A 144,179-nucleotide genomic window follows, 5' to 3' on the forward strand; every position below is an offset into this window, starting at 1 on the left:
TTGCTATGATCACATCATTCGGGACAAGAACTGTGGAAGAAGTAGCTGGTATTAGTCTCTGTTGCTCGACTGTGATCCCACTGCCCCCACATCACTGGTCCTGTCATAGCTGACCACACGGTAGTCCCAGCTCTACCCTCCACCTGGATTTTATAACCCAGCCTTGATTTGGTCATCTAAAACTTACCTTATGCACATCCACTCCATAAAACCCTAACTGTGGCCCATGAACACTGACTTCATTACCTGGCCCTCACCCCTGCAAAACCTCAAATTCCAACACTCACGATCTTAATTAAACTTTACTGTGACTACTAGTGATAATAATGTCTTGATTAGTTGAGTAACTTTGTGAGACAGAGAGAAGCTCAAGATGTCAAGAGACTTGTCTAAGGTCACACATGGTAATGATGATAAAAATTTACAGTAACAAATGTAAGTTTCTCCCCTTTAGCCATGGTTTCCTTGCAGCCTCCTACCTCCTTCAAATTCATTATCCCGAAGACAGGCACTTGACCTCCTTAGTAAGACCCCAGCCTTATAAACTGGACCTTATAGAGAAGAAGAGGATGACCAGCAGGCTAGAAATCCCAGGAGGAGTTGACATTGAGGCTTGGGTATGAAGGCCATCTGCTGGCAGAATTCGTTTTTCCTTGAGGGAGGTCAGTCTTTTCCTTAAGGCTTTCAACTGATTGGATATGGCCCACCAACATTATGGAGAGCAATCTGCTTTAGTGAAAGTCTAAATGTTAATCTTATCTGAAAAGTACCTTCACAGCAACATCCAGACATATTTGATCAAATATCTGAGTACTGTGGTACTTGACACATAAAATTAACTATCACACCAGCTGAGGGTTTTATGGAAAGAAGACTGGGAGGAAAGAAGGAGAGGGGACTGGAAACATCCTACAGGAGCATTTGACCAAGAGAAGAAAATCACTTTAGATGAGTAGAAGAAATATTCAGAACAGAGGGCAGTTCTTGTTTCCACTCTCTGCTGGGGGAGCCACACGGCAGAGCCACATTGCAAGACACCATACTAATGCCAGGGAAGCCATATCAAAATAAACATGGCAGTGTAGTGTCTTTGAGGCCCAGGGAAGCTGAGAGGTTCAGCCCTCTGGAGCTGGGTTTGGCTCCTGTGCACTGTAGACAGCTGGGTGTTGGTTAGAAGGTCCATCACAGCAGGACCAAGGTGGTTCTGTAGGGAAGGCTGCAGAGATAACAAACTATTTGGACTGAAGCTGAATGGACTCACTGCCAGGCCTCACAAAGGTCTAGAGGAGGGGGGCCTGAATCAGCCAGGGAGCACCCAGACTTTGCCTGAGCAGAGAGTGACAGAGAGAGAGCAACCCAGCCAACCTCAAGTTTCACCACTTGCAGACTTCAAATGCAAATACCAGCAGGTCAGTCTGCAATTAGGTAGATCAAGGGTGTTGCTTCTAACACCAGCATCAAACGGGCTCTGGGCCCCCGTGCTTCCCTTCCACCATGAGGGTGCATAAACCACACCCAGGTGCCATCTTGGAGAGGAGTCGGGGGATGGCAGGCAGAAAACTATTCCTTTAGAAATTGGATCTTTTTCTCTTGGAGGTATTGAGAAGTTCCTAAAGAGACTGTTTAAACTATTGGCTGAAATGAAGTATAAATTATATAGAATTTAAAGTCCACCTTTTATCTGTTAACTGGCATAAGGAACTAGTTTCTTTAGAGACAGCAATAAATTTGAGAATCGATGCATGATTACATGTGCGACCTTGTTATATTAGTAAGTGGTAAATCCAGGAGTGAAAACTAGCTCTTCATTTCTTCAAATCAAAGTTTCATGCTGACTCCCAGACAGTGTCAACAGGATTGACTGACACTCTCCATGACCCTCTGCCACCACTGGCCAACTCCTACCAGCCTTGATCTTGCCTGCTGGCCACTACCTTCTAACGTTTACTTACTCTGAGGTCAGCTTAGGTTAACTGAGGGAAGGACTTTTTCATGGTTCTTTGTACAACCCATTGCTATATTTTGATTACTTTTACTTTGAGAAATTTAAAAAATACAGAAAGGTATAAAGAATAATATCACACATATGAACAAAGCAAAAAATAAATGCTAAGGTTTATCATACTGGTTTCTAGAGTTTTTAAACATAAGCAAAACATTACAGATGAAATTACTGTCCCCTTTGAGCATTAGCCCTAGACCCATTTCCTGCCTACTTTTCCCAGAAGCCACCAGGCTCATGAGTTTGATGTGGATTCTTCTAGTCCATTTAAAAAATACTTGGGGCCCCTGGGTGGCTCAGTCGGTTAAATGTCGGACTTCGACTCAGGTCATGATCTCACGGTTCGTGGGTTCGAGCCCTGCATTGGGCTCTGTGCTGACATGACAGCTCAGAGCCTGGAGCCTGCTTCAGATTCTGTGTCTCCCTCTCTCTCTCTGCCCCTTCTTGGCTCACACTCTGTCTCTGTCTCTGTCTCTCTCTCTCTCTCTAAAAAATAAATAAACATTAAAAAAATACTTATATACATTGGGGCACCTATGTGGCTCAGTTGGTTGAGTGTCAACTCTTGATTTTGGCTCAGGTCATGATCTCACGGTTCGTGGATTTGAGCCCCTGAGTCAGGGTCTGTGCTGACAGCATGGAGCTTGCTTGATATTCTCTCTCTGTCCCTTCTCACTGCCTGTCTCTCTCTCAAAATGAATTTAAAAAATTTAAAAAAATACATACAACTGCACACTTCCGTGAAAAACACAGAACGTTTGGTGTGTGGTTTTAAAATCTAATCAAATGGTACCTAACTGTACATATAATCTGATAACTGAATTTTCATTCAATCTTAATGAGGCTACATGTTAATACTTCTAGTTATTTATGTGCTATATTTTATTTGCTCTCTTATTGATGGACATTCAACATTTTTCTACTTTTTAAATTTGTAGCCAGAATTTCAGTAGGCATTCCTGTACATGTTTCAATGGGCACCCATGTATGTCTCTCTAGGCGTCTTCTAGAAAGGGTGGTGCTGGCTTCTTTATACGTGTGTGAGATAGTTATCATATTAGGGGATCAGTAACTTGTGCATGCGTCTGTCTTTCCACCGAGACGTTGAAACCTTGAGGTCAAGGGCTATGTTTTATTCATCTGTATGTTGTGAGCACCTAACACACAATGTTGAGATAAATGATTAGCTGCACAATGAAGGAAATGCTTCCATCCCTCTCCCTGCTTCCCCCTCGCCCTAGCATGAGGACAGTAAAGGGAACTCCCTGTTGCAACTTACAATATGTGTTACTTGCACTGTCTCATTTGATTACCATAGCTTTCTGACAGGTGCCGCTTTACCAGTGATAACATGGAGGGCTAGAGACGTGACTTCCTGCAAACACACAGTCATTAGGAGTAATGGCGAGATTTGAACAGAGGTCTTTCCAAATCAGAGCCTGTGGCCTCTCCCTTCTCTTCTGTTACCTCTCAAACAGTGGGATTGACTCAAAATGGAAACGGCCTGATGGTTTGCCTTCCTAAACATAACATCAGCCTCAACAATTCTCTCCTTTTCAACAAAATCTTTTTTCCCTTAGAGTCTGGGGGAAATCACCTTCATTAATTATCCCACAGCTTTGAGTAATTAACCTTTACCTTTCTCTCTCGGGTCTTGAATCTACATGTCAGAATCCTAAAGCGTTAGCAGTTGCTTTGGTATCACTGAGGGAAACCCCACAGTTCTAGAGATGGGAAAGCGAGACCAAAAACTGAGGAAATGTGCTCAAGGTGACACAGTGAATTAGAAGTCAAGCTAAGGTCAGTATCAGGTCTTCTGTGACTGGGTCTGGTGCCCTTTGATCTGGCTTTTGGATTATCTGATGAGGCTGGCTCTTCTCCACCAGGAAGGAGAGCTGGGTCATGTGTGGCTTTGCTGCCTCGCTGGTTTCAAGGGCAATGGGGCCCTTGGAATTGACATCAAGAATAGACATCACAGAAACCAAGGAATGAGCAGTCAGTGAAGACCAGCTTGAAAAGCACCAGATGGAAGCTCCAAATGATGCTGAATCCACTGGACTGATGTCAGAGAGAAAACCACCTTGACTGCAGAGGACCTGTATTAGCTAAGGTTGGCTAACTGCTATAACAAACAACTTCATGCAATCCGTGGCAAAATGCTATAAAAATATATTACTTGCTCATGTCACAGAACAGTGCTACTTGTGGATTTGATCTCTGCTCTGTGGGGTGGTTTGGGGGATTAGGCTCCTTCCACCTTTGAACCCTCTCCTCTGCAACACACAGCCTGCAAAGTCAGTGTCCGAGGTGAATAGGGAGCTGGTGGTGAGGCAAGGCAACTCGAGGTCAGAGCTTGGGCATTCCTGGCTCCGTGGTCAGTGGATGGTATTTTTGTCACACTGTCCTGCCTTTCAACATCTCTGATCCTGTTACTCCTCTCTGGAATGGGAGTCATATGGCTTTCTCTACTCATCCTCAGCATCGTGATTTCAAGGACTAGAATATGTTTTATAAATGGGAGTGTGGCCTGCAGATAGAAGCCTGGCTGTGGGTTCTTTTCTAAATGACAAGCATCCTGCCCACCCCAACCTGGAGTCTTTTCCTTCAGGCCCTAAAAGTAGATCACCTATCTGAGAAACATTGTACATGAATGGAGGGACAATTGCAATGTGACCTCATAGGACACGGTCACTGTCACTGTGAGTCTAAGACATAGGCAGCATCTGTCCCTAGGCAATGCTGGTGAACCCATGCCGTGTGTGCATTTTGACACTGAGAATCAGCTTCTACCTCTCCCAGCTCGTCCTGACTGCAGTCCTCAAGCTTATATTTGCAAGGTCAGTTGTTGACCTTGAACCTGGACTGCAGCTCCATTGGATCCTGGCAGGGTAGTTGGTTGGCCAGAGACTGCAGCTTGAAATCCCAAGAACTCTGGATTCAAGTCTTGGTTCAAGTGCGTAGTGGGCTCACTTTCCTCATCTATAAAATGGGGAGAATGACTTATATGGTTGTTTTAAGAACCAAATGAGCTCATTATGAAAACTGTTGAGCAGGCTGAAAATAGGCACACTCAGGAAAGCTGTGGTTATTTTCATGCCAAATCCAATGTGCTAGAGATGAGTTCTGGGCCCTGGCAGAAGGGTTGAGTCAGACCTTGATCTTGTGGCTTCCCTGGTGGCCCCATTTTGGTGAGCGGCTTTTTGCATCAGTGTCCCTAGCCATTCCAATTCTTTCTCTGAATCTCAGCCAGCTCAGCAGAGGCCCAGAGACTCCATCTAGCCCTGGTGAGGCCAGATCCCCAGCCATCACTGCCCCCTGACCCAAAGTCCCGCTGGCTGGATTCCTAGGCTGGGCTCCATCATCTTAACTACCCAGGCAATGGAATCTGAAATCTAAAGTTTTTCCATGGCCTGTTCACTGTCTGGCTCATACTGACCTTACTGACTTGATCCTAGACAATACTCCTGATTCTCACTATAACTATAGCCTCAGCTCATCAGGCCTAAAGTAGAGCCTGAGGCAAGAGCTTGCAAGATGATTCCCAGATGCAGGAGTAGGGGTGAGAGCAGGTTGAGACAGGGAGGAAGGGACAGCCAGCATGAGCTTTGCTGTTCAGCTCCTGCAGAGGACAACTGTGGCTTAGTCCCACTGGGGCCCCATGAGAGGCATACTGAACGTGCCTCCTTCTGTGAAAGGAGAGGACAGGGGCATTCATCCAGTGTTCCTGTCCTTCATTGGTTGAGGGTCCCTAGGTATGTCCCACCTCCCACTCTGAAAATGTCCTTGTGTTAGATCAGAGTGGCTTCCCAGGCTCTGAGGAAAGAGAAATGGAGAGACTGAGAGGCATGCTTGCAGGAGAACCTGCTTCTTGCAGCTGCACTGACATCAGGGACCAGGGAGGGCAAATGTCCCCTGAGGCCGTCTTAGCAAGCTGTTTCCCACTCTGGGCCTCTTTGCACTTAAGGGTTGCTCTGTGCCATACTAAAGGTCTAGGTGCAGAAGGTAACATCCTATCTGAAGAAGCCTACCTGTGGTTACTCTATGATGTTTTTCTTTGCATGAACCTTCTATGGAAGCCTGTCCAGTGTAGCTTAAAGCCTACCAGGCTGTGCATGTACCCTGGTGGTGGGATCCGTTCAAACAAGACCTGTAATGGACTGGGCTCGTTACAGAAAAAGAGAGTCAAATGCCATTGCCAGTCCAGGAAACAGGCACCAAAGAGTGCTAAAACTTTGGTTGATGATCAGGCGTTGGGATAGAAGGTGTCAGAGTCAGACACAGCAAGGAAGGCAAGCAGTTAGCAGACTTGAGCAGGCAGCAGGGGCACCTGGGAGGAGGCCAGCAGGTCCAGCGTAATTTCTGCACTGTCGGGCCGGCAGGAGACTCTCTTGGGAACGGCCAGGTTTCACCTCCTGGTCCTGCTTTGCCATTTCAAGGGCACTTCTGTGTATCTGGGCTCCGCTCCCTCGGGGTGGCCGCACGGATGATGTCATTAAAGGTTGGGAGAAGTGGTGACTTCCACGCACACCCTGAAGAAGATGCATTTCAATTGGCTGTAGCTCTTTCTGAAACCCTGATGGCAAAGGGATTCTAGGACTTGGAGGGGGTTTCTTTTCGAGTTTTGGTGAGAAAGCAAAGCAGCCTGGAGTGGCCCCTGGGATTCTGGGGACTCTGAAACGCAAAACAGCAGGGTAGTCCCTTCTGTTGACCGTAGATTTCCAAGCTGCAGGTGAGAGCAACCCCCTCCCTGTCAGAGCCAGCTGGGCAGGACCTGCTCGCCTGAACACAGGGTGAGTCACCCAGAAGCCCGTGGTTTTCCCTCATCACGTCCTGGTCTCAATTCTCCTCTGCGGAGAGGCATGAGGCCAGAAAGACCTTGCGGAGTGATGTGTCTGCCTTGCAGGCAGAGAAAACATTAGGCTGTGTGCCCTTTTACCTTATGGGTCTTTTCTCCTTCCAACCCAGTTACAACAATAAATAACCTCTTGGCTTTCATAGTTTCTGCCGTCAGGTTCTGCAGTTCCTGAGAGCGGAATTTGAATGGTAGAAGGAACATGGAATTTACTCCTTATCATGACAGTTGGTGCCTCTAGCATGTGGGCTGGCCCCCTTATCAGTGTTTCTAGTGTATTAATTATACTCACAGCCATCTTCTGGGTCCCAGATGATGAGGTTCTAAATTAAAGCATTCCATTATAATTCGAATCGTATTACAGAAAACACAATAGTGTGGTTTTGAAGTTCCCCAACCTTCTCATACCTCAGTTTCCTCCTGTGTATAATGGGTACAATGATATTCCTTACCTCACAGAATATAGGGGAAGATCGCGTGAGTTTCTGACACGGGAGGCACTTCCAACGGTGCCTGGCATTCAGCTGGTGCTTATTGTAGGGGTTCGATGCTCTTGTTGTTTTAGCAAAATCACTCATTTAAAGATGGTGAAGCTGAGGGAGAGAAGTCAGGTCTGTTTTCAGACCAGGAAAGTCCAAATTGGGAATCTGTGTGCCATTTTATATCTTTGGTGTTCTTCTCACTTCCCTTTTTTTCCAGGAAGATTTATGGATTAAACGGAAAGCAAAATCAGACCGTTGGGATGAAAAAGAGAACAGAAACCGGTGGAAGAAACAAGAAGGAATAGATTTGCCACTGACCAGGGCCACGATGATGATTGATATAAGTGGGTAATGAGTTTCCCCTTGCTGTCTCTGCAGCTAAGGCAGTGAGGAGGCACGTTGGATGACCTGATCTCGCTTCCTGATCACAGCATCAAACACACATTCATTTGCGGAAATACGTTCTTGGGGGTAGGGAAGGGGGACTAGACACAGTAGGACTTTATTACGTGGGTCCTTTAAGGATATATGGCTTTGGGTACAGTTGCTCACATCTGTATGTCCAGCTTTACTAACGAAAAGCTTTTAAAGGCATACATCTTCTATGAATCCTCCAGAAGATCTGGAAACTTTGTCTTTATGAGCCGAAATGCCCAAGAGAGAATCACAGTGTAAATGAAAGACAAATACGAGTGGAGGCTGCCTCTCACAGCAGAGATATATTTAAATGTTGGATTTACTTCTCTCCTTCTGCCCCCACCTCTTCCACGGAGCAGCTACCTGAACCAACGCACATGACCCCGCCTGTCTGTGCTTCCTCCTCAATTAACTGATTTCATTCATGTTAGTTCCAAGTATTGATCAGCCAGGCAAATGTGTACTGATCATTTCCTTTGTGTGACGGACGGTTCTAGGGAGTAGAAGGGGCATAATTTACTGAGCACCTACTATAAGCAAGACACTTTCGGGACACTTTATACACATTACTGCGTTTATTGAGATCATACAAGGTGGTTATTAGTATTTCTGAATTATAGATGAAAACATCTAAAGCTCTGAGAAGTTCTGCAACCCAACCAAGGTCACACAGCTAGTTCCATAGCCGAGCCAAAGCTTGAAGCCATCAATCGGTCCATTGATTCATTCACTGATTTAGCATAGTGCTGTCTTCCCCACCAGGTGCTGCTGATACAGAGTTTGCTAAGAAATGGTTTCTGCCTCCAACACACCCACCGTTTGGTCCTGCCTCCGTGTCTGGTGGTTTCAAGCCTTAGCATTAAAAACACGTATTATATGATGTACATGAAGTCACGTACATTCTACTTGAATGCTCTGGCATTCAGATTAAGTGGGAAGAAAGGGTTAAGGGATGAGTGATCCTGGAGGCTGAATGATAACATCATATCCCAGTTTACACTTCAGATCTCCTTTCTAGAGATTGCCTCTTTGTGCAAGCCCCCTGTGACTTCCTAAGTAAAGTTAGAAAGTGGAATTTGACCCTGAACAATCTCTTGCAGCAAATATCCCAGTGTGTGTTAGGGGGGCTGGGGGGGACAGTGAAATTTTCTGCCTGTGGGTCATGGTTGGGGTTACAGGTTTCTTTTTCTGTAAGAAGCTTGCTTCCAAGAAACTCGTTAAACCTAGAATTTTTAAGAGAGTTAAGGTTTTGCCAACTGGCAAGTGTGGTTCCTTCTGCCCTGTGTTCCCTGGAGGAAGTGCTCTGTTTAATCAGAGGGACAGTCAACACTGTGTTTATCTCCTGTCTCCCCAGGGGGCTGCCTTCTTCAAATAACATCTGTGTTTCCTGGTGTCTTAACTCTGTCATGATGCCCTTTCCTTTTGCTGCATTTGAGACCCAGGTTGGTGACTGGAGCAGAAGCATTTGGAAAGCTTGTATGCGGCAACTGACTGAGCCGGAGGGGCAGAATAAGTCCATTTTAGGGCTGGAAGGGACTTTATAACACTACTTTATTTAGTATGTGAACCTTAAGACCTAGGACCTCTCCAGTACCAGGAGTTCACTGCTTCTCTGACGGCCTGCTTGTTCCCTGGATGGTTTCGGTCATAAGTCCTTTTCTTATTTGGGTACTGTTTGCCCCATGTAGATTTCACCATGGGCTCCCAGTTCTACCTTCTGTCACCCAATAGGATAAGCCTGCTTTCGCTGTTCCATGAGAGGCCTGCAGAGATTCTGATGCGGAGATTATGTCCTTCCTCGTTATCCCATCTTTCTTGAAGGACATGGCGTTTTCAGTTTTTTCACTATCCGATCATCTAAGTAATTACCATTCTAAGGATGACAAGTAGATTAATAAGACGTCTATTAACTGAGTGTAACTGTCTCTCACACTGGGCCTGGTCGTGACCTCAGTGCCCTTCTTAGAACTTCCTGGCAGTTATATAAGTTGATGTCTTGATCGAGAAGTCTTAATTGTGCAGCGACTGCGTTCCAGCACTACGCACTGTGGATGTGGTGCTGGAGACGCAGGGGGAACACAGGGAATAAGCTGGGCCCTCGTGCAGTTTGTAGCCTGTCCTGGAGCCAGCCCCTTGTTGCACTCACTTGAAAGTTCTTTGCTGCCTTAGGACTGGGCTTTTGGGGAGAGATCAATGCTTTTACAAACTTAACTCTGATGCTCCCCTGAAGGGTGCCTGGGGGGAGTGCGGTCCTAAGCCTCGGCTGAGCTGGGTGTGCTGTGTAGACCAAACCCCTTTCACACACCTGAGGCCTGCTCCCCCTTCTCCTCTGCTAACTGCCTAGAAGGACTTGATTGTCAGGAAATACATATACTTCTTTTTGGAGAAATTGTTGAACCCACAACTAGGTGACTTTAGTTTTTGATGCTTCTACCGTACCTGGAAAATTATCTCTGTCTCTCTGTCTCTGTCTCTGTCTCTGCCTCTCTCTCTCTGTATCTGTCTCTTTCTCTCTGTCTCTCCTTCTCTCTGTACCTCTGCCTCTGTCTCACTCTCTGTGTCTGTTTCTCTTTCTTTCCTTCTCACTTCCCTTTTAAAGTTAATATATGTAAATAAAAGGCCTGAGAGGTCACTAATTTTGCTCACTTCCCATCCAGCCCTGAAAAACGATGGTTCTCAGTTGTGGTGTGGTGCAGTGGGAGGGCCTCGGTCCAAAATTGGGAGGCTTCTCTCTGAGGGACCACATGTGTGGAAAGCCCCTGGACAAGTGACTTTGGTTGGACACACGCCATGCTCTGTCTCTGAATTGACTGATATTTATGGTGCTTTTCTCTCTAAATGTCCTGCTGGATTTCTCCCTCCTTGGCTGTGAGACAATCTCAGCCACGGCCTTCCCCTGCCGAGGAGAGGTTGCTGCCTGGGGCTCTCGATAGAGCAATTCCTCTGCTGCTTCTTTAAACCACACCGTCAGGTTCTGACCTATTGTGGCAATGATGTGGGCAAGCAGGAACTGAATAGGAATCCATTCTGGTTGCATGACAGCTTTGGGAAAATCACTTCTCTGAGTTTGTTTCTGCTTAACATGACGATCTGGGGACAGAGTTGACGCTTACTGAAATAGAAAATAGGTCTGGTCACATGTTCAGTGAACACATAAGGACTGGGAGACCCTAGAATGGGCTCTATTTGAGGTGCAGGAGATACAACAGGGGAGCAAATACATATAAAGTCCCTGTTGTCACGGAGCTTAATTTCTCGAAATCATACACATAAGGCAGCAGCAGCATGTCAGGTGGAGACATGCTACGGAGAAAAATAAAGAGTGCTGGGGCCGGGCGGCCTTGTGTACGTGTGCGTGGATTCGCACGTGCGTGTGTTTACACAGGGTGGTGAGGGAAAGTCTCATTGAGCAGATGGCTTTGGGAGGTTGCCCGAAGGAAGTGAGAAAGCGAGCCGTGTGTGTGCATGTGTGCTGGGTTTGAAGAGCAGCAGAGAGGCCAGTGCACCGAAATCTCCATGAGACAGGCATCGAGTTCTGAGAAGTGTCAAGGGACAGATCACTCAGGGCTTCAAGGACTGTAACGGCTCGAGCTTTGCTGTAAGCCAGAAGGCAAGCTTGGAGGGTTTGGGGCAGTGGAATGAGATGGTTTGACTCAGCATTTTAAGAGGATCACTCTACACCTCTTTGGGGTGTAGACTGACACAAGGAGCCAAGCACTGGGGACACAGGGCCCTTGACGGCGTTTCCGGGGTTGCCCAAGCTGCTCGGGGTAATCCAGAGGGATCGCCAGCTAAACCAGCCTTTTGAGGAGAAGAGAGTGTAAAACAATAGCAACGTGTTCCCATTTCCAAAAGGGCCTCACTCTGTGCTGGACAGTTAAGCGATAGGGAAGGAGAAGACACGTGGCTGAGGGGCCACGGACAAGCCAGAGGAGCCACCATAGGGCAGCAGAAGATGTGTGAGCTCACCCTTCACTACCAACAATAAGGGAGCAGTAATGGGGGTTGGGGAGGAGTAAGTCAGTGATGACACGTCACTGCAATGGAGCCATTACACATGCCGGAGAAGAGTGGTGGTCTTTACAGAATCCAAGTGGGGACTGGACACGTGGGCCAGAAGCCCTCCCTCCCTGACCCCCAGGAATGTACCCCCCACCCCGGTGTACATTTGCAAGAAGGCTTGTGGTTGTTGACATAAGGCTTGTGCAGCCAAAGGGGAGACCAGAACAGCAGAGGCAGCCCCCCATGACCCTGCTGCCCCCTCGGCAGGGTTTGAACCTCTCATGGAGCAGGGGATTGGAGTGAAGGCAGAGAAGGGGTTTTCCTGGAGGTTGCTATGAGCCTGGGAGCCCAGATGGCATCACTGCAGCCACGTGAACACCGGGGGGGGGGGGGGGGGGGGGGGAGTGCCTCCCTTAGTGCCCTCAGAAAGCCGGGGGAGCCTGCCATCTGCTGGCTGACTTGAGTATTGTATCCCGCTCCTCAGCTTCAGACAACTATCAACTTCAGAGAGAAATGTGTATTGGCATTTTCTCCAGGCCAGGTGCCGTCCATTTCTCTCTTTTAAATCATCACACTTTCTCCAGGGTATGTCTTCTTCACTCCTATTTTTAGGGCCACTCGGAAAAATTAAGCGACTGGGCCAAGATCATTCAGTAATTGGAAAACGGATGCCAGCTCAGCTCTGACTGCAAAGACGATTATTTTAGAGAAGCTACGATCACGTTGGCTTTGTAAACTGTAAAGTGTTATGAGGGAACTGGCTCATGGCAGGTGTTCCTTGTGTACCGAATGGAAGAATGGATAAAGGAATCAGTATGCCAATAGATGCTCTTCAAGGCCTAAGGGGTCAGAAGACCTAGGATTCAGTCCTTGCTCTGGCACTCTGAACCTTGGAGAAGTCATCTCATGGCTCTGAAACAGCTTCACCCGTAGTTGCAAGCATTGGGCTAACACGGGAACTACTCATTTTGACTGTGTGTGTGTGTGTGTGTGTGTGTGTGTTTCTTTCCGTAACACATTGAGATCTATTTTCCAGTCTTGGCGAGACTGGAGTGATTTTCAAGAGGAGAGCCTTTTCCTGCTTCCTTTGTGAACTTTAAATTCATTTGTGTGGCTGGTCCTGGAGGGAGGTGGGTGGGGGAGTGAGCCCTCTGCTGGCCACTGGCATAGAGCATCCGCCCAAATCCTGGCAGGGGACACCTGTGAGTTCTTCTAACACCCCACTGAGGCCAGAGGACATAGCCTGAGCAAATGCCTTTCTAGTAAGGGAGTGGGACTTCTAAAGAGCGACCCTGATTTTGTCACTCCTGCCCTAAACACCGTCAGCAACTCTCAGTTGCACTCACAGGACACAAAGCCCCCAGGGCAAGGCCCAGCCATCACCTTCACCCTTTGCAATGCAGCCACAGAGTCCCCTTGGCATCAATCCTTCCTCATTCTAACCACAGTAACCCCCAGGGACCCTCCCTGATTCCCCCACCCCCGCCCCCCATCCAACGTTGGAGGAGAGATGCCTAGCGCTCTGGGACCCTACAGCCCTCCTGGTTCCTGAGGTTAGACCTCGACTCCAGCTCTGCACACCCCTAATGAGACAATGGAGCCACATCTGGAAGAGACCTGCAGGAACTGAAAGCTGTTCAGGAACTGGGTGTGGATGTGGAGTAGCTCTCTGGGCCCCCACATCCCTGTGGGTTTTACCTTCTAAATGTCTCTCAGACCATATGCCCCGTCCCCACGGCACCACTACGCAGCCCCTGCAGCACCTCCCATCTCCCACCTCTCTGCCCAAGTTGAAACTGCAACAAAAAGATGGTTTAAAGAAAAGATACGATCATAATCATCCCCTGCTAAAAATTCCTTAGCAGCTTCCTATTGCATTTAGGAAAAAGATCAAAATCCTTATTCTGGACCAAAAGAACCTGCGGGACCAGATTCTTGCAGCTGCCTCTGTCTTTTTTCTGCATGGCCTGGCTGCCTCAGGGCCTCTAGAGGTACTCTGTCCTCTGCCTCCCCTGCCTTCTTCACTGGTTAAGTCCTACTTATTGTTTAGGTGATGATTCAGAAGCCCTTCTTCTGGGAAGCCTTCCCGCTCAGGTCCTCGTAGATGTTCTCATAGTGTCTCAGATTTACTTCTAAAACATGCAATTATAGATTCACTCAGTTTGCAATTATACATTCACTTGTCTGATATGGTGGCTGTTACCAGCCTCCCCCTGGCATGGAAGCCGCACAAGGCCAGGGCCCGTGGTTATTTTCTTCACTTAGTGCTGCTCGTATAGGCTGTATTCAGTACTGACTATTAAATGAAAAGGGAAAAGAGAAATCTTGGAACAAGAGAACCAATCAGCACAGCCCACAGGGATCCCCCATACCTGGAGTTGGCCAGGAATGGTGGAAAGAAGAGTGGCGTGGAAGGGCCAAGCTGAGAAAGGGAGAAGGTGGGATCGATTGTCCCAAAGAATGATTTGTGGACGGACTCTGTGGTAGCATTGGAGAAGCCAGCCTCATAGGCTCTTTGCTTTTAATTCCTTGTTCAAGGTTAGAAGTCCCTCTGCAGATATCCAATGGGCAAAGCTCATGTTATGTGTCCTGGCTCCCACAGGGAGGAGGGAAGAGTATCTTCTTCTGTGGCTTCCATGGTGGGAGGCACAAGTAGAAATAAATAATGGTGTAAGGCAAGCAGGCAGCTGTAACAGTGGTGCCCAGGATCCCGGAGTGTGGCCATGTCTGTCAGGGTCCCTGGGAGAGGCAGAAGTTGAGGGACTGTCTCTAAAGGTGTGGGCAATGTAGAGGAGAGCCATTAGGGCTAACACAGTTCCCAGGTCTAGAGAAGCTGAGGTGCAGAGACCATCCTTAGGCCCGAAGGGGCATGTGGGGGGAGCAGTTATCCAAAACCTGGGATGCTGAGTGGAGATGGGCGATGGACTGGCATTGTGCCTCTGTTAGGATGCAAAGAGTCACCCCCCTGTGATGCTATAGGGATGGGGCTGGAAAAGAAGTACCCTGACCCCTAACTGCCCAGTCTCCTGCCTTCAGTGTCCCAACACTTCCCATTTTGATCTCACCAGAAACCTGAGATATCATTCATGCGGGATGGCTTCGAAGGGTATAAGCTGGGAAAAGGGAGGGGAGCAGACGGAGGAAGGGCAAAGGGAAGACCTTGGAAATTCATTCTCGGTGGGGAGACAGAAGTGGGCTTGGACTTTGAGGGTGGACTAGAATTTCAGGAGACCTTTTGAGATGGAGGAGGTGGTTTGAACAAAGCCAGAGTCACCAACTGAAGGACGTGGTTGAGGCATGGTGAGCTCATGCTTTGACTAGTATGTGGGCAGTCTGAAACCGACTATGCAGCATTGTCTTGGCTCCGGACCTTCAGCCTACCCATCCCCATATGGGGGTATCTACCACCTTCCCAGGGCCAAGGTCAAGGACTCCCATGTGATGGGGATTCTTCACCAACCGGAATTTGATTCTGATGTGGCTTCTGGGAAGTACCTTATCAGCTTAGTTACATCTGTATTTGGGGGAGGGGCTAGGACTGGGGCTCAGAGCCTCCCAAGGGAGCAGTCAACAGAGGGTTAAGCCTCCCTCTTTTTTTTTTTTTTTTTTTTTTAATTTTTTTTTTCAACGTTTTTTATTTATTTTTGGGACAGAGAGAGACAGAGCATGAACGGGGGAGGGGCAGAGAGAGAGGGAGACACAGAATCGGAAACAGGCTCCAGGCTCCGAGCCATCAGCCCAGAGCCTGACGCGGGGCTCGAACTCACAGACCGCGAGATCGTGACCTGGCTGAAGTCGGACGCTTAACCGACTGCGCCACCCAGGCGCCCCTAAGCCTCCCTCTTAAGGCTTGATTGTTATAGGGAGCCCGTTTGTTGGGGTTTACACAGCAAGGCAAGCGTTGCTATGGCAGAATTGCAGGCAACAAGTCTTATGATCGGGAACTTCCAGTTGTGTATATAACACGATGGCATTTATTAAAGCAAGATAAACTCAGCAGCAAAGGATCTGGCCTGAGCCATGAATTCTTCTCATCCTCGCATCTGAGCCATCACATTCCATTTGAATGAGGCCTATCAGCCCAAAGGTTTTCATTAAATAAGTCCATTTACTGAAAATCTCTGAGAGAATCAACTGGGAGTTGCTCCCCCCCCCCCCCCAACTCACCATGTTTTAAAAGACAAATGTGTAATGTGTGGTTCTGACTTGATATTTGCCAAGTACAAACAGATCTGCTGTGCTGGGCAGTGAGTTCCCTCCACCACGAGATGCATTCAGGCTGAGGCTGGGGGACACCGGACTCTGACTGGGGGAGAAGGAGGTATTCCTAAAAGACATTCTTTCTAGTTCTAAGACCTCAGGGTTGTAGGAAGGATCCACCTGAACTTCCCCACCCTCAATCATTCTGTAATGTGTACCCATAGCACGCATTTCCTCAGGGAAGGAGGGATGTTCACCGGGGTCCTGAGGGCAAGAACTTTGAGACCTGAGTTGAAATCCTAGTTCTATGATTAAGTGGGTAGGTAGCCATGGGCAAGTCGTTACACTTCTGTGCACCCTGTCATAAAAAAGTGATAGCAGAGACAGCTAACACTTAGTGGCATTTAATATACACCAGGCACCATGGTAGGGGCCTCATCTGGATGATATCATTTATTTTTTCGTAGAAATGCTATGAAGAAGTGTGAGCAACTGTACTTTACTCATTAAGAAACTGAGACACAAAGAGGTAAGGGAACTAGGGGATGGTGCAGCCAAGGTGTGAATGCAGGCTGTCTGCCTTTGGGCATCTTGATCCTTGCTAGATAACAGTTGTCACCTCATCTATATCATGGAAGTTTTAGCAGGCTACCTTAGAAGGTGGGTATAAGAGAGCCTCTGTGAGAGCACAAACCATTAGTCTTGAAAATGTTGAGTAAGAGGCTGAATCTTAAGTGGTAACCTTTTCCCAACCTCGCTCAACTTTGTTCAAAAAGGTGCTTTCCTCTCCCCCAGCCTGTAGCCTCCCACCTTTCCTTCTTCCTCTCTGACTTGACCACCATCCCTTTTCACCTTTCTTCTGTCTGTTCAAATATGGCTTTGGTGGAATTCAGGCTCAACAACGAAGGGCAAAACAACAGCCAAATTTAAAAGTACTTGTGCTTTTATTAAAAAAAAAAAAATACAATCAGGTACTGTCCAGATGTGTTTTGGAAAGGAAGATCTCTTTAAAAATCCTTAGTTTTCATCATCATCATTATTATATTAATCATATTAATCATATCCTTAAAATCGAAACAGTATTGCTTTTCTGGTTTTTGCTGTATGAAATGTAAAAAAAAATTGGGGACGGCCTCCAATGACACACACTGAATCGTTGCGGACAAAAATAATGATAATTAATTATACAGCTTTGTGTAAAATACAGCTGGTTCTAACACCGACTACCACTGTACACCCTACCCCTCTCCCATTCCCAGAGCCACCCAAGAGAAGGACAACCACTGTGATGCTGTCACTGGAAAATTTTTTTGCTGATTCAAACAACAAAACAGAAACCTGTGGAGATCATTGTCTTTGGTGCGAAGGAAATACTCGCAGGGTAGGTGAGGCGGGTGCTTCCGCCATTGGCCCCGATGATCCATGGTCAACTTTAACTCCTGACAAATACCCGGGTGTGGCTTGATGGTTGGACTGGTTGTGTTGATACTTTGGTAAAATTTGCTTCTTTCTCTGGGCCCTACTCCTCTCTCACCCAGTTGTCCCTGGAACTTACGCCCGTTTGCGCCTGCCTTCAAGGTTTCGGAAATTGCTGGGTCTCAACTTCATCTCAGCAAACTGGATTGAATATTCGTGGCCCTTCCAGTGGAACCAGTTGACACCCTGTAAAAGAGAGGAGACCTCCAGATGGGTTTCCAATAGGCAAGGTGTTCATTGATCATTGCTGCTTAGTTGACGGAACAAAAGGAGTTCTGTTTCAACCTGACCATGTGGTAGTTCATAGCTGTCTCTTGCCTATCTGTCTATTGGTCTGTGTAGTGAAAACTTCAAAGGAGTTGGCTGAATCTGACTCAGTTTTTAAAACTTTAGTCAGAAGTCACCGGCATTGGCATTGAGCTTTGAGCTGCCATTGTGAAACAAAATGGTGGCTGATGAGACTTCCCATGGGTAGGAATAGATGGTGAAGGAATTCAGGTCGTGACTGGAAGTTACAGAATTGAGTAGCTATATGCAGGGGAGTCTCTAATTCACGGGATTCTCACGGAGTATTTTAATAAGGGTTTGTATGGAATGGCAGAAAGAGCACAGGTGGAACACAAATTGTACAACCTGACATAGAGAGTTCAACCTCAACGCTCTTACTTACATACAGAGTTCAAGCTCAGTGCTCTTACTTGAGGCATAAGTGGTCTTAAACAAATCATCAAAACTTTCTGGGACTCAGTTTCACTATCTTTTTTTTTTCCTCTTAGGGTCTGATAGTGCCAACCTTGAAGGGTGTTATGAAAATTAAATGAACTTATAAAGGAGTGATTATAGTACCGGGCACATTGCAGGTGCGAAGTAAATATTACCTCCCTAATCTCCAATAGGGAGAAATATCCTTGGAAATTTGGCCAAAGATTTTTCTTTCTCAAGAAAAGATTATATTTGTGTCTGGGCCTCCTAATTCCATGTTTGACTCTTCCATACAGTCTACAGATGGTAGAGTCTGCCCTCTTCCCACTAGGGGAGGGATGTCTGCTTCCGGGAGTGCTCCTGTGAGGCCACCACCGCATTCTCTGACTCCTCTTCTCTCTCTTTTTTAAAAAAAAATTTTTTTTTAATTTACTTTTGTTTTTTTATTCTCAAGTTAGTTAACACACAGAGTAGTCTTGGCTTCAGGAGTAAAACCCAGTGATTCATCTCTTACGTGTGACACCCAGTGCTCATCCGAAGGGTGCCCTCCTTAATGCCCATCCCCCATTTAACACCCCCTCCACCCCATCAACCCTCAAGTTTGTTCTCTGTATTTAAGAGTCTCTTATGGTTTGCCTCCCTCTCTGTTTTTATCTTATTTTTCCTTCCCTTAGATCACTCAGGGAAAGACAGATAACATCTGATTTCACTCATATGTGGAATTTTAGAAACTTAACAGATGACCCCTCTTTTCTTTAAGCTACATAGGGCTGTGAGGGGACATGGAAAAGTTCATGGCTGGTACAATGAAGCAAAAAAAAAAAAAAAAAATTGAGACACTACGTGATTCTAAGTGTTTGGCATTCACTGATATCAGGCAGTGTCTGAATCTGACAGGGAGATGACATTTGGGAAAGGCTGGCTCTCCCCATGGGCGAATGCGTCTGTGACTACCCAGTCATGGTAAAGCACTGCCGCCTGATAGCTTGGGCTTTGCGCTGCCCTTCCTCTGCCCTCCTGCTTCCCTCTGACAGAGGCGCAGAGCTGGAAATGAGCCTTCCTCATTCTATCCTGGAGACTGAAGCCAGAGAGGGAGAGTGACATCACAGAGTCCACACAGCTGCCAGAGCTGGGGCAGGACTCGCGTAACTCCTTCGTGGCCCTTTTCTATCAGCTCGTTCTTCTTCCAACAGTAGATGGGAAAGAAAGGTTTCCTTTTGGGCAGGCAGCTTTTGGGTTGTTTTTCCCCCCAGAAGGATTTTGTATTGTCCTGGTGGTAGGGGACAAAGAAATAAAGATAGTGGAAAAAGGCTCCTATGGAAGCATCCTTGAGGCAACATGAGAAGGTGGAAAGAGCACCCTGCTTTCACCCCTGCTTCACCTAGACAGCCTGCATTTTATCTGCTTTCCTTCTGGGCCACAGACCAAGGTTTTGTCTGAGGAGAACGTTCTGTGTTTGGAATCCACATGACTGGTGGTTGTCCTAGGATCTTCATGGGTTAATGTGGACTGCTTCTAGGATTTCACCTGACCCGCAGTGTCCCTGAGGTTTCTCCCTGCTGGGGACAGAGGTGCCACCATTTCCCGGAGGTTGCTGCCCCCTCCCAGTCTCAGCCAGAACTGAGGGGCTGGGGTGCCTGCCTGTCACCCCCAACCGGCTTCCCAAGCCCTGCCCCAGGCACTCGCGGTTTACTCACCTGACTGTGGTTGTTGTCCCCGTATCTCCCCATCAGGTTGACACGGTGACAGTTCTTGTACCAGAAAGCCCCCTTGTAGGACAGGGCACAGTTGGTAATGGCTGAGTCCGTGTCCTTGTCGTAGGTGGAGAAGGATCTGCCGTTGTGGTAAGCCATGGAGTCACCTGCAGAGAGAAAACAATGGATCTGAGGAATCCCAGCTGGAGTGTCCCTGTGGGCTCTGAAGGGCAGAACCAGGGTGGCCACTCAAAGGGCCTGGGGTGGCCTGGCCTTAAAACACTGGACCTGGGATTAGGGTCAAACACGGGGCTGGAGGGGACATGAGGGCTCACTCTGAGGGCTCGCTTCTCCTAGAAGCAGTATAAGGTGGTAGAAAGAAGGTTGTGGGTGGCTTTGGAGGGTCCAGCTTCAAGTTCTGTCCCTTTCCTTCCCTAGTGTGATCATGCACACGTCAAGCCTCTTACTAAGCCTCAGTGTTCTCTTCTATAAAATGGAGCTAGCACATTGATTCTATCCACCTCAGGGTGCTGTTTGGACAATGGATATGAAGGTATATGCTGAATGGGTAGAGTAGTATGTATAATGGCTGTGACTGTTGTGACTTCTGTCACTGTTTTGTATTCCTTTATATAACGGAGCTCAGAGAGTAAGGTGAGAAACCCATGTTTAATAATGGTGCACTCCCCCCAGCAAATACAAGTATTTATTGCCACCCTGGTAATCAAACCCTTTACATATTAGAGGCCACCAAATAGTGTGTGTATCGTACAGTTATTTTTCACTATTTGTGGGGCCAGTGTTCCCTGATCCTTAGACAAGATGCCCATTTGTACGTAGCACTATCTAGGGATCCAGTTTGTCATTTAATATATTGCATTTTAGGGACATTTAAGTGCCATTTCTTTCTGTGTCCCTGCACTCCCAGCTCTGGCCAACACAGAGCACAAACATATCAAGACAGTGAAACATTTTACCCTGATATCTTGAAGCAAAGTACAAAGGGTCTCGGAGGCCTTTTTAATGAGGAAGCTACCAGGAGCAGGTGGGTATGGTAGAAACAAGACGACCTCCTGTGGAGGGCCGGCTGCCACGAGAGGAGGTGGCTTTACCAGGGTCACCTTAGTGAAGGGGTTCTGGAAATGCAGGGAGAGATGGGTGGAGGTCGCATTCCTGCTGCTTAGTGGCTTTGCTTTGCCCAGTGACAATATCCTTCTTGCCTGAAGCCACTTCACTCAGAGAGACATTTATTGCCAGGTAATAAAAGGCCAGGATTCTTTAAGGGACGCAGGAAGGAAAACAATTTTGGCCCATGGGCCTCTCTCCCTTCACTACCACCAGACTGATCTCAGAAGAGTTTGCTCTCTCCTTAGATCCAACCTGGCTCTCAGCAAATCTTTACCTGGAGACACTTCCCATTATGGATGTTTCCCCGCGGGGCTCAGAGAAGTTGGAAACATAGCATAGCTCTGTCTTTTGTGTTTTCATAGATGTAACTGGATGCCACCCCAAAGCAGGTAAGGGTGCTACCGGGGGGTCCTGCCAGCAGACCCCATCCCTCCTCGTTACCAAGCACACTCGTCCGCAGCCAAACCTGCCCCCCTGGGTCCACCTTCTACAAGCTGTTTCACCCCAGGTCAAATCGCCCAACTTTTCTGGGCCTCAGTTTCTTCATCTGTGTAACAGCAACATCTTCCTGGAGGAGTTTCTGTGAGAACTGAGGAGGGGTGATGCATGTGGAATATCTGTAGAAGATGCTACCTAGTGGCCTGGATGCGTGTTGCTTCTTTAATTTCTCCTCTACCATAGAGCCAGAAAAACCACACCAAGGCCATTTCAAGTCCATGAAATCTTCAAGATCTGAGCTAGGTTTTGTATCAGAAAGGGAATGAAAGGGCCACTTGAAAGGCAGTGAGCTGGGGCGCCTGGGTAGCTCAGTTGGTTGGGTGACAAACTCTTGATTTCGGCTCAGGTCATGATTTCGAGGTTCGTAGGATCAAGTGCCATGTCGGGCTCTGTGCTGACAGTGCAGAGCCTGCTTGGAATTCTCTCTCCCTCTCTCTCTGCCCCTCCCCTACTTGCGTTCTCTGTCTCTCTCTCTCTCAAAATAAATAAACATTAAAAAAAAAAAGGCAGTGAGCTTTTGGTCATGAAGGTGTGCAGGCTGAGGCTGGATGACCACGTGGCAAGGATGTCTTAGAAAAGATTCAAGCAGTTAGTGATGGAGAGGATTGTCTGCTACTCAGAGTGTGGTCCGCAGACCAGCAGCATCCCCAAACAGTGGCATCACCAGGGATCTGTATGAAATGCAGAATCTTGGGGATGTCAGCCCCTGCACATTAACAGGATCCCCTGGGGTCATATGTGCACAATAAATTTAGATGCACTGGATTAGATGAGTATTTAGGCCTCCAGGAGACTGTTTTTCTATCCACCTAAAACTGCTATCTAGAAATGGGTATGAAAAAGACATATTTTCTGATTCCCAACCTACTCTGTTCTGGTGACTAAAATATCTAGCCAGCTCTGTTCAGCTGCCGTTCTGGATTAGTACCTAATAAGGATTCAGGTATTTTGTTGATCTGATAAGTGGACAGATTAATGAAGCAAGGAGTGATGAGGAAATTAGCTAAAAACACAAGGAAGGCTTTTTATGGTTCCAGAGATCGGAAGTGTGGCTACCCCATACCTACCCGCGGTCCCGCTGTACCCCTCCACTTTCAGCTTGTAGCGAGTCTTGGCATCTCCCACGCTGAACCTGTCGTAGACGGCGTAGGCGGTCTTCCCGTGGTCGCGCAGGTCCACCCGGAGCTCGTACCGCCCTTGGGCTGTGATTTTGTGTAGATTGTCCAGCCCTGTGGAGGACAGGCAAGGGTTACAGAGGCAGCACGAGTGACCGAGGTCATTGTTTCTACTCCATCCACCCCATAGGAGCAGCAAGTTAGGCTCTCGAAAGAGGCTGGTGTCACATAAACCCGGGTTTGTGGTTCGGTCCACTCCTCACTGGCACAACACCAGGCAAAATACAGGATGTTTCTGAGCCTTGGGTAAAATTGGGTTGACATCTTTGCCCTGCCAACTTCCTAGGGCATTGTGAAGATCAGAGTGGAGGTGCCTGGGTGGCTCCGTGGATGAAGAGTAGGACTCTTGATCTCGGCTCATGGTTTGTGAGATCAAGTCCTGCATCCCGCTCTGAGCGGACAGCACGAAGCCTGCTCGGGATTCTATCTCTCCCTCTCTCTCTGCCCCTTCTCCCCTTCTTCCTCTCTCAAAATAAATAAACATTTAAAAAAAGGATCAAAGGAGATAAGGTGGAGAAAGCACCTTTTCAACTCCCAAGCTTCTTGCAAGAGAGAGGCAATGGTTGCCAGCCGGAGAGACATGCTGGGGCCCTGGGCACCAGAGTGCGGAACAGTGTCCTCTACGGGGAGATTATCTGCAAGTGTGAGCTGCATGTGCGGATGGATGGACGGATGGATGGATGGACGGGTGGATGGATGATGGCATTGTGGTGTTGGTCTGGGGGAATTTCAAGAGGCCGTTCAACTGCTTATTGGCTAGATTCCCGCAGGCACACAGCTTCATCTCTCTCTCCCATGCACAAAGTGGGGATTTTGAACCTTGCATGAGTGCCACGAGGCTCAAGGTTAGACCAGAGTTTTATTTTGTTTAAGTTTATTTATTTATTTTGAGAGAGAGAGAGAGTGTGTGTGTGAGAGAGCACGAGTGGGGGAGGGGCGGAGAGAAAGGGAGAGAGAAAATCCCATGCAGGCTCCACATTCCGAGCTGAGCCTGATGAAGGGCTTGATCTTATGACCGATCCTGAGATCATGACCTGAGCCAAAATCAAGAGTCAGCCGCTCACCTGACTGATCCGCCCAGGTGCCTCAACCAGATTTTTATTTTTAATGACCTAGAGAATTTAATGTCTTTTCCATTGAAGATTTGCAATTCTGCGTCTACTACCACAGCCACTGTTTCCTCCTAGTTTCCTTCTCTCCCATGGGTTGCTGTTAGGACAAATGACAAGGAGGGCAGAAATGGGCAGTTGGGACACCAACATGCAGTGCTGCATTACCAAGCCAGAATTCTTCTCTGCGGTCCCCAAACCCAGCAGCGTAGGCTTTCCAGTTGCGATAGAAATCCTCACGTCCATTCTTGCGTCTCAGGAACACCTATAACATAACCAAGGAATCAGGGTGCGCTTTAGCTATTGAAAGAAAGGGAAGGAATCTTTCTGAGAGGAAGAACATCAGACTGGGAAAAGCATCCATCCCCAGCTCTGTTTGAAACTAATTTGCTGTGTAACTGGGCAGGCCACCTCCACCTGAAAAACAGGGATTAAAAATACCACCTAGCTTTGGGTGATAACGATGTGTCAAGGCAGAGGTTCTAAATGCACCCTCTGGTGTAGGATGTTGCTGGTGGGGGAGGCCATGCACGTGGGGACAGGGGTATATGGGCACTCTCTTCACTCTATGCTCACTTTGGCTGTGAACCTAAAACCGCTCTGAAAAACAAAGTTTATGAATTAAAAAAAATACTACCCAGGTCGAATAGTAATGGGATCGCAAATAATTCATGTGAAACTCTTAGCACAGTGCCTGGTGGTTAGCAAATGCTAATTAATCCACATGATAGGCTCCATGACCACTGTCATTCTTATGCATCACAGAGCTGTTTGAGGGTCAGATGAGATAAATTACAAGAAAATTATTTTCTCGTTTTTTTTTTTTAATCCTCAGTTTCTTTCCCATTCCTTTGTTTAAGAGATAGTTCCTGAGTGTCTCTGTGTGACAGGCACTGTCTTGCAAAACCTCATGCACAGTTGGTGTCTGAGTGCATGGGGAGGACCTCCCCCTCCCCCCTCCCACCCCTGCTGAGCCCTCTGCCCCCAAGCTCCGTGAGGAGGACTCTGGAGCCTGTTTCGGTGATACTCACAATCCATCCACCCCCATCAGAGGTCATGTCACAGAAGACTTCCAGAGCCTGGGCCTTATCACCATTCAGATAAATGGTGTAGAGGCCAGAGGTCGTGTCTCCATTCAGCATTGCTTGGGAGCAGTCCCTGGGGAATGGGTACAGGAGTCCAGCTGCAGGATAAATAGGAAGAGTGGCCCTCTTAGAGAAGGAGGATTGGGTTAGGGGATTTCAAACTGCACCTCTACTGTGTATTAGCTAGATGTCTATGAGTAAGCAACTTAACCTCTCTTCGGCTCTGTTCTCTCATGTTCAAGATAAGGATAAAACCCATTTGGTGGGGGTGCAATGAGGCTTTAGAGATTACGGATATAAGGGACCCATCTCAGTCTCTTATATTCATGGAAACCACCAATGATATCAGTGGGAGGAGAACTGAGCCCCTGTGAGGAGCGTGTATCGGGCTGACCTTGATCTACCTCGAGCAGCCAGGCAACACCTGATGAAGACCCAGGTCCTGGCCAGATGGCTGGGTCTTAGGCACCCACAGGTGGCTCACTGTGGATCAGGACACTCTATTGGGCATCTAATAATGATGCATCCCAATCTCTTCAGAGGATTTGGAAGCCAAAAACAAGGATTCTAGTCCTGAACTTACACTTCCTTGTCTTGGGACACTGGAGAAGTCGTTTAACTGCCCTGAGCCCGGGAATCTTAGAGGGACCAAACAAGAATGTCTGGGGAATTTCCAAGTGATGTGATGCAAAAAGAATAAAACTTGATAGACATGGACAATTTTGGAGCTGTGCTTAGCAGGTGGGATGGAGAACTGATGGTCACAGAAGTTCTTTTCTTCTGATCTGACCTCCTCCCTGTACTGCACCTTCACTGGAGGTTGTATCATTAGCTGTTTCCTTGTTTCTTTCCCGGCTCTGGTCTGGGAGCATCTCTAAAGCACATTCAAATTTCTGTGCTCCCAGTACCCGGCATGAGATCTGGCAAAGAGATAACTTTCAATTTTGCACCTTCCTCAGTAGATGTGTGCAGATTGACTTGTGGGGAGTGTGAAGGGCCAGAGGCAGCACCGGAATGCACTCTGTGTACCCCACATCCAGGCCTTTCCAAAGGCTGACTCCCCCCTCCCTCAGGAAGGCATGCTTCCTCTTAATTCACCAATGAAATGCCTTGCATGTTCTCTGCCGAAGATAGCCAGTGTCTGCTGTGTAGGGGTGGTTCTCTGGGCCTGGAACATCTGAGCCCAGATCAGACTCTAAGTCATGCTATAGTCTTGAGCAGGTCATTTTGTGTCTGGGAGCCTCTGCTACCCCAACAGAAAACTGGGCATGATAATCCTACCGTCTTGGTGGGAGGACTGCTTTTGATTTTGAATGTGGACAGGCTTTGTAAATGCTGACATGCTGAAGGAGAGAAAAAGGGACACAGCTTACAATGAGCTTAGACCATGGACCACACCCTGGGCTAGGAGATCAAGGTCCTTATGGGGAAGGGATGCTTATTGATCCCATTGTATAGATGAAGAAACTGAGGCTTATAAAATGACAGCAACTTTCCTAAATCACACACGAGCAAGTGGTGGAGATAGGGATTGAATATAGATGTCTCCCTACTGGCCCTCCTTCCTTTTCATAATGAGGTCCTTAACTTCCTGTACCCACATCCATCAGACTTTCAGGTAGTAGCAAGGCATTGATCCTTTTAAGGGGTTTGATGGAAAAATTTTCTCAGAATCAGAGGAGAAGAGGAGGGTTGGTCTAGTCTCACAAAGTTTGACCTCAAGACTCAGATATACTCTGAGACTCTTACTTGTGGTAAAGATGGTCTGGACCAGCTTGCTCCTCAGGGGCCCATTCAATGCCTGGATCTTGGCTGTGTAGTGGGTGGATGGGCTCAGCTCTGCCAGGCTATAGGAGGTGGTTTCTGGACCCACAATGACTTCCTAAGGGCAGAAGAGAGAATATAATAGTTTTTGTCCACATACATCATCAGTGTACAGATGATACATTCATTCATTCACCCATCCATTCATTTCTTCATTCAGAAGAATCCACTGAGTCTCACTCTGTGTCAGGCTCCATGCTTACTTCTGGGACATCAGAAATGGGGAGACTGAGGCATGAGAAAAGGTGCTGAAGCCAGAGGGGGTGAGCAAATGAAAATAATATGAGAAGGTAATGATTTATCTCAAACACACTTGATTTTGGGTGGTGGAGTGGTGGAAGAAGTGGGAAAAGACCAGATGCCAAAGGGCCTTAAATGCCAAGCTGTGGAAATTGAAGTTTGTCAGGATAAGCTGCAGATTCCCAAAAGGGCTTTTGAACAAATGAATGATGTGAACCCAGCTTAATTTGGTAGCAAGGTAAATCACGCAAAGGGCAAAAGGTTTAGAGACCAGTTATACCAGTGGCCCCTAATATGGCACTTTTTCATCCTCCTCTGGGAAACTTTAAAATAATATAACACCTGGGCTCCATCCCAGACTGACTACGTCATAAGAGCCAGAAGTGGGGCTCTGCTGGGTGCATATTTAAGAAGCTCCTCAGATGATTCTCATGCAGTCAGTCTGGGGATCTCTTGAGTCGGGGGGTGACTGCAGTAGTTCAGTAGGCACGGCACAATGAAAGTCTGAGCTGAGCTGGCATGTCTCTTTCCCAGGACAGAACTGTTCAGGAGAGGTGTACATGTGCCTCTGCTGTCAGACGTCTCCTAACTACCCCTGTAGGTTGTGATTTTGCTCACTGGGCTGCTGTCCAGAGGACATTGATTTCAGCTTTCAAGAGATCTTCCTTTTCAAATCCTCTTTCTAGCTTCCAATGCCTGAGAATTCACCTTTTAGCAGATGACTTTGGTGTCTGGAATTGAAATTCAACCTACGCTTCTGGCAAACCAAACTCATCAGTGCTGTCTACAACCTGCAAACACAGCCAACAAGGTGTAGGCAATAATGAGGCAGTGTGGAGGTGCCTGGAAGGTTCTCTCGCACCTTCGCACCGGGAAGGTGAGGTTATCCTGATTCTTCCGGATGGAGGGTGGGGGCTGAATTTCAAAGGAGCTGCAAGACTTGCTCTCACCCCACGGTTTATTGGTGGCAGAAGACGGTCTTGCATTCTGTCTGCCAACATCCTGCCCAGGACTCTTTCCTCCTTTACCAGGTTGATTTTCTTGGGTGAAACATACAAACTCAGGGATTGGACATGTAGCAAAGTAAGTCAGTAAGTGGACACTAGTGACCTTTGTGTGGTCCCCGGGGAAGGATCAGGTGCAAAGCTGGGTTCATTGAATTACTTTGGCGATACAATTACCCCTCAGCTCTCCCGGCTGCTGTGAAAAGTGGCTTTCTATGCAGTCAGGGTTGATCGAAATGAGGCTCAGGACTTCAGGTAAACAAAGTCCTAGAAGGCCTGACTGGGAAGGGACTTTCAAGATTGGTGAGTCCAATGCATTCATTTCACATTATGTGAACGCTGACACAAGGTGCTTATGTAAAGGACTGCCTCTATGAACACAGGGAGTTAGTTTGTTGTTATTTCAACTCAAAGAAGGGCCATGGTAGAGACTAGAAATGTGTGTTCACTTCTAGTTAAACATGGGAGATTGGATATGCCAGTTTAGTTCTATCTTCTTCTGAAACCCACTACAATGAGGGTAAAGGGATATAAAGTATAAGCCCACAAGGATGAGGTGGATGATAGACGGGACAGATACAGGCATGCAATGTCAACAGGATCGTGACAGATGGGAAGGGGTGCCATGGAGTGACAAGTGAGGGGGCAGAGCTGAGAAAGCTGGGGCATAACTGACTAAGGGGGTGGGGCCAGTCAGAAGCGGGTCGATGAACACCACAGAGTCCAGCAAGTTCAGGAATGGAATGTGTACAAAAGCAAAGATGCCTTTGAAGACTAGTGTGGGGCATGGCTGAACAAAGGTGTGTTTAAAAGCTTAAATAAGGAATAGATGCCAAGCTTTCTAACAGTCTAGAGGACTCCAAGCTCTCCAAGCTCTCTTCAACAGTCTAGAGGACTGTCCTTCCCAGTCTAGATGAAAGGCTGAGGTTACTCTCTGGAGAGACTGAGCCAGAGAGAAGATTCTGGATTGAAATCCACCAGGCTCAGTGGTGCTACAGTGGAAACAGAAATGAAGGTTTGTTCACATAGGAGCCCAGGCTCTTCTTCCACCTATGCTCCTAGCAGCTTGGTTTGAAAGGGTTGGAGGAACCTCTAGAGAGATGGATTAGCTCAAGAGCAAAGGCTTATAGTACCACTATTTGTGAGTCCCCCAACAAAATGACTGGGTACTTGCTTACTCACTCTATGTTGAGCCCCATAGTTGACAAGACCTGTGTATGCATTTGGGACTCCCAATAAACTGTTTCATTCTTGGCTCAAGGACAAAAGGGCCATCGGGCATTGGGTGGGAGTCTCCAACATGAAAGAAGACCCAACCGAACAACAGCAGTGGAACCGAAAGAAAGAAGGAAAAAACTTGGAAGAGACACTATTCAGGTTGTAGAATAAAATACCAGTAACATATATTCTTAGAGATAACAAGAAAATGATGCATGGAATATATACAATATGCTAAAAGAAGATGAATGAACAGGGAATAAGTAAAAGATCTTGGAAATGTAAAATGTGATGACCAAAATTAAAAATTCAGTAACAAGTTTAGAAAATAAAGTTTAGAGATAAAGTTCACTTATGTGAAAGGAACAGCTAAAGTTATTTCAAATTGGAAAGTACGGGAAAAAGAGGAGAGAATATAAATAACTGCTGTAAACAGTATTAATGGTTGATGGCATAAGAACATGGTGATGTATGTTTCAATATCTAATGGAATGATACCATCTGTGACATTGTATATATGGCAAATATTCCGAAGAAGCCTTTGGCTTTTGCTTAATAAAACATTAAAGCACCATGAACCCAGCTCCTAAAATGTCCTCAAGTCTTGTGAGCAGTGGTTTTTGATCTTGGCGGGCTATCAAAACTGGAGTCTGGTTAAAATGAGACAGGGAGGCTGGAGAATATGATTCAGAAGGTCTGGCATGACATCCAGTCCCTATTGATTTGTTTTTTTTTTCTTCTCAGCTCCCTAGCTGTATTGGGGAGAAACAACCCTAGGGTAATTCTTTTCTCTTTTGAGGATCATGTACATGTTTCAAACAGCAGTAGAGAGTTTATATACTTCAAGCTACCTTGACTGTACCATCCACAGATTCATACACCAATAGGTAACCGGTGACAGATGCCCTGGGGGGTCTCCAGGTGAGGAGAGCAGTTTCCGACTGAACGTCAGTAGCAGTCAAGTCTCTTGGAGAATCAAGGTCTGCAGAAGATAAGTCATTTATTATCAAATACGTCAGCAACTATAGGACAGAAATCCCTGGCTGGGTTATCAGGAAGCCTGGGTTCAAGTCCTTGCCCTACCGTTGACCTGTATGACCTTGGGCAGAACCTTCCCCATCAGTAAATGAGGAGGTTGAGTCATGTGATCTCTAAAGACATAATTCTCTGTGGTTCATCTCATCCTAAGGGCCAGATTTTCCTGAGCTCTATATACTCTTGATTGGCCTTGGGTGGATTTAGGGAGAAAGACACAGCTGTGAACGTAATTACCAACCTCTCTTGCTCTTCAGTAATAGGACAGATGAATGCTGATATTGGCATTCACCTCTACTGAGAGGATGCTTCCTCTATTTCCCTACTTGCCACAGTTTGTAAGAAGATCTCAATGTATAAAAACCCAATGGACGTCTAGGAAAACGTGCCTGAAACATCTTTCTCTTAAAAATATTTCCCTGCCTAGAACATGGATCATTAAACAGTGGGTTTGGGGCCAGTGGGGCCTGGTTTTCCACTTAAAAAGCCCTCCTTTTAAAACCATTTCCTAGTCCATGGGGAGAACAGGTCATTTCAGTTCAAAAGGAAATGGTGTGTTTCTTAAGGTCCTGACTGAGTGGGCACTGGTGAGTTTAGCTGATGCTGACATCATCACATTGCAAGGATCTGACTTAAGAAAGAAGGGTTAGAGAGCATGAGCACTGAAGATGAAGGCTGTGGGTGGGCGTCTTCCCGCTCCCAGCGTCTTTGTACCTGTTGTGAACTTGGTAGTGATGACTGAACTCTTCTGAGGCCCTTTCTCTGCAAAGATTCTCAGCACATATTCCGTGGCAGGCTCGAGGTCGGTCAGAGCATACTCCACTGTGTTCCCGGATACCGTGCGTGTAATTTCTGGCACTAGACATAAAATACACACACCGAGGCAGTTACCTCTCCCTGTGTGAGCCGTCAGCACACTTGGCACATGGCACACACATCTACTTCTAGCAACAATTTTCAGTGACCCTGCAGAAAGGCAGGTTTTGATTTCTGAAATGACACACCCTCCTCGCTCTGTATATGAGGAGTGCTCACCTCATATACAAAGGATTTATCACACGGGGACTGGATTTTTCTGGGCACCACCAAAAAGAAAGGGGACGGGGGGGTCAGGGCTTTCCACATGGTGCTGGCTGGGGCAGCTTTGCAGCTGAGGTGTGGGAACCAGCTAGAGGAGAGTTGTAGCTAATGTCCCCAAGCCTAGGGCTGCCCAGATTTAATGTGTCCCATTGCTTGCTCTCACCCCCTTTTGGCTTACTGTCATGTCCTTTTATAATTTGACAGATGTCAAATCATGAGGCTGGGGAGCCACACAAATTGGGCAACTGCAGACACCCCAGAGCCTGGTTACTGCTTCCCAGACCTCTTTGGGTCAAGTCCAGTGACAGATACTGAACTATGGTGCCAGGCATGTGTGTTTATTTCTGAGTCACATGTGACTGACCACCTTGGCATGCCCGGGACTGAGAGGTTTCTCAGGGTGTGGGGCTTTTAGTGCTGAAACTGGGAAAGCCCTGGGTAAACTGGGATGAACTGGTCATCCTGTCTGTCATCCCTGAAACCCCCTTTTCTAGACCTGCCTCGACTCGTTCCATAATCACTGTGAACTATAGTCTAATTTACTATATATAGGTGTGATAACCCCAGATTCCCTGACTCGGAGGAGTTTGCTCTTAAGGAATATTTAAGAATTGAAGAGATGAATGAATGAATGAATGAGTGAAGAAAAAGAAGTGTAAAAAGAATAAACCCAAGAATCTCTCTTCCCTCAACCCCCAACTTGCTCTATGCTTACAAAGAACTCTCTTAGCTAGTGTCCAAGGGAGAATTAAGATTTTCAGAGGCCCCAGACATGGGTTATGGTGCCTTTCACATTGTCACTGCAAGTAAAACAATACTGAACCATAAAATATGAAAACTTCCATATGCTTTGAGATTAAGATAGGAAAATTTTTTTCTAGGGTAGCTCATTACAAAAACATGAATTCATTCACCGAAAAGAAATCTCTTTCTCCTCTCTCTTATTTGTATTTGATCTTATGTTTTGGTGGTCATGGCATGCTGGTGCCCTGAACAAGTGTTTAGTCTTATAACTGAGTAAATGAATTAGCACAGATATCTGCAAAGACAAGGAGAAATCACTTCTGATTTCTCAATCACGCCTGTTACAACTGGCTCCCTCTGTGGCCTCTAAGAATCCCAGGTTCCCCAGCACCTCCTGAAATGGCCTGTTTATTTTAAATTTTTAAAAATTTTTCATTTAATTTTGAGAGAGAGAGACAGAGCATGAGCAGGGGCGGGGCACAGAGAGAGAAGGAGACACAGAATCCAAAGCAGGCTCCAGGCTCTGAGCTGTCAGCACAGAGCCCGACAGGGGGCTCAAACCCACGAGCTGTGAGATCATGACATGAGCCAAAGTCAGACGCTTAACTGACTGAGCCACCCAGGTGCCCCTGAAATGGCCTGTTTAAGACTCAAGATTTTGAACTCATTCTTTGTAAGAGATGACAACTGCTGCTTAGAGAGGAAGTCTCACAGTGACAGGCAGGGACACTAGCAGGGGAGGAGGGACAGGCTGGGGAGACACATGCAGGCTGGAGATGTGCTCTTTGTTTTCCTTGAAATTACCTCCTGGCCTTCCTTGGTGTAACCACAACAGTGATGCTCTCTACTCGTCAGCAAGCACATGAGGATGGGTAAGGCCTCCTTTGCCCCCACCCTGGCCGGGCCCTCCACACCCACCCATCCAGCCCCAGCCTTCGGCCCATGAGTCTATTCCGAGGTTGATAGACACAAGGATGTCTCTGGCCTTCCAGCTTACCCGTGTAGTTTTGCCATCCTGGACCAAAGGTGATGGGGAAGAGGTAGAACAGGACAGACACTCCTCCTGGTGGGGAGGGTCTCAGACGTGACCTTACCTCTCTCCCCTGTGTAGGAGATGACATAACTGTCCACAGGGGCAATGGCTGGTTGCCACATGGCCAAGGCTTCTGAGTCAGTGATGTTGGCTGTCACCAGGCCAGATGGGCCATCCAGGGCTGCAAAGAGAGGTGACTATATGTTGGAGAGATAGGCAGTCATGGGGTAGGACATCAGACACAGCTGCTCTGCAGTCTCCCTGGTCCTAGACTCCTGGTGTTGGGGTTGGGACACAGTGTCTGTTGTGTGGACAGTTCTGAGTCCTGAGTCTGGAGCCAGGACCACCTTGGTTGGAGTCATGATTCCTTCCCTTGCTGGTTAGGTAATCTTGGGTCTCTGTTTCCCTACTTGTAAAATGGGAATACTGCTTCTGTCTGGCTTCATCCTCAGTGTTATTTTGATGCTCACATGATATCGGAGGTGAAAAGGAGCTATATAAACTGTAAAGGGCTGGGCACATGATGAGGGTTATCACTATAGTTCATATCACTTGTTACAAAAACAGGGGGCATAGGCGGCCAGAGGCTCTTCTGGGCTTTAAAGGATAGCTCCAGTTAGGTGGCTCACAGGCAACATGGAGCCAGGCCCCAGAGGCTGCGACCCTGGGTTCTACCACAGCTTCTCTGCCTAGTGTCTGTGTGCCCTTCTCCAAACCTCACTTTCTTCAGGTATCAGAGGGCGGCTGCTCTAAGGATGAATTAGACGATGTGTGTGAAATGTCTGGGATAGCGCTAGCTCACTGCAGCTGCTATTGTTACTTTTTTTTTTTGAGTGGGGAAAAGGGGCAGAGGGAGAGGGAGAGAGAACCCTAAGTAGGCTCCACACCCAGTGCAGAGCCTGACGCGGGATTGCATCTCATGCCCCATGAGATCATGACCTGAGCCAAAATCAAGTGTTGGACGCTTAACCAACTGAGCCCATACTACCCAATATCCCTTTCTCAGAAACTAACCTAAATACGACTGTTGCCCCCTAGCATCTGCATTTATTACTCAGTTATTCTAGGACAATGGCCCTGGGAGGGTGGAGGGCAGTAGTCATTAGTTTACTTCAAAGATGAGGCTCCTGAGCTCCAAGAGATGTGATGACCCGCCTGAGAAGCAGGAGGAGGCAGAATAATTTTGGAAGCCCACGCGGTCTGCTCTGAGTTTCTTCCTGTTTCAGCCTGCCTGTACAGGATCTCCTTTAAATGCCGAGGACAATGGGCCTCAGGAGGAAGTGCATCCAGCTTTTGCAATCTGTTGCCGTGGAGAGTCATGAATGAAAGATTTCTATGGGGGAAATAGGGCCTGTGTGGCAGGGCGGACAGGACTCTGGGTTCAGATGGGATGTTTTAATTGCATATTATCAACTTTTTTAGACTATTAGGATATTTTTAAAATTTCCTATGAGGCCCATTCTTTGGATCCCTTAATGGATTAGACTGGATAATTGCTCGTCTATCAAAGGATAAATTGTTCAGAGACATGGCTGCCTGAAAAGAAATTTTCCACTTCATTCTCCTTCAGTGCAATTCATTATTTCCCCCTCCTTACAGCATGCTGTACAAATCAGGTTATAATAGGACAATAATCCTCTATTTAGAAGAGCACAGGGCTTGGAGTGAGGCTGACCCAAGTTCAAATTTGTTTCAGCAATCACTAGTTCTGTGGCCTTGGCCAAGGTATTTAATTTCCCTGGATCTTAGTTGTGTCCTCTGCAAAATGGGAATGATAACAGCCATTTTCATGATTTAACGGCAAAGGGTTTAGTAACAGTGCCTGGAATACAGTGACTGCCCAATCAAGAGTACTTTATGGCTGTCCCTATTACATGTCAGTGTGAAGCACCTGTTTGGAAGGACTGCCTCAATAGGCAGGGAGGGAAGGACGTGGATTAATGTGCACAGTCATTTACATTTACGGAAGCTTTACAGATATCATTTCATGTGATCCTTACAGCACCCTGCAAGGGATGCAGAATTATACCCATCTTACAGAGAAGGAAACCAGATCCTGGAAATATTAACTGATAGCTCATGTATCTAGAAGTGGTAGACTTGGGATTTCAATCCAGGTCAGTGTGACTCCCAAACTTGTACTCTTTTTTCCACACTAACCCAAGAAATGGAGGCCCAAGGAGGGTAAGGATGAAGGCAAGTTTACCCTGCCCATAAAAGGCTGGGGATGGGCCAGAAATGAGGTCTCTTGTGCTCCAAATTCAGTCCATTTTCCACTAGGTTTCCCAAATAAAGGAAAATTTTCCAGCTGCTGAGTCATGAGCAATAATACGGAAGGTGAGAAAAACACCTGTGCTGAACGATCCTGAGACGGGCTCACTTTCCTCAAAGCCCTTCATGGCGATGACGCTGACGAGGTATTCTGCTCCAGGCAAGAGCTTCGCCAGTCTGGTCTGAGTCTTGGTTCCGTCCACAGTTACCACTGAGGGTGTCCCTGGAACCCGGCAAAAGCAAGATCGGGAATGGTGAACCTCCCTGAAACATACCATCGCCCCAAGAATGGTGTATCCTATTTGGAAATGAAACTATGCCTTTATCCAGTACCATTTTCTTGACTTCCTCTCATTTGCTCCTACCCTCTGGTGTAAGAGAAGAGGCCTTACTTTTTGTATAATGCTTTTTTTCCATCCATGCAGATGCCAAAAAGCAAGCCAGGAGCGGAAAAAACATGAAATCACAACGTGCTAAAAATGGCAAGTTTCCGTTCAGTAGAGAGTTGGCATGTCATGCACATTTTATTTATTTATTTTTCCCACAAAGACTATGAAAAGCTCACTCTTAACGTATATCTGGTATATTTAACCCATTGTCTTAGCTTTGGAATATACAGACTCCCTTACTAGCAGAGATCCTACTCTTTAAGAAAAGAAGATGGTCATAGTCAAGTCCGTACTTATATTTATTTAAAAGGCCTGAATTTATACTTCTTAGAATTTCAGGGCTGGTGAGGAGCTTGTGTATCAGCTGGCCAAACTTCCACTGGGCTGCTACATCATCCCTTTGAAGAGGTATTAACCTTCCTTTCTGTGTATCCTTCTGCTTTCCAGAATGTCTTTAGGCAGATTTGACTGTGTATCCCCGCCCCCGCCGCCCCCAGCCAAGCATGGTCTTTGTTGTGGCCCCTTTGCGCTGGACTAGAACTCTCAGCTCTACTAAGTCACAACTCCCCATCTGTACCGAGACAGGCCGAATTGGAAATCAAAGGGTAAAACTTCACATACATCCAGCTCAAGATCAACTTTTCAGATCAGTGTGCTCAAAGAGAAAAAGGCCAGTGTATTTAGAGTCTCTACCATTATGAGAAAACAACATTGGGGTCCATTTCTTTTTTTCTTTTATTTTTTAATGTTTATTTGTTTTTGAGAGAGACAGAGAGAAACTGAGCACAAGTGGGGGAGGGACAGACAGAGAGAGGGACACAGAATCCAAAGCAGGTTCCAGGCTCCATGCTGTCAGCATAGAGCCTGAGGCAGGGCTCAAATTCACAAACCGTGAGATCATGACCTAAGCTGAAGTTGGACACTTAACCAACTGAGCCACCCAGGTGCCCCAGGGTCCATTTCTCACAGAAGTTGAGAACTTCAAGGCTGGAGAGGGTCTTCATAAAATGACCCTACACAAGGTAATTCTTCCAAGGATCTTAGAGCACTTTACAAATGAAATCTACAGAGGTGGTCTCAAATAGAAGGAAATAATTTTCTTTGGTCATATTTGGGGAGGATGGCAAGTATCAGGGCTTCTTCACTATCCCACTCACACCCTCCAGGCCACTCCTCCCCTCCCCTTTTCGAGTGCCCTACCTCCTCCAACAGGGACATAGGTGATCCGGAAGCTCTCCACCTGGGCAGAGGGCGCCATCCAGCTGACAGTGGCTGAGTTTTCAGTGATGTCTGAGAAACTGATTTCCTTAGGAGAGCCCATGGCTGTCAAGGAAAAAGCACAGGAGAAACCCAGAAACAGTCAACTATATTGCTCATCAATGATTCTTCCTGGATTCCTTATCCAGGAAAACACAGCCCCTAGAGTTTGTGGCTGAGCCATGCCTTTAGGATAGAGAATGTGGTGGTCTAGGGTCAAGTTGTGACTCGATAGAAACAATTGTTTCTACAATTCTACAGCCCAGGGCTGTAAAGCAGCCATTCGGTTTCATTTCAGTACAATGTTAACACCACAGCTGACATCTAAGGAAGTGAGGCTGGCTGGTTTCTCAGCTTGGAATATGCCATCCTATCATTTTTCATTTTTAGCATTTTTTTTTCAAACTTTGCATTGTAGCTCCTTTTTATTAAATGATACTAAGACTTGACAATGGTATGGTTCTTTGCAATTGATTGGAATTAACCCTCATTTAGAAACCCCTGAGAAGGTGTGGTTGTAGCCATTTTACAGAGGAGCAAACTGAAGCTTGGTTCTCCAATGCACATTGTTGTGGTGTGACCTTTCTGGGTCCCAGGACTGGGCAGCAGAGCCGGCTGGAATCCTGGGGATCCTGGAAATAATGTTCACATGGAAACTGACCTCGACAAACCCATTCCTAGAACTGGATGGAGGTCCAGAACCAGGAGAACAAACAAACACCTCACACACACTGGGCCCACCTGGGGGGAAAGTCATGTTTCTGCTACAGCCATACCTCCCCCCAAACCCAGTTTCCATTGGCTTTGTTCTGTATTTCTTGGCTTAGCTCCTTGCCCTCTTCAGCTGACCATGTTAAAGCAGAGAGTTCAGGAAACAATTTTCAGGCCTCCAGGGAACTTGTTTCTCATCTTTCCCTTCTCCAACCCACGTTGATCATTAAGTTTTAAAACCCACAGCTCACTGTGGGGAGATGTTTTTCTTCCCTCTCCATTTCTTTTTCCCTCCTCTTTTGGCTTTCTCCTGTGACCTGGTAGCACCTCCAGACTCTGAAGGGGTTGACTGGGGTTTTGCCCTCTCCTTGGAAAGCTCTGGAAACCACAAGGGCTCTGGAGCCCCGAAGATCTTGATTGTCCAAACACCATGGAGGGCCTGGGCAACCTGGGGGCAGGTCCCTTCACTTCTGTGGGCCCCGGTTGCTCCATCTGTCCAGTGGAAAAAATGATGCCCACCTACAGGAATATTTTTAGGATTAGCAGAACTGATGGACGTAAAACCCCTAACAGAATCTGGCATGAAGTAAGAATTCAGTAAACATGATTGCTCTCTCTTTCGTTCCCATGTAACTATTTTTCCCATGGGCTACCCTGGATTTTGAAGTAACTTCCAAGAAAGATCTAGATGAGGCCGGCTGAAGACAAACCAACAAACCCCAGTGAGGTGTGCAGATGAAGGCACTGTGGCTCTCCTGCAGCTCGCCGGGGTCCACACCGCCTTTCACTCTGACTGCAAACCTCACTGGTGCAAGTCCTAGCACATTTTAGATGTATCTTTGTGGCCACGGCTTTTGTTTCTCTAGATCCTAGGTTTTCTCATCTACAAAATGGCAATATTATCTGCCATGCTGTAGAAACCATAAGAATTAGCAGCCTCATACATCGTGCCCGCCTGAGGGATGTGCCTGATTAGAGTGGCAGGAAAACAGCCATGTATAATAACATGAAGGAATGGGACAGTAGCGATGGAATTCTAGGTTCATTGGGGTGATAGTTTTGGACAATAGGCCTTCCTAGGTGTGGAAGACTATTTGTTATTTTAGTATATCTCTTTCTGTCATAAATAATGCCCTAAGTCTCCAGGACCACAGCAGAGGAGATGGTCAACGGGAACCTAAAGACAGAGCTTCACACAGCAACTAAATCATACTACTTAAAAGCTGGGAAGACCTAAGCAAGGCAATGCCTCTGTCTCTCTTCCCAAGTGGATGCACGATTTTCAATAAAAACTCCATTATGGAAACATCTGGAATTGTTAAAAAAAAAAAAAACTCACAAGGAGGTTGATGAGGGCTTTTATCTGTAATTTGCATAAAAATTTGCCTCCCCAAATCTGGAGCAAATGTCCATTGCTTTAATCACCTGGCCCTTGATAATCAGCTTTAAAAATTTATTCTCCCTTCAACATACTTTTTTTTTGTACACTTCATATGTCCGAGGTCCTATATTAAGCTAAGGGGACAGCTACTGTAGCCAGTATGGTTTAAGAGCAAGGATTTTCAAGTTAGACTGACCTGGGTTTGAATTCCATTCTGGCCTTACCTGCTAAAAACACCTTACCCCCTAAGGTCTCAGTTTCCCTTCCGTGAAGTGGAACTGACTGTGGCACTCCCTGGCCTGGCTGGGTCATGGTGATTCAGTGAGACGAAAATGTGTCCGTTGCCCGGCTTCATGTGGCATGGAGCTCACGCTTTATAATTGGTGGTTACTATCTTTATGCTTCATGGGAGTCAGAGCCAGAGGCACCGAGCATAAAGAGCCTGGTTCATATAGAAGGAAGGATTGCCAAGCAAGGGTCTCTGCAGACCTGCTGAGTCAGGCCCCGGGGGCACAATGCTGTTGCAACTCCGGTGTGTGGTTTCAAGTGCATCTGAACTGGAATTGAGCAGAGGACTTGCTGGGAAAGGAATGTTAGGGGGGAATGGGCGGCATATTCTGGGAGTTGGGAGAAGGGACACTGACTCCCCCATTGGCCTCCAGGGAGGAAGGGAGTACCAGGGATGTGTGTGTGTCTGGAGGCAGTGATGGGGACAGGCTAAGGAAGCATTTCAGGCTCCTCACTGAGCACTAGAAACTCCAGAGAAGAAGAATAAAGCCATCATACTCTGTTGTTGGATTTTTAACTATTTTCTGTCTATTCTGGGGACCCTCTATTTGGGCACACACACCGGTGTCTAAATCCCCAATGGCAAAAGATGTTTCTGGTAACTCTGGGCTTTCCAAAGAAGGCCACCACTGCCGTGAAGATGTGGCTCAAACAACGGAGGGGAAGAGGAGCCATTGCAAATACACGGATCACCAGACGGAACAAAAACTTATGACCTAAGTATCCACCAGTAGGGGAATAATTAAGTAAGTAAATAAGGCTCATGGGATTGTTTCTCAGATCTAATAAGCCAGAAACACACATACACTACAGTGTGCAAGAGTGTTGCCCCAACAAAATTTAAAAAAGAGAGCTTAGATTTGTGTCAATTTTGTCTATCTGCATAGACAAGAAAGTGGTAAAATTGGCTGCCTCTACATAGAACAACTGGGTAGCAGGGACATAGCTGAATAGGGACTTTGCTAGATATTCTTTTTTTTTAATTTTTGAATTTTGAACCAAGTGATCCATGAAAAAATAACATTTACTTGAAATCACCCAAACATAAGAATAGCTAATATTGCTACAATGGGCAAGGCAACAAAATACTCAACAGTCATGGGCTTATTTAAACCTCATAGCTGAATTCTGAGTTCAAGTCTACTTGCCAGATGAGGGGACTGAGGTTCAGAGAAGAAAGGATTTGCCCAAGACCACGCAGCTGGTAGAGAGAAAGGATAAGACTCCAGGGAGTCTGCCCAGAGGCTCCAGGCCACACCACTTGGTACACTGCCCCCAACAGCCTTCCCTGCCGCTGGGCACTTGCTGCTAGCAGCTTGTGCTCAGGAAGCCAGAGGAGAACCTGCAGCAGCTTTTATGAGGATAAGGAGGAACAGAATATCTCAGAGAAGGGTTTACTACTGTGCAGGAGAGGAAAGAGGAGGAAGGATAGAAAAATGGAAGGGAAACTTTCTAAAGCTGATGAGGTGATGGTGGAATCAGATGTGTGTTGTCTAATGGAGTCACCTCCCCTGTCCTCTCCAAGTACAGAGGGGATTTGGGCACACACACGCACACACACACACACACGCACACACACACACACGCACACACACACACACACACACACACACACACACACACACTTTGGCTGTGAAATACAAAACCCCAAAGAAAGAAATCAAAGAATGGCTTTCCAAAGCATGGGGTCTGCCTTTCTTTTCTTTTGTTCTTAAAAAAAGAAGAAGAAAAAGAAAAAGCTCTTGATTATTCATTCTCTCTCTCTCTCTCTTTTTTTTTTTTTTTTGCTTTAGCACTGTAGGGCCTCTAGAAAAAAAGATCAGCAAAACAAAATCAGTGATCAGAAGTAAACTTTGAAAGGCAGTGTTTATAAACCAAGGTCAAAAATCAGGCTCCGTCTCTGATCTCAAGTTGTTTTATGGGCAGCCACAGTGAGGGAGGAGACAAGGACCCGCATCCCAGGGATAGGGTGTCCAAGTTAATAAGAAACAGGATTTTTCCTCGGACTGAACTGCTGTCTGCATTTCAGCATTTCCTCCACGCCTACAAATACTGATTATGGTTTCTGTAGGTGGCGTCTCCTAGCTCAGTAGGTCCTGAAACTTGATGTAATAAAATACCCATCTCTGGACCAAGAGAAGGTTTTGGCTAATGTTGCACTCAATGCCTGTCAGAGACAGCAAGTATGTACCCTTGTCAGTTAGCTGTCATCCAGCCTGCTTACATTTATTTAGTAGTAATTAAAATAAGATGGTGTTTGGGTTCTACCCCAAACCTGGCCTTGTGACATTAGGCAAATCACATCGGCTTTCTGGGCCACAGATTCTTCATGCACAAACAGAAGAGGCTGGGATATACCATTCCTCTGGTCCCTTTTACCCCTCCTTGTGCTTTTGTGATTCTTTCTTCTGATCCCTCTTTGAAGCAGTCTCTCTCTAGGGAGTGCTATGTCTCTCCTTCTCCCTCAATTTCAGGAAGGAATTCACCCTACCTTTCATAGATCTTTCCCTCTAAAGAGACTGTTACCAATCAACTTTTTTCTCCTTGAAACAACTCACATGGAAAAGGGTCTGCATTTCGCCCTCTAATGCCTTTTATTTTATTTTATTTTTTTTTAATGTTTATTTATTTTTGAGACAGAGAGAGACAGAGCATGAACGGGGGAGGGTCAGAGAGAGGGAGACACAGAATCCGAAACAGGCTCCAGGCTCCGAGCCGTCAGCCCAGAGCCCGACGCGGGGCTCGAACTCACGGACCGCGAGATCCTGACCTGAGCCGAAGTCGGCCGCTCAACCGACTGAGCCACCCAGGCGCCCCTCTAATGCCTTTTAAAGTTGTTATGAATATCACATAAAATCAGTGAGCTTCATGAAGAGCAGCTTGTTGACCTTGCCAGCTCCCTCCTTTGATCCTTCCTGATCACGGTACTGATTATTCACACACAGCAACTGATAAATATTCATCTTTATAGGTGGAGGTACCACTTCTCCATTATCCCCTGCCTGCTCTAAGGTCAAACATTTGACCAAAGAACAAGGAATTATACTTCTGCATAAAAAAAAAAAAAAGATGGGATAATTGTCTTAAAGAAGGGTCTTTGGAATATAAAAAATGCAATAATTGTAATGATGATGATGTATTAATGAAAACAATGAAAATCCAAATAGCTTTAATTTACTGAGTTTTTGCTATGTACCAAATCCTCTGCTATGGGCTTTCCATGGATTATCTCATTCAATCCTCCCAGCCCCATTCAATAAATGGCATCATACTCTTCTTGAATTAAGGCTTAGCCAAACTGTCCACACTCACACTGTCTATAATTGAAAGACCTTGGCTGCATTCAAAGATCTTGTAATTTCCCAGCCCTGTGAAAGAAAATCCCCAAGTCATGACTTTTCTTGGTTATATCCTGTTTATGTACGGTACCTGTTGTTGCTATAGCACTGACTGGTTGGGATCGCCTTCCACTGCTTATTCCATAGAGTTCAATTTCGTACTCAGTGGCCTCTCTGAGGCCAGTTATGTCCCTGGTTCGTTCGGGGGCAAGTAGGGTTATTTCCATTGGCTCAGACTGCTTTTTGGTATCTCTGATTTTGAGAACAAAACTGTCGAAGACCCCTTCATCAGCTGTCCAGGACAGACGGAAACCGTCTGGGGTGGCATCTGAAACCAGAAGGTGGTCAACTTCTGGCTCGGCTTCTAGATGGGAGAAAATGGTGGGAGGAGGAGAGAGAACATCATTTACCAGCCAGTGCAATCTTCTTTTCCAGTGGGCGTATCAATATTCAGTGGCCCTGCGGCTCTCAGAGATAGAAGTGTCCTGAATACCAAAAATAAAATTATCCAACACAAACAAGTAGATCTAGGGGAAGGGAAAGATGGAATTCACACATTCACTACAAGCCAAGTGGCTGCTTGCATATGTGAGTTTTGTCTAAAAGCAATTCTATAAATCCACATCTGGACTCAGCTTTGGCCCCTCCCATGCATTATTAAACAAGTTCAAAGCCAATAACTTGTTTACATTTGTGCTCTGATCTCCCAATGGCTGAGTGCCCATCCTCTGTAAGACCTTTTTCTTTTCTTTTAAAAAGATAAATAAACCAGTATTAATGATCTGTAGAGTTGCCTATGATGATACTGCTGATTATATTTCCCTTGATCCTGAGCAAAATGGCCTTTAAAATGTTATGTTATGGTCTTTTTGCTTTTTTCTTGTTAGTACTGTTGTACTAAAGAAGGCTCCTACTCTCGACTTTTTTGCTTGCCTTTTTGACTATTAGGTAAATGTTCAGAAGGTAAAACTGAGGCTTGAAACCTCTTGTGCTCCATACTTTGGACCCAAGGTATTATCTTGGATTGCCTTAACCAGACAAAACTCAATGTCAAGGTAAATTTAGAGCCGAGTTTCCCAAAGTGTACTCAGAGCAAACTATTCCTGTTTGTTCTTCTTCTTTAAAAGGCACCCAGTGTCAAATACTGCCTGGATAAGTCCCTTTTGGAGAGACACAGGCACATTGAGATCTTCTGTGAAGCCTTGTTGTCAAGGATCCTGTTAAACTATGTTTAACTCAGTAGTTCCAAAACTTATTTGATCATGGAACTTCTTCACCAAGTAGGACCTTTGAATATTCTATGGAACTAGTAAAATCTAGAAAGACTTTGGGAAACACAGAGTTTTTACTGTTAATGTTGTTAATGTATGTGTCTCTAGGAATTATTAGTCTTGAGAAAATTATGGATTTAGTCTGTGTCAAAGAATCTCTATGACATTAGTGTTTACCAATATAATAGGTCTGCAGTTGAGTTTTCAATAACAAGCCCACCTTTTAGATTTATCAAGATCACAGTTGACATTTTAAGATGACAAAATGCTGTAAATAAGTATATCTTTGAAATATACTCATTGGTATATTTCTTTTGAGAAGGCTGAAACATAGCTGGGGACCAGCCAGGATGTACACAGGAGAGGATGATGTGGAATAAGCACACAAGAACTACAGACAAGACATGGTCTAAAAGGACTTGGGATGCCAAGTGGCAAACATTTTGACCTTCTCATTTCTGGAGAGGGAGAAGAGGAGTGTTCAGTAGAGACATAAGACAAGGGAGAGTGTGGTGGGGGGAAACACAAAAGAACAGGCCACATCTATGGATTCAGCAGAGAAAATGGACAAGAATGTTAAAACCATGGTAATATGGTAGATGGATTACATGGAAGGGAACCAAGGAGAGGAGAAAATGGCTCACTTGAATCCAAATACCTGTAACAATCTCAGCCCTCAAGGGCGTGGTTTGGTGCCCTTGGGTGAAGCCAGAGACCATGACCTCATAACCAATTCCAGTTATGAGGCCTCTGAGCTCCAACTTCCTCTGGGTTCCTGAAAGTGTGAATTCCTGGGGGTCCAGCAGCTTCCCAGAATCCACCACCGCTACTAGGAAGCTGTCAAAGGCATTCTCCGATGCCATCCAGGAAACTGTGAACCCGTAGGGATTAATGTCGGAAATGGTTAGGTTTTCCAGAAGGGGCAGGGCCTCTGAAAGAAGGGAGGAGTGAAAATAACTCAGGTTAGCAGCACTGACCCTGCAGGGATAGCACAATTGTCCACGGATACTGAGATATACCCAATCAAACACTAAATGTGTTAATTTCTCAGAAAACGAATATTTAGTAAGAGCTTATTGGCTGCCAGATGATGTTATCTTGTGTAAATCTCTCAACAGGCCTATGAGATAGATAACATTCCCATTATACAGGCAAAAAAAGCCTGAGTTTCAAAGAGGTTGATTGGCTTGGCCAAAGTCACAGAGCTAGTATGTGATAGAGCAAGGTTTTTAGGTGGATCTCATTCCAAAGGCCATGAATTGCTCCCTGTATAATTGGATATCTTGTGTTGGGTTTGTACCTCTTTCTCTATTTCCAACTGTCTTCTGGTCTTGAAGGAAATCAGCTCTTCCCCCCACCCCCCACCCAATATACTGATATACTTCCTTTTGGGTACACTTCATATGTTTCCATTTCACTTCTAGTTCACATTTTGAATCAAGTTAATGAGGCCCCTTAGTGACATACATCTTCATTAGCTGAAATAGGGGGAGGGGGTAAGATTTTTTTCATGTGGCAGAATTAACAAATTAGGGTTATGGTCCAGTAAGCAATACTATGATTCACTGATTCTTTTGCTGTTTGTTTTCCTGGATAAAGTAGGAGGTAAGGACATGTCGGGATCTTTAATAAGTTCTGGTGTCATCTGTTCATTCATTCACCAAACATCTGTGTCCCAGGCACCCTTATTTCTTAGGCATCAAGGGGTCTTTTCACACACTGGGATTCCCGAAATAGTGAGGTTATATCAGCTAAGTTTCTAAGTGCTAAGTTCTAAGTACCAATTGACAAGGCTTCATGTTTATTCTCCTATTTAATCCTCATAATGACACTGTGAAATAGCTACTGCTGCCTTCCCCCTCTCCCCCATGATGTCTAAGGAAACAGAGATCAATGACTTATATACAGGATTCCAAATCTACTGGGTGGCTAAGCTGGGCTCCCACCCAGGCCATCTGATTCCAAGCTCAATGCTCTTTCCACACTCTAAGCCAGTGTCTAATTAGTCAACCCCATCAGGGCTGGCAAGTCTGGAGGCTTAAGTAGGATTGGTGGAGAAGGTTCAGAGCCCCCCGCTCTAGCAAAACGAAACACAGTAATAGTGAATGTATTTTTTATTGGAGGGGACATGGGGCTGGGAACTCCATGACCAAGGCTGCTTTAGCTACACCTCATTTACAGCCTTCTTTTCTGCTGCTTCTAAATGGAAACTTTCAAAGAGATAAATGACCTTACACTAATGCCCAGAGTCTAATCCATGCAATGTAAAGAAAAATGTTTTACAAAGAAGTCATTGGTGATTGAATGAACAAGTAAATGAATATCCTCATCCCCAAAGCAAAGATTTAAATTTTGTTGTGGGCTGGACTTCCTGTACTGATTTAGCATATTTGGTATTTGTTTTGAGGCTTTTTTTTTTTTCCAGGTAAGGATCTTCCAAAGATCATAATTCTATTTAAGGCGAAGATGAAATCACTTATCCTGTGCAAACAGACTTCTTTGTCTGCAAGACAATGGTCTCAAGTTCTTTTGCTGAGTTTATTTAGGTAAGTGGCGCCTCTTTGGATAGCTAGCCTCTGTGTACCTCCACACCATCAAAGCAGCGGATTCTCGTGAAAAGAAGGGCATTCAGGCTAATTAGTCAATCAAAGTCTTGTTATTTATAGTCATTCATGTTCAGCTTTTTTTTTTCTTTTTAAAAATATGCTTCTTTTAAAACTCAGGGTCTTTTCACTTCAAGGATTAGCTGAGACAATGCTGTAACCAGATCTAGGATTCCCAAGACCAGCCCTCCCAGACTGCCTTTCTTCTCTCCGTTCTGCGGGAGGTCCTGCGGGAGGCTACAAGAGATGGCCTGATGGGGTCTGTGGCTGGCCATTCCTGCCCTCCTGTGCATCGGGAGGCAAGAGACTGGGAGCCCCCACCACTCTCTCCCCTGCCCCACTAAGAAATGACCATGTTCTGCATTTGAAGACTTTTTTGAATGACTGAATTCACAGTAGGCAACGGGACAGAAAACAAAACCACTTTTTGATCTTACATTAAAACACGTCCAGCGTTCTCTTGAAAATAGTAAGAAAATCATGATTTCATAACAATAGCTGCTGAGTTTCTATCTAGAATTGTTGCTTATTTTTAAGAATGCTACTTCCTAGGAAACAGCAGAAAGAACCCAGCATCGTAAGATGCCTACTGGATGCCAAGCCATTAAACTTTATCATATCCATTTAGATCCTGAGACAAAGCTGACAGAAATGGCTGTGGGAGTCCCTTTGTCAAATATAAGGAAACTGGAATTCAGAACAGTTAAGAACCAGCCAAGGTTATGCAGCTAAGAATATGTGGGGGAAGTTCAGAAACCACTCAGGTCTGATATCAAAACCCACACACTTCTAGGTCATCATGGCTGCTTCCAATTAAATATTTAATTGATCTCATTAACATATTTTATCGGTAGCGATTTAGATGCTGGGAGAGGCCTGGTTTAATGTGAATCAGCAGGCAAAGTCAGTCTCCTGAAAATTATCAGTAGTGGAAGGCAAGAGACTTCTAAATATTTTCTGAGGTATGTAGCCTTTGCCATTGATTTGGGATGATCTCAGGAAAGAAAACGGAAAGCCATTTCTTTATGTAATTCTTCAGTAATTCAAAGAGAGGTTGGAGGTCAAGTTCAATAAATGGGTAAGCTTCAATTAAGTTTGGATTTATCTGCTACCCTAGGTCAAACCTTCGGTAATTTGCTGTGGATGCTGACTTAAGACAAAGTGTTTTTTTTTTTTTTATTTAAAGAAAAAGAGATATTATATTTCTGGGGCAAGTGGTTTATAAACTGCCTTACTTAGCATGATTTATGGCAAAAATTCCTGCTCCAGGCTGTGGGTAACTTAGAACTCACTTTTCAGCCAGAATTGTTAAAATATGTATCAGCCTATAAAGCTAGACAGGAAAATCCTTGGAAGCTTTATGCAGCTGTTGAGTACATGGTCTCCATGTCCCACGAAAAGCTGCAAAATATCCCTCTTTGCGAAATACCAGAGGATCTGATCTCTCTTCACTTAGATGTTTACATCTGGAGTGAAGACTCTACTGGGGGTTGACGTTCCCTTTAGAATGCCTATCACCTTTCCACTCTGCTGTCCCCCATCTCAAAATTCTAAATGGACAAGTGAGAACCTTTGAATGAGTACCTGTCATGACAAAAGCAGTGAGGGGTCTCGTGGGGTCCCCAGCCCAGGTGGTCCCTGCCACACTAATGTCATAGCCAGTGTTCTCCAGCAAGCCCGTGATGTGAGCATGCTGTGTGTCTCCTGAGACTGTGAATTGCTGGGGCTCATACAGCGAGTGAGAATCGCTAACATTGACAACAATCTTTGCAAAAAACCTGGCTCGAATTCTCCAGGACACATTGAAGCTGTCAGGAGTAATATTGCTAAGGATTAGAATGCCCAACTGTGGCTGTGGCTCTGGCTCTGAAGGGAGAGGAACATGGGCAGAAGAGAAAGGAGATGCATTATTAGAGGAAGCAGTTGATTTTTCCAGAATATAGCCATACGACATAAAAGTGCCAATCCCTCCAAATATTTGCAGAAAGGTAGTATATTAGGCTGTGGCTACACCTGCATTGACTAATGCTAGAGAATATACTTTCTCTGCAGGTATGGATGTGCATTCTTTGTAAGTATAGACACGACTACTTGCTGGCCATAGGAAGAAAGGTGAACAGGCATTAGAATGGCAGATAGGAGCAACAGAGAATATTTAGGGTGCATTTCTAAAGGTTTGCAGTGGGACACTAGCTCTGTAAGATGTCCTAAGAAAAGTAGCTTTTAGTAAAGTATGTATGGGTATTCTATCTCACTCCCAAAGCTTGAGAGTATTTTATAGCCTCTGAAATGCTGGTTCTGTAAAGAAACCTACTTAATTTTGTGCAGCCCAGAATTTCATAAACTCATTGATCAGTGGATACTCTTTCAAAGGATATTCTTTGAACATCTCAAGTAGCTTGTGGTTCACAGAGCATGTCTTAGGAAATGCTACTTTGAAGTTTCCTTATTTAGTTTTCTTTTGATCTATTTCGATTGTACAAATTAAAGGCTAATATCCATACAAGAGAAATTCTCCATAGTTTTTAGAAATCCAAAGGTTTCCTATACACCATAAGAAAATCTGCATTTTACCCTGAATACCGTAAAGGTAAAAATGGCTTTCATTAAAAAATTCTTGGTGTATGCAAAAGTTAAAAGAAAATTTAAAGTTAGGTGTTACATTTTCTAACTAGAAAATACACTTACTGGATAATTTGGAAAGATAAGTGGTTCCCCTGGAGGTCGATATTCTCTTGTCCCTTAAAGACTAGGAGATCAGTGATCAAGGCAACTCATTTTGTAATGTAGGGGGCCTGTACTGCTAGTTTCTACTAGGATGTATATGATCTGGCCTCCTCAATGCACATTTATCAAGAATACTAACTTTAAAGTAAGTTCGACTGAAACTTTATTTTAGAAAGAGGCAACAGTCCTGGAGGGTTGAGGTACCAGGGTTGGCACTGAAGGTTGGGAAGAAGCAGACTATTTCTTCCAAGGACTTGGGAGTTGTTTTGCTGCAGCTCCAGTAATAGGAGGAAAGAAGGGACTCATCTGGATAAACTTAAACTGGACAGTTGCACAGCATAATTTGATGCCACAAAGTCCCTAAGGGCAAAAAGAATCTGGCCCCAAAGCAGAAGATAGCCATAAGTAACGGCATGGAATCTCCAACTTAGCAATTAGTTTGAGAAGATAATGACGCTATAATTTTTAGCCATAACATTGGCATAAATTACCTCAACCGCACTAAAGGTAGAACCCTCCAAGTGGGCCTCTGTTTGCTCTTTCCCTGTGTTTTGCTGTGGCAGCAATTTCTCAAATTAAGGATGCATGTTAGGATTCTTCTCATGCCACCAAAAAGAGACTGGCAATGTGAACACATTCACCATGCAGAGTAAGACTTAGCTTCTCATGGCCAGCTTGGCCTCCAGCTGTCTCCCAAAGGGTGCAACCAAGCTCAGGAGTGAGGTGTAAGAAAAACCTCGAAGAGTGAGTGAGAGAGAAGGTATGGCCAGTGTTCCATGCAAGCTGGGATATCTTTCTCTCACCACTTCTAACCCTTCGAAATAATTCTTGGACATGCCATATGCTTCCAGGAAACATAGATATTTTCAAAAATGTAATACTCTGAATGTTCACCACATGCACCAAGATTTGGACAAGATGACAGATGAAAGAAGGTGGACATTTTGTGACAGGTATCAGAAGATGACAAAGCATGCTTGGTGGGGTAAATGTCAAAAGAGAACAGTCTATTTGTAGGGAATGCAAGCAAATAAAAGTCTCAAGAACAAGATGAGACCACTGGGTCCTCTGGCTCTGGAAGTGTGTGTTAGGGTCTTTTCTTCGCATGCTTCTGGCACTGTGTTTTAGAATCTTGGAAGAGAGAAAAAGGATGAATATCACTCTGACCAGGGAACCCAAACTGGCATGCACACACCTCTTTGGCAATGTCATAGGCAAACTCTGATTAGACCACAGGCAGATGATAATGGGTAGAACTGGAAATGATTATTCAAGATCAGATGAGAAGGATGATGTAGAAATTCAACCAAAGCAAGTCAGGTTAACTCTATATAAACAAACAGAGCAACTCCAGATGTGAGTGCACATTTAGAAAAAAAGAGGTTGACTTCTGGGTGATTGTTTTTCTTTTTAAGTTTTAAAGCTCTGATTTAGGTGGCCCTGTCAAATTTGGGAAAGATCTAGAGGAACCAGGAGGATGAAAAATGTGTAGCGAGGGCTTTTTGGGGGACTGCTCCCCAGAGGAATTTCAATGGAGAGTGAAGAAGCCATCGTGGGAAATACCTGTGGTTGCTTGGGCCATTAGAGTGTGAGCGCGGTGCCCGCCCATCAGCCCATGAAGGTGTGCAGTGTAATTAGAAGAAGCCGTGAGGTTGGTGATGACTGAGCTGCGAGACGCCGCAGGTACAGAACGTACTACCGTCTCCTGGCCGCGGTCAGAATTCCTAACTTCGATAAGAAAGCTATCAAAGGCAGCCTCTTGGGCTTTCCACGAGAGGGCCATACTGGCCCAGGTCACATTTGAGATAGTGAGGTGGCTAAGGAGAGCTTCGGCCACTAAAGCAAGCAGAAAAAAATATGAAAGCGTGTCAATTTAAAACACTATTACGATAGAGTCAAAAACTAAAACACATAAGACTAAATCCATAAAGTTTTAGACTTCACCCTTTGGTAAAAGACTTGTCCTTGTTGAAACCCAGTTTGAGCCATGAGAAACAAATATAAGGGGCTGAATAATTTTCTCCTCCAGGTTTTTGTGTACTTTAATATGGCGAAGATGACAGACCACCCTGCTGACAATCTGTAGTCTCACGCAGAATGAGGACAGACCTTCCCTCAGCCATGGGTGACTTAAGTGTTAGATGATTTTGATGCTACAATGTCAACCTTTTTCTTGGATTCATTATCCAAAATGTGCTAAGAATGCTATTTTGAATGGCTAAGCTTCTCCTTTCAAATTCAGATAGAGAATTCTCTTTTGCTGCGTGCCAGAGAGGGCCTCACATAGGATGTGTACCACAGACACTACAAATTTAAGTGAGAGCAGCTTATACTCTGGCTGGCCAAGTTCCTTGTATAAACATGACGACTTCTATTTTTGCAATCAACCATTTACTCTTCTGGGAGCAAGACAGCCTGTTCATGTATTTTCTCCTAGAGATTGCATTGGATTTGGGATGGTCTGGATGGCATGACTTCCTTGTGCATCCATCTGATTAGTAATCTGCTTTTTTTTTTTTTTTATCATTTTCCAAGTTGAAAAAAAATAACAGTACCAACACGATTTCATTAGATCATTGGGATATTTGGGTATTAGGAGGCCAAAGATATTAGGATAACACAAAATATAATTTTTAAGACTTTTTTGATGCAGACATCTTTCCAAATCAAGGACAACTCTTGCTTCTTAGGTATAGAAGGGTAGAATTCTTTTCTCCAGATTCCATATGGCAATCTGGGCCAGACTACATTTTATGCTGTAAATGTCCTGGTCAGTAGTAGATCAGGCAAAGGGCTTAACAGAAATCCACCATTTGGGCTGCTGTTGGAGAGAGTTATGTTAAGTAGTGTTCTAGCCTAGCATTGTGGAGCAGTTAATGCACTGTGGCTTCACCCTGCAAAGAAGGAGTGAATGAGCAGCTTCACCCTGCAAAGAAGACTCTAGAGAGAGGCGGTCAGAATGGGAGAAGGCAGATGTACCTGTGGTGGCCGTGGCACTGATGGTTTGGGTCCGGATGCTGGGAGCAAGTCCCGAGAGGTAGACAATAAAATGATTATTAGGGTGTAGCCCTGAGATGTGGGCAGTTCGTTCAGCACCAGAGATATTATATTCCATCGTCTCCAAAAACCTATTGGAATCAACAATTTCAATGGTAAAGGTCTCGAAGGCCCCATCGGTGGCTGTCCAGGAGAGATTGAAGCTCTCAGGAGTTATGTCAGAAACAGTTAGGTTTCCAATTTCAGGTTCTGCAGCTGAAAAAGGAAGGGTAGGGAAGAAGAAAAAATAAATGAATTTGGGTTGATTATTTGGCCTGTGTTTTAAGATTGAGGTTGTTAAGAGAAACGTGGCTGGGTAGAAAGACCTGCTAGTTCAGGATTAGGGGGAAACCAAGCAGTGTTACCAGTCAGTGCCAGCGGGAGAGAAAAAGGGGATTTGTTAAAAGAAGAAAAGAGGAAGGTCTGGCAAATTGGATTCCCCTGCTCTGGAGCAGCCATACATGATCAAGCTGGCTGAGATCCCGTGTGTGAGAGGACATCTGAATGATGTCAGCTGGAACCGTGGTGCCTAAGCTCAGATGCTTCTGGGAGCCCCGCCGCAGGGATGCTGGCCATCGGTCAAGAGATATGAGTGCTGGCAGTCTTTAGTTGCCAGAATTGCACTCAGGAGACCACAGTTACTTGGCTCCCTCCTGCAGGCATCCTTTGCTTTGAGGGAGCTCCCATCTATTTAAATAAAGGCTAAATAATTCTGATGCCATCACCCTCCCAAAGGTGGTACCCTGAGGCTTCTGATTTTGTGACTTAAAGGGAACTGGCAACTTGTCAGTGTGATTCTTGGTATTTTCATCATACTTCTGACAAGGGCCAGCTGCTTTCATATTCTGTTAGAATAGCTCGTCCTCTCTTAACTGCCTCTACGGGAGCCAAGAAAGCTGCTACTTACATTGCCAACCAAGAGAGCTGAGCCGAGGCAAGGCAGTCAGGCAACCCCTGTTCGGCCAAGAAATAACATTTTGTCTTGGAGATGGTCCTACCAGTGCTTTTCCGTGCAATTGGAATAAAATATGCAGAAGGCAAGCAGAAGCAAGGTGTGAGGAGCAAGTAGTGCCTCTCCAGCAGGGAAGGGGAAGGCCTTCCCATCCCATCACATTTAGTGATACACAGATCAGATGGGGTCATGGACCTTCCTCCTCTCATACCATTTCATCAGAAACAGGAATGTCGCTATCATTAAGAAGGAAAAAAAAAACACATAAAAATATGAAGGGCACCCAACCACAAGGTCTGCAGGAAAGATCAGAAGCGGCAGGTGATTTCTCTTGCCTTCTGGGAAGGGATGATTTATGAATGTCCGATATGGTTGCCAGTTGCAATTTCTAGGCATTTCAAGGTCACCACTCATACAGTGGCTGTCTGTATTCTGTTGATCTCAGTGAGGGTTATTGAAATGATTGAGGCTAAAATGCAGGTCTATGCTTTTGCTGGAATCAGTGAGGTTGTACAGGTTTGCATGAAGGTTTGGTTGCCATAATTACCTGAAAATGGGGCAGGCATACGCAAACCCAAGCAAGACAACCTCTACTGAGCTTCCAACCAAGGGAGGCATATAGGAAGATGCGCAATGGAGAATGGTGCTGGGGAAGGCTGCTTGCTGAGGCAGGCCCCTGGGGAAACACTGACTGCCTTGTCACTGGAGCTGAGTGACTAGGAAGGCACAGCACGCCCTCCTGGGTCAGTGCTGGGAGTGCGCCATATGCAAAGGCCAACACTCCAGGGAGCAACTCTTATTTAAAAGAGCAAAAAGGGCATCGGATCTTTGACATTCATAGCCTGGGACATTCCTTGCTTCAAATGCTGCTGTGTGTACTTCTCTGAATGAATGGCTTTTTCTTTGGTACTGTCTCCAGTCATAATTGTGTGATTTTTTTTTTTTTCTTTTTGGTCTAGCTATTTGCTAATTTGGTGTTCTAACAATGACTCAGTATCTGAGAGAACTGCCCGGAGGAGGGTAATTCAGTTCTCTTATTATACTCTGTGTATTTTAAAGAAACATTTAAATTAAAACATTTCTTTTAAATGCAAGAACCACAGTGCCCATACCCTTGAGGGATTTGGGATAGAAAAGCGCCTTTTCCAACTAGCAAAAAGACCCTCTAAAGTAAATAATCTATGCTCTACCAGAACTCACACATGGTAAGGGACGGCTTTTAGTTATATCCTAGCACTGGAAAAGAGAATTAAAACCATCAGGCTGTCTCTTGAAACCGAAAGCCATCATTCAAAAGAGAGTTAGTGGTAGGAAGTCTGGGAGAGGCTGGAGGCTGGAGGTCAGAAAAGGCAACATCTTTATCATTCATCCTCAAAATGGCAGAGGCATGCAGACCAAGGCACAGCTTATGGTGTGGTCTCTGGACATGCATGACCAGCCACTAAGGGGCATAAGGGAAGGACTCAGACATGGAGAGAAGCTGACTTTCCGCAAAGTTTCATGGAGAGAAAGCAGGGTGGCTTGGGGAGGGGCATCAACAGTGGGGAGGAAGGTACCTGTGGAGGTCTCAGCAGAGAGCACTGGTGTTCTATAGCCCCGGATCACCCCATAGATGGTGACTCTATAAGGGGTGTTGGCCTTGAGGCCCGGGACGTCCACAGCCCGCAGGCTGCCGGGCACCGTGAGGTTCTGAGCTGTCTCCACCCAGTTGGCCTCCTGCACCTGAATGACAAAGTGCTCATAGGCCTGATCAGTTGTGGTCCAGTTGAGTCTGAGGCCATCCCAGCCAGCCTCGGTCACGGCTATGTCCGCCAGCTGGGGGAGCTCCTCTGAAGAAGGACAGAGACGTTATTTGTCAGTTCTGCAAACCAAAAAAAGGAGGAAACCAAACATCCCACAGCCCAGCTCTAGGGAAGAGAGAAAGAGGCGAGAGAATTTTTGTGTGCAAGTGTGGTCATTCTTGGTCTCTGGGCATTTACTTCTGACTTGAATTGTGGTAATCTGGCCACAGCCCTTCTTCAGGAGTTGAAAACAGTCAGAAAGGGGAAGATCTGTGCTGTTCATCCTTGAGATGGCAATACTGTCTGGACCACTGCACAACCCACAGGGGGTCTCTGCACATGCATGGCCAGAAATGAAAGGGCAGTTGGAAAAGTGGGATTGTGGGTCAGGGTAAGGGGGGTAGGGATGTTAAAAGTGGAGGCTTTGGAGGCCGCTGGGCCTTCCATTGTTGGAATTCCCACAATGATCTTTATTAGCCAGGTCATCTTGGGCCCATCACCCAGCTCATCTCTGAGTCTTACTCTGCTCACCTATAAAGGGGGCTGACATATCACTGGACTGTGTGATGGCTAAATACCATTTATAAACCCCTGAGTATCATGCCTAAGCCATCGTGAGTGCCCAGTAAGTGGCTGCCCAACAAATACATCACCGTTTAGATGTTTCCCCTTGGAAATTCGCAACCATACTGGAGAGAATTATCAGCCTCATTTCAGGACTTCGCGTTGAAGAGGTTGTCTTATTGCTGGCCACCTGCTATCAGGCAGGCTTTATAAAGTGTATGTTGTCTCAGTGTGGACATGTGTGATGTTTTTTCTCTGGACTCTACTCGGCCTTTAGGGATCAAATGTTCTGCACTAGATTCTTGGCTTGGTTCTTTCCCTCCTACCTTCTGCTAGTACTTTGTGCCAGAACAAAGAGTGGCTGCATGATGAAGCGAAGCCATTTGTGTGAAATGAGTGCCCACTTTTAATTAAAAGTGGTAAATTTTGCTCAGTCAATGGTGCAGAGCAGGGCCCACTATTGATCTTCCGACCATGTAGCAAGGAGATTTAACGTGTTTCTTATTGCCGATTTTAGAAAGTCTGGATTCTGAATACAGGAAAACCCACTGCTTGGTGGGATACCTCTCAGGATTATATGCAACCGCTCAGACTTTTTAAAGGCTGCCGTGGCCATGCACTTGAAGTTAGAAAAGAAAATATCTGTAAAGATTCCAGCCAAGAAACGTGCACCCGAGGCACTTGTTCTCGGTGCCTGTGAGTCTGAGCAAACTCAGCCTTTTTGAGGGGCTGTATTCAAATGACCATGTAGCCTTGGTGCTCTTGTGGGGATATCAGTGAAGGCAGTCCTCCCTGCCCTCCTAGCTCATCAAGAAGAGCTGTTCACTTATCTGGCACGTAGTGGGGTTCCTGGTAAGGTTTCACGTGCAAAAGGAATTCTGTTGTTAGATACAGACTGTTAGCATCCTGCATCCGGATCACAGGTGCCTCAATAGCCCCTCTGGCTCACTGGGTTTGAAGACATTCCAGGCAGCACAGGACAACACTGACTCGGCCAGCACAGCTGGATCGTAACATCACCTTTCTCATTTTTGGAATTGTGTGTCGTTTCTCACAAGCACCAACTTTATTCGGTGTATGTGAGCAAGGAGAACAATTTATTTGAACTAGGTTATTTGGATAGTATTATGAAAACACAGGATAGATAGATAGAGAAGGGCATGGACTTAGGGCCCAGCATAAGAACCTGATTACCAAAAATTTGGCCCATTTGCCCCCTTTAAAGCGGTTTCTAAAAACTCATGAACAGCACAGAGTTTCCAATGACAGATGGAACAGCATATTTCCAGGGGACAAATTGAGATAAATTGTTTTTCCTCCCTAAACTGAATGAAAAACATTGAAGTCAAATGTGGCTGTTTTTTCTTGGAAATATGCCTTCCCTGAGTGTCTCTTAAGGAGAGACAGACTTGAACAATTTCAGCAGAAGATCATTTCAAAGGTTATTCCATAGAGATGTGACTACAAGTTGGACAACGTTAGGGCCTCTGAGGCCTCTAATGGTAAGATTTCTCTAGAAAGTTCTGACCCTATTCTTGTGCCACCATGGCCCTACTGTTTATGCTATTTTTAGTAGATACATGGTTATCTTATATATTTAGCTATGTGCCGTTCAATATTTACTACAGGAATGGAGCTTTGCTAAGCATTTTTGGTCATTATTTCATCTACTGCTCAGGACCATGTTCTGAGGTAGAGTATTATCTTTGATTTGAAGGTGAGAAAAGAAGGCTCAGAAATGTAAAATGCTAGACCCAAGAAAATCCAGCAAGGTGCAATTCCAACCCAGCCCTTCCTGAGTTAGAGCCTCCCTTCGTGCTGCCTGTCGGAACACTGAAACCACACTCTGACACGTGGGGAATGTTCTCTCTCTTCCAAAGAGAGGTTGGCTCAATCATGTCCCTGGTGTGGGAGGAGGGTCCTATACCTGTGATGGCCTCCACAACAACAGGTCGAGTGCTGCGGCCCCTGACCTTGCCACGCAAGGTGACGGTGTAAGGGGTACTGGCCCGGAGGCCTGGGACTTCCACGGAGCGTAGGCTGCCAGGAACCGTGAGTCTGTGAGCTTCCTCGGCCTGGTCAGCCTCCCGGACTGCAATGACAAACTGCTCATAGAGCCCCTCGGGGGCCGTCCAGTCCAGGCTGAGGCCATCCCAGCGAACCTCGGTCACTGTGAGGTTTCCCAGATCTGGAACCTCCTCTGCATAAGGACAAAGAGTTGCTGAGTTACTAAAAAAGGTAATTGCGTGCTAGGATTCAGGTGAGATGACATTTTGGCCGAGGTTGGGATGAGTTGTCTGGTTAGTGTTGATTACAGATGCATGATTTACAGCAGGTGTAGAGCACACTCTGTTGGCACTAAAGCCAGGGGTTTTCTGTTCAGTCTCCGGGAATGAAAGATAGTTCTAGGAATTGTTCATAACTTCCATTCTTAACATATAAATGGGGCTTTGGGGGAATCTTTTAGTGTGTTCTTAAAATGAGCTCAGACCAATTTTTTTTTTTCCCACTTGCAAACTGTGCTTTCCAACTTCTTAGCTGTTATGACTGAAAACTTGCTTTGAAAGAAAAGTCACCTCTCACTTTTGTAAGGGAAGACTAGGTGGAATTTTCCATGGGATTGGCTAACATGCTACACTCGGACTTGGCCAAATAAGGGATATGACATTCGGATGGGAGCGGGGATGATTCACCGGTGTTCCCCAATGTGGCAGGGGCTGAGCCCAGCTTACAGCAGGAAGAGCTTTGATCCCTCCTGAGCAGAGACAAGGGGAGGAAGTAAATTAATGAACCAGTCTAGAATACCTGTCAAGACTTCAACAGAGAGAGGAGTCGTGCTGAATTCCTGCGTGACCCCACGGATGGTGATGTTATAATGAGTGGCTGCTTTGAGCCCAGGCAGGTCCACGGACCTCAGTCCTCCGGGGACTGTGAAGTTCCGGGCTGCCTCTACTGTATCAGTCTCCTGCACCTGAATGAAAAACTGTTCATAGGCTCCTTCTGGAGCAGTCCAGCTGAGTTTGAGGGCATCCCAGCCCACCTCGGACACCATGATCTCTCCCAAATGGGGAGTTTCCCCTGGAGAAGGACAAAGAACTAGTTTAATGATCAAATCACACAGCAAGATCCAGGAGTCTTGAACACAAGAATAGGCTTTATATTACTTAAAAATATATGACTGTCTTTAATAAACATGCAGCATGCAGCTATTCCTCCTGAATTTGAGGAATAGAACAAAGAGCATGAGGTATAGAAAAATATTTGTCATCTTACTTTACTAAAGAACTGTCCTAACCTTCAGTGGACAAGGAGATTAATTTTGTGATTTTTTTTTTTTCCTTTTAAGTATAATGTCTTAACATCCCTTGCCAAGAGGGAGCCTGTTTGTGAAGATAAAGATCTTTGCCTTTGGGGCTGTGTGTATGGTCCCCAGGCAGGGCTGTGCACAACTCCAAAGGGTGTTGTTCACGTGGGTTGTGGTGTCAAACGTACCCCTGGAGTTATGTAGCCTGATGGCTTCCCTCCATTAGACACCATGGTGCCATAACTTGGGGCAGAATGAGTCCATTCAAAAGCAAGTTGTGTCTGGGGCGCCTGGGTGGTTCAGTCGGTTAAGTGTCCAACTCGATTTTGGCTCAGGTCATGACCGTACAGTCTGTGAGTTCAAGCCCCACATCAGGCTCTGCGCTGACACTGCACAGCCTGCTTGGGATTCTCTCTCTCTTTCTCTCTCTCTCTCTGCTCCTCCCCCACTTACACTCTTTTTTAAAATAAATAAACTTAAAAAAAATTTTTTAAAGTGAACTGTGTCTGGTTATCTGTTGTGTCTGATTTTCTGTGGGTAGTTTCCTGTTAGGAAAAACAGAAGCTAGAGACAGAAGGATAAGAGGTACCTGTGGAGGCCTCAGCAGAGAGCACTGGTGTTCTATAGCCCCAGATCACCCCATAGATGGTGACTCTATAAGGGGTGTTGGCCTTGAGGCCCGGGACGTCCACAGCCCGCAGGCTGCCGGGCACCGTGAGGTTCTGAGCTGCCTCCGTCCTGTTGCCCTCCTGCACCTGAATGACAAAGTGCTCATAGGCCCGGTCAGCTGCGGTCCAGTTGAGTCTGAGGCCATCCCAGCCAACCTTGGTCACCGTGAGGTTTTCCAGTTCAGGGGCATGGTCTGAATAATGACAGAGATGGGTCAGTTAAACCATTCCTCAAATCCCTCTCCTTCTGGGAACCCAGAAATGGCAAACCCATTGCCAATGCTGAAAGTCCTGCGGTGGGAGCCGGGGCAGGGCCGAGTCCCGCGTTTCTGCATCCCCGAGTGCTGCTGTTGCCATCAAAACATCACCAGAAAAATCAATGTAATACTTATTTTGCCTTGTGGCATATTTGGGTGTGTCTTGTGGAAATGGCATATTCCTACTGACCAGTGTCCTGTGAATATAGAAAACTCTACATATCCACATTAGGAGTGCTCTAGGCTTCAGTTTCCATTTTGGAAAGTGTCTCTCATTCTAAGGATGAGATCATAAGGAACAGCCTTCTGCTATTCTCAGGATTCTTGGTCTGAGCTGCTCAGCCTTCTGTATTTTGAGAAAATGGGCTCCTCTTAGATTCCCTTCCTTCTCATGCTTCCTCAATCTCCTCCGGAAGGTCTGTTTTACAGTCTCTATGTTGGAATTTTTGACCGTTTCTGAGGCTCAAATCAGTTCACATAAACTACTTCAGAAAGATCAGAGATAAATTAACCACAATTCAAGGAAGGCATACTGAGGAAGGCGAGGAGTCTTTGCAAGATCGCCCCTTACTGGATGGAAAGACTAAGGCCTGGGAGGAACAGAGCTTATTAAAGCTCAATTAAAATCAAAGGTGATATTATCTTCATTCATCTCCTGAACACAAAAAGTACAATAACAATGCACCTGTCTGAATATGCCTTCAAGGTGATAATTTGCCCAGGGCTGAGCTTAAATGGGCTTTGTATGACCTAGGAAGAAAGGATTTCCTCTGGAAATGGATCTTGTAAACAACCGAGCAAGAACTGCCTTGAGCTCATTTAAAAGAACAAATTGTTTCTGTGTTTATGCCTCACATTGGCTGCTAGTTTCAAATGGACCCTATGTCCATTAAAGCACACTTCTAACCTGAAAATCCTAGCTTGAAATCTGATTGAAGGGGCGCCTAGGTGGCTCGGTTAAGTGTCCGACTTCGGCTGAGGTCATGATCTCATTGTCTGTGGGTTTGAGCCCTGCGTCAGGCTCTGTGCTGACAGCTCGCAGCCTGGAGCCTGCTTCGGATTCTGTGTCTCCCTCTCTCTCTGCCCCTCCCCTGCCTGTGCTCTGTCTCTCTCTCTCAAAAATAAAATAAACAGTAAAATTAAAAAAAAAAATTGAAGATATCCTTTCTGAGGGATTTCTTTTCAAGAATCTATTTAATTCAGACTTTTCCAAGTCCTGGGGAAAGGTTCTTCCTAATGTTTTATATTGACAAAGCTTATCCTCCTTCAAATCTTGTTTGATCCAGAACAGGGGTCTGTAAACTATGATCTGAGGGTCAGATCTTGCCTGCTGTCTATTTTGGTAATGAACTGCTAACAATGGTTTTTATATTTTTTAATGATTGGGGGAAAAACCCAAAAAGAATATTTCATGACCTATGGAAATACAAATGAAATTCAAATTTTGGTGTCATAAATAAAGTTTTGTTGGAACACAGCCATGCTTGTTCATTCATGTATTGTTGATGGCTGCTTTGTGCTACAAAGGCACTCTTGAATAGTTGTGACAGAAACCTTATGGCCTGAAAAGTCTAAAATATTTACTATCTGGGCCTTATAGGAAATGTGCACCATACCTGATGTTGAACTACATCATACAGGCTCCTCATTTAACCCAAATTCATGCCCTGAAGCTCACCCAGAACCTCGTAGCAGTTCTTAACCACAAAAATGTGATCTTGATGAGAAAGAGAGGACCTATAACTCAAAGTGATCTGTCTGGTTTTGGAGAAAGAAAGGGAGAGTCACTCATCCTTAAACCCACTGGCCCTTGGGAGGCCAGGAGCAATGCTACAGAGATAAAACAGTCGTCTCCATGGCCTTGGGATTTAAGCACAGCTAAAATCAGAAGTGCATCCTTTCCAAATATTCTAGCAGTCTTCATGCATAAAAAACAATCTAAGCAACACATTAAGGTTGAAGAAATCAATCCTATAGCCCATAAATGTCCCCTCTTACCCTACTTCCTTCTTTTTTCTCCTCCTTCTGTCAAAACTGCTTGTCAGGAACTTCGCTAACATTGATGATTTTCCCCTTTATGTGAATTAAATCACTGTCTTTCCTTCTCAGGTAACTGCTTTTTAAGTTGTCTCTCTAATTCTGACATAAAACTTTTTTTTTTTCCCATGAAGACACTGTTAGGAATCAGGTTGTGGGGGGTGGGGGGCAGGTGAGGGGAGTTCCCTAACTGAGGCAGGCAGGAGGTGATGATGGTTTGTCTGCGAAAGCTTTTGCAGTAAAGACGGATGAAGAGAGCACAGGAGGGGATCCACAGTGGGGAGTGTCTTTTCCTGAGGGGAACCATCTTCTTTGGATCGGCTTTTTTATATGCCACTGATACTATTATACAATGCCCCTCGCATCCTGCTTCATCTTTTCATACAGTTGACAGAGTAATTTTCACATAATGTCATGTTGCTCAGTAAATAGTAATAATCACGCGGATAATACTTCCACCAAAATGTTTGACTATTCTTCCACTTTTTTTTTTTTTTTTTTGGCTAAGCAAATCAAGAAAGAGTATCAGTTTATCTTTAGTGAGCACTCTGTGAGTGTTTCCATAATGGGTGATATCCGTGCGCCCGCAATCTCTCATTAAATCAATGCTAGTCAGATAAGTAAAAGCTGTAACTTTCGCTGAATAAACTTGACTGAGAAATTAAAGGGAGAGAGATAATAATTATGAAATTGGAGGGAAGAACACGAATAAAAATACAGCAGACAATAGTTGAGGTGGGGACCAAAAGGCTTCACATAAATGCAGACTCTACATTTCAGCAACAAACGACACACTGGTGGGCTCACTGCCCCAGAAGCCCGGTGTTTCCGCTGTGGAGTTGCACGCTGGATTTCTTGGCATTTCTTTATGAAAAGGCTGTTGTCTTCTTCTTACAGCTGTGCACTGGCATCTACCCTCTGAACAATGTCAGTGGGCCTGGGAAATCAGAATTTCGAAATCCCAATTCTATGCTCATGGTGGCTTGACCAGCTGGCCTGAAGGAATTTCTGGCTGTGCTAACTTTAAACCTTTAGATGTGCCAACTTTAAATCTTCCACCATCTTGAAGACAGTAATTACCAAGTGCTGGCTGATTAGGAATTCACTTTTAGTGTTCATTAATGGGAGACCGTGATTCTCCCACAGCGGGGGGATGGCCAAATTCAAGCCCAAGGACCCCAAAGGGTAGATTTAATTGCTTTGATCTCATCTTGAAAAGTCAAGATAATTAAAATTAAAAGCCTTGCCTGCCTGAAAACTTTTCAGTGACTCTTTATCACTGTCAAGAATGAAGCCAGAGCCCCTCAACACAATATTCACTGCCCCTTGTAGACAGTCTCTGATGATGTCTCCAACCCCATACCTAGCTGTTCTCCCCTCCATCATACAGCAGGACTGGATAGCTTATGTTTCACTAATGTGAAGTTGCTCATGCCTTTGAGTTTCTCACATGCTGTTCCTCCTGCTGGAAATGTCATTACCCCCTTCTGCACTTCCTTCTCCTTTTCCTTTTTGAGGACTCAGCCAAGTATCACATCTTCCGAAGAGCCTTCTCTGATACCCTTCCTCCCCTTTGCTTGGGTCTGGAATGGGTAGTTGTTTCTGCTCCCATTGCTTCCCACACTTCCCTCTCAAACAGACTAGCTATATTCTTATAATTTGGGTTTGGGTTCTCTCTTTCTCATTGCAACATGCATCGTTTCTTGAGGAGAGGGGTTGTGTCTTCCTGTTCTATATACCAGCATTGCCTGGCCCATAGCAGTCAAGTAATAAATATTTGTTGGATGGTTAAATATTTGAATAAATTTGGTTTGCTCCATGAAAAAATAAAAATGGCATCGCAGCAGAATGTTCTCTGTTACTTGCAGCTGTGACTATAAGCAAAATTCCACCTTTCTGCTTCCCAAACCCTGGAGAATTACTGGAGTATCATTGTTGAGTCTTACGCTGGTATGGAAAGATGCTCTATAGGCCTTGTGTTTTACATATTCTGTCTGCTTTGTCCTTTACTGCTTATGGCAAATTCATGGCCTCCACTTTAAGCAGGACTCTTATTCTGAGATTAAGCAGAGTATATTCTGAGTTTATCAGAACATAAAGGTGGGGTTAGGCATGGGGGAGAGGCCTTGAACACACTAATTTTCTTCAACACTAACAGGGATAGTATCTTTCTCCTCCTCCCTTCCTTCCTTCCTCTCTCCCTCTCTCTCCCTCTCTCTCTCTCTTCCTTCCTTCCATCCTTCCTTCCTCCCTCTCTGTTTTTTTCTTTCTTTCTCTTTCTCCCCCTCCCTCCCTTCCCTTTCTCCCTCCTTTCTTTCCTTCCTTTTGTATCCAGAGTAAGCTTAATTGAAGACAACAGAATAGCTTCCCTTCCCTTAATCCTAAAGGTATAGCATTTGGGCTGTTAATGCAAACATGGAAGGAAAAGACCAAGAAGTTCAATGGAAACACTACCCCTCTGGAGTAGCTGGGGTCCCCGAATGCTCATGAAGCACACACAGTGTGCTTGGCTGTGCCTAAGGCAATGGGAATGCAGCACTGGATAAAAGGAAACAGAGTCTTTACATTCTGGTTGGTAGTAGGAGGCAGGTCATAGGCAAATAAATGAATTATTGAATAGTATCAGGCCAGGTCAGTGTCATGAGGAACTCTGGAGCAGCATGAAGGGCTAAATCAGGATGGGAACATGATTTCACACTGGTGGCCAGAGAAGTCTACTGAGATGACACTTGAGTTGAATAAAATGAGGGAGATGCCGATGAATAACTGGGAGAGGAGTGGCATTTAGGCAGCCGGTATAGCATGTACAAATGCCCTAAGGTAGGAGCAGGCTTGGTATACTCAAGGAACAGCGAGAAGGCCAGGGTGACCACGGTGAAATGCATAAGGGGACAAGTGGTGGGAGGGTCAGAGAGATTGGAAGGGCCAAATTCCGTAGGGCCATGTGGGCTGTGGTAGGGTCCTTGGATTGTATTTCAGGTGTGATGGGCAGTTAGCTTATGCATACTTTTAATTTGGTGCTGCATCAATTCCACAGCTAGAGCTCCGGAATTCTCTGGGGGAAAAATGCTTTAGGGGCAGCCAATTCCACATCTCCATAAAACCCACAGATAATGAATAGCACTTCAGACTGCTGCTCTTCAGAAGTCTGTGATGCAGAACTGGGAGTTCCTTTCTTCTGAGGTTTGAACCTGAAGTCCTTTGACATTTTGGGACTCACAGCCACAGGGAACACTTGCCCAAGAGCGCCCACTGTATCTGTTTCTTTTTTCTTTCCATATGTATGTTCTTCCATATGGACAAGGCCAAGTGCCTTGTACTTACACATACTCCACAACCAAGACCTGTTGGTCTTTATGGGTCTGTGCAAGAGCTTCCCCCCATTTTAAGCCTTTCATGATGCCCAGGAGTCACTGTGTGCTTCTGCTGCACCCTCTGTACCCCCAACTCTAGAAAGTGGAGTGTTGTGTTGTTGTCTGTCAATCTGTTTATCAGCAAGTTCCTTGGAAGCACACATATGTCCTAACTGATCCAGTAGCCACAGAACTTAACTCATGGAGCTCAGTAGCAGTACATTATTGAGCGAGGAAATGTAGGAGACTTGAAAACATAGAATTCAGGAGAGGAAAGAAACGCCCACCTAACTTTTAAGAAAATTAAATTGTTCTATGGAGAAAGCCATAGGGAAAAATATTATGGAGATTGTGGAGGAAGAGCCAATAAAAGGAACTTTGCCCATTTTACTGAAATGAAGGACATCTTTAAATAGACAACATGATTTTTTGGAAACTGTATTAAGAATGCATGGCTGCGGAAATGAAACCACTGAGCCTTTGGGATGCCAAAACTGGGCTCTTAGTCAGAGACAAAGTAATTCAAGCCTGTGGTTCACTTAAAAGCTTTCATCTTGAGCGGCTGAGGCCTGGGGCTTCCCCCCGGGAGACAGGAGATAACCTAGCTCCAGCCAGGGGGTAAAATGATTGAGGGGAGATAGGAAACTCTTTGATATAGCATTTGTCAAACCCAAGGAAAGGCAAAAAGAGAGACAGGAGAGAGAAAGAGACAGAGAGAGAGGAGAAGGAGGAGGAGGAGGAGGAGGAGGAGAAAAAGAAGAAAAGAGGAGAAAGAGAGGAAGAAGAAAAAAGAGAAAGAAATGCTTTCTCTCTTGTTTTTCTGATTCTCTCTTGTTTTGCTGTCTCTTGACACCTCATGACAAGTTCATGTTTACAATCTGAAACATTCAAATCTCTACCATAGAATTATTTCTTTTGGATTCTATTTTGCTCTTCCCTTCTCTAGGATTAAATTGTCCCTCCAGAGCATCCTTAAGGATCATTACATAGCTGGGTGGGAAGCAGTACATGCACAGAGTCCATAGAATTGACCACCTGAGCTCACTTTAGACTCTCTGAGGAGGCTGATCTTTTTCTACCAAATAGCCTTTCTTTCTCCAACAGTTTTATGTGGGCAGTGACATGCTGAGACAGAAGACTACCTTTCCTAGACTTGCTTATAGCTAGGAGCAGCCTATGAACTATGAGAAATCAATGGTAAGGTTTCCAGAGAGACTCATCTAGGAGGTACTACTCCCTTTTGTTTTTCGTTCTTCCTCCTCCATGCTGCCCAGAACACGGATGTGAAGGCTGTACTGCTAGAGCCAAGGACTAAGAATGGTGGAACAGAAACAGAGAAAAACCCAAGTCCCTGCTAACTTGGACCTGCTATGCCATACCTGAACCACCTAGGCTCAGATTTATCTTCTAAGAGAAGATATCAACTTCTGTTTTGCTTAAGTGACTGCTATTTGAGTTCTCTGTTACATGTAGGTGAAGGTATTCATTCACAAATGACAAAGACTCTTCAAGGCATATCCAAATTTGCCCATCATTACAACCCCTTTTCTGATTTTCGAGATTGAGTTGGAGTAATATCTCTTCCCTAAAACTTTCTCTGGCTGCCCCTGATTCTCCCATTCACCCCCTTTCCTTGACTGCCTTCCAATCATCTAACATTCTAGTTAGTCTCCCTCACAGACAGGGAGCAGGAGCCCATAAGTGAAAATAACAATGCTAAGTATGTGACCCACTTGTCCCTCAAATATCAGCACAATACTGTGTATTCAGTGGGTTCTAGATAAATACTAATTAAATCAAGACTAAAGAATATTACTTTCAAGCCTTATAGAATTAACATTTCTGCCTATACCTCTTTGAAAAGTTTGGGGCCAAAATTATATGCACATATTTTTCATGTAGGAAGAATGGATGGTTTTTCTGATCGTTTTTTCAACTTAGCCACTGAGGAAGGGTGGCAGCAGGTACAAAGAACAGGACAACTGGGGTGGAAGGGACACTGGAGATCAGGATTTAGCAAACCAAGTTGGCCTCTTGACGACTAGGGAAAAAGAGAAAATGGGAAGCGCGCTGTGAAAGGCTGCTCAAAGGACCATATGCAAATTTTCAGGTAACCTTAGAGGGAAGCAAAAGACCTGGAATAAAAACATTAGTGGGAGGGGTGCCAGGCTGGCTCAGTCAGTGGAGCCTGCAACTCTTGATCTCAGGGTCGTGAGTTCAAGCCCCACATTGGGTGTAGAGATTACTAAAAACAATAATAATAATAAATACATTTAAAAAACATTTAGTGAGAAATAACCGAAGAATTATTACCAACGTCATGGCCGTCTTGAAAAAATAATGAAGTGCAAAGTAAGTTATCGTTAGGCTAAAGAGAGGGGGGACAGAAAAAACCCCAGAAACAATTTGAAAGAGTCTGTAAAATGTACCAAATTAATTTAAAAAAAAGAACCAAAGACAAACACCAACCCTGATGCTTTAAGTTCTCCCAGGAAGAAATATTTAGCAAGCACTAAGTGATTTCCCAGCAGGAAGACTTTGCCGAATCAGCTGACAGGGGAAAGGTGGGGAAGTGGTTCCTTCACAGTGTTACTTATGTCGAGGAGGCACAAGGAGAGACAGTGGCGCGTTTTCTCACTTGCTTTCCCTTATGGAGACAGGCCGACTTAGGGGCCTGCAAACCTCGGAATCAACAGAGGGTGTGGAGGGAGCTCAGAGGCCGACCTCACCTGTGGACGCCTTCACTCGCGCCGGCTTGCTCTTGTGCCTGCCCTTCTCGGCTGTGAGGAGGATGGTATATTCCTGCCCGGGTTCCAGGCCTCTCAGCACGTGGGAGGTGGCATCTCTCGGAAGCTGCACCTCCACCGGCTGCCCTGAGGGAAGGCTGTAGTTGAGGCGGTAGTGGTCAAACTTGGCCGAAGGCTTCCTCCAGAGCAGGGTCAGGTTGGTCTCCGTGGTTTCAGAAACCCGGAGGTCCTTGGGTGCATCCATGTCTGGGAGGAAAGCAGAGAGAGATGAACATTCCTCAGGCTGGGAGGCTGGGCTGCTTCTGGGGCTGGAGGGCAGCTCTGGGCTCCAATCCCAGCTCTGCATACAGGGGCTGGCTGGCTGTGGGCGACTTTCCCCTCTGAGCCTGGGTTTTCACTTTTGTCAACTGCCGCTGAACGTTGCCTTGGCATTTTGGAAGATTAAGAAGAATATAGTGGTACATCCATACCATGAAGTACTACTCCATTAAAAGCATCTAAAAAGAACTTTTAAATAACTTGAATGGACCTTGAGAGAATGACGCTGAGGGAAAAAGCCAATCTCTGGAGGCTGCATACTGGGTGAATCTTTATATGTAGCATTCTTGAAATAACATTACAGGGATGAAGGAAAGAACAGGGATTTGCCAAGGGTTAGGGAGAGGGAGAGAGAGGGAGGTGCCTGTGGCTACAAAAGAGGGGACAAAAGCGATCCTACTGATGGGCTATTCTGTGTCTTAAAGACACCGGTGGATTAAAAAAGCTGCTGATGATAAAATTATGTACAACTAACTACACACACATACAAAAGTGAGTGCATGTAAAACTAGTGAAGTGTGCATAAAGTTGATAGCTTGCATCGATGTCAGTTTCCTGGTTGTGATACTATTCTAGGATTACGCAGCTTTATCCATTGGGGATCTCTCTGTGATATTTCTCGCAATAGCATGTGAATTGACAATTAGCTCGAAATGAAAAGATAAAAAAGAGTATGTGTGCAAGTGCTTAGCATTGGCTCCTGCATAAAGAGGAAGCTCCACGAGGCACGATCTATGTTCTCTCTGTACACCAGACCCTTTTTCTTCATGGTGCCTGGGGGAAGTAAGGAGGAGGCTGATGGAGAAGTAGAGGGAAGAGTTTCCTTTCCTTTCTTGCTTTTTTTTTAAAAATAAATTTTCCAGGAAAAAAAAGAAAGAAACTTGAGGAAAGAACCAATGGCTTCACATCATACCGCTCCTTACCACCCTCATCCAGAGGCTGGAGCTTCAGGATGGAATGGATAAGAGCAAAGTCTGTCTGAAACCATGTTCCTGCCACTTCTCATCTGTGGGACGAGGGTACATAATAAAAGTCAGGTGTTTCCTAAGAGAAAACCCCCCAGATATGTTTGGATTGGTTCATGGTTTACCAAAAAAATGGAAATGATTACCAACTTAAAAAAGTTTGCAGGTTTCTTATAAACTCTGGTTCCAATTTCTCCTAAAAAATTCTTGTTCCCCTCAGTATCATTGAGATGTGGCGTGCTTATGTTACTTTGGAATTAGACATCTGGGCTGGATGATCCTAGGGGCCTCTTTCTCCTCTGTGTGTCTACTGTTTCTTTCAAAGTAGGTTTTCTGTCGCCTGGGCCCTAGCGTGTCTGTATGCAGGAGCCCAGTGGTGGTGGGGATCCAGGGGCATCTCACCTGTGGCCGCATTGATGGTGGCCGGATCGCTCTCCTTGTCGGCCTTCACGGCAGACACTCCGATCCCATATTCAGTTCCTGGCCTCAGACCTAAGTGAGAAAGAATGTGCAGGTCGATATTATTCAGCCCCAAACTGGAAAGACTTTCAGAGGATCAGAAGAATGGCCCTGAGCTGCCTGTCGCTGGAGGCCGTGATTTCTCAGTGTCTGGTATGTTCTACAGACTGAGTCACTGAATTCCGAGTGAGAGAGGTAGCTGGGAACCACAGCGGTTTCTCCTTGTGGAGGGCTGCAAAATGGGGCCCGCTGGGCCTGGGGTGCGCAGCTCACCTGTGAGCGTGGTTTTGGTTGTGGTTTGCTGGCTCCTTGGCACTTCCACCTCAGCATGGTCACCTCCGGAGATGGGCGCATACTTAATTCTGTAACTGTCAATGGCTGCCTTGCCATTCCTCCACTCCAGGGTGATGCTGTTGTCTGTCTGGGAGACGCGACGGAGATTCCTGGGAGCATCCAGGCCTGTGTGGAACAGGAAGGGACATTTATATCACAAACACCAGGCACCGGGAGAGTGGGAGTCTGACAGTTCAAGCTGAAACATGAAAGGCACCTACCCTTGGAGAAAAACGACAGTATCTCCCCCACACCCACCTGTACTGCTGATGCACGGATGGAAACAAATACTGCATGTAGGGCACCTCTCCCCTTTACTGATGTGTGTGATACTCTAGTCATGCACGCACTCCCCAGATTTTGTGCTTAAAAAAATATATATATAAACAGAAACTTACAAATAAGGCCTGTGAGTATAAGTAAGAACTGGTCTGTTGTGCCCATCGCTGCATTTCTAATAAATCACACGGAGCTCACTGAGCTCCAAAGAAAATATTTATTGAATCAGTGATTGATTGACATCTTGGAACTTTTAAAAGGCTGCCACAGGCTAAGAGGTTACAGGCCTCTTTGTCATTCATGCTTTCCATAAACTGTACTTTATTATGAAAATATTTATTTGAATTTTATTTTAATCAGCTTTTGTCTGAGACTGTCAGACCAGCAGCACCTTCTATGTATGCTTTTCTTTTTATTTTATTTTATTTTTTTAATTTATTTTTTATTTTTATTTTTATTTTTAAAATTTTATTTTTAATGTTTATTTATTTTTGAGACAGAGAGAGACAGAGCATGAATGGGGGAGGGTCAGAGAGAGAGGGAGACACAGAATCTGAAGCAGGCTCCAGGCTCTGAGCTGTCAGCACAGAGTCCGACACGGGGCTCGAACTCACGGGCCGTGAGATCATGACCTGAGCCGAAGTTGGACGCTTAACCGACTGAGCCACCCAGGCGCCCCTATGTATGCTTTTTATTTTTATTTTTGGAAGGTTATTTGGGTATAGTTTTTTTTTTTTTCTTTCAAATACTACTCTCTAGGGGCAGCTGGGTGGCTCAGTCAGTTAAGTGTCTGACTTCAGCTCAGGTCATGATCTCGCAGTCTGTGAGTTCAAGTCCCATGTTGGGCTCTGTGCTGACAGCTCAGAGCCTGGAGCCTGCTTTAGATTCTGTGTCTCCCTCTCTCTCTGCCCTTCCCCCACTTGTGCTCTGTCTCTCTCGCTCTCTCAAAAAAAAAAACATTAAAAAATATATATTACTCTCTACAATATTTTAGAATAAACACTTAAAGGAATGAAGTTTCCCTTTCCATTGTCCTACTGTAAAAGGAGCCTGGAAGGCACCCTAGCATGGAGTGAGAGAGGAGTCACAATCCCCTCCTGGCTGTTTACAGGTGAGGGCCCGTTACCTGTTGTGAAGGTCTCTTTGGCAGGGTTGCTGGACATGTCGCCCCTGCGGGAGATGAGGGATACCTCATACTCGGTGTCCGGCTTCAGGTTCCCGATGGAATACTGGTTCTCATCATGTGTGAGATCAATGGTGGTGCGGTCGCCGGGCACGTCTTTGATTCCGTAGGAGAGCTCGATGCCGTCAATTTCGGCCAAGGGCTTGAACCAAGTGATCAGAGCAGTGGTGTCTGTGACATCTTTCACCTCTATCTGGCCGGGGGCATCCAAGCCTGTTACAGGCAGACAACGGAGTGGTTTCAGAGACTGGGGCCAGGGCTAGGGGCTGAGCAGAGAGGGGCTTGCAGCCATCCAGATCCACTCCTGAATAGGTAGGTGTATACTGACCATCTGACCTTTTTTGTCTTTCTAGTCTCAATTTCTTATTTGACATGCTATAAATAGGGATGATGCCACTACCTTGAAGGATTTATTGGGTTTTTTTTTTCGCACATTAAAGGAGATAATGCTCACAAAGCATCTAGCACAGAGCCTGGAGCATGGCAGTTACATGATAAATGGTCGTAGCCCTGTTGTTATTATCAGTACGGTTCTCTTAAGTTGAAGAAACATGCTTAGGGCCTATTTCATTAGAAAACAAACAAACAGACAAACATTGATTTAGTTTCTCTGGCTTTTTAATTAGGCAAAACTGCCTGGATGGTTGATGACTTCTCCATTAGAATTATGGAGCCAAAAAGTGAGGCCACCCCTAGCTTGGCCAGGTATGGAGAGTCAGTTGTGATGAAACACTCCACACAGAAAGTCACAGCCATCCCAAGCCTCGCCATCTTTGTGCCTTTGTCTCAGCTCTCCTCCCACCCCACCCACTCTGGTGTTATCGTGTTGTGCTGTGTGTGTTGTGTTGTTGTGTGGTGACAGCAGGTGTGACATGCTATTTCTTACCTCCTGGCCTCTGCCCTTGCTTTTCCTTTGTATCTTCTTCCTGAGATTGCCCTACCCCCTCCAAAAAAATCTCCCATTCAGCCTTCAAAACCTCACTGATATGTCCCTTCCTAACGAGGGCCCTGTTTGACCCTGTTGTAATCAGGTAAACACATTTACCCTTCCCAACGCGTATAAAGTTTTAGTTACATAAGATGGATAAGTCCTAGAGATGTGCTGGACAACACAGTGCCTACAGGTGACAACACAGCATTGTACACTTCACAACTCATGGAGAAGGTAGACCGCATTCTAAGTGCTCTTGCCACGATTAAAAATACGAGTGCCTTAATGCATTTTTTTCACTGTTGCGTACCACATTTCTCTACGGTTTATTCAAACTGTGTTATTCAATTTAGATAGGGCCTAAATTCATTCATTTAGAGAGTGGGTCCTTGAACCCTTTTAGTACCCAGCATAGCAGCAGACTTTGTCATTTATGTCTTCATTCTTTTTTTTTTTTTCTCACGATATAAACAATTTTAATGCACACGTTAAGACAGACCAAGCATTCGGTAAATGCCTAAAATTCAGATATTAGGGCATTTAGTTAGTGTTTATTTCTTCAATTTAAAAATAGCTAAGTTTGTGTTTTCAGCATTGGTTGAGGAAACAATATCAAATGAAAGGAACTTTAGTTTTATATAGGAATGAGAAGGAGGAATAAGTCATAGCTGATTGTGAGAAACCTACACGGTCCATTGTTTGAATTCAAAGTGTTGATCCATCAGTCTCAGCTTACAGACGATGAACCCATAGAACGCACAATGAAAATGAAGCTGCAATTCCACCGTGAAGCTGCCTGTCCCGTGTGCTTACAGGTGCCAGCAAGCACCCACACCACACCTGCTACGGTCCTTAGCAGCCCTTTCATAAGAAGGCTGGATCAAGTCAAGCTCACCGATCACCCCCCAAATCTGGGACCCTTGAACAGAGGACACTAGCTCTTACTACAATGCCAAGCACAGTGCCTATCATGTATGTCCTCACTCTCATGACAACCCCGTAAGGACACTGTAAACCCATTTTCCCGATGGTAGAGTCATTAAAGAAGCAGACTTGCACAAGGTGACAGTAAGCCGTGGAGCTGGAATTCACACTCGGGTGTGTGTGGGTCCAAAGCCCGTGCTCTTTCTCCTTTAAATGTGAACGCCTCTCAAAAGCATCCAGATGCCAGAAATGGTTGTCATACAGCCTTATACAGATACCAGAGGGAAGGAGCCAAAAATGCTTTGTCACCCAAACTTTAAGGTCCTTTAAGCCTGGATAAAGTTCGGGTATTAGCAAAATGAACACATACACGTCTGCCTCTCAGTGTTGATATTTATGTGATTAAGGAACTTCAGGCATTGGGATGTTTGCCCTGCTTAGAAGAATAAAGCAGCCGATCCCCAGAATTAAATTGAAAAGAAAGGGACAGACAAAAGAAAAATTTTTTTGTAGTTTCCCTACAAAAGCAAGTAAGCATTTGCTCGATTTCTTCTATGCCTTGGTGGTGATCTAATGATTTTTTTCCTGTTGATACCTGCTTTCTACCTACCACAGAGGGATGGTGTCAGCATGATGGAAAACACTTGCTTACAGAGGAGACAGTCTAGGAGTTGGCTCAGAGCTAGGCAGAATGTGCAAATATTTAAATGCAAGATGTTCTTTCTTGTCATTAGTCAACAGATTTAACTTTTCCAACAATCTCTTGCCAAAAAGAATCAATTCCTGAAACAGTTGGCACATATGGTATCTTGAAGATAAAAAGATTTTCTCAACTGGCAATGCAACATCATTTTATTTGTTTATTTATTGATGTTTAACAAATTTGCTTCTCGGTAAAACAGCTCCAAATTCAGATTGATTTTCCCCTCACCAAAGGATCTACTAGTGCCAAATTCTATTCTATCCCCAAGAAGCTCTGACATGTTTATTACTGAGTGACATTTAACTTATGTTCCTATTGGAGACAAGGGGTCAGCATTCTACATAAACCAGAGGCTAGTCAGTGCTAGTGGTAAGGGGATTGAAGTTACAAAACTAGACCCTGCTTACAGCTCTGCCCCTGATATTGTTAACCATGTGGTGTTTGTTAAATTGATTTAGATTCCCTAAGCCTCAGTTTCTACTAATAACAATAATATTTGCCCTACCTCTCTCACAAGACTGGTATATAGATTAGGTGATGTGGTATGGTCTTACCTATCTTGTACCTGTGCCCCCTTTGAAATGTCACTGTGAGCCTCCTCTCATCAAGAAACGCATCTATTTCCTCACCCCTGAAATCTGGACTGGCCTTGAGATTTGCCGTGACAGAGTGATATGGTGCCACTTTTCAGCCAGTCCAGCTGCCGGGGGAGCAGGCCCAGGCTGGCAGACTGAGGCTGAGACACCAGGTGAAGCAGAAAGGCACCATCCTGGTTAAGACCACCGAAGGCCAAGCAGCCCCCAGCCCGCACAGATGTGTAAGCGAGCCCGCTCAAGGACAGAATTGCTCAGCTGAGACCAACCCCAAATCATCCCCGTGCAGAACCATTGTTTTAAACCACTAAGTTTGGGGTTTGTTTTTTATAGAGCAAAATCTAGCTCATGCAGATGTTGTGTAAGGGGAAATGTTATCAACCAGAGGCACTATGGGGTACAATCAGCTTTGCCACGGTGTCAGTGCTATTAAAGGTGATACTCACGGGTAGTGGTCACCCTCTTCAGGCCTGGGCCCCGGGTATTATTTTTCACGATGTGCAGAGAGATCTCATACTCTTGCCCAGGAGCTAGGCCAGTTTGCCTGTATGTGGTCTCTGGTCTCCTCAGGCTTTTGGTGATCTCTCCCTCATCTTCTTTATTCTGAAAGATAGGAACACCTTGGTAAGAACTAAAGGAAGGGGATGCCTGGGTGGCTCAGTCGGTTAAGCAGCTGACTTCGGCTCAGGTCATGATCTCACAGTTCATGTGTTCAAGCCCCGTGTTGGGCTCTGGGCTGACAGCTCAGCTCAGAGCTCAGAGCCTGGAGCCTGCTTTGGATTCTGTGACTCCCTCTATCTCTGCCTCTCCCCTGCTTGCACTCTGTTTCTCTCTTTCAAAAATAAATACACATTAAAAAAAAAAAAAGAACTAAAGAAGGTGCCAGCCTCTTCTTTCATGTGATTTACTCCTCTGAATCCCTTCCTTCACTAAGCACTCACTAGGCATCAGATCACCTTGGCAGGTGCTGAGGACACAGACATGATAAGGACATTTCTCAAGTTTGCTTCTCCCTCTTGTAAACCAATCTGCTCACTCCTCTGACACTCAAGTCAAGTGACAGAATGTGAGAGCCAAAGCAGTTCTAGAGCCACAAACTCAATCCTTCCTTTGATAGACCAGGAAGCCAGCATCACAGAAGTTGGGTGGCTGTCCCATAGTCATGCAGTTAGTTAGTAGCAGAGCCTGGGCTTGGACTCAGGAACCCACTTTCCTGCCTCATACGTGCTTTTAGGCCCAGAGAGAAGGGATACTCAATCTCAGATATGCCTGGGGACATTTGGAGACAGAGGTCATTTCTTCTCTTCTTTGCCTCCGAGTAGAGATTTGCCAGACCATGAGGCACAAAGGGAACCTAAAGATGGCTTAGCATCTACCTGAGCTCACAGCCCTAAGAGCTATGTTTACTGACTTCTTAAAATAACTGAAAATATATATGCAAACATGCAGGGGCTAAGCACAGCCCTGACCCCCACCAGCAGCTAAGGAAATAAAGTTGATATAAAAGTGTGTAGAGCCCTCGGACCATCTTTCAGATCCCTGAGGTCACATATGCCCACTCCTCTGGGTGCCTTACCATATTCCGGAAGATGATCTCCCACGTCTCAAAAGCGATGTCCAGAGGATCCCACTCCACCTCCACAGATGTCTCCTTGATGGACTTGAACTTGAGGCCTTCAGGTGCAGGCAAGTCTGTCAGGAAGACCAGAGAGAAGGATTCTGCATGTGTGTGTGGAGAGTGACAGAGCGGTGATTCCCCTAAACCCCACTGGTGGATGCCTCACTCCGTTAGGGCTGGAGTGTATTTCTGACTGCTTCAGGAATACTGTCTACTGATGAGGCAGTGTGAAAATTAACATCGGGACCCACCATATGATTAAACACTGGCAATTTTGTATGGTTAAACCTGTTACGTAGAAGGGTTTGGAATCAGACAGAATGGACTCAAATCTAAGCTCCACCATTACCAGCTTTGTGTGCGTAAGCAAGTTGTACCAAGAGCCTTAGCTTCTCCACTCAGGAGGGGGAGGTAAGTATGCCTGTTTCTTTTGGGGAAATAAGTGAGGACTGAGTGATATACTGCATCACGTAGACTGCTGGGCATGCCTCCTGGCACATGGCCCACATTTAATACGTGGCAGCCAATGTTATTATTGCTAAGCAAAGAAAAAGATCAATTTCTAGACACAACTTGCTTTTAAGGTATGAAGGTAATTATACTGATATTGGATTCTTAAAGGAATAACTTGAACTCTGTAAAGTTTCCACTTTGTGAAAACATATAGGGACGGTGAGCTCCATAGAAAGGCTGTAGTAGAACAGAATGGTTAAGAGTATCAACCTGCAACCAGACTTCCAGGGTTTAAATCCTCACCATTTATGATTTGGGATGAGATGCTTAACCATTCAGTCTCAGTCTCCTCGTTTGTAAAATGGGTTAATACTTGCCCCTATCTTATAGAGTTATTATGAGTCAAGTGAATTAGTATATGAGGGGTTTCTTTAAAAAAAAAAGATTCAATGGGTTTAGCTGGATCCCAAGGTCTTAATTGGTGTAATTGTGACAGGACAGCTATACAGCTATGGGGGCAAAGGCGGAGCAGGGACTCATGGGGGTGGTGGTTATGCACTGGGAAAACAGAGGGCGGTAGAGGCTGTCAGGGGGTTGGGGGTGGGTTCTGCTCACTCACAAGTGGCCACCCTGGCACTGACGGGAATGCTCTTCTTGTTTTCCAGGATGGCGAACACGCGGATAAAGTACTCCACACCAGGCTCCAACTCCCGGATGGTGGCGGATGTCTGGTCCCCGGGCACGCGGAACTGCATTTCCAGGCCATCCTCGTGGGTGGGTGTGTACACGACGAGGTACTCGGTGACCCGCATCTCATTGTCCCAAGCCAGGTTCACGGTCTCTTCTGTCACTTCTGTCACAACGAGGTCTTTGGGAGGGGACACTGGCAGGAATAAGAAAGGACAGCTTGGGTCGGGTTTTGTCAGTAAGGTGCTCTGTGAATTCTCTCTAGGTTTGTTTCCCTTGACTTGTCCCTTCCATGGCCAGTCACAGAGGCCTAAAATCCAGCTTCCGTTTTCTAAAATGAAAAAGGTCATCAAGGACCCCCTGCTGTGATCCAACCTTAAAACCTTTGGTGGCCTTCAGGCTAAAGTTCTGGGCCTGCAACATGGCCTTCTGGTTTCTTTGGGACCCGGCCCCTCTGAATTCTCTGTTCTCTGGATATTAGTTCAGATTCAGGCCATCTGCCTGGGAACGTGCAGCCTGAGCTTAGCTCCCGGCTCTGAACTTGAGGTCACACACTGTTAGTGCTGGAAGGCTATCTGGGACTCATTTGGTCCAATTCTTTCATTTTCTAGATGTGAGTGAGGCAGAAGAACTGGCCCAGCTTTGTGTATCTCATCACATTTGAGGCTTACACCTCCTCCTTGCCAGCCTGCTGTTCTTTTCAACCAGGCTTCCCTGCCTTGGGCACATTAAACACATTTATTTATTCCTATCAATAATACCTTTAATCAGAGCAGAAATTCTCTATTACAACACGTACGGTATGGGTGCGTGAGAGGGGTACAAAGACCCCCCCCCCCTCACTGAACATGAGCATTATCATTCTTGGTTGTATTTTCACTCACTGTTTATTGAGCACTTACTGTATACTGTGCCTTGTGCTGTCAGGATAGTGTTCCTTTAAGGAGCTCATAATCCTTGGGATTAAAGACTATTATGAAAAAAAAAATGATTTAAGAGATGGGCCTGCCTCATAAGTGATTAGCACTCACTCTCTAGCTGAGTGTGCAGTTAAAACAGTTTGTTTAATGTAATCTCACTGTCCATTCAATTGAGCTGAGTCTTTGCTTCCATCCAAATAGAGGGCTTTAGTTTATTTCTGGTTTGGTGTCAGTGGGGAGTAAGAGAGAAGGCTCATATTTAGCAAAGAGGCTGTTAAAATCATTTTGTCTACCTCACCATGGGCACTGGGCGTTAAACTTGGGGTAGACGAGTCAGGTAAACCAAACAGCTCCACCGTGTATGAGCTAGGTGTCCTTGGGACAATTCTATGACCTCCCTGAGCTTCTGAGCCTTCAAATAGATAGCCCCGTGACAGGTGAATAACCAGGGCCTCTGTAAAGGTGTGCGTGTGTGCGCGTGTGTGCGCGTGCACACAGGTGGCTCTCCAAAGCGCACCCACCACAGGCTCCCTCACAGCCAAGGCTGCGCTGGTTCAGTATGGACTCACCCTCCGAGCAGTCCTCCCCGGCATGGCCCTGGCTGCAGATGCAGTGGCCCTCCACGCACTGCCCCCAGCCACTGCAGTCGTTGGGGCAGGAGCGACGCCCACAGTCCGGGCCCTGGAAGCCCTCCTGGCAGACGCACTGACCGTCCTCGCAGCGGCCCCGGCCGTGACAGTCTCCGGGACACCTCTGCTCCTTGCAGGCTGTGCCCATGAAGCCTTCACGGCAAATGCACTGCCCGTTCACGCAGCGGCCTTGGCCATGGCAGTCGCCTGGGCATGCGAGCTCCGCGCAGTCGGGGCCCGTGAAGCCGTGCTCGCACTCGCACCGCCCGTCCACACAGTGGCCCCGGTTACTGCAGTCCCCGGGGCACCGCAGGTCGCGGCAGTCTTCGCCCGTGTAGCCGTCATCACAGACGCACATGCCGTTCACGCAGCGGCCGTGCCGGTGGCAGTCGTTGGGGCAGCTCATCTCACTGCAGTCATAGCCCTGGAAGCCCTGCTCGCACACGCACTTGCCCTGCACGCAGCGGCCCCGGCTGTGACAGTCGTTGGGGCACCGCAGCTGGCCGCAGTCCTCCCCTGTGTGGCCCTCGTCACACACGCACTGCCCGTTGACGCAGCGGCCGTGGCCGCTACAGCCATTGGGACACCTGAGCTCGCTGCAGTCCGCACCTGTGAAACCGTCGTCACACTCACACCTCCCGTCGACGCAGCGGCCGCGGTTGTGACAGTCGGCGGGACACCTCTTCTCGCTGCAGTCGGCCCCGGCGAAGCCCGGCTCGCACACGCACTGGCCCTGCTCGCACCGGCCCCGGCCTGAGCAGGCGTTCGGGCAGCTGAGCTGGCCGCAGTCCTCGCCCGCGAAGCCCTGCTCGCAGTAGCAGGTCCCGTTGACACAGCGGCCCCGGTCGAAGCAGTCGTTGGGGCAGATGAGCTCGCTGCAGTCCTCACCCGTGAAGCCCTCGTCACAGACGCACTCGTTTTCCACGCACCTGCCGCGGTCGTAGCAGTTGTTGAGGCACAGGGGCTCGTTGCAGTCGTGGCCCGCAAAGCCGTCCCGGCACACGCACTGGCCGTCCACGCACCTGCCGTGCTCCTCGCTGCACGGCACCGGGCACACCTCCTGGCTGCAGTCGGCCCCCGTGTAGCCTTCGAAACACACGCAGACCCCACTCACGCACTTGCCCTGGTCGTTGCAGTCACTGGGACAGGCCAGCTGGCTGCAGTCCTCCCCAGTGAAGCCCTCATCGCAGACGCACTGCCCGTCAAGGCACTGGCCCCGCAGGTGACAGTTGCCTGGGCATTCAGGCTCAGAGCAGTTGGGGCCTTTCCAGCCGGGTTCACAAACACAGCCGCATCCTTCTGTGCTGAAGTTCCCGTGGCCACTGCAGAAGGGCCTGGTGTCCAGGCGGCCTACAAGAGAGAAGAGGCAGGCCGCTGATTGTAAGCAGCTGGTTTCCAGGTCACCACCTGTCAAACCCAGCTTCAAATTCAGCCAGAAGAGGGTGGCACCCTCTGGCTCCAACTGGCTTAAAAACTAGTTGCTTAGTGTGTGAAATCAGAGGGGACTGGCATCCAATTAGAGTAGGCACGAATTCGTAACCTGTACTTTCTGAAATTGTACATTCATGTGCAAGATTGTGTGTTAATGTGTGTATCTGTGTGTGTGGTGTGTGTGTGTGTGTGTGTGTGTGTGTGTGTGTGTTTGTGTGTGTGTGTGTGTGTTCCCCCCACCTCCCTGGGGGAGGATCTATAGTTTTTATCAAATTTTTACGTATTCCCAGGACCCCAGTGATTACAAACCACTGCCTTGTGGAACAGGTTATGCTGGGCCATGTTATTTTTCCCGCACCTAGCCAAGGTCAAGCACATAAGAGAACAATTGTTTCACGCAAGAAATATTTGTTGAACTGAACTCTGAATTCTGATTCTGGCTCAATAGCTGTGCCGCATTTGGAAAGACACTTAGATGCTCTGAAGATCAGTTTCTTCATCGGTCAAGTGGTACCAAGAGCCCACTTCCCTTGGGTTTATCAGGGTTAAGTGAGGACATTATGAACCTACTCTTGTTCTCATTGTGATTTTCTCCTGCAGAGATTTTGGGGTTGACTCAAGTTGGTATGTGGGTTTACGCTCTACAGCAGGGAGCAAGGCAATTAATAAAATGGTTGGAAAGGTAAGAATTAAATATATGTTTTCATGTATGGTAGCCACTAGACACATGTGGGTATTAATTGCATTGTGGCTAGTCTGAATTGAGAGTTGCTAAGGAAGTTAAATACATATAGGATTGCAAAGACTAAGCTTAATGAAGGGAATATAAAATATCCTTTTTTTGTATTAATAATTTTGTATTGATTCCAGGCTGAAAAGTGGATAATTTGGCTACACTGAGTTAAATAAAACAGTTGATTGAAATTATTTTTACCTGTTCCTTTTTCATATCATTAGTGTGACTACTGAAGATTTAAGAATACATATCTGGCTCATGTTATATTTCTACTGGACAGCACCACACTGAATAATTATTTCAACCCAGTCTTTAGCATTAACCCTGTTGTGTAACTCCCATTTGCATTTTCCAGGGACTCGATAGGTATTGAATATAAAGTAATTTGTGTATAAAGAAAACTTTTTTTTTTTTTGCCTTGGAAACCTAGAGCCTGCCCTATAGTACTCTCCATTTACGGTGATTAGGCCTACTCTTTTTAAAAAAATGTTTTATTCATTAAAAAAATATAACTGTTAAACATACATATTGAAATATGTCTAAGGTTGCTAATTGTCAAATAAATAGAAATTAAAATAATGAAGTACGATTTAATCCTTATATTACTTTCCTTCCAAATTTTAATAAATACATATGCATTGTAAAATAAATAAATAAATAAATAAATAAATAAATAAATAAATAAAAAGTTTTATTTACTTAATTTGAGTGAGAGAGAGAGAGAGAGAGAGAGAGAGAGGTAGAGGGGCAGAGAGAAAGAAAATCCCAAGCAGGATTCACGTTGTCAGCGCAGAGCCCAACACAGGGCTCAAACCCATGAACTGTGAGATCATGACCCGAGCCAAAATCAAGAGTCAGACACTTAACTGATTGAGCCACCCAGGCACCTCAATTAGGACTACTCTTGAAATACCTTATCAAAGTGCTTTCTGGTAATTTTTTCTGAGTGGCAGTAATAAAGAGGTTCATCTCTGATTTGAAGCTACTTAAAGTCCCGGTGCTCTGTGCTCTGTCAGCTCTAGGGAGTAGAGATGAACACAATTTGGAGTGGCAAAATTCCCGACAAAGAGGATGCCCTGGAGACAGAGTATCATGGGGGGAGTGTGAGTTCTGGAGACCACAGGCACACTCAGAGCTCCTCTCTCTTATTACTCTTGGTGCCCTTTTTGAATCTCAGTTCTCAGATCTGTAGAATGGGAGTATTAAACCATACTCCAGAGGGTTGTTGGGAGGGTTCAATGAGATAATGAGTTACAGTGCCTGATACATAAAGGGGCTCAATGCATATTGTGATCGTCATTGGAGTTGCCATTATACTGGAAGATTATTTTCCAATTCCCAGATTTAGTACCACCATAAACAGAACTGTGTCTTTGTAAAAACACCAGGGTGTGGGATATCGTGGCTCAAGTCCTACCTCAGCCACTGGTGGCAGGACCTTGAAGAATCCCATCCTCCTTCTGGACCTTAGTTTCCAAGCCTGTACAAGGAGGTGATGGGGCCATATCAGCACCTTTCAGGGAGTGATCTTGGGCCAGAAACTTCATAAATATGCTCACAGGTTTTGAGGTAGAGAGTGTGTAGATCCTGTGGTCAAATAAGTGTTAGAGACTAGCCATTAAAATGGAACAAGATTTTTCCAAGCAAGACTTCTCAGAAGCCTAGAAACTCCTCTGAGAAACATTTGTCATCAAGACTCTCCAAGAGCAGAACAGAGATGGTTACATTCTCCACATTTATTTGACCATAAAATCTCTTTTCAATGAACACTTTGTGAGGCTAGTTCCCACAGGGAACCCCTTTGGAAACAACTGATGGATCTGGCCACGCCCATCATTTCTCCCATCTGGACAGTGAGGCGCTGGGCGTACCTTCAGCAGGCTGGAGACAGCAGCCTGCTCCTGTGGTGCACTGCTCCCGCAGGGAAGACACCATATTCTCCAGCTCCTCCAGTCTGCTCAGAAGCTCCTTGACATCAGGAGCCGCGGCACAGCCACAGGCCCGCCGGGGGATATTGATGCGGTGTGTGAAGACGATCTGATTTTCCCCGTCTACTGTGTGCTCCTGGAAGCTTTCACTGGGCTCTGATGGTGGTGGGGCCAGGTCTTTCTCCCCACTAGCAGATTCCAGATCCACTGAGCACTGGGAACCTACTGGCAGCTTGATGTTGTAGACATGGTTAAACACCACTGGCTGGTGTTCCTCGGGCAGAGTGACATTCACCCCACTCTGTCGCTTGTGCCGGATGACCTTCTTGAGGACCCCACCTTCAGTAGTGAGGGTAAGCAAAGCTAAGAAGATGCCTGCCAACATCACCATGGCCCCCATGGTGGAGGTGGGTTTGGCTGGGTGTTTCTATGTTCTTGGATCTTAGGGTGTCTCACTCTCAGGCAGAAGTGGGGATGTGGAAGCACAGAGTAGAATCCAGATCAGTTTGTTCCTGATCTTCTTGAAGGAATTCTCTTCTACAATAAGGGAAAACAACAAGTGTGTTAGTTCTATTACTGATTGAATCTATTGAATATCATCATTCCAAGTGAATTTTGATTTTCTGTCTCCTGTGTTTGAAGTTCTCCTGATATTCTTTCAGTATTCACCGTAGTGCTGATACAAACTGGTCTCTAACAGAATATTGCAGGGGCGCCTGGATGGCTCAGTCACTTAAACATCCAACTTTGGCTCAGGTCGTGATCTCATGGTTTGTGAGTTCAAGCCCCACATGGGGCTCTGTGCTGACAGCTCTGGGCCTGAGAGGGATTCTGTGTCTCCCTCTCTCTCTCTGCCCCTCCCTGCTTGCACTCTCTCTCTCTCTCTCAAAAACAAACGTTAAATTTTTTTTATAAAAAATAAAAGAATATTACAATCTTGAAGGCATGATTCACTCACTTTTCAGCTTCTGGAAATATAGGGAGACAGCTGAGAATAGACAGTAGGACAAAAATTTGGAATATTATAGACCAGACCTGGGTTTTGATCTCAGCTCTAGCTCTGTGCCTCTGGGTAAGTCATGTAACTTTTCTTTGTCCTATGTTACTTTCTATACAGTGAATGGCTAAAGTGAGGGTTAAAGTAATGATATCAGTAAAAATACTAAGTAGAAATATTTCATGGATTTACGGATCCCTTCAATATTTACTAGAGGAGCCCACTGAGTCCTTGTATTGATATGAAGGTCATCATCCCAGTAGATGTCCAGTAATTCCTGTCTCTTATTATTGATCCTCCAATCTGCATTGAGCAGCATCCACTGGTTCTCTCTGCTCTGGGAGGCAGAAGTTCAAACGATGAATGCCAGAAGGCAAGGTGAGTTTCAATTACAGCCTAGCTTCTTACTAGTTATGCGGCTGTAGGAATAGTATACTCTACCTCTTTTGAGCCTCTGTTTCTCTTTTCCTTGATTTATTTCTAAAGGCTTAAAAAGTCAGTTTTTTTGTGTGAAGAATCTGACACAATGTTTCTAAACCAGTTGTTCAAACCATGATCAAGGGCAAGAGATGGCTCAGAAAGAATGCCCACCAGCCTCTGATGTTTTATCCAGTCTACAAGTACTTGTACTAGTCTTACTGAGTGTTATAGACTAAATCTTGTCCTCATCTCCCCTCAAATTCATATATTGAAGCCCTAACCACCCATAAGACTATATTTGGTGATGGGGCTTTAGCGAGGTAATTAAGTTTAAATGAGGTCATCAGGGAGGGTCCCTACTCTGCTGGTGCTCTTGTCCTTATAAGAAAAGGAAGAGACACCAGATGACAGATCTCTCCCTCTTGTCTCCCTCTCTCTCTTTCTCTCTGCTTGTGCACAGAGGAAAGGTCATGTGAGGACACAGTGAGAAGCCATCTGCAAGCCAAGAAGAGAGGCTTCCCCAGAACTGAATCTTCCAGCACCTTGAACTGGGACATCTATTCTCTAGAACATGTAAGAAAATAAATTTTGGGGGGCGCCTGGGTGGCTCCGTTGGTTAAGCATCCGACTTAGCCCAAGTCATGATCTCACAGTTTGTGAGTTTCAGCTCCACATCGGGCTCTGTGCTGGCAGCTTAGAGCCTGGACCCTGCTTCAAATTCTATGTTTCCCTCTCTCTCTGCTCCTCCCCTGCTCATGCTCTGTCTCTCTCTCCTTCAAAAATAAATAAACATTGATTAAAAAAAAGAAAAAAAGAAAATAAATTTTTGTTGTTAAGCCAAAATAACAATCTATGGTATGTTGTTATAATAGCCCAAGCAGATTAATATACTGAGTTTTCTACAATAATCAGAGTTCTGTAGAGGTAGAAATAAACATAAGACCAACTGCCTACCCTTAGAGGCCTTAACAATAGATTATAAATAAAATGGAATCACACATTTAGTACTTAAGGAACAAAGCAAGAAGGAAAGCAAATTACTGATACTGTGATATAGAGTATAACTGCTTATGAAATTTGAAAAAAATAAAAATAATTGTCAAAAGAGTGGTAATTGGAAAGGATAGAATTTAAACTGAGCCTTAGAGAGTGAAAAGCATTAGGTACCAACAGAGTATGGAGGAGAGTATGCTATTGTGAGGCAGTTCTTACCTTGCTAAATTGTCTTATTCATCTGTCTTATGACTATTTACCAGTACAGCTAATCAAGATAGTGGAGGAAAGGGTTGTTGTCAAAGGTCTTTGAGAAATTATTTTTTAAATAATTTTTTAAGTTTATTTATTTTGAGATAGAGAGAGAGAGAGAGGGAGAGAGAGAATCACAAGCAGGCTCCGTGCTGTCAGTGCAGAGCCTGATGTGAGGCTCGAACTCACAAACTGTGAGATCATGACCAGAGCCGAGATCCAAGAGTTGGACGCTTAACCAGTTGAGCTATCCAGGCACCCTGAGAAATTATTGAATGGATAGGGAGACATGGCTAAACCTTAGGTGGTTATAATATTGGCCTAAACATGCTATGGATGCATATGGGAACAATATATACAGGGCATGAAGTCATTCATACTCCTCTTTAATTAGGAAATACACCTAAATGTAGTTCAAGAAAATAGTTGAGGGCTATTTGGCTTTTAATTAGTCATTTCACAAATTGGCATTTTTCAATCACCCATGCTACTCTTTTACTCGCTCATTCAGAGTTAGCTATTTATGTCAATTAGATGTAGTATTTAGAATGCTTATCCTATGGAGGTTTTCTAACTTTTTTTTCCAGAAAGGTCTTATCCCCGTGATAGGATGCATCAACATGATACCACGTGATTGCCTCCTGCATGACAACAGAAAGTCTTTGCAAAAATCTGGAGAGGGATTATGGCAGGGAAAATGGAACTAAGAAGCATTCTGTAGGACTGAGCAGGGGTCTGGGGAGCTAGAAAACACTGGCTATGCACTTTATTTATTTATTTATGTATTTATTTTTAAAGTTTATTTATTTATTTTGGGAGAGAGTGTGAGCAGGGGAGGGGCAGAGAGAGAGGGAAAGAGAAAGAATCCCAAGTGGGCTTTGCCCTGTCAGGAAGGATGATCTCACCTTTGGTGAGATCATAACCTGAGCTGAAATCAAGCGTCAGATGCCCAACTGACTAAGCCACCCAGGCACCTCATTGGCTATGCATTTAATCAAGAACTTCCTATCCACACATCCCCACCACAGCCTAATTATATTCATGCTTGATATTTTACCAACTATCCATGTAACATCTACTTAGGGCATCTACCCCCTGGTTAGGCGAAACCAAACAAAAAACAAAAACAACAGCAACAAAAAAAGGAAGCAAACACTTCTTTTGAGTATGCTTTCTTATTCAAATTAGTTTCCTAAATAAGAATTTGTGGATCTGTGGTGTAGGCCAGCTCACTGAATAAAAATTATTATGAAGAAGAGAAACTTGGCAAGTTCTTTTCTTTTAAACCAGCATAGCCCATTTTATTTGTTTACTGGACAAATATTCATTAATTGCACACTCTATTGCAATCGCTTTAACTCTCTTTGCCTTCCACAAAGTCCTTCCTTCCACCCCCTTCCCATCAATTCTTAGCCTCTTCTTTTTTTTTTTTTTTTTTTTTTATGAGGAAGGGCCATGGGCCAAGCTTGAAATGCTTTTGGACTTTTATCCAATGCTTTTTTTGTGTGTTGCTAAATGACTTAAATTTCCATCTAAAAGGCCATTAGAATTGAGGGTTGAGACTCTGAGGCAATGAGTCTAGGGTAATAATGACCAGAGTATGGGTTGAGTGAGGATTTTTCACCGTGTATGTAAGAGCCGTGTACTGGCACAGCCAACACCACATTGTTTGGAGGAAGGAAATGTGATTCTTGAGGGTTGTGTATTTCCCACTGGCTCATGGTGGTCTGAGGGCAGGTGGATTTTTTTTATACTTTAGAAAAGACCCATTACATCTCCAGTGTGGAGGAAAACACCCAGGCTTTGGGATTAGACACACCTGGGTTCAGTGTCGCTCACTAGCTCTGTAACTTTGCCAACCTATTTATCCTCCCTAAACCATGATCTTATTGGTAAAATGGGAGTCGGAGTCTTTCCAGAGGGAAGTATGGATTAGAAATCTGTACAGAAAGTACCCGGCATGGCGTCAGGCCCATAGTAGGCACACTTTAAAAAGTAGCCCCTATTTCTTGCATTCCTAGGAACAAAACCTAGCATGAGTTCAGGGCACTAGATTCCCTTTGCTTAAACTTAAGCTTGACCTCCACATTGAATCCTGTCTTAAACTCTGCAGCCACCTGGATCTAGATGAAAGAGGAACTGCAGAAATTGCTGAGGAGGGAGGAGATAAACCTTATGAAGATAAATTTTCTAGAACTGGAAATATTTACACCAGAGAGGAAAATAGGGAGCAAAGAATAACCTTTAAAAATGTAAAATATTCTCCTGCAGACAACTGGCTGGTTAATGTCTCCTTTGAGGATAGACCTAGGGATAATTACTTTAGATTCCAGTTGGTGACATTTAGGTTAGGTATGAAGGATCATGCTCTGAGAGTAGGGCTTTTAAATTTTCAGAATGAACGACTCACTCTATAGAGACTCTTTAAAAAGCACAAGCAGATTATTATCTTTATAGGAAGTGATCAGGCAACGGAAAGTCTGGAAAGGATCTTGTAGGAGGAATGAGTGTGGACCTGTGTGTGTTTATCTTGTAGTTGAAAAAGCCAGGGTTGAGAAAGACAGGATGACCATGTATAAATCCTAGGGAAGCAGGAACTGGCTAGTCCCTTGTGCCCTCAGTGACAGAACAAGAGTCAATGCGTGTTTATGTTGGGGGTGGGGAGGAGGGCTGGTTACAAGAAGGCAAATTTCAGCACAACAGGAGAAATATTTTTCTACTTGGAACTCTCCAACAGAAAGGGCTTCTTTGAGAATATAGCACGCTCCAAGGGATTGGAATGTAGACTCGTGTTGAAGAACACAGGTTTTGTAGACAAACTGTCTTGGGTTTGAGTCACCGTTCGCCTTTCTCTTTCTTGGGCAAAGTGTTATCTACTATCTGAAGCCAGAGTCACTTCGTCGTTAAAATGTGATACAGGTTCCTCAAAGGATTGTTGTGAAAAGTGCATGAGATAATGCAGGTAGTGGGGATGGCACAATCTTTGTCAGCAGCAGGAGCTCATCAAAGCGAAGCTTCTGTAGTGAAAAGTATGGACTTCAATGAATAATTTGCCTAGAATTTGCTTTCTCTCAACTCTTGAAATCCCTACCCTGGCATATACAAATCTGTTTTTTCAAACAGGGATAAAAATTCTGCAGGGAAGTGGAGATTTCTCAGAGATCCCAGACAAATATGCTTTGGGACATATGGGTATAAATATACGTATGGGTCTATCAATCTTTTAAGATTAAAGGATCTGATTAGCATCGATATTTTCAAATGAGAGCAACAGGAAGAGACACAGCTTTTGCACTGGCTCAATCATAGATTGTTATAGTCACACATTTAGGACAAATGGGCTATTTCCAAGCGTTGCATGTTGCCCAGGTCTTTATTCTGTCTCAGCAGATATTCCGGGGGCAGAAAAGTACACACAGATCAAACTTCACTGTGTGTCTTTATCAAAAGCAATTTTTGGAGCCAAATGAACTCCTGCACACTATTTTTTTATGAGACCCCTTAGGCCCCTCCATTCCTGTTAATTTCTCAAAACATAATTAATCTGGAGGGGAAAAAAAACTACCATAAACATTTCCCCATAAGATAGAAGGTTCAAGAAGAAGTAGAAAATTTTGAATTCATTGGTCTAGAGCTGTGGTGTCCAATATGGTAGCCACTAGTCACCAGTGGATGTTAAAAATAAAATGAATTAAAATGAAATACAATTAAAATTTCCATCCTCAGTTATAATGCTCACATTTCAAGTGTTTTACAATGGCATGTGGCCAGTGACCATAACATCGGTGCAGATAAAGAACACCTCCATTGTTTCAGGGAAGTTCTACTGAGCAGTATTGGTTTAGAGGGGTGCTTAGTGATAGTAAGTCCATGGTACAAATGAGAAAACTGAAGCTCAGAGAGGTCAAAGAGGCACTATATGATGTTGATACGTGTCCTGTTTAATGAAGATGGGTGAGTACGTCAGGTAGTACCTGAGGAAGGAGACTAGTGAGAGAAGATGGCATCTTCTAAACACAAGCAAATATGTGATTATAATTTCCATTACATTTTTGGACCTTACATGTTCACACATATCCAGGTACATATGGTCTTAATGGCTACTGTCCTCCTCAAATCTGAAGGGACATCCATCTTGCCTCAGGTCAGCATCCTTCCCTCCCACCCTCCATTCTACCTTGGGATAGGAAGTTTTTTCTTCTTCCTCTTTCTGCATCCCTTAGAGCCCCAAGTTCTCTATGAGTTTCTTCTCTTCAAGTGAAACCAAAGACTAGCTACTCTAGGGACCATTTTGGCCATGCCTAACATCTTGTCCTGCTCTGCCTCACCCTTTTCTTGGAAGATGCTAGAACTTGTCAAACAAAGATAATTTATGGCTCTTCTTCTATTGACCCTACACTACTCTGTCCCAAAGTTTTTGAGGGGACTCAGTCCATTTACTTCAGTAATATAAACTATTCCGTCAATGAAGCAGCTGGGTGTGAGAGAAAGAGCCTGGTCTTTGGAAATAGACCTACATTAGAATCTAGCTCTTCCACTTAGTAGCTGCTACTGTGGACATTCACTTTCTCCTGAGCCTCACTTGCCTCATCCCCTACATTCTTATACATATATCTATTTCATCATATTTTGGGATGAAGTTAGATGTATGTTAAGCCACTAGCATAGTGTCTGGCACACAGTAGGTACTTTACATATAGTGGCTAATAATAATAGAAGCAGTAATAACACTGGTCAAATAGGGAATGGATAAGAAAGAAAATTTTGCATCTAGAAAGGATGAGAGAATCAGAGAGATACATCATGATTATAATAATATAATAGGTAACAACAGAGATTGGCTGGCTTAACTCTATTCATGTTTAAAGTGGAGGGAGGCTGCACTTTTGTGAGGGGCTTAAGTAAAACAGTTTGAAAGAAATGCCATCTGAGATGGATCTGAAGGATGGGTGGCATTTTGAAAAGTGGATGGATATCACTGTAGTAGGTGGGTAGAATCTGAAGCCTGTGGAAGTTTAGAAAGGGAACAGAGAAAAGGCAAAAAAAGTTGGGATGCATGGCTGATAAGGAGAATAAAGAAGTTGACAGTAGAGGTGCCTGGGTGGCTGGGTTGGTTAAGCATCTGACTCTTGATTTTGGCTCAGGGTATGATCTCAAGGTTTCTGGGATTGAGCCCCACATCAGGCTCTGCACTGACAGCCTGGAGCCTGCTTGGGATACTTCCTCTGTCTCTGCCCCTCTCTCAGTCTCTCTCTCTCTCTCTCTCTTTTTAAAAATAAATAAATAGGAGCGCCTGGGTGGCTCAGTCAGTTAAGCGTCTGACTCTTGATTTTGGCCCAGGTCATGATTTCATGTTTGCGGGATTGAGCTCCACGTTGGGCTCTGTGCTGGCGTCCCAGAGCCTGCTTGGGATTCTCTCTCTTCCTCTCTCTCTGTTCTTCCCCTACTTGCTTGCTCGCTCTCTCCCAAAAGAAATAAACACTAAAAATGTTTTAAATAAATAAAGAAAGAAGCATTTAACTAAAAAAAGATGACAGTAATAACAGATGCTTCCCTTTGTGGCTCCCTGATAGAGGCAAAGGTAGGGTAAAGGGTATGGAATACTGAAGGTTAGTTCTCCTGGGCATGTCAACAACATTAGGGGGAGCAGAGAGGAGCAAGCACATGGAGTTGGTAGAATGATAGTAAGGAGTACATGAAAGGTCAATGTGAAGAGTTGGCACTAAGCCCAGGAAGCAGTGTTGCATCTCTCTAAGAATAGATGTCTAATAGCTCAGTGTCCTCTGCTAAGGGGACTAGGTAGAACACAGGCTTCTGTCTTCAGTCCCTTGGTCTCCAAATACCTGGCATATTTATGGTACCTGCCTCCTCCCTCTCAAAATTTAAAAAGATAAAAATAATGGTCCTGAAGCCTTTTTTTTTTCTTTTAAGTGGGGGAGGGTGTTAAACCATTAGGACTTCATTACTGTTAAAATATAAAAATTAGTTCTTATTTCAACTTCTTTGGTATTAGATGTTGCCAGTGTAGATCATTTTCCAGAGCTTGGAATTACATATTTTTATTCAGAACTTTACTCTGATGTAACACTTCATTTAATAGATGGGGAAACCACGGTTGGTATCATGGGAGCCATATCCCAAGGACGTTTTGGACAATAATTTTATGCTTTAAAGTGCCTCTTGTCTGTTTATCAGATCTGTCCCTACCCCATCCCCAAGTAGAGCTGTTTGGTAGCTAACCTTTTGGAAGCAGCATGACATAAACTATCAGTTATTTTTAGGCACCTCACCACAGGACAAAGACCGTTGTTAGATGAAGGAATCAACAATCTTTGAATTCTTTCCTGGTCACAGCTGGAGAATAAACAATTTCATTTTTAGATAAAGATTAAACTTCCAACTGGCTAGAATCACATTTCAGAATTCGTTACTTATGACTTAATTTTTAGTGGCTCACAGAATATATCTATCTTGTTGGCTTAGGCATGTACATGAAATACCTAGGCTGGGGGCAACGAGGATTCCTACTGTTTAGAAATGCAGATGAATCTCTTTCCACATCATTTTGGCAACATATGAGGCAGCTTGCACCAAATTTTTCTTCTTGCTTACAGGCAAGAGAATTTTATTGTGCACAGTCAGTTAAGCATGGAGCTGCTTACATGGGCGTTCTTAAAGGTTCTAGAAATTCTTCACCCCTTGTCCTTCCCAACATCCATAAATTCCTTCTTGGAATGTGTCAGGAAGAGAGAGGAGCCAGGAAACAGCCTTAAGTGTGGATTTTTTCCGAGGACATCTGATCCTTACAGTTGAGTGAGGCCAGCACAACCTGTCTTCAAAGAATTAAGAGAGCTCTGACTGCCAAACCAAAGCACCTCCAAGCCCTAGGTGTTTGAATTCCAGCACTGAAAAGCATTTATCCACTCAGATAGCACGGTGGCTTACCTAGTGCCCAATTCGGATGCTACTGGAGCCAGCAATCATCCTAGAGGCCTGAGAATTAATTCATTTAAAAACTTACTCATTCCTGCATTCAACAGAGATGAACTGAATGAGTGCTAAGATATTCCAAAGGAGAGTGAGGTGTTTCAGAGACCCATGACAGTAATTCTTGCTCTCATTGAGTTCATGGTTCAATAAAGGAAACAGACATGTAAACAGTTACAGAGGAAAACAAACACTAAAATTGACAACTATCCAAGGAGGGTCTGTGCTATGTTTGAGAATATCTGTTCTAGAATCAGTCAGATACTATTGAACCCTGGTTCTGCCACTTGCTATCAATTTGGCCCGTAAGGCATTGCCGCATTTTTGTAGGTCACAAATGGTTGGACAGAGGCAACTTCACATGGCTCCATCTAGTGACTATGACCTTGGATATGTAACACTGCCTCTCTGAGCCCCAACTTTTTTGTTTGTAAAATGGTAACAAGAATACCAACCCTACAATAAAGTTCTTTCAACTCTATCTGGGAGACAATGGGACTAAATGAGATAATCTATGAAAATACTTAGGATAATGCCTAACAGGAGAGAGATTTCAGTAACTAATGTATGTTGTTATTGTGTGGTGATTTGTGTCCTTTGTTTAGAGAAGGCAGTTAGTGAAAGGTTAGTCTCTGAAGGATGAAAGATTCGTAAAGGAATGTGGAGGAGCCCCCTTTTGCCCACGATTGCTTTTTCCTTGAAATTGTATCACTGTCAGTACTTCAGTTTGTCAAGTGACAGGGATATTCTGAAATCCTCAGGGGAGTGAGGAGGCCTAGGAGATAGCTCGGGTTTTCCTCCTGATCTATTCCCATTCAGTAGCAAGAAAAACAATTCTGTGAGCCTAGGGTGGAGCTCTTTTTCTGGGAGGTCAGTACTCTGGCCAAGAGGCAGTGCTGCTACTGGGATGGTTGTCCGTGATGCTCCGCCAGGGATTTCTCCAGAACAGGCTGCTTGTGGTTTAGTCTTTTAAGACATCACTCCTGACGGGAAATGGTTGGCTCAGGTTCTCAGCATTTTCCATAGACACAGACAGACATCAGATTATAGAGTCAAAATCAGAGTGGAGCAAGGCTTAGAAGCAACTTGGGAGGATCACTGAGTCCTGGGGTGGCAAATCTGTGGCACCGACACATCCTTCTAGTACACATGGCAGGCATTGCTGATCAACACCTATACATTTCTGCAGAGCCTTACTTCAGAAATGTTATGAATACATCACTCCAGGCCGCCACATGCGAATAATTAGAGGTAGTACATGCCGTGAAAGGGAATAACTAAACAGAAACACCAGAGAAGGTCAGCAGTTAATTAGTGGTAAAGTTTATATTAAAACCCAGAGATCCTCCCTCTTGGTCAATGAATTTGATTGAGGTTTATTGGTTTTCCCAGGCTACTGAGATAGATGGCTACTGAGCCCAGGCTACTGAGATAGATCAAAAATAGATGCATATGGGGGTACCTGGGTGGCTCAGTTGGTTGGGCAACCGACTTCAGCTCAGGTCATGATCTCACAGTTCGTGGGTTCGAGCCCCACGTCGGGCTCTGTGCTGACAGCTCAGAGTCTGGAGCCTACTTCAGATTCTGTGTCTTCCCCTCTCTCTGCCCCTTCCCTGCTCACACTCTGTGTCTCTCTGTCTCTCAATAATAAATAAATGTTAAAAAATTAAAAAAAAATAGATGCATATGGAAAGCTTCTAGTAAAGGTCATTGTAAAGGTTCCCAGAGCAAAATATCACCAATAGGATCTTGGAGAGACCCTGTGTTAAGAGATTTCCAGGTTTCTTGGCCCTGTAAGGTTTCTTCAATTTTCCATCCATCCATCCATCCATCCATCCATCCGTCAATCCATCCTTCCTTCCATCCATCCACCCATTCATCCATCCAACTATACATCTTTTCAGTACATATTTGTTAAATACCTACCATCTGCCAAGCCTTGAGTTAACCATGAAGGATACTACAATGAAGAAGATCAGCATGTTCTAATTATAAAGCTTATAATTTCCTCCTAAAAGCTCACAAATGCAGTTGATTTTAAAATCCATGTACTCTGGATTTAATATTTGTGCTATTCTTAAGTGTCACTGCAGATTGGGAACATGGCACATACTCTCAAGCTTATGGGCTGCACAGTGTGCTGATTGTTAGGGAGATGAGGCAGACTAAGGATTTACTCTCTGTTTCCAGAAATCTCAGAAACTAGAAAATACAATGCAGGGTTCAGTGGCAGTGCTGGTCTGAATGAAGGAATTGAAGAAAGAAGTATCACTCTGAGCTTGGAAGTTCCCAGAGGACTTCCTGGGGGAGGAAATGATTAAAATCACCAAATATTGATTGAGAAGATAAGGAAGAGGCTGAAATCATAACAGTGATAACAAAAGTAATAAAAATATCATCAACTACCATTCACTGCATGGCTTATTTTGCCAGTAAGCATTTTATATTTCCAACTTTAAATTCTCAGAAAAATAATATGAGGCACTATCTTTATTCTCAGTTTGAAGGTGAGGAAAATGAGGCAGAGAATAGTTAAGTGGCTTATGTAAGTTCAGATATTCATTAAGTAGAGTCAGGATTTGAACACAAGTCCATCTGAGTCCAAAGTAAGTGCTCTGAACTACGATTTTATACAGCATTTTGTGCTGAGGGCCAAGGGAAAAAGTTATGGCTCAAGACCAGTCCCAAGCATTGCTTCCATTACTTTCAAACACCCGGCTCAAAAGAGAAAATCTTTGGAGACATGATCATATCTCAGTTATCAATGGGAGAGGGTACCAGATCTGTTGAAGGCTGCTCAAGAGCCCCTTTGCCATCTCTGAGTGAACAAATCTATTTGTCCTTCAAGATAGAGCTCAAAAAATCATCTGTTATTAGAAGTTTTCTTGTTTTTTTTTTTTCTTTCTGAATTCTCTGAGTTCTTAATTTGATATTATTTCCATCATGTGTCATTCTAAAATTGACTTTGGGTGACTTTATTATGTATGTGTATCTTCCTCTTTTAGAACATAAACCAATTCTATCTTGTATTTATGTCAGACCGTAAGGATTTAGATTGTATGTAATCTTTAAGCTCCATGAAGGCAGGAACTATATCTGAGTCATTCATCTTCTAGTACCCAACACCAAGCTCAGTGTCTACAGCATAGTGAAGGCACAATATGTTTATATTTACATAAAATAACGCTAAATATATTTCTTGATTTGAACTTACACATAGCAGACATATTCATGGAATTAATGAAAGAACAAATACTTTTGTTTTCCTGATAGCCCTAACGGAATTAGTTCTCCTATGATCTCTTCTAAGACAAGATGTATCAAGGAATTCATCATAGCTGCACTCCCAGAATTAGTTCATTTTTATTTGCTCAGTTATTCAGTGAGTATGTACTGTGTGCCAGATACCACACTAAGCACAGGAGTTACAAAATTGACCAAGACGCTGTGGGCTCCTTCCCATGAGGTTCCAGTCAATACCTCAAGGGTTCTTGAGAGCCCAGTACTATCTGCTTTGAGATAAACCTTCTCTATGATAAAGGTCAACTCAACTAGACATTTGGCAGGAGATGAACTCGACCAGGCCTGTGATATACTCAGTGTAAAATTCTGGTTTCAATGTGAATGAAGCATCCTGGGTTATTATCCATTCTCCCAATTTTCTTGCAGTATTCATTGTTGGTTAAATTTAGATCACTCTCTCCTTTTGAATTCTGACTTTTATTTTTCAGCTCCCAGAGATTTGAGGCTCTCCTGGGACCGTGTGGTGGGGAGTACAGTGGATTAAAGGGCTAGGAGATGAGCTCCGCAGCACAGTCCTACCAGCCTCTTGCTGTGAGACCTTGAGCAGGTCACATCCACTCTCTCGTCAAATAAGCAAGATTGTGTGCCCCTAGCCCCTGACTCTTTGGTTCTAGGGACCTGTGGTCTACCGCTAATTTGGCAATATTTCTGCTGAACTTAAATTTGGATTTCATTTCAGACCCATGTCAAGTAGCCAATATTATGTTCAGCACTCCCTCCCCCCACCCCCCAATACTGTGTCTTTCTTTAGTTGTTTGGCTAAAACACTGGTGGTGCTTTGTGGCTTCTGTCTTCCCATCCCCCAAACAGAAGTTTCATTACCAACCAAATTAAGCTCACAAATCTTAATCCATAAAATATTTCCATCCAGACACAATAATGAGATTCATATTTGTGGTTTAGTATACCTAAGAAAAGCTCAGATGAAATATGACTAGATCCATTGATACATTCAGACCACAGACTGCCCTGGTGTGGTCTGGTTTCAATTTTTGAAATAAAAATTCTGCAGAGCACTTGCTTTCTCTCTCCTATTCCTTACCTAGACATAAAGGAAAATAAAAAGTGGGTCCGACCAAGTGGCAACAATATAGGTTCCTGTAAAATTCTGGAAAAATTGTTTCAAGCATAAATTTCAGTTCATTTCCTAATGGAACAATGACCTCCTCTGGCTTTCATCCAGAATTTTAGGAAATCTAGTTGACTCTTTCAAAAGTACTAGAAGTTGGTTCTTGAGCTCTTGAGCCAAGGTGAAGAGATCAGAGATTTATCTAGGAAGGTTTACAGACTGGCTCATACCTCAACGTTAAATAAGAGACCTTCTGACAAGGGCTCTGTGACATAGTGACTTCTGTGAAGCTGTTGTTACTACCCAATGCCAGAGATGTAGCCTTGAAAGACTTTGAAAATTCTTAAGGAGGCATTGTGATGAGCAGAAATACAGGAGATCAAATTCTGTTTGCCTTCTGGGAAGCGTTAGACAAAGTCCCATAACTTTTCTGAATTGTGGCTTCTTGAGCTGTAAAATAAGGATCTTTCCAAGGTTGTTGGAGACAGTGAATGGAATAATAGGATTGTAAATGCTATCCAACTGTTAGTATCTATTCTCTTTTTCTCTCTTCCTCTGTGGCTTCTCTTAATAGGGGAGCTTCACAACATCGGACAGATGAAAAAATAGATAGTAATACTGTAGAGGTGGTTCAAGCATTGATTGAGAGGTTGAATTGGTTTGGGAAAGCAGTTAAGTTTCAGTTTACGTGTCAACCTCAGTGAGCTGACATGGCTATCCAGCACTGTGTTGAGAAAGACTCCATGGCCTCCTTTGCACTCAAGGGGAAAAAGTGCTGTGATGGCTTAGCAATGAATGCCATGGGTACCAAAGTGAAGGAGTGTTGATATGTGTGTCAAATATTTGGCATAGCAAGACTAGGTAGTTTTGGCAATCTTTTCCAAGCCAATGTGCTGATATTCAAATGCATGAATGCATGGAATGCTGTTTGAGGCCTGAGTCAGAGGGAGCCAGATGGATTCTCTGACAATTGTAAAAGCCTGTATGAGTCAAGTGCAATAAAGTTTGATACTATGCTTCTAAGATTGGAAGCAAGAAACTGGACTCTCAGAAAAAACTAACACTGCTCCAGCAATTAATTTGTGTGATATCATGCAAGGAAACATACTTTCATTGTCTACTTTCTCTTTCTCAAACGAGGCTGTTTAAATGCTTCAATAACAGCTAACATTGATTGAAGATATCTGTGCCAAGAATTGCTTCATGTGTATCTTGTGTGGGTATTTCGTTGAATTCTCTCCAAGACCTATGAGGTAGCTACCTTTATTTTTTTCAGCTTAGGGATGAGGAAACGGAAACAGCTCAAGCTCACACAGGTAGACAGAGGGGAGCAGGGGTTTAATTCAGATGGACTGGCTCACATGTCAGAGACCCCATTCCTAACCCTCACCTTTGCAGTCATCCTTGATTGATGTAAAAGTGTGGTTTGCACAACCAAAGTAAAAAGGCAAACTTCCAAAAAACCCAGTTGTCAGGGTCCACAGTAACAATGAAGGAACTTTATGACTTCCGGATAATGTCTGGGAAGCTGTACACGAGCCTGAGAAATAGAGATATTTCGAACCCCTGACTTGGATTTAATTAGCTCTATAACTATAGGCAGCATTTTCTAAAGTGGAATCTACAACATGTTGGCAAATATTAATGCAAGGGAAAAACATGTTTGGAAAATGCTATTTTAAACCAAATGCTATTTTAAACCAAACAAATTACACAGCTTTGTTTACTTCAGGGTTTCCAGAGTCTTTAATGTGTTTGTGTTCATTGGAAATCTCCAAGAGGAGGAGAGTTTATAGTGTTTTCCAAAGCTATTTGATTATTTTGTGTTTGAAATACATCACAGGATTTGGTTTGATGACACACAATAGGGAAAGTGCAGATTTGGAACAAATCTAGACCCTCTCCTTCCATTTCTTTACACATTAGATGGGAGTGATGATTAACTATGGCCAGTCTCTGAGTATAAAGCTCCTGGATGGAGACTTTCTACCAATGTAAACCATGAGTGACACAGATAGTTTCACATGTATCCTGTGCCTGGAACTTAACAGATGCCAGTTAATTATGATGGCAACCTTGTGAGTTAGGAAGCACTGTTCGTATTTTACTGTTATTAAAGCTGAGGGCTTCAGAACATGAAATAACTTGCCCAGGCAGTAATTATTTGATTCAGAATTAATAACTCAGTCGTAGAATTCCAAATCCTATACTCTTTCTGCTACACCAACTTATCTTTTTAAGCAAGATTCATTTTTTTTTCAGTTTAAAGAATTAATATTTATGCAATAAATATCACAGATGACATCCAATATCACTGATGCAAGTAGAGTTGTTGGATCCCTAAAATGGGGCCCTTTGGGAGGGTGGGTCTGGGGTTCTGGAGTGCACATAGCCATTTAATGTACAGTTTTGAACTTGAGCGGGGCACAGAGCCAAATGCTCTATAATAATTTTGTCTCAGGCAAATCTTTAAAGCCCCTGGAAACAGCCTACTCTCTTTGAGTCTGGCCTGGAGAGAAAGTGAGTAAGTGAGAGGAAGATAAAGTGAGAAGTAGCAGACAGAGGAGCTTAACAAATCTCTCCTTTTTGGAAAACTGGCCCTCATGCTATGTACAACTAAAAACAGAGTTATTGTTTCTAAGAAATCAGTCAAGGCATGAGGGTCTTCCAGAGGGTTTAGGAATTACAACTTTCATTTTGAAAGAAATAAACAAATAAGGAAAAGAGGAGGGGGATCCCTTCTGGACAGCAACATTTAATTCAGCATTTAATTCAGCAGGAAAATCAAGAAATTTAGCCTGAGAGAGATAAAAGACAGAGGTGGTCAGGGGGGAAATCGAGGATATTTCACACAAATGAATCACTCTTCTGTCATTCTTTGAAGCTTCCTTCAGCATTATGGTTTTGGATTGGGACTTACTAGGTGAGCTTTTGTTTCTGCTTCAATCCCTTTATACGTAGAAGTATAATAATATAAACCTTGGTAGGCTCTGGTGATTGGAAATTATATATGTAAATTAGCATACTGGCAGGAGTCAGTAAATTTATTTCTAAGTGACCAGATAGCAAATATTTTAGGCTTTGCAGCTAGATGTTCTATGTCACAAAGACTCTACTACTGCAGAGAAAGTAGCCAGAGCATAGCTGTGTTCCAATAAAACTTTATTTACAAAAATAAGCCACCACCTGGTGGTTTCCTGACCCTTGCTGGAATATAGTAGTTTGTTAGAAAATGATAGCTATTATTATAAAACCAAATACAGATTGAACCTGACAGGAAGGAAACTAACATTTTGTTGAGAGCCTGCTATATACCTGTTTTGTGCCATGCCTTATGCTAGATGATTTTTATACATGTTATCATATATCTTTTCATTCATCATGACAACCTGGTGAGACAGGTATTATTATGCATATCTGGAAGTTAAATGAATCAAGACTTAGCTAGATTCAATGACTGGTTTAGAGGGACAGTCAGCATTTGGACCCTAATTTGTGACTCTAAAATGCTTGTTCTCAACTACTACGCTGGGCTGATTCACCAAGCAACTTCCTGCCGTTCATATCAGGTGGAAATTTACATTAGCACTGCTCAATAGAGAGATCAGAGCCCAAGCAGACACCTTCACCTTCCATTTCCTAGATCTTTAGTAGCAATCTGGTGGCTGTCTCTTTGTAAGAGAGACAGGCTCTTTCTCCCAGAGCCTCTGGCTGGGAGACCTCATGTTTTGTACACTTCCCCTTTGGAGAATGCTTAAGCCAAGGTGTACTGTTTGCAAACACTTATTAGCTTTTAGGCAGATGTTGGCAAGTTTCCTTTGGCCTGAGATGGGATTCCAGAGTCTACTGAAGCCTGGATGTGCTCATCGATCATCTTGGCCAAAAAGAGTTGCTAATTAGGGTGACACCCTGCAAGTATTTACCTCTAGAGCTATGTTTTCTTGCTCTGGACATGCCCGTGTCAGCCCAAGTGGTTTGTTGGACTTTTTACTGTAGGTCCAGATGAGTGAGAGCAAATTTATAGTCCTTTAAAAAAATCTATGAAGCCTTGTGCTCTAGTACAGAATTTACCAGATTATATTCCAAGATGTTTTTAGGTACATGTCCTGTGGAAAATGGCATTTGTGGTCAAGTAACTTGGGGGGTATTGGGTTCAACAAAGCTGAATTGGTTAACTGCTATAGGTTTCTCAGAGCATGTACTCTTCTAATCGCACTCAGAATAAAATCTGAACTCCTACCCACTATCTACAGAGCTCACTTCCCTAGTTCATTCAGATCTCTGCTTAAATGTCATCTCCATGTCTCACCCTACTTAAGAGTATCCCACTCACCACCAGTCATTGCCTGTTCCTTTACTGTGTTTTCTGATTATTCTTAGCAAATACCTGCCTGAAATTGTACTTATAAGTTTGATTCCTTGTTATCATCTACCTCCTTCCACTATAATGGAAACGCTATGAAGAGCTTATAAGGATCTTGAATGTTCCTTTATCTACTATATCTCCACCCTTAGAACCATGTATTGAGTAAGAATTCCCAAGAACATGACACAGTGCCAAGTGTCCTCTAAACCCCTTTGTCCACAGAACACTTTTACAGGTGCATCTCATGAGTACAGTGCGCCACAGGCCACAGTCTGGGGAACTGCTTGTCTAATGGAGCCTCATAACCAGCAACAATTGTGACAACAGGTAACAATGACAATAAAACATTTATGCCCAAGTGCCAGTGCTGTGTTAAGCAATTCATGCTCACTTATGTATTTTAACCATCACAATAACCTTATGAAGTAGGTGCTACTATTTTGCCTTTAATATGGTTGAAAACGAGGGTTAGAGAAGTTAAGACTTGGTCAAGATTACGTTAACAAGAAAATATCAAGCTCTTGAACCCAGAACTAATGCCAATGCCAGACTCTTAACCATTAGCCAATCCTCCCCTGGCCACCGGGCTATGAATTTCTTCATGTCCTAAGATACAGAGCTCTTTGTCTCCATCCCTCCCTGGTGTCCTTTCATTACTCCCACCGGTTGTAGACTGATCCTTGTTATAACCTCCAGATACTTGGATCTCTTGTCACTCAGCTTCAAATCCCCAGACAGGTCTCCTCTGTCCTTGGTACTGGTTTTTCCAAATCCCAGGCAGGGCATGCTTTGATCCCAGAGGCCTCCTCCGAAAGCAAGGACATTCCTTGAAGTCTGTGTCCTGAGACGGTTTCCTGTCCCAGAACTAGGCTGGCTTCCTCCTGTCACATGTTATGACATCACTCTGCACAGTTGAGAGCCTAGAGGGCAAGGCATGAAAACAACTTCAAGGTCTGGGCTTTCTGAATAAACTCAGATGAGGCAGCGGAGGTCCAAATCTGGGACACAGCAAGGACTCCTGTCTGTGGTTGAAGATTAATTTTATTTCAGTTGTGCTCAATTTCATATGAACCAGATACAAATTCTCCTTTCAAGAGTTGACAGGAAGAGTTGATCTATGAGCAGACAGGCAATTCCAGCATGATAACGGTGATGACAGAAAAAAATATGGGGTGGAAGGGGATGACAATAAAGGGACATCTCATCGACCCAGAGGAGAGAGGTGGTTCCTAAATTGAATTTTAAAAGGAGATTAGGAGTAGGTGAAAAACATAGGGAAAGATATTCTAGGAAAGAGGAAGTGATATTTGCCAGGGCATAAAAAGCATGAAATAGTTGGTGTTGAAAGCATGGATTATAGCTGAAGTAAAAGGTCTGTTTGGAGGCCGGAAACCAGACCATGAAAGAAACTGAATGCCAGGTTGGAGATCTGAATTTTTCCTGTGGCCAGAAGAGAACCATTTGGAAACCTTTAAGCCTGGGAATGTTGACCTACAACCCAGGTTGAGGGACACATTGAAAGGAAAGTCTGGAGGGATGGGGTCCAATGGGGATCATTGCTGTGGTCTATCTGTGAGATGCACGACCTGAAGTAGGAGGATGAGGGAGTGGGTGGGGAGGCAATGATCTGATTTACTTGTTAAGGCAATAGAGTCCACAAGAGTTGGAGTATGGTGGCATAGTAAGGAAAAAGTGGAAAGGGAGAAAGAATTAGTCCCAAATTTTAGTCTTCCTCACATCTGCTAACAGAAGAATAGATTGGGGAGGGGAGACAATGGATGAGTTTCAGTTTCAGTTTCAATGTCTTGTCACTGAATGAAATGTATTTGAAGTCATTGCCTTGAAAGATCCTGTCCTGGGATATTCAAGATGAATTATGGCTCCACATTGAACTAGGACATCTAATGCAAAACATCTGGCTCTCCCTTATAAATGGATAGAAAGCTTAATTAAGACCCAGTCCCCTCTAGTGGCTGCCATAATTCCTGATTGCTCATTAACAGAAGTGCAGGTGGATTGGGTGAACTTGTTGTTGGTAAGAAGTTGTCAGAAATAGGTAACATTGGACTGTTGGAGGGGCAGAGAAGCTCTAAGATGGGCCCCAATGATACTGCCTCTGCTGTTCACATCTTTGTGCAATTCCCTTCCCTTCAGTGTGGGACAGCCTTGTGGCTTATTTCTAACCAAAACAAAATATGGCCAAGGTGTTGCATATCAGTTCCACTATTAAGCTGCACATGATTGTGATGTCTGTTTGCTTGCAGGCTCTCTCTCTCTCTTGTTGGCTTTGATGAAACAAATGGGCATGCTGGAGAGTTCCATGTGGCAGGGAACTGAGAGTGGCCTTGGGCCAAGAGACCTCAAGAAACTGAATGCAGCCAACAACCACGTAAGTGAGCTTGGAAGCTAATAATTCCTCAGTTGAACCTTAAGATGAGACCCCAATCCTGGCCAACACTGTGACTGAGTCTTGTGAGAAACCATGAAAGTAGAACGTCCTGCTAAGGTATGCTCAAATTCCTGACCTTAGGCATTATAAGACAACAAATGGGTGTTGTTTTAAACCACCAAGTTTCACAGCAATTTGTTATGCAGTGAGAGATAACAAATACAGTGGACTCTTGCCTCAACCCGTGTGCACTAAAGCTGTTCAGAGAGTAAGACTCTGCTAATTTTTCCTTTTTAAATAATATATTAACTCTGACATTTTTTATATTGTCCCTGGCTTCCAAGAGCAAGAGTCAGAAGACCTCGGACTGAGTCCTGAGCCTGTTGCCAACTGGCGTGAGATCTTAGGAGGACTTTTCTCTCCTTTGAATCTGTTTCTCCATCTTCCAAATGAGGGGAGTTTAACTAGGCCAGCAATTTACAAAAACATTATTATTATTATTATTATTATTGTTATTATTGTTATTTTGCCACAAAACTCCTTCACCAAACAACATTTCATGAGGAAGCTCCATGTACAAAACAGGTAAAAGTGGAGGGGCTTAAGTTAAAATAAGATTGAATGGAGCCCCTGCTTGGCCTCTCCATCTCTCTGTGGGAGCCTCCAAATCACCTTGGAGGAGTCTTTTAAATCCAGTCTCCAAGCCCCTGGTTTAGAGGCTGCCAATGAGCCTTTTTAACTTCAAAATTCTGTGGGTTCTAAGGAAAACATTTTTTAACAACCTACCTATGAGTTGAAACACTCTACTGTGACATCTCTGCAACAAGCTACCTCTGTGAGACCATCCCAGGACCCAGGGCATAAGTTTCCCAAGGAGCAGATGACTTCCCTTGGGGGTAGAACTAAAGTTGCCTATGCCCAGCATGAGCTGAGTTTCTCTTCCCTGAGCTTCCCAACAGGTGGGTTCCCTCCTTTGCATTGAGGCTCCCTAGGTATTTGCCTCTCCCAGACTGTTTCTTCCCTAAGTGGAAAGTCATGGCTTTTTTGTCTGGATGCACTCACATGCTTTACTATTATTGTTACTGTTGTTATTTCGTATCTTGGTGCCTACTGGATGCAGTGTTCCTGCTAGTCTCTGGGTGGCACAGTGTCCAGTGTCGCTGAGATCCCCAGTGCAGTGCTACAACCCAGGACTTCCCTATGCTGCATTTGTAGGCTTCGAGTTCTGAACAAAAATATACTGACTTGCACTCAATATTGAGTCTCTGCCATCTTTCTTCTATCTACTAAGTATGGTTTTACCCCTGAACACATCCCTGAGCCCTGGGTGATAAAAGTTGGGTTTTCCTAATCCTTCAAAGCATCCCCTTGCCTGAAGTCCATCACTAGTAATTCTCTTATTTGTTAAGCATTGCCCTCTCTACTGAACTACCCTTTAAAAGTGTAAATAGGGGCGCCTGGGTGGCTTGGTCGGTTAAGCGTCCGACTTTGGCTCAGGTCATGATCTCACGGTCCGTGAATTCGAGCCCCGCGTCAGGCTCTGTGCTGACGGCTCAGAGCCTGGAGCCTGCTTCTGATTCTGTGTCTCCCTCTCTCTCTGCCCCTCCCCTGTTCATGCTCTGTCTCTCTCTGTCTCAAAAATAAATAAACGTTAAAAAAAAAATAAAAAAATAAAAGTGTAAATATCCCTCTAGAAAGTAGCCTGCTGTCTCTAACCTCTTTCTTATCTGAAAAATGGGAATAACACCTGAGTGCTAAGTGGCATGGTGGAAGAAGCATAGTCACGGGAGTTGGCATGGGAAGGAACAACAGTGCCACCACTTCCTACTCTGTGTTGATGACAACCTTTCTAGGCCTCAGTTTACCTATCTGTCAGGTTATTTACAGTTTCTGGGACCATCCAAAAGTGAGGCATGGAAAAGTTATTTTATACGCTTATAAATTCATGTGTATCCTACTTTCTTGAAAATTTATCCAGCATAAACCATAGAACTCAGTTCAGAAGCAAGGCAGTGTTGCGCTATTGTTCCATTTGCTTTGGGACAGCAGAGTTTCTTCAAGAACAACTTACTAAGGGCCTGGTACCTGTCAGCAGGTAGCTAGGCTTTGGGGAACACAAGCACCAGCAAGACACAGTTCCTGCTTCACCGATGATCTTGACCTTGGGGGTGTGCAGGCAGGTGGGGTGGGGGGAGGTGATTATCGAAGTATACATGATACACAGATGTCAGTGGGGGAAGCAGAGAGCTCTGTGGGAACCCGGAAGAGGGGTATTTCAGGCAGCCTGCAGGGCAAGCCTGGTTGCATCAGGCAGCACTTGCTTATGAGTGTTCATGCTTCAGGTCTCAGACTGGCAGAGGGTGCGGGGAGTGAGTCAGGCTTCACCCTCAGGCAGCTTAGAGCCCAGTAGAGGAAACACATTACATTAGGAATTATAGGCTAATTATTTGATTACAGTTTCCACAGGAAGTGAAACCAGAAGGAGCAAGTTGAAGATAGTAACAGTGGCCGCCCAGCTGAACAGAACATGGTGGTCTGAAAGATGAGCTTTTGATTTTTTCTCAGCTTTGTGGTGTCCAGCCCTCTTTGTTGTCAAGAGATGGATAGAATTAAGGTGCTGAGTATGGCTTGCATATCCTAATGGTTATAGCCACATGTGCAGGACTGGGAGCTGGGTCTGAGTTCTGGCTCAGACATTTACTATCTGTGTGGTGTTGGGGAGGCTACTTAAACTTTTTCAGCCTCAGGTTCCCTGTGTTTGAATGGGGGACAGTTACACTTGCTGGACGGTTGATGATGAAATGGCATAATGACTGTCAGGAAATTTTAGCTATTACAATCACCTCCTCCACCCCTGCTAAAAGAACTTTCTGGACCCATTCATGCAGAAGTTAGTAGCAGCCAACTCATCTCCTCCAGGGTAAGAGTTAACCAGTTAGTTCTGAAGCAAAGCTGTCTACTTTCAGAGCTTACAAAAAGCTCTCTGGTTCTTGACACAGGGTGTTGAGGGGTGGGTAGGTGTTAGAGGGCCAACCAAAACTATTTGAGTTACCATGGCTGTATAATTAAGAACTTGTGGATTTCTGGAAATTTCAAAAATCTGAGACAACTTGACATGATTTTTTTCACTTCCATGTGCAAATAGACTAGAAATGCATATGGGAGGGATTTTACTCTCACAATCTGCTTTCAGGGTGGGCATTTTGCTTTTATTCCATGATGGAGGGTCAAAGGATGCAATGATAGTATTGAATTAGATTGCTGCTTAATAGAGGCCAGAAATATGAGACAAGGCAAAAGGAAACAGAAAAAAAAATTCTAGGCATAAGGGAATTACTGAAATAAAAGTCTGGTCTCCCAGGTTAGAATCAGGTAGGTACACAGACTTTTCTCCTCTACCAAGAACTTATAAGGTATGTACAGCCCTTTTATGGTAGGCAAGGCCACTGCTATCTTTTGCACGGATGGAATTATTGCCTGGAGATTGCAGGATTCTGAGGGAGTTGTCCCCCTTGGAAGGAAGCCTTCATCTCACGTTTCCCAACATGTTGAAGGTATTCGAACTGGCGGGGTTTAGATTCATGGGAATTCCCGTTGATCTTCTCAAAGTGAGAAGCGATTGAACCATAACCCTCATCTCTGAGACTTCAGGGAAATTTGTGGCTTGGAGCCTACAACCATTTCCTGATCATCCTGAGATTCACTGCCCCAAGACTGGGCACACTGATTGCACTCTGGCCCACCAGTCGGCCCTTTTATACCAGGTGCTCTGTTCACCTGACTCTCAAAGAGGGTGCAGGGACAGGTACAGCCTTGCCCTCCCCATGAGCTCCAGCTTGCAGAGCACAGCAAAGTATATGCCTACTTTCCTGGGATGAAAACTAACAGGAATAACCAGATTGCTACTTTTAGTGTCATTCTCATTCTCTCTCTCTCTCTCTCTCTCTCTCTCTCTGTCTGTCTCTCTCTCGGCTGAAATTTGAACTTTTCTGTTTCCAGGCAGAGAAGTGCACCACCATGAGCTGACCTTTTCTGAGCACCATGAAAAATGATACAGGCAGGGCTGTTCTGTAAAGTCAATAGACACCAATGCCAGTTGGGGGCTTCTCTACCATCTGGCCAATCACTGAAAGACATCATTCAAGGTTCTGTGAGGTTAGCCCTGCCTACCAGAAGCAGTGCAGCATAGTGGAAAGAATAGTAGAGTTTTAGTCAGAAGGTTTGGCTTCAAAGCCAACAGTGCTCCTCACTTATGGAAAACCCTCATGTCAGCCACTTAACTTCTTTGGGCTTTGGTCCTCTGTCCATAAAACTGGAGCAAATGATTTACAACTTGCAGTGTTAGGGTGAGAATTAGATGAAAAACCATAGACAAACCCTCCTCTCACATAAGTGATACACAGTTAGCCCTCAGTATTAATTACTGTGTGTGTTTTATCATCACAAAGGGGTTGGGTATTTGGAGTGAACTAAAGGTTTGTTATCTCCTTCCTACTTTTCAAACTAAAATGACTTCAGTCTGGAAGGACTTGTGTTTTACACCAGCTTAGGTATTATTTTCCTGTAAGAAAACATGGCTATCTGTCCATAGAAATCCAGGGGGAGGAGGGACTAGGTGTACTTGGTTCATTGCGAGCATTAGAAAGGGCAGGATTAAAGGGGACATGTTTTTCATTCTGTCAGCTTGAATTCCCTTTCCAAATTCCATTCTGGTTATATGATCAGGCTACTGCTGTATTTAAGGGTGGCCACAGTCTGGCTGGAGGGGTGGATTTAGTCAGAAAGGAAGTTTTTTTTTTTTTCCTTCTAAAGGTAGTGCAAGAAAGCAGCAGTATTCAGAAGGGACACGGTGGGATGTGCTTCTGATTTGGGGACCATGGGTCTGAAAACCAGCTCCATCACTCTGTGTTCTAGGACTCTGGAAAAATTATTTGCTCACTCCCCCCTTCAAGCTATGTCTTTTTCCAGTAGGCACAGTCCATTCCTCAGAGACAGACTGTGGATATTTAGTGAGATGATGTACACAAGGGATCTTAAGGATAGAGTAGGCTCGCCATACATTTTGGCTATTGTTATCCTCAAGATTAATTAAAAGAATCCTCCTTCATTAAGCATTTTAAACTTCTTATATTCTTATCTACTGTACTACTTGGGGAATTGCATTGGCTTCTGTTACAGGTGAGGACCCGAAGGGGCAAACGACCCTGTTGAAGTGCAGAATCGCAGCTTGAATGCACACTGCCTGGGTCCATTATTTTATACCGTGTTTTGTGTCATTCAAGGTTCTATGGAAACGTACCAGAGGCTGAGAACAAAGGGGCGAGTTTTGGAACCTCCACCCTCACTTCAACCAAAGCAGCCCCACATTTACCTCTCATATTGGAGTTCTGCCATCAGTGTCCTTTAATGAATATTTCCACGGCTAAATAAAAGTTTGAAAACCACCGTCTTAGGACATTAATTTCAGATAAGTCCTTATAAGTTGATAAGCAAGAAAACCAAAAAACAACAACAAAAGCCCTCTATTTATTGAGCCCTTACTATGTGTCAGATACTGAGTCTGCCATCTATTATTTCATTTGGATGTCACAAGAGCCCTGAGAGATACAGATCATCACCCTCTTTATATGACAACATCACTGAAAGCTGGAAGATCAGTAACTTCTTTGGGAGGAGGATACAGGCAGTACAGTGGAAGATGAGAGAGGGAAGCTGGGTTTTTTTCAAACAAAGCATAGAAAAAAAATACTTTAAAGATTGTAAAGCTGATAATACCCCCTTTTCAATCCTTATCTGATTCACACTGTTCTGAGCAAACCAGAGAACATTCATATTGCCACCCTTTTCTTCCCCCAGATGCCGTCACCTGCCTGAAACACATGGTCAAAGCACAATTACATCAACTGAAATGGGCTGAGATGCATACAATGCCAGCAAACTTTCCACAGGCTTCTTTAGCACTGAACAAACCTCCTCCAGTCCTCAATTGGGCTTACCATATTGAAGGGCAAGGCGGGAAGCTGGCTGGGGTGGGCAGCAGGTTTTATTTCTAAAGCACATATGGGAAACCTTCATAAAAAAGGGGGAAAGGTCCACAAAACATGAAAAAGAGGCATTCATTCTTCAAGTGGAGCTCCCCTGTCCCGCTCTCACTCTGGATGGAAAGCATTTCCAAAGAGTCCCCGGGCAACATCGTACTTTATAGCTGACAGCTTTAGAATCTGCAAACGCCCAAACTCAAAACCTTGTGCATCTGGAGTCAGAACTCGACATTTACCTCCAGCCCTCGGGCTGCTCCCTTTCCCCGACCTGCGCCAGAACAATGTCCTGCTTATAAAATACAGCCAAGTCTCTGACCTGCCAGCCTAGTGAGACACCCTCAGACTTGTGAGATTAAAAAAATGGGGGTTGGGGGTAAGGGAGTGAGGAATACATGAAAAACAATCCAAGATTGCCTAAATGCCTCTTTTAACTTCCGAGGTGATGGCTATTTCTGATAATGACAATGATTATCCAAACCTCCAGTTACTGAACACTCACTTTCCCAAATGCTTTATGCCTCATTCCTCCTCATAATGACAACAGAAGTTATTGTTCCCATTTTTGATAAGTGGACACTAAGGCTCATAGAGATTACATATTGTCATTGGTGTAACACCTTTGATGGTGGGTGGTGGGGATACCAAAGTGACAGACCTCTGGCTTCAAAACCTGAGCTCTTAATCCCCTTATTACACTGGTGGAAGAGAGGAACCCCTGTGCTTTTCTCACAACCCTCCAGGTAGAGCTTCCCAACCCTGGGGCAAGGTGTTTCTCAGGGCTTTCTGTGATGACAGGTGAGGAGGGAGAGGTGAGGAGGGAGAGGTGATCCTAGAAAGATTCAGGATACTCCTGGCCCTAAGCACCCTGGAAACACACATATACCCAGCCCAAGGATCAGTGACTCAGGAGGTATCGACGACGGGGAGGCCCCCTGCCCTTCAGGATAAAAGCTGGTGTCTACCGCTCCCACCTTGAAGTCCATAGTTGTTCATGTGGCCCTAGGAGTCGCCCCCTCCCTCTGCCCTCTGGCCTCATCCCTTTCCATGCCTAACCACAGGGAGGATGCTGTGGAATGATGGATGGACAAAAACCTTTTGTAAACTGTAAGGTGAACGCCGTTTAGAAATACAATCTTAATGTTCTCTCTACAACCCTCTATCGACCTTCCCTTAACCCATCCCACAGGGAGGCCATGAACGATGTCCACCTTCAACTTCCACCTCTCTAACTCTCAAACAAAAACACTCACAGGTGAAATCAGCCAGGCAGGGAGCTAACAGAAAATTCTTACTTTTCCTCTGAAGAACGCAGAGATAAAAACTTTACCAAAAGTTCCTTCCACGTGTGGCTGTTCCTAGAAGTAAAACCCACCGACACACAACAAAAATCTACAAGACTGGAAGTCACAAGTAGAAGACAATCGAGGCGCATCGGATCACAACAAACACCCCATTTTACCGGCAGTGAAGATACAGCAAAAGTGTTATAATTATGAATCCACAACATCTTTGGTCCCGGGAATGCAGTGTACCATAATGATCTTTGCTGATGGGGGTGAAGCACACTTACCTTTCCGGAGTTGAGAAAGACCTAGATCCTTAAATGAACCAGCTCCATGGAATAAGGACCTGGCTGTGAGCAGCGGGGCTCCCACGTGCGCTGCCCCCACTGTCACCCCCAGCGCACAGTCTTTGTGCAGAGGAGAGGCCGGTGTGTGTCTGCGCGCGCGGGAGAGCGTGTGACAGTAGGCAGGCTGTGGCCAGCGCAGCCAGCTTTGGCTGGCTTATATAGCAGCTCCTTCCTCTGTAATGGGACGCCTCGCCTCCAGACATCCTTTCCTACTTTTTCAGTTGGTGAATTAAAGGAACAGCCCTCCCAGCGGAACGGGGTTAGCTCATGAAAGACGCACTCACTCCCTGCTCCTTGCCAGGAAAAGAACCCATTTGCATACAATTTATGGCGAAAGTAGGAATTCCAGCTTCCCTCGCCTCCTCCCCTTCCCCACCCCCGACCCGGAGCAGCTGTTAGCTAGGTGTGATTTTTGCTCTGCTCCCCAAACGGATTTTCTAATTGTGAGACAGAAGCCCAGGGACTGAGAGGGAGTAGGATCCGAGGCTCCAGCTCTGCTACTCGGGTAGGCTGAAACCGCCACCCAGAGCTCGCCTGGGCTCAGGGCGGCAGCTGCTCCGCGGGCGGCACCTCGGAAAGGGGCCGAGCTCAGTTCCTGGAAAGAGGAGATAAAGCCCTTCAGAAGCATGGGGCGTTTGGGTTTCTCTGGGCCAGCTGAGAGAGAGAACTCGGGATTAGTGCTTAGCAGGTGGGGCAGTGCTGGGAGCGCAGATCTGCCCGGCTTCCCTTGTGTGGGAGGGAGCCGTGCCCAGCTGTTCAGAGGCTTCACTGTCCGGCCCCACTGCCCGTGAGTGGGCCTGTCTTCTACGTTGCACTTCCTGGGGAAAGGTCTCTGAAGTTTCTTCTCAATGTGGAAAGGTGTCCGGCACACGGGGGAGGGGAAGGTAACAACTTAATCTTTGAGACATAAACTGTGCCTTTGCTCTCCAGCCTGCTGTGGATTCTTTCCAAGCTCTGAGTCATCCATTCGTTTGGTGTTAGCATGCACGGAGTATCCGCAGGGCACACACAGGCATTTGAGGCAGTGGGGAGGCAGCTAGGGCACGGCACCCACACTTGAGCTTGTCACAACACTCAGTGGTTTTGTGATAGTGGAGGGAGACGAGGCCTTGCGTAACCTGTGGCTATCGCTGGGCCCGCCTGTATGAAGTCTGTATTAGATGCTCTGCAAAGTACTTTATGGATATTATTTCGTTACATGCTCACAGACACCATATTCCAAGAGGTGCTGGTGTCGTCCCCTTTGACAGACGGCGAAACAGAGGTTCGGAGAAGTAACTTAACTCTACTTAGGCAACACACCCGGGAAGCGTTTTGATGACAACACTGGGCTCCGTAGTTCTTTCTATTACACATCACTGCCCAGGAACATTGTAGATGATATTTAAATGTTTTATACCCTATTGACTTATATAAAACTGCTTGTACAACAGTCACCATCTAAATATGGAAAATAGATTTCTTTGTTCCGTACAGCTAAATAGGAGACCCTTGTTGTTTTTTTAATTGATCACTAATAATGAAGGCTTTATTTATCTGCCTACTTTTAATAATGAATGATACAATTCCTTGTTGTTATTATTGCTGAGGGACTCAGTTTCTCCATCTGGAAAAAGTGCAACAAGGTTAGGTCATCCCTATGATCCTTATGGCTCTGGCATTCTAGGATTCTCTGCTTAAGTGACTTTTCCCGACAGCAAGAAAGCCCATAAATAGTCATGTCATAAAACAGCCCATGTGAACTTTTGAACATTTTGGCTGATTCAAATGTTGGTTGTTTTGGAAGCTTTTAATTCTGTGTTTTAGCCAAAGTATGTTGCAGTAGCACAAGGCTGTGTCTTTTAACGAGTAGTGAATGCTTCTGTGCCTCTTGGTGTTCCAGATTCTACCAGGTTTATGTTTCAGGTTAGGGGCTAAAACATTAGAATAGTAGAGAGTACATGTCATATGGCATATAGGTTATATTCACATATTATATGTAATCAACATATATTTGCAATTATGTGTGTATTTAATTGAGATAAGAGAGCATGCCAGAAAACTAGGTAATAAATATGACTTTTGGGAAAGTCCCCAACCTGACCCCCCCTACCCTCGTACTATTCCACAGCCATTGACCAGGGTCTACTATAGGTGGCTTAGCCAATCAGAGGGAAAACAAAGCCAAATATCACCAGGCTGGCCCTCAAGGCAAGAATAGGCCAGTGGAGCAAACAAACAAGAATATTACTAGCATTAAACTACTATAATAGAAGTATATTCTGATAACATAGACAAGACATGGCTAGCTTTATTTATGCATATTTAGAAGAGAAACAAATTTTAGGAATTTTCTCCAAAACCTATGTGGCATCTTGAGCCACACCTTGGCTTTTGAGTAAGAGGAGCCCAGACAAGGAATTGTTTCCATCCATCCCTGACCTTTCACAGCCTCCATTACAGGCAAATGGGTCTGCATATGCTCTCCAATACTTGAACCTTGGCCAATGCTGTACTCTACCTAGAATCCGTACCTCCACCTCCTCACATAGGCTTATCATCTAGTTTTGATCCAACTTCATGATGGAACTTCCTGGATTTCTTCCATAAGAAGTGCTTCCATCCACCATAGCATTTGGGAACTCTGTTAGGATATTCATTATTTGTACTTGGTATTTGTATGTCTAGGTTTTCCTCTTACACTCTAGGCTTCCAGAGGACAGGGATCACACCTGATTTTTCTACGCCTAGCACAGAGCCTTGGGTATTGCAAAAACTCAGTAAATGTTTATTGAATAAATTACATAATGGAGGAACAATTGAATGTTTGACATGCTGTGCTTTACCATTGAGTTCTTTCTTTTTCACTCACAGAACATGAGAGGAAAGCTAGATTGTTGTGTCCAATACATCCATTGCATAGATGAAGAAAGGGGGTCCGCAGAGGAGAAATGACTTGCCCAAGGCTACCATGGCTGCTTTTCACCCTAGACATTACAACAGAGGATGTTTATAGAATTAATAACCATTCATCCTCCTGTTTGGTAGAGGCCACACCTCTTGGCATCAAATCTCTTATAGTCTTCCCTTCTTGGTACTGTAAGTGCTTTTTTCCATGTGAGAGAGTGGAGTGAATACTTGTAAACACCTCTGCATGGAGTTCTTGGCCAAAGACTGACATTGTTGTTGCTTGTGTGTAATCTTCCCTCACGGGCTGCTGGTGGAGGCTGTGGTTTGGAGGGAGCATAAAGGTTTGCCTCAGGTGAGATCATTCTCATTTCCTTGAAGGTCTGTTAAATGTAATGCTTTTTTTTGTTTTGTTTTGTTTTTCCAGACAGATCAGCCAGTGAATTGAATGTTGGCCAGGACTAGAGCTGAGACAGTCAAGCATCCATGTCCTTGAGAAGTCTGGCACCCACTTCCTATAGGATCACTTGCTTCCCACCTGCTTAGCCACTCCATTGCTCCCAACCTCCTCCTCTTCTTGGGATTCATCTAGTGTGCTAACTCCCGTCCAAAAATCCCATGTGACTCTACAATTGCCAGAAATCTCTCCCAAAGCAAAGACTGAGCTCTGATCCAACACAATGGGCTGGTCATTCAATCACATGCATTTGTTTAGCATCAAGGTTCCCCAACTTGCTGTCTGCAAGTCTTTGTTCAGTACTCTATTTATCTCTTCTGATTTTTCCTTAGATGACAAAGGACAAAAAGCTGAAAGTCATCATTGAATGAGTTGTAACCTAGAGGAGAGCTTTCCTGCTCAACTGAATAGGGCAAATCAGCTGCATAATCAATCACTAGGTAAATTCTCTGGTCAGCATAGCAGAGCGGATGGAGCTTTGGCTTTAAGTGGGTTCAAGTCCTTGATGCACATCAACTTACTGTGTGACTTTGGGGAAATCCCTTCCTTTCCTTGGCTCTCAGTGCCCTGGTTACCAAATGAGCAACCCCTAAGGATCTTAGCAACTTAAAATTTTTAAGTAAAAAAATCAAAGAAATAACTTAGAGGGCTCTGAGATTTTGTACATTCAGTTCTCTGTCCCTAGAACAACCCTCCTCCCACTTTGTCCACATGGCAAATTCTTATATTATTTTTCAAGATATACTTCATTGTACATCCAAGAACATTTACACGATCTTTTCTATTCTCATCCAGGCTTTCATTTTTAATTCTTGAACACTTTTACCCCATTAGACCATAAACACTTTGAGGGTAGGCACCATCCTTTTCCTCTGCTTATTATAGCCAGCATCTATTCATGGGTGGTTCCTATGCCATGCCACTTGTCAATTATTTTGAATATCATTCCTGAAAACTATGGGGTTTAGAATGACATAGATCAATGCTGGATTTTGAAGGTAAATAAACAAACAAAAAAACATACCAACTTTCTTGGAATGATTTACTGGATGATTGGAGCCTTTATTGTTATTAGTGATTTACTTATCCATCTCCCCAGTGGAACTGTGAGAGCTCCTTCAGGACAAGAATGGTGCTTTCCCTCCCAAAGCACTGGGAAGTCAGTTAATGTTCCCATGAAATGACTTACTAACTGATTGGCTAGATGATGGAAAAGGCATAAGACTGGTAGTTTGGGGTTTAATCAACATGATCATTTACAAGGTGAATTACCTCAAGGAAATCATGTCCATTCTTCGAAACTCTGATTCCTCATTAGTGAGATGGATAAAAATTCCTACCCTGAGTACCTCCTAGTATTGGTTTAAAGATTAAGGAAGTGGAAGAGAAACTGTGATGACTTAGGCAGATTTGGGGGGTGATGAATGATTTTTCCACCTAAAATCCCATCAAAAGCTTACACTTTGCATGGCTGTATTGTACTTATGGAAGCATGAGTCCCAGGTTCTATCTAAATTATTTTTTCAGGGTTAGCAGGAGAGAAAGGAGTTGAAGCCACCTGGCCCAGTCTTGTCTTCTAACACTTTCTAAAAACAGCTTCTCAGCTGGAGGCACAAGGGGAAGAGGGAGGATTCAAAAGATTAGCATTGGCCCTTTGGAAAGTCTGGAGTTGTGGATTCCCTACAGATGGCTGGGGAAGTGGTTTGGGGTATGTTTTCTGGTCTGAGCTCAGGCTGCAGTGACAGATACAAGTGAGTCAAACCATCTTGGGGTTTAATGCAGGTCACAGAGGGAATACACAGCTTTGAAGTTAATGCAGATCAAATATCTTGACTGATTTGCCACAGCTGAGTGAGACACTTGTGAGGAAGTTTAACTTGTCCCTTTTCCTTTTATCTCCTTGGTTTTTCTTAGATTTTGTTTGTGGACAATGATAGAAAATGGTAGCTCACATTTATTGAGTAGTCCCCATTAGGGGAGCCTGGGTGGCTCAGTCAGTTAAGTGTACAACTGTTGATTTCAGCTCAGGTCATGATCTTGAGGTTGTGAGATCAGGCCCCACATCAGGCTCTGCTCTCAGTGTAGAGCTTGCTTGGGATTCTCTCTCTCTCTGTCTCCCATTCTCCCAGCTTGCCATAAATAAATAAATAAATAAATAAATAAATAAATAAATAGTCACCGTTATGTAGGCACTTTGTAAGTAGTTAAGCATGTATTTAGTTCTGTGATGTTTACAATTAACCTATTGGGTAGATACTGCCATTATTCCCCTTTTGCAGATAAGGATTAGGAGGTACAGAGATGTTAGGTATATTGTGCCAGACACAGGAATAATAAATGGCAGCAAGAAAAAGATCCAAACTCAGCCTGTAAACTCCATCCCCAACTTCCTATTATTGGGGGTGCTTCCTTATGTATTTAAGTTAACAATTACCCAAAGGCAAAGATGGTATGCTTGGATTCAGGTGGACCACTGTGACGATGGCGTCTGTGAATAAAAATCTAATGAGGCAAGTGGTTAAGTGTCTCTGGGTGATCTAGCAGCAGGGTGGAGGGGAAAATGCATACTCGTCTGTGCTAATGCTGGAATTGTGAAAGTATCTGGCATGCGTTTGGTTCCCATCCTAATTCAACCACTAACTAGCTATGAAAAGAAGTAGGACCTTGGGCATATTACTTAACTTGTGTGTTACAGGTCTTTCATTTGTAAAATAGGTACAATAGTCACTGATACTTCTCAGAATTGTTCTCAGGATTTAAGGAAATACACTTAGTCAAATGTTTATCTTGCTACACTCTAAATAATCTCCAAATGGTGGTCATTGGCTATTATACACAAGTCACTTATTCTACTCTGGGCCTTTAGTTTCTCTCTTTATCATCACCTCAGAGCCATGTTCTAGAAAGGTACTGAAATAAACAGTATTTAACAAAAATAAACAGAAATAAACAGTTCTTTAACAGAAAGAACATACAGAGATTGAGATACACCTTGAGATTTCCAGGTTGACCAAAGTGAGTGCTCTGGTTACTCTATTTACTCAAACAGCCTACATAGATTTCCCCTCCATCCTGTTATGCTCATGCAACACACACACGCGCGCACACACACACACACACACACACACACACACACACACACAAGCTCACTGGGTATTTTCCTGAAGGGATATTTGATATTGGTTTTAGAGATTGTTTATCTGAGAGAAATAGTGTTAGCTTCTTTTGAAAAGTGGAACTACATTTACCTATCCCTTCTGTAGTGGGCATTAAGGCCCCTGTTCTGTCATTGCTTTCTGAGTCTTTGCATATTATTCTGTTTCCTCAGTGGTGCTGTACAATTCTCCCCTATTTGGAGTCAGGTGGATGGTATCACTTGCCTCAGAGCTGGAAGTTCCCTTAGCAGGACCTAGAGGTTGGTGGACTAGTATCACAGAAGTGTGGAATCACTCTTCTCCTTGGGGAGCACCCACGAGCTGGCCTTTGTCCTGACTGGGCAGTCTTACCTCTATTCCTTCCCTATGCCTCAGCTTTCTGACAGCAGGGGTGGTGGGAAATATACCCATTTATATTTGCTAATAACATTACAAAGCATTAATGTTACTTCTGTTCTCACATCTAGGTTACCCCCATATTACAGATTGGGGAACTGAGGTTAGGAGAGGTCAAGAGGCTTGTTTAAAGTCATATAACCAATACATGGTTTGACAGAAGGTCTCCCCAAGTGAAATACTGGGATCCTTGGTTTCTACTTTGGAAACCATATATATGGGGTATTATTTTATCAGTTTTAGGAGGTACAGGGGTATAACAGAAGAAGCCCATCATTTGAAACTGGACAGGTGTGGGTTTAATCCCAGTTCTATCATTTATTCGTGTGTGAAGCATTTCAAATTCCTTCTCTGCTGTGAACCCCATCTGTGTCACTGTCTGTAAAATGGGGGTGAGAATACACACTTCATAGAGTTGACAGGAGGACTATGGTAGGCTGATTAATGGCTCCCCAAGATAGCCATGACCTAATTCCCCAGAACCTATAAATGTTACCTTATATGGCAAAAGGGACTTCACAGATGTGGTTAAATTAAGGTTTGTGCCATAAGGAGATTATCTTGGATACAATCACAAGTGACCTTATAAGAGGGATGCAGAAGGATATTTGACAGCAGGAGAGGAGAGGGCAGTGTGATTAGGGAGCAGAGATTGAAGTGATGTGGTCACATGCCAAGGAATACTGGCTGCTACTAGAAGTTGGAAGAAGCAAGGAACAAGATTCTCCCTTGGAGCCTCCACAAAGAACCAGCCCTGTGGACGACTTGATTTTAGCCCAATAAAGACTCTGCTCTCCAAAACTGTAGGAGAATAAATTTTTGTTCTTTTAAGCCACTATGTTGGTGCTGATTTGTTACAGCAGCCACAGGTAACTAATACAAGGGCTCAATGGGGTAATGTCTCTGCCTGTGCACAGCAGAACCTTAAAAATGATAATTCTATCCCACTGGATTTTTTAAATATCTTCTTACTGCACCTCTTTTAATATGACTTTTTAGGCACTGTCTGGAAGACAGGGAAAGAAATGGAAATTGGAGGGAGCTCAACCTCCCCCATGAGGCTGACAGTTTTGAAGTGGCCTCTTGATGCGGGAGTTTTGCAGTGTTGAGTGATTTAGCCCAGAGACAGGGGTAAAACTGGAATTAAACATTACATCCTTATCATTCCAGAGTCAGCCTGACCCTAATAAGTGTCAGGCTTATCTGGGTAGCTGCTCATCTATAACTCTGAAAACCCATCCACAGCATACTTTGTCAAGTCCAAAGAGCTAAGAGATCATTGTGCTGAAGGGAGAGATAAGAAAAGGAGGCTCAGAGCAGTGGCCTACTTTGCCCACACATTGTGAATTGTGGTCAGCTGAGGCTAAAATCCAACTCTGCTTATTCCTGGAGCAATGTTTCACATGGAGGAAGCGACTTGTCTAGATTTCTGTAAGACTCACAGAAACTGGAAGAGTTTATATCTTAGAAAATCCTTCACGCAGAGTTTCTAAGTAGACTTAGAAAGAAAAGATAGAAGAAGGTGACTGAGAAGGGTAAGGGGACACTCGCCAGGCACCGCTCTTCCCCCTTGCTCCCATGAACAATCTGCAAGTCCTCTCTCTTTTGCTTCCCTCAGGTGTCCATTTCACTCAGTGACCTCATCAGATGGAGCTATCGTATCTGGGGACTGAAGGAGTCCCACAATGAGATGCCAAGCCAATCTTTCAGGCACTGTCTCAGAGAATGGCCTCTGTAGGGGAAGTTCAAAGGCTTTGTAAATTCTTTGGAACACCTGCCCAGGCCAGGATTGGACCTGACTTGCAGAAGGATGGTACACAGGGAGTGCTCTACAGTAAGTATAGATACATGACTCACTGTTTGAGACAGATGATAGAAGACTTCCTCCTTGAGCATACTTTATAAGGAAGTTATAGTGAAGCCTTGATAATCCCCATGGGCAGGAGAGGGTGGGAGCCAGAATGAATCAGTGGGACAGCTGCACTGTAGAAGACCAGTGGAGGGGTGATTACTTTGAAGTATATTTTGCCAGTAGCTCGTCTAAGCTAGTATGGTGTTGCCAATGAGAAATCTTCTGGGAGCCTGGTTTAATGAGCACAAATCAGTAGTGAATGGATGCTTTTAAGGGAAGTGGAAGTACTTTGGCTCTTCAGCAAGTTGCAATCTTGTTTGCAGAATCTAACAGATGATTTATGGGAAACTGCTGGTATTCGACTACATTTGACCTACAAAGATGGCACTTACATATTAGTTCAACTAGTGAACTTAGGTCTTGCTGAGATCCCAGCACCATAGCTGCATATGCAACAAGCAGAGCCACTCGCTTCTAGGAATGCAGGCTTGAACAAAATCTGCCATGGCCAGAGTCTCATGAGGCATGCAGTGGTTCCCAGATGTTCTGGGACTTGTAAGACCCTTGGACTGCTGAAGAAACCAGGAACAACTCCCCACCAGAGTTGAGATTAAATTGTACGAGATACTTTGTGACTTTTATTTTATTATTATTATTATTTTTAATTTTACCAGTTACTTGAGTGAGGACATAGAGCAGAAAGGTAGAGTTGAGAGAAATGAGGAGAAATAAGGAAATGAGATGTTTCCTATGGTCCAATATTGCAGAGTATTGTATCTACTACAGGACTATAGACATAAAGCTACCAGCTTATGCCCAGCCATAGAAAATGCCAACTTCTGAGGCGCCTCGGTGGCTCAGTCGGTTAAGCATCCGACTTCGGCTCAAGTCATGATCTCGTGGTTTGTGAGTTCAAGCCCACGTCGGGCTCTGTGCTGACAGCTCAGAGCCTGGATCCTGCTTTGGATTCTGTCTCCTCCTCTTTCTGCCCCTCCCATGCTCATGCTCTGTCTCTCTCTGTCTCTCAAAAATAAATAAATGTTTAAAAAAAAAAAGAAAGAAAATACCAACTTCCTTCTTCCTTCCCATTGAGAACAATCAAAGAGAAGTAACAAAAGAAGTTGCTTTTCAGGGGAGTTGTATCATGGTCGGAGGGATGAGACATGTAAGTCTGTCAGACTTCCCAATGACCAGGCACCTGCTTTGGAGGCTAAACCCTCTGGCTATGAAGTATCTGTGGCTTAATTAACTGTTTCCTTTGTGTATCAAGTGTTCCCTTCTCCAAAGGTGTGGAGGTTAGAGAATGGAGAGTTTGTCTCCAAGACTTCTAAGTCCTTTTGCTCTCTCTAACCCTAACAATGCAGTAGGAACATCTGGTTTCCTTTGGGTAGCTGAGGAAAATGCCCAATGGCAAAATCATTCTCTAGGTCTCGAATGACCCAACAAGATTTAACCAGCACCTTGAACAGTGGCTGGCACATAGTAAGCACTCTATAGATATTTGTTTTATGAATGGTTGAATCTAATTATCTTTGAAGCACAAGCTTGGATGTGAAAAATCTGGCTCACATTTTTTCCTGATAAAAGCAGCCAATTGAATACAGAATTATTGATTGCCTACGATTTTCTGTAGCAATAAAAATAAGGGCTGCTATCTTTTGTTCCTGACTGTTGGATGTTGCTTTTTACAAATTTTATCTATTGGACTCAGACATGTATCACACCTTGGGTACGGGTAATGGGACCTTGTCACAAGGATTAAAAGGTGACCCATCCAGTACTGCAGGTGTTTATAGCCCTGTGGGAAAAGACAGACACAGAAACAGGTAATTGCAGAACAATGTAATATGTGTTGCTGTGTGGGGCACCTGGGTGGCTCAGTCAGTTAAGCCTCTGACTTCGGCTCGGGTCATGATCTTGAGGTCCGTGAGTTCGAGCCCCGTGTCAGGCTCTGGGCTGATGGCTCAGAGCCTGGAGCCTGCTTCCGATTCTGTGTCTCCCTGTCTCTCTGTCCCTCCCCTGTTCATGCTCTGTCTCTCTCTGTCTCAAAAATAAATAAACGTTAAAAAAAATTAAAAAAAAAAGTGTTGCTGTGAAAGTCACTGTGAGAGGCTATGATAGGGATGCAGAGGTATAGAGAACCTAAGTTTTTCCATTGCTTGAATGCTCCCAGTATCAGGAGATTCATTACCTTACAAGAAAATGCAGGGAGAAAGAGTGCATTAACGTTCTCTATGTAGTTGGCATATTTTAAATGAGTATCTGTTATGTGCCACACACTAAGTCAGGTGCTAGGCAAGCAGAGAATAAAAGGCACAGTTCCCATTCTCATTGAACTTTCTGATTCGTGGGGAAGATGGCCATTCAACACATAAATACACAAAAAATATATAATTACAAACAAAACAGTGATGGAGTGTGATACAACAAGAACCCAGTGCTGTGAGGTGCTCTACATGAGTTCTCATTTCCTGGACTTAGTTCAGTCCAGAGGGGTATTTTTTAAAACTTCTATTTTTAAAAAATAATCTAATTATTCTGTACACAAGACTAATTTCTCCAGAAAATACTAAGATATTTTAAAATGCCTTGCTATTTATAGAAAAAAATAACATAAACTACTTTTCTTCATTAATGACACGGGCTTTCTTTGCAATTTACACAAAGGGGATGTGAGTTTTCACTTTACTCATTTAAAACGTATTTATAGGGGCACCTGGGTGGCTCACTCGGTTGGGCGTCTGACTTTGGCTCAGGTCACGATCTCCTGGTCCCTGAGTTTGAGTCCTGCATCGGGCTCTGTGCTGACAGCTGGGAGCCTGGAGCCTGCTTCGGATTCTGTGTCTCCCTCTCTATCTGCCTCTCCCCTGCTCACACTCTCTCAAAAATAAACATTAAAAATATTTTAAAAAATAAAACATATTTCTATAATATTTATTTTGTACTATGGACTTGAGTGCATTACAGATGGTAACTCACTTAATCCTCATAACCTATCAGAGAGGTGTTACTATCATTATTTCCACTGTACAGTTAAGGAAACCGCTCAGGAACTCAGAGAGGTGAGATAACTTGTCTAAGGCTGTGCTGACAAATGGCAGGACCAGGACTCCATCCAGTTCATGTGGCCCCCAGAGTCCCTGCTTATCACCACTATCCTGCCCTTGAAGAATTACCAAGGCAAACGAACTCTGAAATGTGCCCATCTAACTGGCACGAGAGCTGAGTATTTTAATCTCTACTTTGCTGAGGAGTTAGCTCAGGCTCCCCATTGTAAAGTGCTTTGCCCAAATCCACACAGCTGGTAACTGTCAGAGCTGGAATTAGATCCCAGCACTGTCCAAGGCCAAGTACAAACTTTCAGCTCCACATCACCACTGAGGAGCCTCGTGGTACACGGGCCACCGCATCCAGGGACAGAATATTAGAAAGATAGTCATTGAAATGTACTCTTTCTCTTCAGCATACTATTTGCTTTATGTGCCTTTAACAGGTACCACTGACTTAGGGGTGAATTATGTGCTATCTCGTGCTGATACATAAATGTGGGTTGTTTAGTCTTGTTTAAGTAAGAGCATAGGAAGTCTGATTCTTCCACTCAAATCCACCCACTTCTGTCTAGGCTGATGCTGAATGTTGAAGTTCTCATAAAATACTCACTGGTTTAAGTCACAGAGTTTGAAATTTTTATGATGTTGCATACAGACTTCAAAATAATGCACTAAAATTACCCAATGGCTCTGAGTTGGGACTTTAAATCATGCAGACCTGGGTTCAAATCCCACCTCTATGACTTTTGAGCTTCATTCTCCTGGGCAAGACTGGTCACCTCCCTGGGCCTCAGTGTTTTCATTCATGAAATGGGGATAAGAACAGTGACATTCGGGGCTGTCGTTAAAAGCCAGTGAGATAAAGGACTTAGTACCATGCTTAGGACATAGAAAGTGCTAATTAGTCGGTAGTTATTATTGCTTCTAGATTTTTCTCTTTATTGAATAAATGTCATCTGAACTATCGAATAAAGCTTCCTTAGCAGCTTTTGTTTCATTTCTAAAACTAGATAAGGAGCTGGGGACTTACTGTAGTTTAGTTACCTCCTGAATTCTTTCCCCTGCCTTTAATAAAAAGGGGTTTGATTTGTTTCACTGTTTGGTTTGTGCCAGTGGTTCTGAACTGGGTAGGAAGGGATTTTCCTCCCCAGGGGGCATTTGGGAATGACTGCAGATATTTTTTTTATACAATTAGTTATTTTTGAGAGACAGAGACAGAGCGTGAACAGGGGAGGGGCAGAGAGAGAGGGAGACACAGAATCAGAAGCAGGCTCCAGGGTCCGAGCTGTCAGCACAGAGCCTGACGCAGGGCTCGAACCCACAAACCATGAGATCATGACCTGAGGCGAAGTCAGATGCCAAACCGACTGAGCCACCCAGGCGCCCCTGACTGAAGATATTTTTGACTGTCACAACTTGGGTGGGAGCGCTACTGGAAGCTAGTGGATAGAGGCCAGGGGTGCTGTTGACCATCCTGCTATGCATGAGATGTCCCCCCAACTTCCAAAGATGTAGGCAGTACAAATATATCAGGAATGCTGAGACTGAGGAACCCTGGTTTATACCCTCTAGCTCGCAAGCGCGTGCACACACACACACACACACACACACACACACAAACTCACACTCATCCCAAATCCTTGCCTCCATGAAGGGAACAGTGTGCAAGAGACCGGAGTCCTGAGTGAGCTCCAGGATGATGTCATGCTGGGGGGGAGACCCACACAGGCCTGCGGTGAGACACAGTACACGTGGGGGATCTCACCATTTCCGCACAGACCCCTCACCTCGCAGTCACCACCGCCTCATATCCTGCTCTGGTCCCTCCTGGGAACATGGGAAGCCTCACAGCAGATGGGGTTTCGCTTAGTCACATTCTCTGTGGTCAGATCGGATTACATCCACAGCAGCTTTGGCTCTGAGAGACCCACAGTTGCCTGGTGCTCTCTGGGCCGGCCTTTGACCTTCCAAAGCCAAAGGCATCCCAAGATGAGCAAGGAGAGGGTCTGTCTGCAGGTCTATCTATCAAAAGGGAGAAAGGTGAGAAATAGAAAAGAGGCAAAGGATGCTGGAATCCTCTTTTGAAGGCAGGGACTGGGTGTTTCTCTGTGTGTATTTCTTGTGCTTATCACACCAGGTGCTAAGTTGTCTGTAATTTTTAAAAAAGAAACACATAAATTATAGAAATCTTGAAGGAGTTTGTATTTCACAGGAAAGAGTAAAATGGGTGCTAATATTAAGTGATTATAATATTCCATATACTAGGTTATGTGTTTAACAACTATTATTTCATGTTAACTCTGAAACAGTGATGTGTAGATTACCATCTCCACTTGAGAGCTGTTATAGGGTGAGTGAAGCTGGGTGACCCAAGGGCACAGAGCTACTAAGTGACAAAAGCCGCTAAGTGACAAAGTGAGGGAAACAAATTTTATGAAGAGCTAGACAGTCCCTGCCACAGTGGGGATCAATGAACTTGTTCTTGAATTTCGAAGAGATGGTCCAGGATATAGAAGAAATTTTGGTAGGTAACAGATCTGGCCACACCCCTCAGATCTCACCCTTCAGTTGATTACTAATTCTTTCTATGTATGGACCTCCCTCCTGGGTGGCAATAGGGACGAGGTAGTGAGCAATCCTCCCCTGGGGTTTGGACCAATTTATAGGATGAAAATAGAACTCTTTCGGAAGAAGGATTAGCGGGGCCCTCTTATCTTTGTTCCATGGGAATGTACACTTTGTAATTAATTCATTGACTCATTCCACAAACATTCGTTTGAGCATACTATGTACAATGCTAGGCAGTGGGGACCTAAATATCCAGTCCCTGCTCTTGAGGAGCTGATACTCAAGTGTGTAAAAGATGAGGAATGGGGTTGTTACAATCCAGCAGAATGAGTCCTGTGGCAGAGGTAGGAACAACCTAGATGAGAATCATCTAACCTAGGCTGGACAGAGGATTAGCTGGTTTATCTCTACGCCAAGTCTTAAAACATCTTCAGAGCAAAGCAGTTTGGAAATAATGTTCTGGTAGAAGACATAACATGTGCAAAGGCAAGGAGGCATGGAAGAACATTCAGGAACAGCAAGTAGTTCAGGAGGGATGAATACAGGGCCCATAAGGGATAGATATGGCTGCACTAGATCATGATGAGTACTGTGGGCACCTGAGGAGGAAGCTTTTCTGACCTTCTGGAAGTGAAAATGTCCACTTGGGAATACGGAGTTTCATGGAACACAATGGAACTGCCCATGGCTTGTCCTGGTGAGAACTTGCTGCTTGTCTGTAGTGACTTAGGCACCACCAACACACCCAAATGCATGTCACTAGGCTAGGGACTTCCTCTAGTCACGTGTCCTTGCAGCTGTAGTCCACATACAACCTCTGCTACACATTCTAGCCTCTTACAGGAATTACGTGTGCCAGAGAGGGCACTGATTCTCTGCCCCCTTGGGTACCACTCTTGGTTTTCCTAAGGACTCTCTAATAAAATGATGTCTTCCCTTCCTTCATCCCCAGAGGACTGATAACTGTTTCTGGTCTCCAGAGAAGAAGACTGAGTCACTATATCATCACTCTACAGTGTCTTAACACCCTGTGGCCATCGGTATTCATGAAAGAGACAAATTATGAGGATGCGCTGGGAACTAGAGTTTCAGTTTCTCGTTTGTAATCTATTGCTGGATAGGAAGCAGAAACACATGGAAAAGATTTGATAATGTTAACAAATGACACAATAGTAACTAGCTGAGCCAGGAAATGTCTTCTTTGCTCACTCAAATGAGGTGCTTCAGTTACACAGACTTCTGGGAAGACAGCTTTCTCATCTTATCTAAAATGCCATTTCATCTTCCAACACTCAGCTCAAATGCCACCTGCTCTGTAAGTCATTCCTCGATATTCTGCTCAGAACGCCTCTCTATATTTTACTTGTATCTTGTTCCTTGGTTACTCACTTTAACAGGATCTTAAATAATTGTTTCCATATGTGTCTGTCTCATGAGATTACAGAATAAGGTAACATTTATTATGAGCCTGCGTGTGCCAGGCACTGGGATAATTGTTTTACACATTTTTTTTATGGAATCTTCTCAAATTGACTGTGGGCAGATGCTACCAGTTCCATATTAAGAGTGAGTGCATGGGGTTCCTAGATGTTAAGCCCTGGAGTGTTTAAAAATAGGAGCGCCTGGGTGACTCAGTCAGTTGAGCGTCTGACTCTTGATTACAGCTCAGGTCATGATCTCACTGTTGTGGGATCAAGCCCTGCATCAGGCTCCATGCTCAGCATGGAGTCTGCTTAAGATTCATTCATTCATTTTCTTCCTCCCTCTCTCTCTCTCTCCCTCTCTCTGTCTCCTTTTGCCCCTCTCCCTGCTCACATTCTTTCTCTCTCTCTCTCAAAAAATAAATAAATAAAAATAAAAATAAAAACAAACGTAGGTCTCATCTCACTCTGCATGCTCCACCACTATGGCATGATAGTTCCTGAAAGTGGTAGGAACAAATATCCTTGGGATTCTTCTTTTCCCTTCCCAAGTAATGCAATATCCATCCAAGGTTTGTGTTATATTAGAAAACAAATACTAGCAAAGCTCAACAGTAGCATAACCAGGGAGTCCGAGCACTACATCCTGGGCTTCTGCCACAGGCACTTACCATAGGATGTGTATTGTTCTGTGCTTCATCATGATACAAAGAATTCTCACTGATGTTGTGATATATTTTAGGATCAGATTTTCAAAACTCCTCCCAAATAGTTACGTGTCACCGCATGGGAAGAGTTAGGGCATGTGGGCCACCCTGTGTCCTACCCTTTTTCAGAACTTCTTTCTTGACCTTTGGCAAGCCCCAATGTGCCTTTCCCTTGAAAGAGCTTATGAAACACAACCTTTCCTTGGGTCAATCCCTGATTAAAGGAAGTCTTAAAAACTTGCTTCTGTGTGTGTGTGTGTGTGTGTGTGTGTGTGTGTGTGTTGGGAAGGAGGCAAAAGTGAGGAGGTGGTTTCCACTCAGTAGTCTAGGGCCCACAGAATTGGAAAATTTCCCCCCAAAAAGGAAATGTTACAAGAGCTCTTCTTTTGCAGAGCTTTTCTGTTTTTGGAAAAGCAGGTGTGAAAAATCCATTATGTTCTCATCCACAGTCAGAAGGTCTGCTCAGACTTTTAAAATTGTAGAGAAAGCATTTGTTAGCCTCTGTTTTCAATTAACTGGATGAGTTGGTTCTCCTGCTAAGGGAACATGGTCTCACGGAGATGATGAAGCATCTTTACTATCCCCAGGAGAGGAAGGCTGGGGGTGGCCCTAATGAGTTAATGACAAAGTTCAAGCTCATTTAACTTCTTTGATCACTCAGTTTGCAAACACAGTATCTGAGAACATATAGTGTCCATTACAAGGTGAAGATGATATGAGGATATTTATTTAATACATATATATTTATCACTTGCTCTATATTTAGCATTGCTCTGGGCAGTGAGGAATTTAGATGAACCACAGGGCTTGCCCTGAAAAGGCTTAGAGCCCAGGGAGGAGACAAGTAAAGTGACAATTGTAATCCAATGTGATGAGTGCCGTGACAGAGTGAGCAGAAGATCTACATGGGTGGAGGTGGGGGAAGCTTGCAAGAGAGGTTTACACCTGAACAGAGTCTCAGACATGATTTAGAGTTACAGAGGAGAGGGAAGAAGGAAGGGAGTTGGAGAGAGACAGAGGGATCTGCCCGTTCAGAATGTGCAGCTGAGAAACAGCATCCTGCATTCTAGAAATGCTGGTGGGGTGGCAGAGGGAGCACAGGGGGTGGGCTTGTGAGGAGAGCAAGGTTGGCAGGTTCTCACACAGGCCTTGAAAGCCATGTGAAGGATTTTGATCTCTCCACCAGCTAGGTGATGGAAGGCCATTCTGGGACATCAATAAGGCAGTGACAAGGATAGATTCATACCTTAGAAATATCATCCTGGTTGAAGTTTGAAGTGAAGTTAGGAAGAAGGAAAATGGGAGTCAGGGAGACCACTGAGGGGCTGTCATAGTCATTTAAGCAAGAGATGATGGTGGTTTGGGTCAGGGTTGGAGCTGTGGGGATGGAGTAAAGTGGCAGGTTTTAGTGACATTAAAGACAAGCTTGCCAGAGTTTGGTGACTGAGCAGATGTGGGTAATTAAATAGAGAGAAGCAGCATCCTGAAGGGGGGTGCCCAGTGGATGCTGATGCTGCTTACCGAAGTGAGACTAGGAGAAGAAGAGGATGACGGCCATTTGAACCTGGAAGTTTCAGCTCAGGAATAGAGGCAATAGCAATGATAAGACTCCTTTGTCACCTTGGCCTCAGCAGGACATACTGCCCATGTTCCATTCATCTCTAGACATGGCCTGTGAGCACATATTTGTAGAAACCTCTCACTTGCAAAGGAGCCAAAGGTAGGCCAAAATCATCTCTAGAGGGGCTCTCCTCACTGGTTTGATATGCTTTCTTCTCACAGTCCAGAATAGTAACATAGTGCATGTAAGCCAGGCTGCCTGGGTTTGCAAACAGTCAATTCTTACTGTGGTGTCACCTTGGGCAAGTTACTTAGCCCACCTGTGACTCAGTGTATACATTATAAGGTGAGAATCATAGTTCCCACTTGACAAATTTACTGTAAAACAAAAAAAGTGTGTAGAACCATCTGTAAGGGTGGAAGTACCTGATAAACACTGATAAAACAAATGAGTAGCTATCTTCTTGGTACATTCCCTCCTCCTATTAGGGTAAAACATTTACTGGATGCACTAAAGGCCATGGATTCAGAGCCCTTCTCTCTTTTTTTTTTTTTTTTTTTTGAGGGAGAAAATGGAATTGAGAGATCCAGTGCTAGGCTAAGCTTTCTTTTCATGTCAAAGTATGTGCTGTACCTCCTGCTGGAACTGCCCTTAACTTTTCACCTACTTGAAACTTGATCAAATATCATCACCTTTTGTAGGATCACTCTATCCACCCTTCTCTGATCCCTAGAGTCTTCATGGTTCTTCTAATATAACGCTTACTACAGAGTATCTTACTTATTTTCCATGAGTTTATCTTTCTTTTAGTAAACTCTGAGTTCTTCAGAGTTTCTGAATCTTCTTAGCCTTGGAAGTTCCAGATCCTAACCCAGAAGTTGGTGCAGAGTGAGTGTCTAGGTAAGGCTTACTGAATGATTCAATGGATGAATAAACCTGCTTAAAACTGAAGCAACAGTAGATAGACAACATGCATTTTTTCCCCTCCTATCATCTCCTTAACTTGCCTTCACCCCAGTTCAACAATCTTCCCAGAAAGGAGAACATCTGGAATTGACCAAAGAAGGAAAGGGCATCCTACAAAATGATTTTAAAATATTTATTGTTTTGCTTGTGTTCTCCAGATAAGGCATTGATTCCAAGGCACCAGCGTTATATTCTGTAATCAAAGAGATTTTTTTTTTTTAGCCTCTCAGCAAAAAACCAGGGTTTAAAAATCTTTCCATTTCCTAAGGCAAGATAGGGCACCCAGTTACAAAGGGTAGCATAGGTTCACGGGTAGGAACACTAGACTGGGGTCGACAAAGAGGCCCAGATTTACTCCAATCTCAGCCTAACTTGGCAGGAAACATTTATACTTAGAAAATGTGTCATCTTTACCTCTTTTATACAGATCAGTTTATCAGTAAATAGTGTCCTTTTGAACACCTACCATTTGATCTGCCTTAATATAATTGTTGAAGAGAATTTACTGTGGTAAAATACAGTAGTTTTCAATAATTTGCTTTTTACCCTCTAAAATAATCTTGGAAAACCATGTACCTTTCAAGTTGACAAATGCTTTTATGGTACGTTTAAATAGTTGCAAAGGACAGAATTTCAAGTATGTTAAATACATATAATTTAAAAATAAAACTCTTCTAAATATATTTGATAAAACCAAAGTTCTGTTGTGATTTGATATCATTTATCCATTAAGAAATATATGAATAAGATCTTTCTTCATAGCTGAAAACTTACATAGTTTCCTTTTCTCCTTAAATGTGTATTTCCATTCAATTTCCTCCACAGTTTATCATAATGTGGTATATCTTATATTTAAAAGTCTTCCCTTGATCATGTTATCCTATTCCTCTAAAACAAAACATGTACATAAATTGATATTAAAATTTCTTTAATGTTCGGTAAGTGTAAGTTTCTAGCACAAGACAATTTCTTCTGGAGTGAATTATTGTAACAATTATTAGAAGTACTAAGTTGACAACTCCACTATACACTTAATGAAATTTTGATAGGAGCACCTGAGTGGCTCAGTTGATTAAGCATCTGACTCCTGATTTTGACTCAGGTCATGTCTCATGGTTTGTGAGTTCGAGCCCCACATCAGGCTGTGTCTGGCAGTGGGGTGGGTGCCTGCTTAAGATTATCTCTCTCCCTCTCTCAGCCCCTCCTCTGTTCATCTCTCTCTCTCACTCTTTCTCTCAATAATATAATTAATTAAAAAATTTTAAAAAATAAGATTTTGATAAATATGACAGGAAACAAAGTTTTATTGGAGATGCTTTCTGAATAAGATGAATTTTCTTCAATTAGATCATATATCTGTTAAGGAATATTCATTATTGCTAACCTGAGATGGTATTATATGAATATCATTCCAAGTTTTCTTGTCTTTTTTTTTTTTTTTTTTTGGTTGTAAGCACTGAGAAACCCATTCACAGAAATGAATAGATGAGAAAAGAAGAACTTTTGTTATAGCAGTGTTATAACCTTCTACCAGGTTGTATGCCAAAAATCCCATAGGAATAATCATCAAAAAGCATTTTTAATAATTTTTCAACTGACATTTTAATTAGGTCCCCCTTTAGTTTTGTGAACAAAGCATTGGAAGTCATATGACTTGAAAAATAATTTGCTACTAGATCATCAGTCATTAGCAGAACTTTGAATTGTACTTTTGTTTGGTCTCCTAGAGATTTTTATACCCCAAGGCAACTCAAGATGAGTGAGAGGTATGGCTTCCTTTTGTAAAGTGAGTGAATGACATTTATGAAAAGAGACTCCTTATCTTCAGATTCTTGAGAAAGAGTACAAATCAAAGTTGAGAACCTAAAAATTCCCTTAAATCTATCTGCCAACTGGAGCCCTTAGAAAATCCTTGAGTACCTCTGTGGGTGCAGTGTACTGGAGTTTGAACATTGTGATGTGAATTATATCATTTCTGTAATTAAATTAAGACTTCCCAGAGAGGCAGCATGATTGTACAGGTAGTAATAAGATAATAGTGCAAAGCAGCCAGAAGTCAAGTTCATATTGACTTATATGGATCCTATTCTATAATTCAGAAGTGGGAAAAACTAACTTGTGTTTCTGCAATCTGGGCTGGCTTCATGAATGAGCTTGGATTCAAATGAATCCTTGAATTATGGAAACAGAATGCTAAATCTGGAATAAAGTTTAGAGAGCATCTAGTCTGGAGAAGGCAATGAAGCATTATCTTCTTTTTAATGTCTATTTATTTATTTTTATTTTTGAAAGAGAGAGAGGGCAGGGGAGGGGGTAGAGAGAGAGGGAGAGAGAATCCCAAGCAGGCTCCACGCTGTCAGCGCAGAGCCTGATGAACTGTGAGATCATGAGCTGAGCTGATATCAAGAGTCAGACTTTTAACCTACTGAGCCACCCAGGCACCCCATGAAGTGTTATCTTCTATACTGGCTTGGATTAATCCTTAGTGCCTGCTTGGAGTTCTACATCAAGAAGGATTCAGAGGAATCATCTATAGGAGAGAATGCTATGACTGATTGGTCACGCCTGTCAGTGGAAGCGGGAGAGAAGTTGCACAGGTGCTCTGTATAAGCCACGCCTGGAATAGCACAGGGACCACAGGGAGAGCTGAAGCCCAGTGAGGGCAGGAAACTCGATCAAAATTCCACAGCTAATTAGTGGCAGGATGGGAAGAATTATTTTTTCTTCATCGTTTGGTGCTTGTTGTGAATTTAATCATATTTGCAACTGGAAAGTGGACATTTTCAAGCTGGAAGGGAGAAAATCTTATTGTGCAAATATGAACTGTTCTTTCTTTTAGGGAGCTTTTAGGTTCCTTTCACATTCGTTCTCTATGGCTATTTGCTGAGAGAAGGAAATAGGTCAGCCATTATGAGGATGCTGAAAATGCTGGGTGGTCTTAGTTGCCCATCCAGAAGGAGCTCAGGAAAAATCAAAACCATAAAAGCAACACTCTACTCACCTGGCTACTGGTCCTACGTCACCCTGGCCCAGAGGTGGAGTGGAGTTAACAGAGGCTTGCGAGGCCTATTACTGTTACATCTACCGAAGGTTTCCACTCATTCCCAGCATCTCGCACACTCACAGTGCCCTAGATGAGTCCTTTCACCACATGAATATTATCAAATTGTAGGACTGGGGTGGGAGTAGACAGAAGTATAAGCAGAGGTACAACAGGATTATACACTGATGGAGGGATTAACTTCATACATAACAAATGGATTTTACCATACATACTGAATTGCGTATTGCCTTACAACTCCTTTTGGACCTCTTTCCACATAAATCTCCATGTGCCTCATTCTTTTTAGCTATAACATCACATTCGGTTGAGTCCAGACTTTTGACAGTGTAAACAATGCTGCAGTAAACATCCCTGTGATTTCATCTTGGTGCATTTCTGAGAATTTATTTGAAGGATAAATTCCTAGAAGTGGACTGGCTGCAACAAAGCTTTCAATTCTCACAGATCTTGTCACATGGGTTTCTCCTATTACTCTTCTCAAGAGGTTATATCAATTTACACTCCAAACTATGGTATATGGGAGTGCTGGCTCCCTCACATCCAACCAACACTAGGTATTTTCAAAGGTAAGAACAGGATTTGAATAGTTACAGTTTTGAATTAGACTTGAAGCCTCCCTCTTGGCTGCCCCCACCCGTGTCTCCCCAAAGCAATACAGATGGGTGACGGCTAATGCCACAGACTCTGCTCAAAAGGCTGAATGCTCCTGCTTCAGTGGGAACAGGGGGTGTTTCTTAAGTCTGTGCCCTACTTGGCATCTGTCCCTGACAGACCCAGCCAATGTGGGGAGCCAGCCGCTCTGACGGTAAGAAAGAGTGGATTGGAAACAAATTGATCTTTTCACAGCTGGCCGTTCCTTTCTTTCCCTTCAGCTTGGACCCGGCTCAGAACAAGGTCACTGATGTTCTGCTGCAACAAAAATGGCATTATTGAGGACTGAATCCTTTGGGGGAAGTGTCATTCCCCAAGAATTGCCTCTGTAGTGTCAACCATGACAAGCCCGGAGACAGAATAGCTACAAGTCTCCACGGGTCTCCAAAGCAACACCCAAATTGTCCATCCTGTTGACCACGGACTCTTCTGTTGGTGTCTACAACTTTATCTAAAGGATGTCAGATGACTCCATTCAACAGACTATAACCTCTTGTTTATCTTTCCTGGAGGCCCGTGGTCAGAGGATGGGAGACTTTGGGATTCAAAAGGAAAAGAACTATGTGAGCAACAGGGGAAAGGATCTAGTGTTTATTTCTAGCATCACCATCTTATCACTGTTCATCCTATTACCCTTCTGCTTTCTTTCCACAGTGCGCTCCAGCTGAGAGAAATCATTTGTTTATCTTTTTATTGATTGCCTCCCTTACTAGAGTAAGCCTCAGGAGGGCAAGGCATCATTTAGTTCACAATTGTATCATCAGTCCCCAGAGTACCATGTGGCCCATTGAAAATGCTTGATACATCTTTGTTGAATGAATGAGTGAGTGAATGAATGAATAAAGCAAATGAGTACCTCCTTTGTTGCATAATTTTGTGCATGCAATTCCATTTAATATTTAAATGTCATGAGGTATAAATATTTTCATTTATGGCTAAGGAATTTGACTCTGAGATTAAATAACACTTCCAGAACCACACAACTGGTAATTGGTAGACCAGTTTACCAACTGGTCATTTACCATTTGGGTCATTTAGTCCTGGCTGACCCAAAACCTATCTTCTAGGCCACTGGGATTCTGACTTTTGAAAGTTTAAACTGAAAAATATTATAGGCTTTTGCAAGCAATAAGGGATACGGTCATTGGAGACATTGCCAGGTGAACATGATGTGCTCAAGAAGAACAGATAGCCCTCATTACCCTCACCACAGTGAGCAATCCCCAACACCTTAAGTGCTTATTAAATTTATATTCATTTGGGGACAACAGTAGGGCCAATTTATGTGAATTTGCACAAATTTGGGACCTCTGCACTGAGTAACAGGGGCACTCTAAAAGATCCTTATGTTAACAGTGAGAGACTGTAATGAAGGGCACTAATATTCTACAAAGTTATGTTGTGTGCAAGGAGTCATGCTTTAAATATGTGATTTCATTTAGTTCTTACAACAGCATTTCTCTCTTCTTTTCTTTTCCTTTCTTTTCCTTTCTCTTTCCCTTTCCTTCCCCTTCCTTTCCTTTCTCCTTCCTTCCTTCCTCCCTCCCTCCATCTTTCCTTTTCTTTCTTTCTTTCTTTCTTTCTTTCTTTCTTTCTTTCTTTCTTTCTTTCAACAAGAATTTGGAGATTTAGGTTGGGTAAGCAATATTTAACAGTAGGACCAACACTTGAATCTACAGCTTTATATCTACAGAGCCTCTCCTCTTTCTACTCACCGTGCCACTGAGTATTGGGCAGGGACTATGGTCTCAGTTGACCAAGTACAGTCATAGGCACAGAGGGTGCTGCATAAATGACCAATTGGCAGACCCCTAACAGTCTGGTCCTCAGCCAGTGATCCCCAGGGCTACTTGGGGATTGGCATCATGCCTGGTATGACTTTATGCTTTAACTGTTTCTTTTGTTGGCCAGCCCCCTGGGGGAGCCCCGTCTCCTCCTTGAAACCCTGTGCTGGAATGAGAGGTCTCCACAAGGGTTCCGGAAGCCCACACTCAGTGCTGTGGGTTTTTTTTTTTTTTTTCCTGAGAACTCTCTGTAAGGTAATGCTCTGAGATCAGTCCTTCCAGCTCCCAACTCAAAGATCCACAAACTCCAGGCTCCCAGGGGTTTTGAGCTGGCAGTTATAATGAAATATTAGCACAGAAGAAAATGATTTTTTTTTTCTATTTTGGGTTTCTAATCAGGACAGCATTGCTATGGGATGATTTATGCACTCATGAGTATTTTCAAAAAGTTTCTTTTAATGTTCCTTCTCTAGCCATTTCTCTTATCACTTGGGCTCAGCTTGGTGCTACTCCGGAATTTGCCTTTCCCCCCTTCCATCTATAAAATGCCAAACATATGTCCCCAGTCTGGCTCCATGAAACTGAGAATCTTTGGAAAACTCCTTAGAAAAAAGCCCTACAGATTTTGTTTTGGACAAAGCCAGCCCCAAAGAGGCACTTGAAGTATCTGGAGATGAAATGGTCGTCTGAAATAATAAAAACCCTAAAAAAATAAAAATAAAAGGGACTTTCTCCAAAACATTGTGTTCTTTATTAATTGTTTGTCCATTCAAGCAATCATTTGACAATTTTTCATTAAGTATTTACTCCATGTTAGACATGGTGCTGAGTATGAAGGACATAATAGTAAATCAGATAGAGTCCCTTTCTTGGGAGCTGATGGTCTAAAATAGCAGCCAATCGAGTACTGCAGAGCATTCCCTACTGGCCACCCCTACCTTGTGAGTCCATCTTTGACAGCTCTTCCCTCCTGGCACCACTGTTTTCATCTCATTCCCCATTTAGTGCACAGCCCACATTATATATGTGAGAACACTAAGGTCAAGAAAAGTGAGGTGACCTACACATGATCACATGAAGTGTAACTGTCAGAGTTTGGGCTTGAATTCTAGTCCTCTTACTTCCTCTCCAGTATTCTTTCCTCCGGACTTAAGGGACGTTTGAAATTCATCTATGAATCTCCTCTTGCCTTCTACCCATCCAAACCCATTCAAACTCACGCAGACCCACTTTCCTCCAACCATATGAGAAAGCTAATGCCCCCGATACATCATGTTCTCTGCTGCCTTTGTGTTTTTACAACTACTATTCTTAGGATACCACTGCTACTCTCAGAAGTAATAGCTAATACCTGTTGAGATCCTATTCAATGTCAAGCACTACTTTACATCATTGATTCAATATTCTGGACAAGGAGATAGGTTCTGTTATTATCTCCACTTTGTAATTTACAAAACTGAGGCTCAGAGACATTAAGTAACTTACTCAAGAGGCGGGGGTTGACATTCAGGTAATACAGCATCAGAGCCTATGTTTCTCTTGGGGCTCTGCAAAAGTCTGTTGAATGACTGACTGGAAGACTGACTGACTGAAACTGAGTTCTTCTGTTGCTGTTTGTGAAACATCATTTTGATCAGAAGTCATAGGGAAATTATTATCTGCTAGAGATAAAAACAGAAGTTTCCTAAATTAGGTTGGCCAAGAATCTTCATTTCAATCTATTCAACCCTTACCTCTGCACCCATCATACATAAGCATTAACTATATGAGATGAAAGATAAAGTGATTTATTAAATTTATTCATAACTCAGCACCAAGAGCACACGAGGATGAGCATATGCCTGTGCACACATTCTGATGTTCCCTGAGACGCTCATGCTCGTCTTGAAGAGAGCAGTGGGAGATGTTTACGCGAAGGCCCTTGGCCTGCCCTCCTACATGCCTGGGAGAGGGAGCTGCTAGAAGTGTGCCAAGTAAGGAGTTCCATGCACAGTGTGCTTAGCTCAATTCTTCAAAGGGTCTCCAACATTTATGAAGCATAATAAGAAGTAACATCATTCCTGACATTATGGGACCATTGATGAATGAAGTACGTCTATGGAAAGACAAATATCTTCACATGTTACCCATTTCCAAATCCTCTAGCAGCATATCTAAGAACTTCTCATTAACTCTACTTCACAGTTACTGGATCTACTCACTTGGCATTTCCCCCAGTGGACCCAGAGCCTGTGCTTCATCTCCTCAGTTCCTCCAGGCTCCTGTCATACAGTACCAGAACATTTTGCTCCCACAGCTGTTGAAAGAGACCCATCGATGTAGCCAAAGGAGTTGCTCAGCATCCTAAAAGCAAGACCAAAAAGAGCGGAAAAAAAAAAAAAAAAAAAAAAAGGAAGTTATCATTAGTAAGTGATTGACCTCATTCTGTAGGAATTCCTTTTGGAAAGGGAGCTGCAGAGTGTTGTGACAGACGGTAAATCATCTGTAAGAATGTTTACCATGGAATTCTAGCAAAAGAAATGGCTCAGAAAACTTCCTGGGTACACAAATGGAGTCTGCTCAGAGGCCCCAAAGGGGACTTGGAAAACTTGAGTTGTGTGACGGAGGCTGTCTACTCTAACGCAGGGGTCAGCTGAAGCTGCAGCAGCATTTGAGTTACCCAACATGCTAGGAAGGTGTTTTTTAAAAACAAAAAACCAAAACAACCCTTCTGGTTCTTCAGTCAGCTCCACTTAAAAGACTAGTTGTGGGATATATGAAGAAGTGCAAAGCAAGCCTACAGTCTACTGAGTGTAGGCTAGGAATTACTGTTTTAATTTTACGGAGGGTTAGACTGATTTTAATATTGCCTAAATTCACAAGGTTTGTAAGTTTCAGAGCCAGAGTTCAAACTCAAGTGTATTTGACTCCAAATTTTCCAAGTTTGCCTTTCTTGAGGGCAGGGTTATGCATTCTACATATTTTTCTTACTCAATTGCAATATTCACTGTCCAAGGTATGTAGAATTCTGGAACATCAAGGTTAAAAAGCACCTTTAGACACCCCATGGTCTAATCTTTTCACTATAAAGATGGGAATGGGCCTGAAAGGAAGGTTATCATCCTTGTTCATTCTCACATAAAGTCCACAGCCAGAATAGAGGTTGGCTGTCCCTCAGCTAAAAAATGTTCCCTTTTGACAAGGAACATCAATCTGAATGGATACTTAATGTATTTTGCTGGTTGATTTTTTTTTTAATTTAATTCATGAGAGCACAATCTCCCCTTCTTCTAGAGAAGTCATTGCTAAATCTGAAGAATCCATCTTCTGTCCCACTTTTCTTTTCTGGCTGGTAGTTATCAGCATGTAGTGTATAAAACCTTTCTCCTTTAGTCCAGTGAACAAAACGCTGTGTAACATTGGGGAGGGAAAGAAAAAATCAGCTGTCAGCTTTAGGAACTTACTAACAAGTGGGAGAGCCAGACATGAGAACATTTATTTTAATTCATTATATAATCACATGGAATATACATCAAGGGGTTACAGAAGCAGAGATGAGGGGCACCTTCCCCTGCCTGGGAAAACAGAGGAGTGTTCTTGGAGGATCAATGAATTAAATCAATTTAACTATTTCACCCATACACCAAATATTTTTTGGTACCTCTTCTGTGTCAGGTACTCTTTAAGATACTAGGGGATACAGCACTAAGAAAGTCAAAATATTTTTCTATGTAATGGGAGAGATGGGACATATAAATAAAGAAAATATTCAAAGTAGCAGTCATGAAAAAAAAATACCAAGGCAAAGATCTAGACAATGATATGGGTTTGGGATTTATTTAAAAAAAAAAAAAAAAAAAAAGGAGCCAGGGAAGCCTCCTTCAAGAGACGTCTTTTGGTCAGAGAACTAATGAAGATGTACCTCAGTTATCCTTGATTACTTCTTCCCAGGCAGAGGGAAAAAACAGGACAGATGTCTTGTGTCAGAACCAGTTTGGTGTATTTGAGTCATGGCAAAAGCCAGTGTGGGGACAGAGGACCTAGTGAAGGTTACTGTTAGAGAAGATGGGGATAGAGATGCAAAAAGGGACCAGATCACAGGATGTGTAGATCACAGGTAAGTGATTAGGCAGTCAAATGGAGAAGGGCTTTTCAACCTTTTCCTTCTTGGTAGGCATCACTGGCAATGCCATGACATCAACACAGAGAAAGGTAAAGCCAACAGCAAATGAATCATTCTGATTACCCATCCTATGACGATAACTTCATGTTCCTGCCATAGGTCAGATTCCATCAAAACATGTCTCTGGAAAATGTAGAGCTCAGAACCCCTGGCCCCCACACCCACACCCACCCCATCCACTATGTATCCTACATTTAACATTCTTCTCTCTCTCTCTCTCTCTCTCTCTCTCTCTCTCTCTCTCTCCTTCTCTCCCTCTCTCCCTCTCTCTCTCCCTCTCTGGCTCTTTGTCATGTTGCTAACATCCCTTAAAGGAGATGGTACAAGTCCAAGTAAAGCTGTGTCCATAAATATTTAGACTGAATAGAAAATGTGCCAAAGATGCAAAGAATCTGTCCAGAGGGATAAGAGACCTTCTCTTTGTTCTCTTCAGGCTTGTAATTTAACTCATGGATATGTCTTTGAATAATACATAACTATCAATTTACCTAAAAGAGTTACATAGAAACCTTAGCCTCCTTGTCCTTCTGCTGTGCCCCGCATGGCATTTTCTTCCCATCCTGGGATATATAGTCCTCTTTATTTTTCCTGTTTTTCCTATATCCTCTTTCTTCTCTGTTCCCATGTTTCTGATCACATACTCTGTGCCAGGCTCTGTTAAACTTATTCCTGCGGAGTCTGTACCCACTATCACTTCTCATCCTATAATCACTTGTCAATTCATTTTAACCAGTCTTCTCCCTCCACCCTCGCTTCCCTGAGTCTGCTCCCACTGAGGTCAATCCTGTCTTCATGTTACTAAGCCTGGTGCCCATCTTTCTGATTCTCATCTTCCTAGACCTCTTCATTGAATGGATCATGTTAATTGGTCCTTCCTGAAGCTTATATCTCCTTTTGGCATCTGTTTGCATCATTCTTCTACTTGAACCACACTGTCCATTTCTCCTCTTTCTCTTAAATTTTCATCTTCCCATGGATTTTATCTTTGGCAACTCTTCTTTCTTTAGTTCCATCCCTGTTTGCCACCACACAGTCATACATGCCTGGGCTTTGACTCTAACAACTTCTACACCTCTATGCTCTGCCCAGACTTAATAGCCAGCTCCTATCTGTGGGCATGGAATGCTAAGCGTCAGCCAAACCACTCTCATCTGATTAAGAGATTTAAAAGTGACCATCATGCACCTCCCTTTTTTTTTTTTTTTAATTCCAGGACAGGAGGCTCCTCCCTTCAGCTAATTTGCTAACTGACCTGTGAGTCAATGCCTTCCCCTCCTCAGCTTCAGATACCCCACCTGTAAAGTGAGTGAATTAAACTACTCCAAATTTCCTTCCAGCTTTAGATGGGCATGATACATGGCCATAAAACAAATAAATGACCACTGTGGTTTTACAAGGCCCAGTAAACAACACTCCATCCCTCTCCCCAAATTCAGAACCAAGGGCAGTATTGAAATTAGAGTCATAGTTAAACAAGAGAAACCCAATGTCAGCCTCATTAGATAAAAGTAGACTCATCTTCTTGTTCCTCTTTACCTGTTTCCAAATCCTCATAGTAGACATTCTTTAAGAAGGCAGAGAAACCATGCTCTCCAAGTAATTGCATGATGAAAATTATTCCTCTTGAATGTTTGATGATGACACATTTTGATTTAATTTAGCTTTTTCAACTTTGAGAGTAATTCCAAAGCTGGGGGAATGTTTAAACTCCTTCCAGCTGCCTATTTAGCATGAAGAGCTCTTCCCTAGACCTAGGGGTGAGAGGAAATCTTATCTTCTTTAATCAAATCAATTTAGACTGAAAAGAAGGCTAACTTGACAGCTAGCATTTTATTAGCATGCTACGTCTCTAAGCATCTGTAATTTTTTTCCTGCTTTACTGAATGAGATGAGTTGCTTGATTTTAAGTGCTCTTAATCAACAAGCAGCAAATGAAGTTACACATCTGAAGTCACATAAAAATAGAAAGTACTCAAGGCTGAACAGAGTTTAGAGTGTGCAGACCTTTCAGTTGTCTACAGATCTTATCATCTGTGATTTTTACAGACTAGGAAGAGGGTCAGAAAGGGGATGTGACATACCCAAGGTCACCCAATTAAGAAAACAGCTAACGTGGTATTCTAAATCTTGATTTTGTAATTTTAAGTACAATGACTTTTGCCTGCACACACCATACCAGAAAGTAACAACCCCTTGATATTTCTTTAATAAAGATTGCAATCTTAAATCAATAACACAAGTGTAAGGTCCAGGGCAATATCTAATTCAACACTGCTGTAATTTCAAAAATAAGAATTGTAGAAATTCTCTTCCTGGTCCATCTGCTTATTATTATATTCCATTGGAAGCTAACCCACTGAAAATTATTTAACTTTATTTTTACTTTATATTATCTAACTTTATTTTTAAGTTATTATAATTATTCTTAGGAATTATACCAGTATTCTAATGAATTGTCAATTCTTATAGTTACTATTATAAAGCACAATTATAATAGCATAGTTTTTTTAAATTTTTTTCAGTAGATCAATAAGTACTACATGAATAAATCTCACTAAAAACTCAATAGTTAGTATTGGGGAGCACTCATCTCTCACTGCATGTGTAGAAATAGCTACTAGAGCTCCTGGAGACTCTCCTACCCTCTGACTCCCAGTGAGGGAGAATCATATTGATGAGTTTGGGAGAAGTTACTGGGCATACTTAGCTCAGTGTTCTCAATGTGGTCCCAGGACAAGCAGCATCCATATCATTAGGAAACATGTTACAAATACAAATTCTCAGCACTCCCCCCCACTACTCCTAAATCAGAAACTCCGGGGGTGGGCCCAGCCATCTGTTAACAAGCTCACTGCCCATCAGATGATTGTGATGCCCACTTAAATGTGAAGACCTCAGGTTAGCTGATTTCTCCTTTCTCTCTTTGGCTCTGCCTGTCTGCAGAAGAGCTATGTTCTGGTGCGCTTTCTGCCATGTGGTTTTAAAGAAAACAGTCTTGGGGAAGGATATGTGGTTAAGCAGAGTTGCCTATGACTGGGTGTTCCCGTATGCTAATTACAGGTGCAGTGTGAGAAAGCCCATGATTTCACACCATGTTCTCCAACCAAACTTTTACCTAATAAAGCTGACATTTGGATTCTGATTTTTAAATAGGACTCTATTTTCAATTATACAGTTGGTGCCGAATTTGGACAGAGGCATAGGTGTTGTGTATTAGGGTCCTTAGAACTGCAACAATAGTCAGTTATTTATTGCTTTTTTTTATGGCCACATACCACGTCCATGTAAAGTTGGAAGATGATTTGGATGATCCAACTCACCCATTTTACAGTTGGGGTAACTGAAAGCCCAGAAAGGGGAAGGCATTTACTCAAGGCTACTTAGCAGATTAGCTGGTGGTACAAGGCTCCCAGACCTGGGCTTTAGCTAGATGCATTTACCCATGCATCTAGCCAACAGAATTATGATGCACCTTAATCATTTCCAAGTTGGAACAGAGGAAATGCATATTTGGAGGAGTTCATCTTACCACATTGAAGGTTTCCTAATTTACAATTCTGTCTGGAAATCATGGATGCCTCTGTATCTACCTCATTTTCATGGCCCCCGGTGAATATGGCCTCTATCAGTGTCACATCCTTCTATTCCTGCCCCAGCTTCCTGCATCCAACTTCCTTAACAAGAATTGAAAATGCATTGCAGCTGTTCAGCATCTCTGAGGAGGGAATCGAATTCTTAATCCCAAACTGAGCTCATCCCAGGGAAAGCACGTTGTGAAATGAGGAAGTGCTCTCAACTACGACACTGAGCTCACCCCCTTTCCTTTTAGTCATTTTTGTTTCCAGCCTAATTATTTATCCAAATCGAGTTACTTGATCCACTGCCAGAATCATTTCCTATGAGTTAACAATCTGGCTTTCAAAATTGTCTTTTGATTGATCTAATTTTTATTGACATTATGCTTTCTTCTTCCTTGATTCCTTTTATTGGTTGTCTATTTGCATACATTTTTCATATTCAGAAGGTT

At 44.1% G+C, this 144,179-nt stretch overlaps 1 protein-coding gene across 10 annotated transcripts; it reads right to left on the reverse strand.

The window, feature by feature from the left end:
• Positions 1-16,880: 16,880 nt before the first annotated feature.
• TNC (tenascin C) lies at positions 16,881-111,759 on the reverse strand. 10 transcript variants are annotated; one of them, XM_078436558.2, is made up of 30 exons: positions 111,413-111,759; positions 82,969-83,562; positions 78,871-80,280; positions 77,314-77,577; positions 76,200-76,315; positions 75,070-75,226; positions 71,416-71,685; positions 69,951-70,136; positions 69,621-69,710; positions 67,918-68,181; positions 59,463-59,735; positions 58,375-58,647; positions 57,497-57,769; positions 54,781-55,053; positions 52,216-52,488; positions 50,800-51,072; positions 48,094-48,369; positions 44,565-44,837; positions 42,727-42,999; positions 36,861-36,983; positions 35,351-35,494; positions 33,062-33,181; positions 30,858-31,001; positions 29,960-30,090; positions 26,572-26,704; positions 24,769-24,920; positions 23,906-24,002; positions 22,521-22,682; positions 19,831-19,994; positions 16,881-17,617 (listed from the first exon to the last, which is right to left on the reverse strand). In XM_078436558.2, exons 2-30 carry the CDS (start codon positions 83,423-83,425, stop codon positions 17,507-17,509), a joined length of 7,155 nt encoding a protein of 2,384 aa, XP_078292684.2. In that variant the 5' UTR covers positions 83,426-83,562; positions 111,413-111,759; the 3' UTR covers positions 16,881-17,506. The 10 variants fall into 10 exon arrangements, with proteins under 10 accessions (XP_078292684.2, XP_060464856.2, XP_060464858.2 ...); XM_060608873.3 differs by lacking the exon at positions 48,094-48,369 and having other exon boundaries at positions 111,413-111,758; XM_060608875.3 differs by lacking the exons at positions 48,094-48,369; positions 57,497-57,769 and having other exon boundaries at positions 111,413-111,757.
• Between the last annotated feature and the right edge of the window lie 32,420 nt (positions 111,760-144,179).

Source organism: Panthera onca, chromosome D4 (genome assembly GCF_046562875.1).
Source record: "Panthera onca isolate mPanOnc1 chromosome D4, mPanOnc1 haplotype 2, whole genome shotgun sequence".
Taxonomy (NCBI): domain Eukaryota; kingdom Metazoa; phylum Chordata; class Mammalia; order Carnivora; family Felidae; genus Panthera; species Panthera onca.

Excerpts from the sequence above, each read along its gene's own strand:
- TNC (XM_078436558.2), bottom strand. The coding sequence starts at position 83,425 with ATGGGGGCCATGGTGATGTTGGCAGGCATCTTCTTAGCTTTGCTTACC. Across the intron at positions 70,137-71,415 it reads CAAAGAGACCTTCACAACAG|GCCTGGATGCTCCCAGGAAT; the intron begins GTAACGGGCCCT and ends TGTTCCACACAG. Across the intron at positions 35,495-36,860 it reads CTATGTCCCTGTTGGAGGAG|GGACACCCTCAGTGGTAACT; the intron begins GTAGGGCACTCG and ends GCCGGGTTCCAG.